General features: G+C 49.8%; 2 protein-coding genes across 4 annotated transcripts in view; both read right to left on the bottom strand.

The window, feature by feature from the left end:
* Positions 1-456: 456 nt before the first annotated feature.
* PRKD2 (protein kinase D2) lies at positions 457-59,224 on the bottom strand. 3 transcript variants are annotated; one of them, XM_083454999.1, is made up of 18 exons: positions 57,677-59,224; positions 37,113-37,251; positions 31,703-31,834; positions 26,306-26,460; positions 24,312-24,513; positions 23,810-23,890; positions 22,252-22,399; positions 20,214-20,331; positions 17,532-17,609; positions 15,076-15,334; positions 13,451-13,503; positions 13,245-13,317; positions 10,577-10,683; positions 9,685-9,846; positions 8,516-8,614; positions 5,839-6,106; positions 4,605-4,690; positions 457-2,167 (listed from the first exon to the last, which is right to left on the bottom strand). In XM_083454999.1, the coding sequence occupies exons 1-18, from the start codon at positions 57,914-57,916 to the stop codon at positions 1,943-1,945; spliced, it is 2,625 nt and encodes an 874-aa protein (XP_083311125.1). In that variant the 5' UTR covers positions 57,917-59,224; the 3' UTR covers positions 457-1,942. The 3 variants fall into 3 exon arrangements, with proteins under 3 accessions (XP_083311125.1, XP_083311126.1, XP_083311127.1); XM_083455000.1 differs by lacking the exon at positions 57,677-59,224 and adding an exon at positions 53,397-53,827; XM_083455001.1 differs by lacking the exons at positions 457-2,167; positions 4,605-4,690; positions 5,839-6,106 and adding an exon at positions 8,090-8,188 and having other exon boundaries at positions 8,430-8,614; positions 57,677-58,149.
* Positions 59,225-85,149: 25,925 nt separating this feature from the next.
* Positions 85,150-104,525, bottom strand: part of STRN4 (striatin 4) — a 26,191-nt gene continuing 6,815 nt past the window's right edge. The window contains exons 4-18 of the mRNA XM_083455054.1: positions 103,806-103,884; positions 103,469-103,669; positions 101,371-101,530; positions 99,297-99,447; positions 98,936-99,049; positions 98,330-98,445; positions 97,591-97,766; positions 94,991-95,038; positions 94,686-94,807; positions 92,625-92,795; positions 91,314-91,454; positions 89,655-89,753; positions 89,355-89,441; positions 86,851-87,040; positions 85,150-86,739 (exon numbers count right to left, since the gene is read on the bottom strand). Of these exons, the coding sequence (XP_083311180.1) occupies positions 86,871-87,040; positions 89,355-89,441; positions 89,655-89,753; positions 91,314-91,454; positions 92,625-92,795; positions 94,686-94,807; positions 94,991-95,038; positions 97,591-97,766; positions 98,330-98,445; positions 98,936-99,049; positions 99,297-99,447; positions 101,371-101,530; positions 103,469-103,669; positions 103,806-103,884 (1,835 nt within the window). The 3' untranslated portion in view covers positions 85,150-86,739; positions 86,851-86,870. The remainder of the gene's footprint in view (positions 86,740-86,850; positions 87,041-89,354; positions 89,442-89,654; positions 89,754-91,313; positions 91,455-92,624; positions 92,796-94,685; positions 94,808-94,990; positions 95,039-97,590; positions 97,767-98,329; positions 98,446-98,935; positions 99,050-99,296; positions 99,448-101,370; positions 101,531-103,468; positions 103,670-103,805; positions 103,885-104,525) is intronic.

Here is a 104,525-nt window from a genome sequence, read left to right as displayed (position 1 = left end):
GGGCTTTGTGCTCGGAAACATACTGGGAGCCAATGTAGGTCTTTCAAGACCAGTGTTATGTTGTCCCAGCGGCCGCCCCCAGTCACCAGTCTAGCTGCCGCATTCTGGATTAGTTGTAGTTTCCGGGTCACCTTCAAAGGTAGCCCCACGTAGAGTGCATTGCAGTAGTCCAAGCGAGAGATAACTAGAGCATGTACCATGTGGGCAGGTAGGGTCTCAGCCTGCGTACCAGATGGAGCTGATAAACAGCCGCCCTGGACACAGATAATAATAATATTGTGAGAGGGAGAAAAATATTTGCCCACTTTTCCCATGCCATGTGCTACCTACCCAGAATTGTGCCCCAGGCTAGGCAACCCTCTTCCTCCCACTCTCTGATCTAGTAGATCTGTCAATACAGGATATAATTGGAGCACGCAAACCCATTTGCGCATTTCAAGAGCCTCACTCTGCGCATTTGGTTTTAAGCTGTGCTTCAGGTGCATTTTTATTTACAATACATTTGGTGGTTCACACCCCGTTTCCCCCCCAAACGAGACATTCAAGGCATTGCAGCTGCCCAGGTTAAGGTTAAAGTCCAGAGCTAAGGCAGGACTGATATCCTTGCAGATCTAGAACGAGGCGCCTTGTTTTTGCCAGAAAACCCAGGAGCACAGTCCAGGAGACACACGATGTCCTCTGCCGGGGGAGGAAGGCAGCCAATCGCAAGGGGCTGGGGAGTCGGATGTGGCTCCAGACCTGTCAATATTGGGCAGGCAAGGACTTTGTCCCAGTTGGGAAGTGTGTGTGTGTGTGTGTGTGTGTGTGTGTGAAGACACCACAATAATCTAGGCTGACTTTTGTCTGCGGCAAAGACACACAAGATGTGGACAGGGTCATCTGAAGGCGGAAGCTTCACTCGCCGCTGTTCTGTAGATGATTCCCTCCCCTCTTTCAAAACCCCCGGAAACATAAATCAGGTTTTTAATCCTTGGTTTCACTTGAGCCTAGCAAAAGACAGCTGTCATTTCAGAAGAGGCAGACACCAGGGCTACACAAACACACACCCCTTTAAGAAGTGAGTGAGAAGCTGAAAACCACCTCTTGCAATTTCCCCCCTTTCAATGAATCGCCTCTGGCCGCTGCAAAGGTCTTGGGTGCCAAGATGTCCGCCCTGAAGGCTGGCCGTTAACTCTGGGGCTGGAAGAAGAAAAGTCGGCTTTGTCTCTCTCTTGTGCACAAGGGACTAGTCTTGTTTCCTTCTGGGTTGTTTCAGGCGGCAAGTTTTTAAACAGGAATGGAGCGGGTGGGACGTTTTGGGGGCGGGGAGGGGGGCAGAGACTGGGGGGGTGTCGGAGAAAGAAAATAATCCAGGTTTGCCGAGCAGAACAAGGTTTTGGGAGCAAGTCGCTGCTGGGAGGTTTTCCAGAGCCCACCTCTTTTAAAAACTGAGGATGGAGGTAGTCTTTTTGCTCCACCGGAATATTCAAAGTCAGTTTTGTGGCTGACCCAAGAGACATAATCCTGTTCCAAACTGGAAACCAGTCCCCTGACAGCGGGAGAACAAGATGATTTCAGAACCTAAACACCCCCCCCAACCTCTATTGATGGGGCTCCCCAACATTTATTCCTGCGTCAAGAATTGCAACACCCTCCTTAGGCACCTGAACAATGCCCAGCTCATTCCCCCGCCCCGCCTATTCCAAGACACCCAACGTTCATTCCCTCTACTTCAGCAGCTTCTGATCTCTCGCAATGATGGCCCCCCCGAAATAAGGGAATCGGAGAACTTGGGGTGTGAAGTGGAGCAAAGTTCTGAGAGCGTCTTCCCTGGCACTGCCAGCAGGGGGAGCTGCCGCCTCCTTCAGATCAAGGCCCCGCCCCCAGGGGCGGAGCCGACGCCATGTGCAAGATTCTGCGTGCCTGTCCATCCTCATTTGAGCTTTCCATAAGCAGGAGGCGCTCAGAGCACACTGACCCTCTCGGTCAAGCCCTTCATGTCCACCTCCGGCTGCTGTTCGTCCTCTTCCTCCTCCTCTTGCAGCCGCCGGACCCGCAAGTGGTCAGGGTACGGCACGCTGTGCTCAGCCGCAAACTGCTCCCACCGGGCGTCGTCGCTCTCGTGGGTGATGTAGCGCTCGCCCATTCTGCTCTCCAGCTCCCGCAGGTCCAGCCATGTTTGATAATCCTGGGAGGGGAAGGAAGAGGAGAAGCTGAAATGTAAATCTGTAAATTGAAGGGGGATGCTTGTCGGTTGCTCTCTATGCCTGTGGATACTGAGATAGCTTCTTTAAAAGAGCATAACACTTGGTCTCTTGGTCCACAAACCCCAGATATGAGACTTATTGATTCAAAATGGGTTTACAGAGTTAAAATGAATGGCAAAAATGAAGTTGTAAGGTACAAGGCAAGATTAGTTGCTAGGGGTTTTCAACAAATTCCAGGCAAAGATTACGATTTGTGTTATTCACCAAGTGTAAAATATGAAACAGTTAAGCTTTTGTTAAAAGATGCATCACAGCATGGACATTCTGTTATTCCCAGAGCGGACTTGCTATCCTGTGTTCAGAGACCAATATGCAGCGCACTAGAGTCTTAAGGTTACGTTTACAGTTTGTAAAGAAACTAATTGCTGACGAAATGATTGTATTTCAATATGTTCCAGGTGACAATCAAATTGCGGACATTCTTACAAAAGCACTTACACATGAGATACATGTACAAAATATGCTTTATGTTTTTGTTCCACAATGATGAACCACAGAGGAAATGTTGAATGGTTTCTTTAAATGTAAAGGTTCATCATTGTTCCACCCGATGTGTATGTCTTTAAGGGGCCAGAGCAAGGGCCAGAGCAAAATAGCAAGACCCAGCTTTACAGCTGTGAAACATAGCAGGTGCTGCTGAGTTGCATTGATTAAGCTGTCTCAGGAATTTGGTGTAGTATATAAGGAGCAGCACCTAGCTCTACCATTACCCTGGGGGATGGGTTGGTGGTTGGGTTGTGTTTGTTTGTTGATGTATTTAGTGTAAAAGGAGTTTTTGTTTTTCTTATTAAAACCTTGTTTAAGTTATTTTTGAGTCCCTTTTTAATGCATGGTTTCCCCAGCAAGCTCTCTGCAGTGCTACTAAACTGCAAATAGCCAACATCCAGATGTTGCTGAACTGTGACTCACGACACCTTTGACCGTTGGCCAAGCTTGCTGGGCGCTGGGAATTGTAGTTCAGCAACGCCCGGAGGGCCAAAAACTCCTGCCGCCCCTGCTCTGTGCCCTGCCATGGGTTACACCGAAGGATGGGGAGATATTCAGAGGCAAATTGCTCTATCCGTGCTTCCTGAAACGAGACGGGAACTGCAATATTGCAGCCACCTGTTGAAATTTGCACCGCTCTGAATTTTGCAATGCAGCACTCCAACCGAGTCAGGGTTACAATAGTAAGACCTTGGTTTTCGAATGTAATCCGTTCCAGAAGTCCGTTTGACTTCTGAAATGTTTGAAAAAAGGGAGGATCAAAGGGAGGGCAGCAAATCTAATTGGGGGAAAAAATGAGAAATGTGTTGGGAATCTGCATACGTGCAGCTACACACCCAGAGTCAATTAGGGTTTGGCCAACAGCCAAGGCAGTGTGAAGGCGTAAGTCTGCCTGGTGATACAGAAGCATGGAGACAGCTCCCTGATTGGTCAAGCTCTCTCACAGGAATGATTAATGGCCTTCTAATTGTGTTAGTACGAGTCAGTGTAGGAGTTGAGAGTCGTGAGTCGTGTGAGAGCTAGTCAAAGATCCGTGTTCTGTTCTGTTCCTGTAAATAGTCCACTGTATATAATAAACACCTAACTACAAGTTCCTGGTTCCTGCTTCGTCCATCCTGTCTGCAGCCAAGTTGCCAATTGCTTTCGTGAACTTTGCGTTTACTCTGCTAGGTCTGGCTAAGGTCCTGCAACTAGTCAAAAAGTTGCGAAACACCAATAGGTTTGGTGCACCTCAGAAGCTGTTTGGGTTCCAAGGAACGTTCAAAAACCAAAGCAGTTACTTCCAGCTTGTCGGCGTTCGGCTTCTGAAACATTCAGCAGCCAAGATGTTCGACAACCGAGGTTTGACTGTGTAACACAGGCTTCCTCAACCTCGGCCCTCCAGAAGTTTTTGGCCTACAACTCCCATGATCCCTAGCTAGCAGGAGGAGTGGTCAGCGATGATGGGAATTGTAGTCTCAAAACATCTGGAGGGCCGAGGCTGAGGAAGCCTGGTATAACAGGTGCGCTGAAAAAATGCAATGGACAAAATTGCTTCCTGTTAGTGCAAAATTGCTTTGGGGAAACATATTAGAAGAAATTCACATTGAGAACGTAAGAAAGACGAAGAACGTAAGGATCAGGACTATGGACCATCTAAGTTCAGCATCCCGTTTTCACAGCGGCCAAGCAGATTCCCCAAAGGGAAACCCACAAGCGGAACCACAAGGAACCAGAGCAATGGCAACAACAGGAATGTCAGACCAGGTGGCCCTGAAATCAAAGAGCTGCAGCTACCATGGTGCCTTGCAGATGTCTAGGACTACAAAGCCCATCATCCCCAGCCAGCAGGGCCCACGGTGAGTTTGGACCCTAGCCGCCATCTCTGCATACCTGTAGCCAAGAGTGGCTGAGCGATTTATCGACACTGTAACGTTTCCTCATCTTCACCTGGAGGAGGTTGTTGATCAGATCAATGGCTGGGCAGGAGGAAAAGGAGAAAGGAAATATTATATAAGAACCTGAGAAGAGCCTTCAAGATCCGGCCGGGAATCCAAGTACAGTGGAACCTCGGGTTGCGGACGTAATCCGTGACGGAGGCACGTCTACAACCTGCAGCGTTCACATCCTGAAGCGCCGTGTCTGCGCTGGCATGATTTAGCGCTTCTGAATGGGGTCACTGTGCCCCTGAAGGACCAGGTGCGCAGCCTGGGAGTCATTTTGGACTCACAGCTGTCCATGCTGGCGAAGGTCAATTCTGTGTCCAGGGCAGCTGTTTACCAGCTCCATCTGGTACGCAGGCTGAGACCCTACCTGCCCGCAGACTGTCTCGCCAGAGTGGTGCATGCTCTGGTTATCTCCCGCTTGGACTACTGCAATGCAAGCTATGTGGGGCTACCTTTGAAGGTGACCCAGAAACTACAACTAATCCAGAATGCGGCAGCTAGACTGGGGACTGGGAGCGGCCGTCAAGACCACATAACACCTGTCTTGAAAGACCTACATTGGCTTCCAGTACGTTTCCGAGCCCAATTCAAAGTGTTGGTGCTGACCTTTAAAACCCCAAACAGCCTCGGCCCAGTATACCTGAAGGAGCGTCTCCACCCCCATCATTGTACCCGGACACTGAGGTCCAGCGCCGAGGGCCTTCTGGCGGTTCCCTCACTACGAGAAGTCAAGTTACAGGGAACCAGGCAGAGGGCCTTCTCAGCAGTGGCACCCGCCCTGTAGAACGCCCTCCCACCAGACGTCAAAGAGAACAACAACTACCAGACTTTCAGAAGACATCTGAAGGCAGCCCTGTTTAGGGAAGCTTTTAATGTTTGATGTATTACAGTATTTATTTTTTGGGGGGGGAAGCTGCCCAGAGTGGCTGGGGAAGCCCAGCCAGATGGGCGGGGTATAAATAAATTATTATTATCATTATTATTATTATTATTATTCTGCGCATGCGCAAGCACCGAAACCTGGAAGTAACCCCTTCCACTACTTCCAGGTTTCCCGCGGTCCGCAACCCAAAAACACGTAACCTGAAGCATCCGTAACATGAGGTATGACTGTAGCAGAAAGCCCGCCGATTTCCGAGGGCAGACTCTCCCCATCCCACCAAGCTCCTTTGGATAGTTACCGCCAACTGAGATCTGGCGCCAGGGGTTCGCTGGGTACATAAAGGCGGCGTTCTGGATCTGGTCGTTAATGTCCTCGTCTTCGTTGAAAGGGAACGTGCCGCTGAGGCTGACGTACATGATGACTCCGACCGACCACATGTCCAGAGAACGGTTGTAGCCCTGGTTCAGCAGGACCTCAGGCGCCAGGTAGGCCGGGGTGCCCACGACCGAGCGGCGGAAGGACTTCTCGCCAATGATGCGGGCAAAGCCAAAGTCACACAACTTCACCTGCGGGATTGTAAAGCAAGGAAATTACGATCCACAAGCCGCCATGCGATGCGGCAAAACACATTCCGACGCACAGTGGTACCTCAGGTTAAGTACTTATTTCGTTCTGGAGGTCCGTTCTTAACCTGAAACTGTTCTTAACCTGAAGCACCACTTTAGCTCATGGGGCCTCCTCCTGCCGCCGCGCCGCCGGAGCACGATTTCTGTTCCTATCCTGAAGCAAAGTTCTTAAGCTGAAGCACTATTTCTGGGTTAGCGGAGTCTGTAAACTGAAGCGTATGTAACCTGAAGCATATGTAACCCGTGGTACCACTGTACTTCTTCGCATCTCCAGCACTTATCTGATTCAGTCTTATACATCTTAGCAAGCCTAAAGGTAAAGGTAAAGGTACCCCTGCCCGTCCGGGCCAGTCTTGACAGACTCTAGGGTTGTGCGCCCATCTCACTCAAAGAGGCCAAGGGCCAGCGCTGTCCGAAGACACTTCCGGGTCACGTGGCCAGCATGACATCGCTGCTCTGGCGAGCCAGAGCCGCACACGGAAACACCGTTTACCTTCCCGCTAGTAAGCGGTCCCTATTTATCTACTTGCACCCAGGGGTGCTTTCGAACTGCTAGGTTGGCAGGCGCTGGGACCGAACAGCGGGAGCACACCCAGCCGCGGGGATTCAAACCGCCGACCTTTCGATCGGCAAGCCCTAGGCACTGAGGCTTTAACCCACAGCGCCACCCACGTCCCTCTACTTAGCAAGCCTACTCAGAGTTAAATACAATCTGTGAATTATTTTCATTGATTTATATGTAGTTTTAACTCTATTCATGTGCTATTTTTTAAAAAAAGGATTGTTGGTGTCTTCTCTATGTTTTTAGCTGTTCCTATTTTATCTGTGTTGGGATGCGGGTGGTGCTGTGGTCTAAACCACTGAGCCTCTTGGGCTTGCCTATCGGAAGGTCGGTGGTTCGGATCCCCGTGATGGGCTGAGCTCCCGTTGCTCTGTCTTAGCGCCTGCCAACCTAGCAGTTCGAAAGCACGCAAAAAGTGCAAGTAGATAAATAGGTACCACTCTGGCGGGAAGGTAAACAGCATTTCCGTGCACTGCTCTGGTTTCACCAGAAGCGGCTTAGTCATGCTGGCCACATGACCCACAAGCTGTCTGTGGAAAACGCCGGCTCCCTCAGCCAGTAAAGCGAGATGAGAGCTAAAACGCCAGAGTCGTTCTTGACTGGACATAATAATAATAATAATAATAATTATTATTATTATTATTATTTATTTATACCCCGCCTTTCCTGGTTCAAAAACCGGGCTCAGGGCAGCTAACAACAGATTTAAAACACTTTAAAACACTTAATTATAAAAGCAGCATAAAATACAGTATAAAAACATGAATAACAATAAATTCAAAAATCAAAAATTAGATAATCCCCAGGGCTAGCTGGCTGAATTGGTCCTACTTGGGCCAGTGAGGAGGACAGAGAAGAATTAACTGTCAGGGGTCCCTTTACCTTTTTATTTCATCTGTAAGCAACCTTGAGTCTCTGCTAGGAAAAAAGGCAAGGTAAAAATAACTAGTAGGTAAAGGTAAAGGGACCCCTGACCATTAGGTCCAGTCGTGGCCGACTCTGGGGTTGCGGTGCTCATCTCGCTTTATTGGTCGAGGGAGCCTGCGTACAGCTTCCGGGTCATGTGGCCAGCATGACTAAGCCGCTTCTGGCGAACCAGAGCAGCGCACGGAAACGCCGTTTACCTTCCCGCCAGAGTGGTACCTATTTATCTACTTGCACTTTGACGTGCTTTTGAACTGCTAGGTTGGCAGGAGCAGGGACCGAGCAACGGGAGCTCACCCCGTCGCGGGGATTCGAACCGCCAACCTTCTGATCGGCAAGTCCTAGGCTCTGTGGTTTAACCCACAGCGCCACCCATGTCCCTATTAACTATTACACATAATAATAATAATAATAATAATAATAATAATAATAATAACGGGAGTTGCAATCCAGCAAAAAAATCTGGAGGTCCATAGGCAACCCAGCCCTGCCCTAAACGAATCTTTAAGAAAACCACCAAGGAACTGCCTGGGTCTCTCAGAAGAAGAAGAAGAAGAGTTTGGATTTGATATCCCGCCTTTCACTCCCTTTAAGGAGTCTCAAAGCGGCTAACATTCTCCTTTCCCTTCCTCCCCCACAACAAACACTCTGTGGGGTGAGTGGGGCTGAGAGACTTCAGAGAAGTGTGACTGGCCCAAGGTCACCCAGCAGCTGCATGTGTAGGAGCGGAGACACGAACCCGGTTCCCCAGATTACGAGTCTCCCGCTCTTAACCACTATACCACAGCGGTTCCATTCTAAAATCCTGAACGCCATTTGGGATGCATCCAGCTCTTTCTCAGATGCAGAACAGGAAGCCTTACCTGAGGGAACGGCTCGGCCGAAGCCAAGAGGACGTTCTCGGGTTTCAGGTCGCAATGCACGATGTTCTTGAAATGCAGATGCCGCAGAGCCACCAGGATCTGAGCAGAAAAGACAGAAACAGGAGTGGCAAAAGGTGGCAAGGAGCAGAAAGCCACCAAATCCTGGGCGGTCAGGATTCTACCCACGTCAGCCTCCCACAGATCACATTACATGAATTATCACAGAGGTCCCTGGGGCCTCTTGCCCACTGCAATGTGTTACAACAGCCTTCCTGCCAGATGTTTTTGGACTACAACTCCCATCCGCGCTGAGGCTGATGGGAGTTGTAGTCTGAAATTTCTGCTGAGGGCCAGTTTGCTGGAAGCTGGTCTCTGTTTGCTGCTGGCTGGTCACACCTCCTGCTTTCAGAGCCCCAGGCAAAAGCTCCTCTTTGGCCCTTTAGGCATCGCTAGCAAATATTAGATTTCCCGAATCCCGAAATTTGTAGGGGAAGCACATCCTCAGGCAAGGCTCTGCTGCCACCTGGTGGGTGCTGGCTGACTTGCACCTTCTCTGGCTTTGGAAGGTGTATGTTTAATAATAATAATAATAATAATAATAATAATAATAATAATAATAATATTTTTATTTATACCCCGCCCTTCCCGGTTCAGAAAACAGGGCTCAGGGCGGCTAACAGCCAATTTAAAACACTTAATTGATGCAACAAAAAACAGCTTAAAATACAGTATAAAATGTGAATACAGTGGTGCCCCGCAAGACGAATGCCTCGCAAGACGGAAAACCCGCTAGACAAAAGGGTTTTCCGGTTTGGAGGTGCTTCGCAGGACGAATTTGCTATGGGCTTGCTTCGCAAGACGAAAATGTTTTGCGATTCCTGGGGGGGGGGTTCGCTCCCCACCCCCTTTTTCTAAGGCACTAAGCTGCTAATAGCCTTTTAGCAGCTAATCCGCTAATCCCTTAAGCCTTTAATAGCCGCTAATAGCGCTAATCCGCTAATGGGCTTGCTTCGCAAGACGAAAAAACCGCTAGACGAAGACACTCACGGAACGGATTCTTTTCGTCTTGCGAGGCACCACTGTATTCAGAATTTAAAAAATCAATTTAGGGCGGAAATCCATCCGATAAACATTAGGTGATCACCAGGGCTAGCTGGCATGTTCCTTACCTGCGTGATGAGGAACTTGGTGAGTCTCTCGGGCAGCCGGCCCTTTTCCGAAGACAGGATCATTTCCAGCATGTCTCCGTGGAGCTTCTCCATCACCACAAAGACTTTCTCCGGCGTCTCGAACATGCACTCCAGGTTCACGATCCCGGCGTGCCTCAGGCTCTGCGGGGTGGGGGAGAAGAAGAAGAAGAAGAGAGACAGGGTGAGGTGTCAGGATGAGGCTCAGAGGGACTTAGAATCATAGAATCATAGAGTTGGAAGAGACCACAAGGGCCATCGAGTCCAACCCCCTGCCAAGCAGGAAACACCATCAGAGCACTCCTGACATATGGTTGTCAAGCCTCTGCTTAAAGACCTCCAAAGAAGGAGACTCCACCACACTCCTTGGCAGCAAATTCCACTGTCAAACAGCTCTTACTGTCAGGAAGTTCTTCCTAATGTTTAGGTGGAATCTTCTTCCTTGTAGTTTGGATCCATTGCTCCGTGTCCGCTTCTCTGGAGCAGCAGAAAACAACCTTTCTCCCTCCTCTATGTGACATCCTTTTATCTATTTGAACATGGCTATCATATCACCCCTTAACCTCCTCTTCTCCAGGCTAAACATGCCCAGCTCCCTTAGCTGTTCCTCATAAGGCATCGTTTCCAGGCCTTTGACCATTTTGGTTGCCCTCCTCTGGACACGTTCCAGTTTGTCAGTGTCCTTCTTGAACTGTGGTGCCCAGAACTGGACACAGGACTCCAGGTGAGGTCTGACCAGAGCAGAATACAGTGGCACTATTACTTCCTTTTTATTTTATTTCCCTTTTATTACGTCCCTATTACTTAAGGGACCCCTTTTCCCACCAGCCCTCCCACGACAACACCCACAAAATGGCCGCCGCCACTCGCTCACCTGCAAAATGGCGACCTCATTGCGCAGTTGGCTCTCCTGTTTGGTGGGGAAGCGGAGCTTGTCAATCACTTTCACCGCCACGTCCCGGCCCGTCTTCCGGTGTTTCCCTGGGGGCGTCAAGAAGGGAAGCCGACATTTTAGGAAGGGGCTGTTGCTGGCTGGCAGAAGGCAGATGGTACCGGCCCAACCATTGGGTTTAGGTCAGCAGCAGCCGCCCCTCAAACAAAATGATGGCTAAAACTCCCATCATCCCAATGGGCTACGACACTGGGAGTCCGAGCCCAGTAACACCTGGCTGTCTCTGGGTGACGGACAGCTGAGCTACAACAGAGTCTGGTGATACACGCAGTCCCTCAAAATTCCTTTTTCTATATCAATTTTATTTTTCAGAAATATTTTGACATAAATACAATCCAGTACAGTGGTACCTTGGGTTAAATACGCTTCAGGTTACAGACTCCACTAACCCAGAAATAGTACCTCGGGGTTAAAAACTTTGCTTCAGGATGAGAACAGAAACCGCGTGGCGGCAGCGGCAGCAGGAGCCCCACTAGCTAAAGTGGTGCTTCAGGTTAAGAACAGTTTCAGGTTAAGAACGGACCTCCGGAACAAATTAAGCACTTAACCCGAGGTACCACTGTATTTCCCAACAAATATATGCATTTTAACTTCTCCCCCTCCTTTTACAGTTTCTTACATTTTTTAATTTACAACAATGCATCTCCTTTGTTACTCCAATTAATAATTACTCCCTCGTTATCTTTTAACATTAATTTTAACCGTTTTTAATCCTGCTAAAGAACTTTTATGTATACGACATTTCAGATAATCCATGACTTTTCTCTCATCTTTTATAAAAGTTCCCCCCACCCCGCCCTTGGTTCATTATTGCTCCTGTAAGCTCTGCCATTTCGGCATCCATTAATTTAGTCTGCCATTCTGTACTTGGTGAGTACAGAATCTTACTTCCATTTTAATGAACACAAATAGTCCTGGCTGCCGTTGTGGCAGTACCCTGAAATTCCACCAGAGGGCTGTAGCCTCTCTCTGATTGGCTACCAAGACAGCAAGTCAGAAGGGGGCGGAGCCAGCACTTTGGGAGGGAAAATAAAAGGAGCCGTTTCTGAGGGAGTTTTCAGAAGGTTTAAGAGAGAGTGGGACGGAGAGGAGAGTTTGGTTCTGGTCTGTGTGTGGAACATCCGCTCTGAGGAAAATATTTCTGAGTTTACATAGGAGGACAGTGTTTGGTGTCTTGCGAGGGCATTTAGACAGGAGCGAACTGGAGGGCTGAGTTTGAACAAGATGAAGTAGAAGCTGTGAGGATAGTCTCCTTGGGTCTCCTTCCAGTTAGAACGGATTTTGGCTTGAATATTTTATTGAACATTTTTCAGTTATGAAGAAATAAAGTGATACAAAGAAGAAAAGAAAAAGGCACCAAAATGTGCAGAGGAAAAGAAAACAATATATGAATATACTGTATTTTTCGCTCTATAAGACGCACTTTTTCCCCTTCAAAAATGAAGGGGAAATGTGTGTGTGTCCTATGGAGCGAAGACGCCATAGCCCCGCGACCCTCTCCTGGCTGGAGAGGTGATGCGCAGCTATGGAAGGAACCTCTATAGCCGCCTGTCACCTCTCCAGCCAGGAGAGCGCGCGCGGGGCTAAAGCAGCCCCCAGCGACCCTCTCCCGGCTGGAGAGGTGACGGGCGGCTATGGCAGCAGCCTCTCCGCTGCACCTTTCCACTGCTCCCTGACCTGCTCTTTGGGGCTGGTGGTGGGCTTCCCCCCGCCAGCCCCAAAGAGCAGGTCGAAAGGAACCTGAAGCCTGGAGAGTGAGAGGGGTCGGTGCGCACTGACCCCTCTTGCTCTCCTGGCTTCCAAGGTAGCCGCCAGAACGCACCTTAAACGGCACCTTGTTTTAGAGCGGGAAAACAAGAGGGGGGAAATGAAGGGGTGCTGGGCAGAGAGTGGGAGAATTTTTTTTCTTGTTCTCCCCCCTCTAAAACAAGGTGCGTCCTATTGTCTGGTGCGTCCTATGGTGCGAAAAATACAGTATATGGAAAAAACCGGATGCGGTGATCCGATTGGTAGAAGACTGGGAAATTGACAGAAAGTACCACCTTGTTTAAGATCCAAAGTAATAAGCTGTAACACCTGTAAGGAACTGAAGTGAAATAACTCAAAATAAGCTGAGCATTTACCATCTAGAAACCTGCAACATGTGAATGAAGAGTAACAACTGAAAATAAGCAATCGAAGCTTAAAAGAAGCTGTGCGTTTACTACCTTGTTTAGAAGCCAGTAGATTTAGTATAATTATAAATTAGTTAACTGTTTCCTAAAATAACTTTATTTCCTGACACATCATTTGTTTTGCCAACTTTGCTCCGTCAAATAAACCTTTTTTTTTTTTATTGGTTCACCTTCAGCCTGAGTCTCCAAGCATAAAAGTTTTACCTCACGCAAAAAAGTGAGATAACCTGCGGTGGTTATAGAGTTCCGGATCCGCCACAATTGGTGGCCAGAGCGGTGGGATTCGCTCCAATCTGCTTTAGAGGCCAGACTAGATTAGCAACCAGCGCCCTCTAGAGGTGGAGAGGTGTTATGGCATCACCGCTCCAGGTAGACTCATATCGGGGAAAGAGTGTCTAGCCAAGTTCTTAACTCACCTCCGTAGACGACGCCAAATTGCCCAGAGCCCAAAACTTCATCCGGGAAGATCTGGTAGATGGTGGCGATATCCTGCAGTTGTACAAATGAATTGTGTTTTGTTTTAAAAAAGCAAGCTTTGTGGGTGAGGGACACCCCCCCAAAACAAAGTTAGGGGTGAAGAGCAGGCAAGGAGACCTGGAGACCCAGTGCTCCCAGAACTCACCACGTTCTCCTGGATCTGGCTGTTGGACACAGAGATTCGTAATGACGCTTGCCCTGGAAAGAGGAAGGCAGAAGGTAGAAGTCAGGGCTGAGCCCGATCTCCCGATGTATCACATGCCAATGCTGTACAGGGGACAAGGCTCACCTGGGTAAGGTAAAAGGATAATGGACCCCTGGATGGTTAAGTCCAGTCAAAGGCAACTATGGGGTGCAGCGCTCATCTCGCTTTCAGGCCGAGTGACAGACAGCTTTCTGGGTCACGTGGCCAGCATGACTAAACCACTTCTGGCACAACAGGACACCATGACAGAAGCCAGAGCGCTGTTTACTTTCCCGCTGCAGCGGTACCTATTTATCTACTTGCACTGGTGTGCTTTCGAACTGCTGGGTTGGCAGGAGCTGGGACACAGCAACAGGAGCTCACCCTGTTGCTGGGATTCGAACCGCCAACCTTCTGATCGGCACGCCCAAGAGGCTTAGCGGTTTAGACCACAGCGCCACCCGCGTCCCTACAAGGCCCACCTAGGCCAGTACTGTCTGGGGCTCTCCAGATATCATGGACTGGGGCCAGAGAGTGAGGCTTGGAAGGGCACATTCGGACATCTGGGGGGGGCGTTAAAGATCCCCACTCCTGCGTGTGAGGGGGAAGGCATGGGTCGGACGCTGTCAGAAGCGAGTAAATCACATGGAGTAGATGAAGTTACTGTATTTTTTGCTCTATAAGATGCACTTTTCCCCCTCCAAAAATTAAGGGGAAATGTGTGTGCGTCTTATGGAGCAAATGCAGGCTCCATGGCTTCACATTGCTTTTGCTGAAGCCAGGAGAGCACAACAATCCCTCTTGCTCTCCTGGCTTTGCTTCGCTGGAGAGGCGCTGCGCAGCTTCCCCTCTCTGCGCAGCGCCCCTTCAGCGAAGCGGGAGGAGAAATGGAAGGGGCTCCACTTCTCCTGCCGCTTCGCTGAACGGTTGCTGCACAGAGAGGGAGAGAAAAAATGTTTCTTGTTCTCCCCTCTAAAACTAGGTGCATCTTATGGTCGGGTGCGTCCTATAGAGCAGTGTTCCCCAACCTTGGGCCTCCAGCTGTTTTTGGACTACAATTCCCATCATCCTTGACCACTGGTCTTGCTAGTGAGGGATGATGGGAGTTGTAGTCCAAAAACAGCTGGAGGCCCAAGGTTGGGGAACACTGCTATGGAGTGAAAAATACAGTAATTGACCGTAGTGAAGTTCCTCCTTCCCTGATAGCTTCCCAAACAATCTGAGGCACCACCATCTTGCCCGTCTTTGATTTGCCTCTTCATACCTCTTTGGGTTCTGGGAGACCAGCAGGGAAGGGAGACCGCCTGGCCCCTTCACCAGCCTATCTCTGCCTTTCGGCCTCCCTCCTCGACAGCTTCTGCTTCTTCCTCTGCCTCCAGTTCTGAACTGCTCTCTGCCACCGACTCTTCCTGCTCACTAAATCCTGTGACCTCTCCAGCTTCTGACACCTCCTCCTCCCAGTCCGCTCCCTCTCATCGTCACCCCACCACCACTCCCTGGGCACTGAGTCTTCTTCCCTGGGGGGTTCCCCAGCTGGCGCCTTCCAGCATCCCTCTGGGTCCCACCAGTCCAGGGCAGACACTCACTGTGGGGCGCCTCTCCTTGGGCGCTCGGAGCCCCTTGGAGGACGACCGGCATGAGGGCCTGCCGGAGGGCGTTCTCCCACGTCCTGGCGTTCTCCAGGCTGTCCCCGGCATGCTGGTGGTTGCTGGGGGCGCCGCTTTCCCCCACGTAGTAGGTGGCTTTGGCCGTGATGATTTCAAAGCAGTGAGGGTTGGCGCCCGAAGGCAGCAGGGAGAAGTCCTGGGCCGGACCCACGGCCAAGATCTCTGAGAGAGGAATCTCCTACAGGAAAAGGAAATGGAAATCAGCCTTCATTGCTCAGCCCCCTGATCTCATGGCGATCAACTCTCCCCACTTGGCATTTCCAGCAACTGGCGTTCAGATGGTGTTCTCCATGCCAGGCATAATGGGATGAACTTCTATCATGTTGCCTCTTTCTCGCCTTTTCTCTAAAGTAAAGGTAAAGGGACCCCTGACCATTAGGTCCAGTCGTGGCCGACTCTGGGGTTGCGGCGCTCATCTCGCTTTACTGGCCGAGGGAGCCGGCGTACAGCTTCCGGGTCACGTGGCCAGCATGACTAAGCCGCTTCTGGCGAACCAGAGCAGCGCACGGAAACGCCGTTTACCTTCCCGCCGGAGTGGTACCTATTTATCTACTTGCACTTTGACGTGCTTTCGAACTGCTAGGTTGGCAGGAGCAGGGACCGAGCAACGGGAGCTCACCCCGTCGCGGGGATCCGAACCACCGACCTTCTGATCGGCAAGTCCTAGGCTCTGTGGTTTAACCCACAGCGCCACCCGCATCCCTTTTCTCTAAACTAGGAAGTCCCAAATACTGCAATCTTCTTTCATGGTTTCCTCGCCCTAAGCTGATTTCATGAGAACACCACGCATCCCATCTGATGCCAAGTCAGCGGTTCTTAACCTGTGGGTCCCCAGATGCTGTTGGACTACAACTCCCATCATCCCTGAGCTCATGACTTGCTAGCTAGGGGTGATGGGAGTTGTAGTTCAACAACATCTGGGGACCCACAGGTTGAGAAAGGCTGCGCTAAGTGATGAAGTCATTAAGCCAAGCCAGAGAAAGGGCAAAGTCTCCTGCTTTCACTTCAGCGCATCTGTTGGTCAGCGGCAGGGAACGCCATCTTGGCTGCGATCTAGGGCCAGTGGTGTCATGGTCCGGGGTCACGGAGGTGGGGGACAAAGACCCACAACTATTTCTGCTGTGGGGTCCCTGTCTCCAGCACCCCTAGAGCGTGAAAGGGGAGCTTTTGAGCCACGGTGGGTATTTGAGAGCAATGAAAGCACAAGGCGTTCAGGAGAACGGCGCACGTTCTTTTATGTGGCTCTGGGATAGCTCAGTCAGTAGAGCATGAGACTCTTAATCTGAAGGTTATGGGTTTGAGCCCCACACTGGGCAAAAAAAACACAACCAAACTGCATTGCAGGGGGTTGGACTAGATGACCCTCATGGTCCTTTCCAACTCTTCATTCTATGATTCTATGTGCAATGGAAAACACAACTCAAGCCACTCCAAAAGAAGATATTGGAGCACTCCTAATCGTCTGCCCATGTAAATGCACAGAAAATAGCAGATCTGGTTGAAAGATGCAACTTGGGAGAGCTGCATCGATCGTTGCAATGCATCCTTAACTATACAGTAGTGCCCCGCAAGACGAATGCCTTGTAAGACGGAAAACCCGCTAGACGAAAGGGTTTTCCGTTTTGGAGGTGCTTTGCAAAACGAATTTGCTATGGGCTTGCGAGTTCTGCGGGGGGATTTTCCCTCCCCCCCTTTTTCCCCAGCCCCTAAGCCGCTTAACAGCTGTTCTCTAAGCCGCTTGACAGCTGATCTAAGCCGCTTATCAGCTGATCCACTAAGCCGCTAATAGCCTTTTAGCAGCTAATCCGCTAATCCCTTAATAGCCACTAATCCCTTAATAGCCGCTAATAGCCACTAAACCGCTAATAGCGCTAATCCGCTAATGGGCTTGCTTCGCAAGACGAAAAAACCGCTAGACGAAGAGACTCGCGGAACGGATTCTTTTCGTCTTGCGAGGCACCACTGTAATTGCATAATTCTAAGATAATCTTACTTAATCACATAATCTTAGAAGAGGCATGGCTGTGAGCAGGTGTGACTATCATGCAAATTTCTGAATTTGCAACTGCACTATTGTCTCAGACCGCAAAGGAGGAGCAAAGAAGAGGTGGGGAGGCTTTGCCAACCTGGTGCCCTCCAGATGTTTGGAACTACAACTCCCAAGAGCCCCACAGCTGTGGATCAATCAAACCTTTGCCGCCCCCCCAAGAGCCTTCCTTGCAGGCAGAGTTTTTTCTTCCCCCTTAGGACATTTGGCTCAGCTTCAGAAATATTTGCAAGAGGGCAGTTGCTGCCCGTAAATCCCACCTCCCACTCCAGCTTCCCCATCTTCATCCACGCTGGGGACCCTGAATATTAGGGGATGGCCGATTTACCTTGTAGTAGCGACTGCTGGTGTTGTTTTGGAAGAGAGTGAGGCATTTGCTGTCTAGTCGCCAGTAATGGCGTTTCCGCTGCAGGAATGGGGAGAGAGAAAATAAGTGTTTTTACAGGTCGTGGAATTCCAGGGGTTGAAGGAGGCTTTAAAAGCATCCTGAGGACCCAATGCAAGACTTTCACACTCACACTTACACACGCAGAGCATTAATTCCATACACTGACATGCGCCATCCGGTTATCTGCCGCCCTATGTGCTAAGAGCTGCAGGAGGGGCTCTGTTTGCAGCTCCATCAGCACCTAAGGTCTGCTGTGGAACAGCACGGAGCGGGGCCTTCTCTGAGGTGGCACCCCGGACATAGGAGTCCCTCCCATTTGAGAGACAGTTGTCCCCCACCATGTTCACAGATTTGTGACGTCAAGATGCAATGTTATCTTTTCTCTCACGGGCCTACGGAGGTGAATAATGGTTTTTTCTGCTGCTAGATGGCTGTTTTAGAATGCCTGTTCCTTTAAAAAGGTAAAGGTACCCCTTTCCGTACGGGCCAGTCTTGACAGACTCTAGGGTTGTGCGCCCATCTCACTCTAGAGGCCGGGAGCCAGCGCTGTCCGCAGACACTTCCGGGTCACGTGGCCAGCGCGACAAAGCTGCTCCGGCGAACCGGCACCAATGCCGCACACGGAAACGCCGTTTACCTTCCCGCTAGTAAGCGGTCCCTATTTATCTACTTGCACCCGGGAGTGCTTTCGAACTGCTAGGTTGGCAGGCGCTGGGACCGAGCAACGGGAGCGCACCCCGCCGCGGGGATTCGAACCGCCGACCATGCGATCGGCAAGCCCTAGGCGCTGAGGCTTTTACCCACAGCGCCACCCGGGCCTGTTCCTTTATGAGGCTCTTATTTTAGGTTTCATTGCATTGCATTTTAACGAAATTCTGGGTACTGCCCCCTAGAGCATTCAAGAGGAAATGTGGGTTATACAGCAGGGCTCACTTCATCAGCTCGTCCAAAAGCTCAGCTATCCCTAGTACTGCAAGACTCCCATAAAAGTGCCTGGTTTAAAACCGTCCATCAAAAACTTCACCCTTGTGGCCTATCCCCACAACACCAACTCTCTATGGGCCCTACTAAAGCAAACAGTCTAATTGGTCAACGTCTAAAAGATATCGAGCATCAGAACAACCTGGCCACTATAAGGAAATTCTGCCCTTGGTATGTTCATTTTCCACCTCTCCGTTTTGATTCTCTGGCTCCATGTCTGTACAAACTTATTGTCCCAAAATACGGACATGCTTTTACACTTGCAAGACTGGATGTTTTGCCATCTGCGGTACTTGAGGGTCGATTCCAAAAGATCCCGCCTGAGAAACGCCTTTGCCCCTGTGGAGACGGTAGCACCGAAACAGCGGCACATGTCCTCCTGTCTTGCACTCTCTACAAAGACCTGAGGAACGAGATCATCACCCCTCTCGTACTAACCATCCCAGGGCGCTCAGTCACTGCCACAATGCCCTTTCTTCTATCAGATCAAAATGAGCAGATAACAGCAAAGGTTGCTAGGTTCATAGCAGGGGCAATCAGAATAAGGGCCACTAACTGACGGCTGATTCAGGACTTTAAATTGTGCTCTTACATCAAATTTCCCTTTCTGCGTATACTGTAATGTTTTATTGTTGCTATAAAGGTAAAGGTAAAGGGACCCCTGACCATTAGGTCCAGTCGTGACCGACTCTGGGGTTGCGGCGCTCATCTCGCTTCATTGACTGAGGGAGCCGGCGTTTGTCCGCAGACAGCTTCCGGGTCATGTGGCCAGCATGACTAAGCCGCTTCTGGCGAAACAGAGCAGCGCACGGAAACGCCGTTTACCATCCCGCCAGAGCGGTTCCTATTTATCTACTTGCACTTTGACGTGCTTTCGAACTGCTAGGCTGGCAGGAGCAGAGACCCAGCAATGGGAGCTCACCCCGTCACAGGGATTCGAACCACCGACCTTCTGATCGGCAAGTCCTAGGCTCTGTGGTTTAACCCACAGCACCACCCGTGTCCCGTTGGCTAATGCAAATAAAGTTTTATCTTTTATCTTATCTCAGCTCCACCAGTCACCTCCTTACCCTTACTGGTACTTATAGGAACAGCTGTTTAGAAATTGGTACCCGAGTCTCGATTTTGATCTTCCTCTTCCTCTTCCCTCCCTGTCCCTTTTTCCTTGCGTGCTGTGCTGTGTCTCCCCCCCCCCCTTTTTTTTTTTTTAGATTGTAAGCCTGCAGGTAGGGATTTATCTTGGTTGACTCTGTGTAAGCCACTCAGAGATCTTTTTCGGATGAAGGTGGGGACAAGAAATAAATAAGTAACAATAATCAAGATCAGAGCAATAAGCAAGAAAGGAAGGCACCAACTCTTCTTGCTTGCAACGCTCCATCGCTAGAAGCAGCACGCGAGAGAGAGCAAGAGTGCTCTGAATAATAGAAAGGCCCCTGCCCCAAGGAGCTTACAAAACCTGCATTTTGCTGGAGGAGCGAGGGTAAGCACAAGCAAGTGTATGACTGATGGTGCTATGACATAAAATCGAGCCATAGCCCTCATTTCCACGTGGTATTCAGAGGCTGGGGTTTGTTCCAGAGGCCCAGCCTCAATGCCCACCCACCCCAGTCTCACCCCACTCTCCCCACACCTCCAACTCACCAGGGTGTCCTTGTTGCTGAAGTGAACCACCCAGCCTTCCTTCAGAGCCGTGCTGGACTTGCGGGTCGTTTGCCGGACCGACTGGACCACTCGCATCAGGGGGATGTAGCCCATGGATCTGGAAGAAGAGGCAGCAGGTGCCCTTTAAATTTGGTGGGTCTGAAAGCGCAGGGAGCGGGGAAAGGGCCACAACAGATGCAACTAAAACTGGATACGTGTGCTCATGGGAAGCCCCTCGGGATTTTTTAAACAATTATTTATTGAACTCGAGTTCCGCCTTTTGTCTGAAGACCACAGGGCAGTTCACAAGGCAAAAATGCAAAATGAAAGCACCATAAAAGAAAAATACAATGGTGCCTCGCAAGACGAAATTAATTCGTTCTGCGAGTCTCTTCGTCTAGCGGTTTTTTCGTCTTGCGAAGGAACCCTATTAGCGGCTTAGCGGATTAGCGCTATTAGCGGCTATTAAAGGCTTAGCGGCTTAGCTGCTAAAAGGCTATTAGCGGCTTAGAGGCTTAGAAAAAGGGGGTGGGGAGCAAAAAAAAATCTCAAGACTCGCAAGACATTTTCGTCTTGCGAAGCAAGCCCATAGGGAAATTCGTCCTGCGAAGCGCATCGAAAAACGGAAAACCCTTTCGTCTAGCGGGTTTTCCATCTTGCGAGGCATTCGTCTTGCAGGGCACCACTGTACAAGTAAAAGCAAAACCCACCCACAGTTAAAAGGCAATAGAACTTTTTTTTTAAATTGAATTTGTATACCTCCCTTCATCCGTAAACCTCAAGGGCATCCGCAACATAAAAATACAAGATAATAAACACACCTGAATGAAGGAAAACATTTTTGCCTGGTGCCTAAAGCTATGCCATGAAAGCAGGAGGTGAGGATTGGGAGATAATGACTGCTCCTCAAATTTTTTTCATACCGTGAATTTTTCCCCAACCCCAATTTGTCTTCCTTTTTTTTTTTTTTTTTAATTAACGTTCTTATGTCACATAGGTATACATTATCATATTACATTACAGGGCATATTATAATATAATTTCCAACTCTCATGTACTCTATATACGTTCTTATGTAAAACTCTCATGTACTCTATAATTTAAGTACGCATGCCACCCGTATTGGATGTTATGCCCTTCTATATCTAGTACATCCGTATTGCTTAAAAGGAACCAGTCCCTCATCCATGAGAAGCAAGCAGCCTCATAGTATAATTTTAAGTCGGGGAGACCAAAGCCTCCCCTTTCCTTAGTATCTATTAAGACCTTATGTTTTATTCTTGGTCTTCTCCCTGACCAAATGATCAATTTTGTCTTCCTAACAAACCTGTGAGGTAGGCTAGCCTGAGATTTGCCCCACCACAGTTTATCTTCCCCCCAACCCTGTAAGGTAGTGTTAAGCCTGAGAATTGGTGACAGGTTCATGGTCACCTAGTGAGCTTGGCGGCTACGTGGGGGATTCAAACGCAGGTCTCTGAGTCTTATGTCAACAAAGCCCTCTGGCGTCACCGGCAGTACGAGCGTAGAGGAAAAGGGGGGCTCTAGGGCCAAGCCTCAATAACCATTTTTATAATGGACATGAACAAATAAAATACTAGAAAAAATGGGATTCTTGGGAACGCCAGGGGAGAAATTGCTATGCCAAATATTTTGGACTACAACTCCCATCACACCCAGTTTGTTCTTATGGGAATTGTAGTCTTAGCACTGGTAGAGGACAGAGGTTGTGCTAGAGAACTTTTCCTTTTGAAGGAAAAAAAAGGGGGAAAGTGTAATGAAATCATGGGAGAGGTGGACGGGGAAACCGAGAAACCTTTTCGAAAGAGGATGCGAGTTATCTTTGCCTTACAGCCTTGTGAAGAAATCTAGACCATGAAAGCCATTCGTTCTCAGTGCCAGATCAGCAGCAACGGAACGTCAACAAACATTGCAGCTTCTGTAAGGGGAGTGAAAGGTTGGATCCAGCCATGAAGGGAAACCCCATACAGGACCCAAGGAAAGAAAATGAAGCTTTGGTTTCAGGCTGGCCCTTCCTCACCCCCGGGACTTGCTGTCGTCCGAGTCCTCGCCCATCCTCATCTCGTTCTCTGAATGGGAGCCGGGGATGATTCCAGAGTCGTCCGATTCATCCATGAGCGAGTTCTTGTCGGCCTCACTGAGGTCGCTGGCTTCTTCCATCTGCACATCTGGGAGGGTCATAGGAGAGGAATAAAATATATCCAAGACTTCTCCAATCGTTGGGGCAAGGCCGTAGCTCAGCAATAGAGCATCTGGCTTTGCATGCAGAAGGTTCCAGGTTCTATTCTAGATAGGACTGGGAGAGACTCTAGTCTGGCACTCTAAAAAGCTGCTGCCAGTCAGGGTAGACCAGGGGTGGGGAGCATCCGGCCGTTGGGCCAATCTTGCCGTGCCTGGGAGTTCAATTTGGCCCACAAGGCTATTCCCCCTCAAGGCACACCCACCTGTCAATCAGCCGGCATCACTGGTGATGTCAGCTGATGGGCAGGAAGACACGGTGGTTGTTATAATAATTAATTAATTAATTGCAATCCTGTTTTCAGTGGGGAACAGGACTGTACAACCAAGGCAAAATTCAATTCAATCAGCGGATGAGCATGGAGGTTAAAGCCCTTTGCAAAAGCGCTCTTTGAAGCAGCTCCACGCTTCTGCTTTAAGCAAGTAATCAGCAGTGGCGCGGGGTGAAGGAGAGAAGAAAGAAGCTTGTACAATTCAGGGTTTTCTTCTCCTCTCTTTACCTCCTTGTGTGATGGCCTGGGAATCGGATTCAGAGACTGAACCTGAGGAATCCCAGCTTGCACAGGAGTCCCTGCCTCCAGGACCGGCTGAGCCGGGGCTGGGGCTTGAGCCTGAAGGGTCCTCAGCTGTGCTGGATCCTCAGGTGCAGGCACCAGCTGAGTCTGCTCTGGCTCCTGAGGTGATGGAGGACCCATTGCCTGCAGGTGCTCCACTCTCAGCCCCATGAGAGGAAGCTGAGGTTGCCTCTGGGTCCGGTAACCCTCCAGCCTCTCCTGAGCTGCAGAGGCTCAGGGCAGAGAGGTGGAGGGAACTAAGTTCCCGCAGGAGGAGTGCTCGCCTCCAGGCCAGGAGAGGCGAGTCACCTGTGGACCGGGGCCGCCCTATGCTTCAGAGGAGATAAAAGCCAGCCAGCCCAGTCCCAGGTTGCGGGAGCAACATTGTTGGTAACCTGTTCCTGCTGGCACCATGTCCTCCTCTTCTGCCAGAGTTCCTGACCTCACCCGACTCCTTGCCTTGGACCCCGCTTCAGCCTTGATGGACAGCCTCCATACCACACTCTCGACCTCGGACTGGACTCAGACCATGCCACACGGTAACCCCCCGGGACCAGCACACCTTGGCTACAAAGAACTTCTTCAAAGAGTGCTTTTGCAAAGAGCTTTGATCAAACCCAACATTTCTGTTTCAGCTTCTGGTGGCTCAAACATAAGCCTTACCCAGATGATCTACACACATTGAAATGGTGGGTCCTAAGCTAAATCACACCCATCTCAAGAGTTAAAACCAGGTCCCTCCCCTCCAGCCACCTCCACGCAACGAGAACAGCGGCCGTCACTCACCTCCGCCGTTAAACAGCGTCTCCCCCAGGCAGTCATTGGGCACCCGAGTCGCGCAACGTTTGTGGCAGTTGAACTTGCAATCTGGAAGGAGTTGGGGAAGGAGGCAAGGCGGGGTGGAAGATCAGCAGCAGGTTAAAAAGTTTCAAGCAAAGGATTCTGGTCTAAATGGACCAATAGCCAGACTTGGAATAAAGGACCTCCAAATGTCCTGCCTTGGTGCTGCTGGACTACAACTCCCATCATCCCTGAACATGGGGCAAAGCTGGCTGGGGATGGTGGGAGTTGTAGTCAAAGAATCATAAAAGGGACACGATGCAGGAATATCAAGGCAGTCTCCCACCCAGTTTGGAACTACACCGGACCCTGCTTAGCTTTGCAAACGTGCTGGAAGTTTTATTGCTGCAGTCCAACAAGTCCTGGAGAACCACGGCTGAAGATCCCCAACCCGAGGCAGATGGGAGGCCCAGATCCCTCCCTCGGGGTCCCGTCCCCCCCTCCTCACCTTTGCATTGGAGGCCCTGGCGGAAGAGGCCTTTGAGGAGCTTCTTGCAGTACTGGCAGACGGTGGGCCGGGTGTAGGAGTGAATGAGGAAGGTGTGGGGCACTTTGACCTTGGAGAGGAAGAGCTTGTCTAGCTCAATGGGGCGGCCGATGTAGGTGGAGGAAGTCAGCCGGCGGGGGAAGGTCTCTATCAGGCTCCGAGTCTGTGAGGAGGGAGGGGCAGAAAGGGGAGCCGGAGAGAGAAGGATCAGCTCTGAGCAAACCACCAGGGCATAGAAGAACACCATCTCTACCCTGAGGCGTTCTGTTTGGGACCCACCCGATTCACTGAGTACCCTGTTCTCAGTGGGGAATAGGATTGTGCAGCCAAGGCAAGATTTAATCCCCACTCATCAGCTGATGACCAGGGAGGTTTAAGCCCTTTGCAAAAGGGCTCTTTGAAGTAGCTCCATGCTTCTGTTTTAAGCAAGTAAGCAGCAGTGGCGCGGGGTGAAGGAGAGGAGAAAGAAGCATGTATAATTCAGGGAAGATACCCCCCAAGAGTTATCTAGTCCAACCCCCTGCAATGCCATCCTTGTGTGGGCTCGAACCACCAACCTTCTGGTTAAATAACCACTCAGACTGATCCATCACACCACAGCCATGACTGTGCTTTGCTTTACACTGTTTTTAATGTTGTTTCAAATCGTCGTCGTAGTAGTATAGTGGTAAAGGTAAAGGTAAAGGTACCCCTGCCCGTACGGGCCAGTCTTGCCAGGCTCTAGGGTTGTGTGCTCATCTCACTCTAGAGGCCGGGAGCCAGCGCTGTCCGTAGACACTTCCGGGTCACGTGGCCAGCGTGACAAGCTGCATCTGGTGAGCCAGCGCAGCACACGGAACGCCATTTACCTTCCCGCTGGTAAGCGGTCCCTATTTATCTACTTGCACCCAGGGGTGCTTTCGAACTGCTAGGTTGGCAGGCGCTGGGACCGAACGACGGGAGCGAACCCCGCCGCGGGGATTCGAACCGCCGACCTTTTGATTGGCAAGTCCTAGGTGCTGAGGCTTTAACCCACAGCGCCACCCGCATCCCTATTATAGTGGTACCTTGGTTTAAGACAGCTTAGTTTCTGAACAACTTGGATTAAGAACGCTGCAAACCTGGAAGTAGGTGTTTTGGTTTGTGAACTTTGCCTTGGAAGCAGAACATGTTGAGTGTGTTGCATTGTAAATTGCGTCCGCCGCTGCTATGGGAAAGCACGCCTATGGGAAAGCACGCCTTGGTTTATGTACGCTTTGGTTTAAGAATGCTTTGGTTTAAGAACGGATTTCTGGAACGGATTAAGTTTGTAAACCAAGGTAAAGGTAAAGGGACCCCTGACCATTAGGTCCAGTCGTGGCCGACTCTGGGGTTGCGGCGCTCATCTTGCTTTATTGGGCAAGGGGTATTGGCTTCGGGGGTCATGTGGCCAGCATTACTAAGCCGTTTCTGGCGAACCAGAGCAGCGCACGGAAACGCTGTTTACCTTCCCGCTGGAGCGGTACCTATTTATCTACTAGCACTTTGATGTGCTTTCGAACTGCTAGGTTGGCAGGAGCAGGAACCGAGCAACGGGACCTCACCCCATCATGAGGATTTGAACCGCCGACCTTCTGATCGGCAAGTCCTAGGCTCTATGGTTTAACCCACAGCGCCACCCACGTCCCAAGGTAACACTGTAATAATATTTGTTTGTTTGTTTGTTTGTTTGTTTGCTGCCCCTCTGACTGGTTACCCCAGTCACTCTGGGCTGCTTCCAGCAAATCAAAACACAACACGATATAAAACAACAAAAACTTCCCTGTACAATTCAAAACGTCAAAAACAGTTTAAAGCAAATTACGTCTTCACCCTGGAGGTGCACTCCATTGTCTCTCGAGGCAGAGGGATGCCAAGGCAAGTTTGCCCCAGAACTAGGTGGGGAGTCGGGCAGGGCAGACCCACTCCCAGCCAGCAGGGGGCGCATGTGCACTCACCAGATCTTCAGAGCTGGAGGGCAAGGAGTCCGTGATGGAGAGGCGCAGAGACTGAGAGTTGGCCAAGGAGGTGGAAGAGAGACGGCGCTTCCGGGCTCCGCTGCAGTTGTTGGGGATGCTGAAGGCACAGCGCTTGTGGTAGTTCAGCCCGCAGCCTGGGAGGCAGATTAGGAACGTCAAAAATGGCAGGGTCGCGAGGTTGGCAGCAGAAACAGCACAGGGAATCAGGGGAGAGGAAGCCCCTTAAGGCCGTTATCATCAATTATTCTTTTTATTATGTATTTGTTTACAAACTGCCTTTTTCCTTGACAAAGGACTCAAGGTGGCTTACAGATAAAAATATAAGAACAGGTAGAAACATGGGACGCAGGGACAATCATTAAAGAAGAATTAAATGCTGATATCATTGAAATTTTATGTACAGTGGTACCTCGGGTTACATGCGCTTCAGGTTACATACGCTTCAGGTTACAGACTCTGCTAACCAAGAAATAGTACCTCGGGTTAAGAACTTTGCTTCAGGATGAGAACAGAAATCGTGCAGCGGCAGCAGGAGGCCCCAATAGCTAAAGTGGTGCTTCAGGTTAAGAACAGTTTCAGGTTAAGTACAGACCTCTGGAACGAATTAAGTACTTAACCCGGGTATAGTTTTATACTCCTGCTTGGACTACTGCCATGCGCTCTACGTTGGGTCAGCTTTGAAAGTGACTCGGAAACTACAACCAATCCAGAATGCGGCAGCTAGACTGGTGACTGGGGCGGCCACCGAGACCACATAACACCGGTCCTGAAAGGCCTACATTGTCTCGCAATATGTTTCTGAGCACAATTCAAAGTGTTGGTGCTGACCTTTAAAGCCCTAAACAGCCTCATCCCAGTATACCTGAAGGAGCGTCTCCACCCCCATCGTTCAGCCCGGACACTAAGGTCCAGTGCCAAGGGCCTTCTGGCGGTTCCCTCGCTGCGAGAAGTGAGGTTACAGGGAAGCAGGCAGAGGGCCTTCCCGGTGGTGGCACCTGCCTGTGGAATGCCCTCCCTCTTGATGTCAAGGAGATAAATACCATATTTTTTGCTCTAGAAGACTCAGTTTTTCCCTCCTAAAAAGTAAGGGGAAATGTGTGTGCGTCTTATGGAGCGAATGCAGGCTGCGCAGCTATCCCAGAAGCCAGAACAGCAAGAGGGATCGCTGCTTTCACTGCGCAGCGATCCCCCTTGTTGTTCTGGCTTCTGAGATTCAGAATATTTTTTTTCTTGTTTTCCTCCTCCAAAAACTAGGTGTGTCTTGTGGTCTGGTGCGTCTTATAGAGCGAAAAATATGGCAACTATACAAATTTTAGAAGGTCACCCTGTGTAGGAAGGTTTTTAATGTTTGAAGTCTTTTATATATATATATATATATATATATATATATATATATATATATATATATAAATTTTTACATGATTTTTTTAAAAAAAAACATTTCACTATTACTTTTAATAGTCCTTCACTAATAGTTCTCTTCATACTTTTCTCTGCAATATTTCACATAGTCCTCCTTACAAAACGTACAAAACTTCTTGCAATCCTACTAGCGCAATCTGTTGTTAATGTTTGAAGTCTTGTTGTGTTTTTATATCATGCTGGAAGCTGCCCAGAGTGGCTGGAGCAACCCCAGTCAGATGCGCGGGGTACAAACAACAACAATTTAGTTCTTCTGATAACCTAGAGAGGAGGAATTGGGGGCTGTCTAGCTCACTATTCCCTACACTGCCTGGCAGTGGCCCTCAGTTCCAAACCTGGAACCTCCAGGGCTGGGGCGGGCTCCTGAAATTCCCAGAGAGTTGCTGCCAGTCAGTGTAGACAAGACAGAGCCAGATACTGTTCAGATGCAGGGAAAGGCTCAGGGCATGAGCATCTGCTTTATAATAATAATAATTTATTATTTATACCCCGCCCATCTGGCTGGGCTTCCCCAGCCACTCTGGGCGGCTTCCCAAAAAAATATTAAAATACTGTAATACATCAAACATTAAAAGCTTCCCTAAACAGGGCTGCCTTCAGATGTCTTCTAAAAGTCTGGTAGTTGTTGTTCTCTTTGACATCTGGTGGGAGGGCGTTCCACAGGGCGGATGCCACCACCAAGAAGGCCCTCTGCCTGGTTCCCTGTAACTTGGCTTCTCGCAGTGAGGGAACCACCAGAAGGCCCTTGGCGCTGGACCTCAGCGTCCAGGCAGAACGATGGGGGTGGAGACGCTCCTTCAGGTATACTGGGCCTTTGAGGCCGTTTAGGGCTTTCAAGGTCAGCACCAACACTTTGAATTGTGCTCAGAAACGTACTGGGAGCCAATGTAGGTCTTTCAAGACCGGTGTTATGTGGCCTCGGCGGCCGCCCCCAGTCACCAGTCTAGCTGCCGCGTTCTGGATTAGTTGTAGTTTCCGAGTCACCTTCAAAGGTAGCCCCACGTAGAGCGCAAGGCAGTAGTCCAAACGGGAGATAACCAGAGCATGCACCACTCTGGCGAGACAGTCTACGGGCAGGGAGGGTCTCAACCTGCGTACCAGATGGAGCTGGTAAACATCTGCCCTGGACACAGATTTGACCTGTGCCTCCATGGACAGCTGTGAGTCCAAAATGACTCCCAGGCTGCGCACCTGGTCCTTTGCAAGCAGGACGTTGCAGGTTTGATCCCCGGAAAGGTAGGCCTGGAAGAGAACACCCCCCCCCCACGTGAAATCCCTGGGGAGCTGCTGCTAGCCAGAATAGGAAATACTAGTAGGTGACTCAGTATAAAGGTAGCTCCCTGTGTTCCCAAATGCTTTGCAAACCGCGTGGGAACCGAGCAGTGGAAGGGGCTGGTGGGGGCGGAGGGCGAGGTTTTCCGCCTTCGATTAAGCATTAAGCACCGTAATGGCTTAAAAGCCCGATGCTTCGTGTCCTGCCAGGGGCCCGAGGCAGGTGCAGAGCGAGAGCATGTGGCTCAAAGGCTCACGTGGCTTTGGAGGTCAAAAGCAAGAGCCCAAGGGCAGCGGCCCCTGCGTGGGAGACTGGAACGCTCCGGGCCGCTGCTCCCAAACAGCAGGCCAAGTGGCCAAGCTGCGTCCGGACTGCGCCACTAGGGATGGCAGGAGGGGGCACACTTAACAGGGGGCAAAACAAACCTAATGTTTCAAGGAGAGGGTGTCCCCCCGTCCTCTTCTCCCCGATATGTCATTTTTCTACAGGTACCAAATATTTTCTTTTCTTTTCTTTGGGCAGCAGAGATTCTCAGCTGTCCTTTTTTTCTTTTTTAAAAGGATGTTTCTAGACCTCATGATAACCTTGGAAATGTGCCAGCGAGAAAATTGCTGGGCATCTGGCAGGGCACCCAAATAAGAGAAGGTTCCTGGCCTTTTTTTGGGGGGGGGGGAGTCTTGCCTCGCCTTCCTATCTAACATCTAGCAAAAGCAGAGTAGAATATGTGAGGTAAGAAAGCAGATATTTTGTGAGGTAAGAAAAGCAAATTGTGGCTCAGTTTCCACAATTTAATCCAGAGTTTTCTTGCAGTGAAATAAAAAAATAAAAAACAGCACGTGTATTACTCTTGAGGAAGCCCACGACTCCAAATCCCATCATCCAAGGACATAGCCAGGATTTTTGTCGGGGGGGGGGGCAAAGCCGACATGATCGGTCCATTTGTTACCGTATTTTTCGCTCCATAAGACGCACCTGACCATAATACAGTGGTACCCCGCAAGGCGAATGCCTCGGAAGACGAAAAACTCGCTAGACAAAAGGGTTTTTCGTTTTCTGAGGTGCTTCGCAAGACGGATTTTCCTAAGGGCAAGCTTCGCTAGACGAAACGGCCCTGCCTCTCATGTCATGGCGACGGTCACTGCACGCACGCTCGCTTCCCCGCTCCTCCGGCTCCCTCCCACCTTCCAGCTGACGGCTCCTCCGGCTCCCTCCGACCTTCCGGCTGCTTCGTGCCGCTGCCCACCCGCCTCGCGCGCTCCCCTCAGAGAGCCGTTGCCGCCAGCAGCCAGCGTTGCAGCCAGAGTCGCGCTCCTGAGCCCCGCCGCCCTCCAGCAGCCGCGTCGCGCGGTGGCCACAACGCGCGGGTGAGTCTGAGGTACCGGCTGCGGCAGCTGTCCTGCTTCTCCCCGCCCCTGCCCGCCGTTGTTAGTGTTTAAATGCAGTGGTGCTTCGCAAGACGAAAAAACTCGCACAACGAAAAAACTCGCGGAACGAATTAATTTCGTCTTGCGAGGCACCACTGTACGCACCTAGTTTTTAGAGGGGGAAATGCAAGGAAAGAAATATTCTTCAAAGGGAGCGCTGAGCAGAGCCTGTATGCATCCCAGGCTCTGCTCAGCGCTCCCTGTCACGAGCTGCGTGGAGCATGTGTGCGGCGCTTGCAGCCTTCTCCCCTCCTCGGGGAAAAGCCCCCAAGAGCCTCACACACGCCCCACACGGCTCTTTAAAGGGAGCTCTGAGCAGAGCCTCCCGCCTGCATTCGCTCCATAAGACGCACACACATTTCCCCTTACTTTTCAGGAGGAGAAATGTGCGTCCTATAGAGCGAAAAATACGGTAAGTATTTCTATTGTTTTGCTTGATCTAAGGGGGGCAGCTGTCCCTCCTGCCCCTCTTGGCAACGCCCATGCCATCACCCCTGGGCAACAGCCAAACTGGCTGAGCCTGATGGGAACTGGAGTCCGGCAACATCTGGGGGGGGTACAGATGTTCCCCACCCCCAGGAGAGAGGTCTTCAGGGACAAAATGGGCAAATGATCCAAATCAGTCTTTATGCCTTGGGAAGAAATGTCAGTCCAGGTCTTGGCAGACAAAAAACCCTCCGCCTTCCCGCAAAAAAATCAAATCAAAGAGGGAGCCTTTTAAAATATTATTTAGAGTAATATAGCATAATTAAGGAATGTTGGGAGATGGTGGAATGAACTTATATGACTTTAGTAGAAATAGGATAAGGACTTAAGATTTTAGGATTTAAGGATTTAAGATTTAAGGTTTTTTTAGATTGAAGTATAGATAAATTTTTAGATTTTGATGGGAAGATAAGGTTAAAATAGATTAAGATAATTAAACGATAGTAAGCAGTGAAAGATGGAAAGGATTTGCTGACTTAATTATTAACTGGAATACAAAAAGGGGAGGTGGGAGAAGGTCGAGGAAATAAGTCATTGAAGGATAGAGATGTGAAAAATGGATGTGTTTTTAAATGTTTTTCTTTTTTCTCTAGTTGTGTGGAGGCATTGTTTTCTTTTTTGCTTTTCTTTTTGATGTATTTCTTAATTTTTTTATTTTCTCTTTTTTATATATATACTGTGTTTTTTCATTTTTTTCTTTTCCCCCCTGTAATTATAAAACTTTTAATAAATATCATTTTTTAAAAAATCAAATCAAAGAGGGAGCCTTACCATCACACTTGAGACCCTGGCGCACCAATCCGAAGAGCATCTCGCCGCAGTGGTCACAGAACGCCGGAGCACGATAGGAGTGCACGTTGAGGGCGTGTGGTCGGATCCGGAAGTCCTCAAAAGTGGCGGAAGCTAGGAGAGGAGGAGGAGGAAGGCGCTTAGAATAACATTGGAAGAGGCCTGCAGGATCAGGCCCCTGGCCCATCCAGTCTGGTATCCTGGCCCACGCAGAATCAGAGGACAGTGGTACCCAGTGGCGTAGCGTGGGTTGTCAGCACCCGGGGCAAGGCAAGTAATTTGCGCCCCCTAACCCTAACCCCCAGATATTGCGCCCGGTGCGGCCGGCCCCCCCTGCACCCCCCACACTACGCCACTGGTAGTACCTCAGGTCAAGTACTTAATTCGTTCCAGGGTCCATTCTTAACCTGAAACTGTTCTTAACCTGAAGCTCCACTTTAGCTAATGGGGCCTCCCACTGCCGCCGCACTGCCAGAGCACGATTTCTGTTCTCATCCTGAAGCAAAGTTCTTAACCTGAAGCACTATTTCTGGGTTAGCGGAGTCTGTAACCTGAAGCGTATGTAACCTGAGGTACCACTGTACTAGAGTACTGCATTTAATACTATTCTTCCGCATAGATTGGTGCCCAAATTATTAGACCTGGGACTTCCACCGTGTCTGTGCAGGTAGATATTAGATTTTCTATCAAACCGTTCCCAAAGGGTCAGGTTGGGTTCCCACGTCTCTGCGGATCTCATCACGAATACGGGGACGCTGCAGGGGTGCGAGTTGAGCTCGCTTTTATATATGCTCTATACAGCTGACTGTGCCCCCAAATACCCCAGTAATAAGATCATTAGGTTTGCACATGATACAGCGGTGGTTGGTTCAATCACGGCTGGAGAGGGGGAGGCGGCCTAGAGGAAGGAAACTGAGCAGTTGGGGGCACAGGAAAAACAACTTACTCCTTCACTTAAATAAAACAAAAGAGATTATTGTGGACTTTAGGAAATGTAAATTGAATATTCAGCCACTTATTATTGAGGGGAAGTGCGTAGAATAGGTCTTGGTGTTTTGATTTCTGGGAATGGAGTTGAGAGATGACCTAACTTGGGGAGAAAACAGCAAATACCTGGTGAAGAGAGCACAGCAGAGGTTATATTTTCTGAGAATCCTCTGGAAAAACAATCTCTCAAAGGACCTTTTTGATGGTATTTTACCATTGTACTGTTGAGAGTGTATTAACTTATGGTCTGTGTGTGTGGTTTGGGAGCTGCACAGTCGGAGGAAAAACAATGCTGTCCAGGGTTGTAAAGACTGCAGAGAGAATAATTGGGTGCACTCTTCCCACCTTGGATCAAATCTATGCTTCCAGGTGCCATAAGAAAGCTGCAGAGATAGCGCAGGACAGTACGCACCCCGGAAATGATCTCTTTCAGCTTCTGCCTTCTAGAAGAAGGTACAGGGTTATAAAGACTAGGACTAGCCGCCTGAGAAACAGTTTCTACCCAAATGCAATTCTGGTCTTAAACACAGTATAGGTAAAGGTAAAGGGACCCCTGACCATTAGGTCCAGTCGTGACCGACTCTGGGGTTGCGGCGCTCATCTCGCTTTACTGGCCGAGGGAGCTGGCGTACAGCTTCCGGGTCATGTGGCCAGCATGACTAAGCCGCTTCTGGCGAACCAGAGCAGCACACAGAACGCCGTTTACCTTCCCGCCAGAGTGGTACCTATTTATCTACTTGCACTTTGATGTGCTTTCGAACTGCTAGGTTGGCAGGAACAGGGACCGAGCAACGGGAGCTCACCCCGTACGGGGGATTCGAACTGCCGACCTTCCGATTGGCAAGCCCTAGGCTCTGTGGTTTAACCCACAGTGCCACCTGCGTCCCGTAAAGCCATCTTAGCTGGTATCTGTTACTGCTTCCTGCAGGAAGGAGTTCTGTAGTTCATGTGTGAATAAGCCCCTTCTTTTATCTGCCCTGATTCTTGCCATGTTCAGAAGGAGAGAGGGGTTTTTTAAAAAAACGGAGCCGCAATTCAATTTCAGGGATTAATGGAGCACAGTGGAGCCAGGGAATTTCAAAGCAGGGAGGAGGGAAAATAAACCCCTCCCATTATCACTGCCTGGCCCCCAGAACATTCTCCAGACCAGCCCTTTGCAACAGCTTTTGGATGAGGCAAAGGGAGGAGTCACATCAATTGCTCCGCCCACTTTTGTTCCAGGCCCCACCCACCTGACATATGGCCCTGTCAAGGGGGTGATCTGGCCCTTGGGGTGGAAAAAGCTTTTGCACGCAAGGCAGATGCTGTAACGCTGAGCTATGACTCTTCCCCTCAGAGTTATCAGTCTTCTGATAATCTGCCACATAACGAGAAGATAAAAGTCTACAAAAGAGCCAATGTTTTGTTCTCAGCTGAATGCGGTTTGTTTAGGTCAGCAGCCTGGAGCCCTCCAGATTTTTTTGGACTACAACTCCCATCATCCCTGACCATCGGTTGCACCGGCTATGGCTGATGGGAATTGTAGTCCAGCACATCTGGCGAAGGCTTCTTTAGGAACTTACCATTGCATGAAAACAGGCATAGGGTGTGATTTAGCCCCCTTGAGGAAGTGGAGATTCTAGATTAAGAGGCTGAAATAGTGCAGGTCATCTGACGGCATTGCATTAAATCATCCGTCCTGGGAGACCCGGATTCAAATCCTGCCTCCAGGCACCAGAATGCCAGCTGGGTGCCACTGACTGAACTCCACTCCCAGTCTAACCTGGTATCTCACTTGGCTGTTCTAAATCATTTTATCAAGGGCTGCCAGGCCAGACATTTAAAAGCGGACAGGGAAACAAGGGACTCTGCACTCTCTCAGAGACACTCTTGTCTCAGGGTAGCCTGTCCCTGTTTAGGAGCCCATCCCACATGCCCCAGCTGAAATAGTTTAGAAACGAGTAGCCTCGCAAGTTTGTTGTGTAGAGGAAATGAGGGAGCAGCTGGAGGCTAACCCACCCTGGGCATAGCTGTCAAGCGTCCCTTATTTGGAGGGACAGTCCCTTATCCCAGCACCGTGTCCCACTGCTGTCCCTTATTGATGGATGTCCCTTAAACTTCCCGGGTTTCAAAGGAAGCAGCTCCTCTCCCTCCCTCCCTGCCGGCCAGGGAGGAGGGAGGCTCCAACTGTGTTGCTTGGCTGCCCGGCCTGCCCCCCTCCGGCCTCCTCTCACCAGCCTTGGCCCCCAGGAACCCCTCCCTGCCGGGACTGGTGGGAGCCTCGGGCCCTTCCGCCACCATCCTCCTCGCGGCCGCCAAACAGAGCGTCTCTGCCTGGGGCCTCCCCTCTGCCCGTCACTGCCGCTCCCGCTAGGCCGTACTGCGGTTGTGCTGCCAAAGGACCCGGATGAGATGGGCAGCCTGGCATGGTCTATGAACTGATGAGGAGCCTTGAGAGGAGAGCGAGGGCAACCATAGAGAAAGCAGTTCAGAGAGAGGAGGAAGAGGAGGAGGCGGAGGCGCGGGCAGGTGTTCCAAGGGCTACAAGGGAAGGACCGCAAGCGCTTCTCCCATAGATTTGTAGTGGTAGACTAGCATAGATGGTCTGATCTGCGGGTTTACTTCGGGCGCTATTCCCCCCCTCCCTTCCTCCCGCCCCGCCTGATGGAACTGAGAGCTGCAGATGGAGCACGAGAGAAAAATACAGAACTGCAGCAGCATCTTCGTAGCTTGGACTTCGTTATGCACGAAAAGTGGTTGCTGCTTGTAGTTATTTAGTTGCAGTGTTTCATCGGCTGGTGTCTTGAGCAGCAACCTCTGGAAACGAAGGGCTAAAAACCGGCACTGCTCTCCCAAATTATCTGGTCCCTTTTAACTGGTTGACTAAAATCCCTTATTTTGGCTGCTGGTCCCTTATTTTCAAATCTGTAAATTGACAGCTATGACCCTGGGCTCCTCTGATTCTGATCCTTGCGGCCACCCTTTTCGCCCCAGGCAGAAGCAGCTGTTTCTAGGGGGCTTCCCTAGCCCCACCCAGGCAGGCAGGAAGTGCCCCGGGTCCCTCGGGTGCAAGAGGAGATCCGCCAGGAAGCACCTTCCACCGCCCTTCCCCCAAGTGGAGGAAAGGGGTTGTCTGTACCCAAAACCCACATCCTGCTCCGTTGCCTGGGCGTCGGATTCAAAAAACATCACCTGCCGCCTCCAGCGGGCGAGAGATCTAGGCCAGGAGAGAGAAAAATACAGAGAGACAGAGAGATGGAGGACTGTGCCAGCCTTTGCTAAGGAACCAGCGTGGCGAAACGGTTGCAGCACTGCACCAGGGCTTGGCAGAGACCAGGGTTCAAAACCTGCCATGAAGCTAACTAATAATACTAATAATAATAATAATAATAATAATAATAATTAATAGCCGCAAGGCTATTGATTGCGAAAAATTGGAAAAGTGGTATTATACCGACAAAAATAGAGTGGCTTGCCAAATGATTGGAGTACTACAATATATCCAAAACAATGGGAGGAATTGGAAGGATCTCAAAAGAGAAGATAGACAGGGACTGGAAGGTGTTTAAAGGATACTTGCAAAACCATATTGAAAAATCAGAAATCCTATTAGAATAAGCAAGTTCCGTTTTAAATACTGAAATACTAAATAAGATGGATAACAATGTGTAATAGAAAAAGAAGTATGAAATTAGGTCAAAGGTGTGTGAAAGAATGTAATAGAAGTGGAAAGAAATTGCAATTGAGTAGATTGGAAGTCTAACACAAAGGTGGGGTGAGGGATGGTGGTGGGAAAAGGAATTATCTGTGGGACTGAATGTAGGTATGTTTGTATATATTTAAGGATTGTATGAAATGTATGTTTGTATGCTTGTATATTCGCAATATGTGTGTATTAATGCTGAATTATTTTAACAATAAAAACTTATTTTTTTTAAAAAAAAGGAAAGTAACATGAACCAATGGAAGCAATAGTGGGGGGGAAAGGACTTGGCAGAGACCAAGGTTCAAATCCTGCCATGAAGCTAAATTATTATTATTATTATTATTATTATTATTATTACCTCGCCGTCCCCAGCCAAGAAGGGCTCAGGGTGGCAAAAACCAGGTATAAAAACAATGGATTCAAATACAACTTAAAAACAAGATTAAAATACAACATGCAGCCTCATTTCAGTAGAAACTCAAATCAAAAACTTTTTGGGCATGAAAACTGGGCGGCCTTGGGGGGCAGCCGCTGCCTCTCAGCCTAGCCTACCTCCCAGGGTTGTTGTGGGGAGTGAACGAGGAGAAGTAAATGCACGTTCCCTTAGAATCGTAGAATTTTCGAGTCGGGAAGGGATAGCCCCAAAGGTCATCTAGACCAACCCGCCATCGCGCGGAACCCGCAGCCGAGCCAGTTCACGATTCCGCTAAGGCAGCTCACCTGAGAGCACCACCTCCACCAGGTCGCCTTCCTGGATGTCGCTGGCAGCCCGGACCAGCTGCAGGATGTTGGCCGAGGACGGGTCGTGCTTGAAGAGCAGAATCTTGTCGTAGAGGCAGTAGAATCCGCACTCGGGGAACTGAAAAGGAAGAGACAGAGGTGGATAGGGAGAGCCAGGGAAAACAACTCTAAGAATCCAGAATGCAGCAGCTAGACTGGTGACTGGGGGCGGCCGCCGAGACCTACATTGGCTCCCAGTACGTTTCCGAGCACAATTCAAAGTGTTGGTGTTGACCTTTAAAGCCCTAATCGGCCTCAAAGGCCCAGGATACCTGAAGGAGCGTCTCCACCCCCATCGTTCTGCCCTGACGCTGAGGTCCAGCAACAAGGGCCTTCTGGCAGTTCCCTCATTGCGAGAAGCCAAATTAGGGAACCAGGCAGAGGGCCTTCTCGGTAGTGGCGCCCGCCCTGTGGAACGCCCTCCCATCAGATGTCAAAGAGATAAACAACTACCTGGCATTTAGAAGACATCTGAAGGTTCAGGGAAGTTTTTAATGTGTGACATTTTAATGTATTTTTGGTCTCTGTGGAAGCCACCCAGAGTGGGCAGGGTTCAAATAATAAATTAATAATAATAATAATAATAATAATAATAATAATAATAATAATAATAATATTCTATGGCACTCTTTGTTTTTGCACTCATTATTTATTTTGTGTTTTTATCCTCTATTTTCATCTTGTGAACTGCCCTAAGGGTGTGTGTGTGTGTGTGTGTATCTATATAAATCAAAAGAAGGAGAATTTTCAAAGCATGCTTTGCTGGCCTGGTGCACCTTCCAAAAGCTTTGGACTATAACTCCCATCAGCCCAAGCCTGCTGGGAGTTGTAGTCCCAAACATCTGGAGGGCGCCAGGTGAGCAAAAAGCGACTTCGAAGGTTTCAGGGAGGAGGGGTGGGAGCAGCGGTGGACCTACATTTTGGGGTTCCTGAAGCTTGGACTGATTTGGGGTCCCATTTGCACCCAGCATCAAGGCCTGGGCAACCACTGCTACCTTCTCCAATGGGTTTGTTCCAGATCATCACAATTGGTTTTTTAAAAAATATATATATAATGCTATTACATCTCAGATTTTGATGAAAATCTCCGTACTGGATTATTGCTCCAGTCCTCTGAGAATCTCTGGTCCCACAGGTTTTGAATCCTTCCTGTTAGTTTATCCAATTCTGCATAGTCCATTAATTTCGTCTGCCATTCAACTTTCGTCGGTAATTCTTCTTGTTTCCATTTTTGTGCTGCCTTTATTGCATATAAAAGCAGTTTACTATCTTGTCTGTTAATATCCTCCCCTACAACGCCAAGTAAAAATGCTTCTGGGTTTTTTTTTTAATAAATGCATATTTCAACATCTTTTTCATCTCATTATATATCATTTCCCAAAAGCTTTTCACTTTCTTACATTCCCACCAGATGTGATAAAAAGATCCTTCTTTTTCTTCACGTTTCCAACATTTATAACTTGTTTTGTACATTTTATTTAATTTCCATAAGCCACCCTTCCCCTTTCTATGCACTTCAATGCACTTGGGCGTTGCTCAGTTAACTCCAGCGCAGTCGGAATGCTGTTTGAACAGGGTGGCGGTGAAAGAAGCTGGTTCATTCCTGGGACACCGCAGGGAGACGGGAAAGAGAGAGACAAGTCACTGCAAGTTTGCGGTGGTTTCAGGTTTGAGCCCTTTGTGTACCCGGAGGTCAATTGCAGCAGCGGCAAACTTTTAAAATCCAAAGCAATACTCTGCACTGACTCTGGCTACAAACAGGGTTGCTCCCCAGTGAGTAACAATGTGCTCTGGGCAGCCAGGCGGGGAAACTTTCAGAAACCGAAAGACAGATGGTCCTTTCTTCGGGGCGAGTCACTGATGCGTCAGGACTCGAGGCAGGTCTTAAAAATGCGGGCCGACGAGATTTCAGCTCGCCTGGGCTACACTGATTGGGCAGCGGCTCGGCTGAAGCAACGGGTCGAAAGCATGACAGTTTGGTTAGGTGGAGAAACTTTATTTTGTGCCAGTGGGCTGGATCCTCATCCGTTGCCGCCCCGCGGGCTGGTTTTGACAGGTGAGTGGGGCAACCAGTCACCCAGTGTCACTATGAGGCCATGTGATTGATGGGTGGGTCGTTCCGCCCGCAGTGAAAGTCTGCCAGCGGCACGTCCCAAGCTCCCGGCAGCCAGCTGGTTTGTCGGGCGCCTGGGAACCGCAGCGCAAGGCGCTGGGCTGCTCCTGTGGCACCAAGCAGTTTCCAAGGGAAAACTGTTGCTAAAACAGAGCTTTTCAGCTCATGGAATCATATAGTCGGAAGGGAACTCAAAAGGTCAACTAGTCCAACCCCCGGCAAAGCAGGAATCTCAGCTAAAGCGTCCATGGCAGATACGATACAATAATCTTTATTGTCATTGTCCCATACAGAACAACGAAATTGAAAAAAATCTACATGAGACATTCAAAAAGCAACAAGCCTGCTATCCCAGCCTGGTTGACCCCCTAAAAACTCTGATACCCCATAATTGAATACAATATACTCCCACAGAGACTACCTTACACTGCGTTTAAAACCAAAATCGAATTTGGATAGAAACTGTTTCTCAGGCGGCTAGTCCTAGTCTTTATAACCCGGCGCTGTGGGTTAAACCACAGAGCCTAGGACTTGCCGATCAGAAGGTCGGCGGTTCGAATCCCCGCGACGGGGTGAGCTCCCGTTCCTCTGTCCCTGCTCCTGCCAACCTAGCAGTCTGAAAGCACGTCAAAGTGCAAGTAGATAAATAGGTACCGCTCCGGCGGGAAGGTAAACGGCGTTTCCGTGCGCTGCTCTGGTTCGCCAGAAGCGGCTTAGTCCTGCTGGCCACATGACCTAGAAGCTGTACACCGGCTCCCTCGGCCAATAAAGCGAGATGAGCGCCACAACCCCAGAGTCAGTCACGACTAGACCTAATGGTCAGGAGTCCCTTTACCTTTACCTTTAGGAAACATGGAGAAAGAAAATGCCCACCCCCCTATATTGGCTGGTACACCCCTCCCAGTTCTCTTATATGCAGATGACGCAGTTCTAATTTCCTTCTCCAGTGCAGGCATAAGAAAACTTCTAAGATCTCTCAATATTTATTGTACAGTGGTACCTCAGGTTACAGATGCTTCAGGTTACATACACAGACTCCGCTTGCCCAGAAATAGTCCCTCAGATTAAGAACTTTGCTTCAGGGTGAGAACAGAAATTGCGCAGCAGCGGCGCGGCAGCAGCAGGAGGAGGCCCCATTAGCTAAAGTGGTGCTTCAGGTTAAGAACAGACCTCCAGAACGAAGTAAGTTCTTAACCCAAGGTGCCACTGTAATGCTGAACAATTAACAATTAACCCTCTCTCTTTCTGGGGTAGCAGGTGGCGCTCCTGGCACTCGCTTCAAAAATCCAAATATAGCCATATTTCCTAAAAAGATTGCTGCTCTCCTGGAGTAATTCGTTGTCAGAGGCAAGGAATATATACACATGCACGCATGCATATATTCAGGCACCAAGAAAACGTTTCAGGGTTGGCTCATCTCAAACGGAGGAGTCCAGGCTGTGAGACAGACAAACACCTGTCTTGCAAAGATGGATGGCGTGTGTGTGTGTGTGTTTTTTTTTTTTTTAAGGGAAGGCAGCCGAGGAGAAGAGACGTTTCGCGCAAGCTCAGGGAAGGAGCAACGTTCAGCCTTTCAAGCTTTCTGGTTGTAGTGAGCCGCTATGCAAATCCCGGCAGTTATTTTTAACTCTCAAAGGTACCCCATCTGAAACACTTTGTTCGTTTCAGTTGACCTCTGAACTCCTCCTTCCTTCCTCCTTAAAGCGGAGAGATCTTTATGATTTCATCGCAAGCGAGAGGAACTGGCTCCCTCCCCCCCCAACCATTTTTTTTTTAAATTCATGTGCATAAGAACGACCCTTATCCTGGGGAGCCTATGGAATTCACTGCCACAAGATTTTCACTTCGGATCCTCTGAAACAGTGCAAGTGAGAGTCAGCATGGTTCAGTGGTTAGAGCGCTCGACTAGGACCTGGGAGACCAGGGTTCGATGAAGATTGATGGGTGACCAACATCCCTCTCATCCTAACCTACCTCTCAGGGTCGTTGTGAGGGTTAAATGAGGAGTGGCAGAATAGAAATGCAATAAACAAACAAGCAAGCAAGCCATGTCTTGTGCCGGGGAAACTGTGGAATCCACTGCTGCAAGATCAAAAATTCAGTTCCTCTAAAACAGGGAGTCCTTAGACGCCAGAGCATTTTGGGGGAAGCCACGGGGAAATTGCACTGGTATGGCACCCATTAAAGGCGCACCCACTAAAGGGTTAAAACTTAAAAACCCACCACCAGAAATTGCGGTTGTGAATGCAGAAAGAACCACGGGGTCCACTCTCAGTTGTGCAATCTCGGGCTTTGGCCAGTCTGTTTTGGACTACAACTCCCATCACCCACCACAGGCTAAAACTCCCAATTGCGCTGGCTGAGGCTGATGGGGAGTTGTAGTCCAAGGCGCCTGTAGGGTCGGTCCCATGCTGCCTTAGACAGACTGACTACAGATTTCAGTATGTCTTGCTTCCACACGAAGCCAGCCCCCCGATTAAACAGAGTGAGGCAACTGCCTCAAGCGGCCGCTTTGGGGGGGGGTGTCATTAAAAGAGCGGTAAATACTTTTGTTCTTGTTGTTGTTTAGTCATTTAGTTGTGTCCGACTCTTCGTGACCCCCCTGGACCAGAGCACGCCAGGCACTCCTGTCTTCTACTGCCTCCCCCAGTTTGGTCAGACTCATGCTGGTAGCTTCGAGAACACTGTCCCACCATCTCGTCCTCTGTCGTCCCCTTCTCCTTGTGCCGTCAACCTTTCCCAACATCAGGGTCTTTTCCAGGGAGTCTTCTCTTCTCATGAGGTGGCCAAAGTATTGGAGCCTCAGCTTCAGGATCTGTCCTTCCAGTGGGCACTCAGGGCTGATTTCCTTCAGAATGGAGAGGTTTGATCTTCTTGCAATCCATGGGACTCTCAAGAGTCTCCTCCAGCACCAGAATTCAAAAGCATCCATTCTTCGGCGATCAGCCTTCATTATGGTCCAGCTCTCACTTCCATCCATCACTACTGGGAAAACCATAGCTTTAACTATACGGACCTTTGTTGAGGTAAAGGACCTCTGACAATTAAGTCCAGTCGTGAACGACTCTGGGGTTGTGGCGCTCATCTCGCTTTACAGGCCGAGAGAGCTGGCGTTTGTCCACAGACAGTTTTTCCAGATCATGTGGCCAAGCATGACTAAGCCGCTTCTGGCGAACCAGAGCAGCGCACGGAAACACCATTTACCTTCCCGCTGGAGCGGTACCTATTTATCTGCTTACATAGGTGTGCTTTCGAACTGCTAGGTTGGCAGGAGCTGGGACAGAGCAACGGGAGCTCACCCCGTTGCGGGGATTCAAACCGCCGACCTTTCGACCGGCAAGCCCAAGCGGCACAGATAAACACACTTAAGACCGCATTGTAAAAATTACATGGGGGGAAAACTCTCCCAGAAGTCAGTTTCCAAGCCATAAGCCAAGAGAGGATGTAGAGAGCGGATATACGTGCTCCTCAAAGGCTCCCGGTTGGCACACACCCGCCATTATTTGATCTGTTGGAGTGTTGAGCAGCATTGATCCTCCATCCCCAATAATAATAGTAATAATCAATACATATAGACAGTCGGAGGCTGGAGTAATGGGACATAATGGTCCCCTAGTGCAGCTTGCGCTGTATGTGACAGGAAATAGGGGTTTGTGGAGGCATCCCAGAAAAAAACACTCTTTGCCCAGAAAGCAAATTCCACCTATCCCTGACAAAGCAGGCACAAGATAATTTAATTTACTAAGAAATTGGCACAGAAATGGAAACAAGAAGAGTTACCGACGAAAGGAGAACGGAAGACGAAATAAATGGACTACACAGAATTAGGTAAGATGACAAGAAGGATTCGAAACCTGCGGGACCAGAGATTCTCAGAAGACTGGAATAAATATGTGGACTATTTGAAAAGCAACTGTAAGCAACAGAGGATGCTAGCAGGACTGCAATAAGTTTTGTAAAGAGGAATAGATGAAATATTGTAAGGAAGGCTATGATGAGAGAGTCAATAGATAAGATAATTAAAAGCAATAGTGAAACTATTGTTGAAAATGATATATTAAAAAATGAATAAAAAATATTACAACAACAATAATAATAATTTAATTTACTACTATTAGTATTACTATTACTATTATTATTTATATCTTGCCCTTTTCCCAGTCACCCAAGGCGGCTTACACAAATTAAAACACAAAATACAAAAAAAGCTAAAAACACATGAATGATAATAGTTTAATTGTATTAAAACGTTTATTATTATTACTATTATTATTATTAACAGCAGTCTGCTGGGATAGCTCAGTTGGTACAGCATGAGACTCTTAATCTCAGGCCTGTGGGTCTGAGACCCACACTGGGCAAAAATGTCCCTGCATTGAAGCGGGCTGGACTAGATGACCCCTGTGGTCCCTTACATCCCGAGCAATTCTACGATTTACTAAATTTGTACACCGTCCTCATCCAACGATCACAGGGAGGTTCACAACAAAACATAAGAGGATGCGTGAGGCGGGGCCATGATTTCACTGACATGAAGGAAACACTAATATATTCCATTATGCAAATGAATTCAAAGCTGTTCCATGACTGATCAGCTAGAAGGGACATAATGATTTATAATTCAAATAACTGAGCCTTAGCATCAAATCGAGCTGAGATACTTCTAAATATGCAAGCCCGGAATGATTTCTAAAATAATGCAGAACAAGACAGCAATACAAAACGCTTGTTGCCTCTTGTTGCTTAAAATGCCCCCTATATATTTTTTTTTTCTCTCTCTCTTTTGTCTAATCCTTTCTAAAACTGTAATTTAAAAAATAGTTACCGGAAAAAAACCCTTACGAAATTATAAAAGATAAGTTCCAGTTTTAAGGAACGCGCAGCGCTTGATTCTGAAGGAAAACTACATGCATATGAATGAATTTAGTGATCAGCAGGCATTTAAATTAAGGTAATTATTTTTAGCCTTTCAAATTAATCACAATTTAATGTGCCCTGGGTGTGGGAAATGGGGCCCCTGGATGTTGTCTCCAAAAAAACACAAGGCTTCCCACAGAGTTATATATATTGAAAATCTAATCCTCAACCTACCACAGCGGCATAATCCTCATCAGACTGAGAAGGGATGTAGCAAAACAAATATACTAAAATTCAGATATTGGTCTTATTATGCCACCAGGAATGGAAGCTCCAGCTACAGGGGCAGTGTGAGAAACTCAAGCTATATAATCTAATCGGCCTACTTTGGGCCAGGCATCCCCAACCTTCGTCCCTCCAGATGTTTTGGACTACAACTCCCATGATCCCTAGCTAACAGGACCAGTGGTCAGGGATGATGGGAACTGTAGTCCAAAACATCTGGAGGGCCGAAGGTTGGGGATGCCTGGTCTAGGCGCTGTTGGATTGTTGCTTTTTTGCAATGCAATTTATTATGAATATTTCTACACCGATTTGACTGTTAAAGAACAAATCTCAAAGCGGTTTGCAACACATTCAAATCATCCGGAACAAAACGAATCCAAGCTCTGAGGAAAATATTTCGGATCCTTCTCAAGTTGACACACTTGGCCAGATCCGGCCCAATCACCTTCTCAATCTGGCCCACGGATGGTCCGGGAATCAGCATGTTTTTACATGAGTAGAATGTGTGCTTTTATTTAAAATGTATCTCTGGGTTATTTGTGGGGCATAGAAATTCGTTCTACCCCCCCCCTCCCAAAATATAGTCCGGCCCCCCACAAGGTCTGGGGGACAGTGGACTGGCCCCCTGCTGAAAAAGTTTGCTGACCCCTGCACTTGGCTTTCCCCAGTCGCCAGCCCGGCATCCAGAGATCTCGGTGTGGTCGCAATGGGACCTGTGCTAGCCCCAAAACTCACCTGGCTGATGTCTAGCTCCATACAGGGGCACCTTACCACCAAACAGGGACGCGGGTGGCGCTGTGGGTTAAACCACAGAGCCTAGGACTTGCCGATCGGAAGGTCGGCGGTTCGAATCCCCGTGACAGGGTGAGCTGCCGTTGCTCAGTCCCTGCTCCTGCCAACCTAGCAGTTCGAAAGCATGTCAAAGTGCAAGTAGATAAATAGGTACCACTCCGGTGGGAAGGTAAACAGTGTTTCCTTGCGCTGCTCTGGTTCGCCAGAAGCGGCTTAGTCCTGCTGGCCACATGACCCGGAAGCTGTACGCTGGCTCCCTCGGCCAGTAAAGCGAGATGAGCGCCGCAACCCCAGAGTCAGCCACGACTGGACCTAATGGTCAGGGGTCCCTTTACCACCAAGCACCGGGCAAGAGGGGCAGGCAGGAGGCCATAGCTGCTGCAAGGAGAGCGCCGAAACGGACTTTCCCACCCAGCTCTCCAGGTGCGGGCCGTGTGCCCAGGTTGCAGGGCAAAGGATGCCCAGCTGCCAGTTGGGCACAACATCCGTACAAAGCTTTGGGGTGGTGTTAAGCGTGCCTCCGGTTTTGATTCAGATCAAGGCTGCAGTCAGCTTCCAGGAAATGATTGATCGAGGGGATGGAGCGATTTCCCTATTAACAAAGGTTGTAGCATTTGGGATTTACCAAATTTTTCGCTCTATAAGACGCACCAGACCACAAGACGCACCTAGTTTTTGGAGGAGGAAAGCAAGAAAAAAAAATATTCTGAATCTCAGAAGCCAGAACAGCAAGAGGGATCGCTGCGCAGTGAAAGCAGCAATCCCTCTTGCTGTTCTGGCTTCTGGGATAGCTGCGCAGCCTGCATTCGCTCCATAAGACGCACACACATTTCCCCTTACTTTTCAGGAGGGAAAAAGGGAGTCTTATAGAGCAAAAAATACGGTATTTATTTTTAGTTCTCAAAAGGTGTGGCAGTAAGATTCAGCGATGGTCAAAAGTGGCATTTAATCATTTCAGTATAGTCTAGTATCAAAATGTTTGTTTGTTTTTAATTTGCAAAAAATGGATCAATATCTTTTCAAAATGAGGGCGAGAACATCAAGGGATGATACTGCGAGCTCAGGCGCTGAGTTTGTATAGATAATTAAGGTACGTACGTAAGAGGCTTACGTATCGTTTTCTTATAAAGCAGTTGTGCTCTAGGTTGCAAATCAAGCGCAGCTATCCATTGAAAAAGAAGTGCGAAAAAGTGTATCTGAAGAAGTGTGCATTCACATGAAAGCTCATACCAATAAGAAACTTAGTTGGTCTCTAAGGTGCTACTGGAAGGAATATTTTTATTGAAAAATAGGTGTGGCCGGAGTAAAAAAATTACCGTATTTTCCCATCTATAAGACGCCCCATGTATAAGAAGTCCCCTATTTTTGGGCACTCTGATTTAAGAAAACGGGGGGAGATGGCCCCGTGTACAAGACGCCCCCAAATTTTGAACATTATTTTTAAGGGGGGAAACCTAGTCTTAAACACGGAAAAATACGGTATTCTGAAAGTGCGGCCCAAAGTGGGGGGGGGAGAGAGATGAGAACCATTTAAAAGTTATTTTTATTATCACATTATTGTATTGCATTAGGCTGTTATAAGATGTACATATTTTGTTTCTTCAGCTTGTAAACCGCGATGAGTATTGTAAGATAGAAAGACGGAATACAAATTAAATTAAAAATGATGATGATGATAGTTTGGAGAGATGGCGAGGAAGAAGCAACAGGGTATAAGTTTATAAAATTATGCCTGGCATGAAGAAACTGGGCAGAGGAGAGTTTTTCCTCCCTCTCTGCTAACGCTAGAAGCTGTGGGCATGCAATGGAACTGAATGCTGGAAGATTCAGGGCAGAAGTCCTTTTTCACACGGCACATGGTTAACCTACGGAACTCACTCCCACTGGAGGCAGCGATGAGCACCAATCTGAATGGCTTCCCATTACAGGCACCTGGTTGGCCACTGTGAGAACAGAAGACTGGCTTGAACAAGCTGGGTCTTCTTATTCTACGATTCTCTTTCATTGCTGCAAAGGGTTGGACAGGGGGTGGGCGGGTGTGGGGGACTCCCTGGTCCTGAATGGGGTAACTGTGTCCCTGAAGGACCAGGTCAATTGTGTGTCCAGGGCAGCTGTCTACCAGCTCTATCTGGTATGCAGGCTGAGACCCTACCTGCCCGCGGACTGTCTCACCAGAGTGGTGCATGCTCTGGTTATCTCGCGCTTGGACTACTGCAATGCGCTCTACGTGGGGCTACCTTTGAAGGTGACTCGGAAACTGCAATTAATCCAGAATGCGGCAGCTAGACTGGTGACTGGGAGCGGCCGCCGGGACCACATAACACCGGTCCTGAGAGATCTGCATTGGCTCCCAGTACGTTTCCGAGCACAATTCAAAGTGTTGGTGCTGACCTAAATGGCCTCAGTCCAGTATACCTGAAGGAGCATCTCCACCCCCATCGTTCTGCCCGGACACAGAGGTCCAGCTCCAAGGTCCTTCTGGCGGTTCCCTCAATGCGAGAAGCAAAGCTACAGGGAACCAGGCAGAGGGCCTTCTCGGTAGTGGCGCCCGCCCTGTGGAACGTCCTCCCACCAGATGTCAAAGAGAAAACCAACTACAGTGGTATCTATGGTTACATACGCTTCAGGTTACAGACTCTGCTAACCCAGAAAATTTTCCTCAGGTTAAGAACTTTGCTTCAGGATGAGAACAGAAATTGTGCTTCGGCGGCGCAGCAGCAGAAGGAGGCCTCATTAGCTAAAGTGGTGCTTCAGGTTAAGAACAGTTTCAGGTTAAGAAAGGGCCTCCGGAACGAATTAAGTTCTTAACCCGAGGTACCACTGTACCAGATTTTCAGAAGACCTCTGAAGGCAGCCCTGTTTAGGGAAGCTTTTAATGTTTAATAGGTTATTTTATTTTAATATTCCGTTGGAAGGCGCTGAAAGTGGTTGGAGAAACCTAGCCAGATGGGCGGGGTATAAATAATAAATTATTATTATTATTATTATTATTCAGGTGCTGCAAGGGGTCAGACTACATGGCCTTTGGGTACCCCTTCCAGCTCGACAACTCTAAGATTCTATGCCTTTATGAAACTCTGCATGAGCTCGTCTACCCAGTATGCTCAGGTATAACAGGGGCAGGGAAACTCCACCCCGAGCTTTCCCAGGTGAGGGGGAAGGGCTGGGAGGAAGCGGCTCTCGAATCCGCCACCCTGGGGCACCTGGGCCCAGCGAGGCAGCAGTTAAGGGCCTGAGTCACGCACTTCCCTCCTCTCCCGGCAGCCCAAAGTGTTCCTGGCGGGCAGGAAACGGCCTCAATAATAGCAGGCAATAAAGGCAGCCAAGCCAGGCCTGGGTGAGCCCAAGAGAAAGAGCTGCCTGAGTCACGCAAGAGGGAACAGCCCTCTATTCAAAGCGAGAGCCAAGATGGAGCGGGACAAGGCGGCCCCAGGTGCGAGGAGGAGGAGGAGGAGGAGGAAAAAACCCCAAGACCTTCCCGGCATCTAAGCAACAGGTACCCAGAGCCAGGGGGCAATATTATTCCTGCACCGCCCACCCCCAAAATTAAAAATACCCTGCAGTATTGAGACGCAGGGTCCTCGGCGCACCTGGAATCGGACAGAGCAATGCAAACAAACAGAAACAGAGGGAAAGAGACATAGGTCTCTGCCCCAAGGAGTTCACACGCACTATTATTTCAGCAACAATTTCTCTACAGAAGAAAACACTCTAGTAAGTCAATTCTGGTCATTCCCGTCCTCAATCCAAGCTGAAATTCTAGAAAGACGAGAAACATTAAGAAACAGACTGGCTGGGAAAGACGCATATTATTTCAGTCTTGATGGCAGAAAGTGAGGAGGAATTAAAGAACCTTTTAATGAGGGTGAAAGAGGAGAGCGCAAAATGTGGTCTGAAGCTCAACATCAAAAAAACGAAGATCATGGCCACTGGGCCCATCACCTCCTGGCAAATAGAAGGGGAAGAAATGGAGGCAGTGAGAGATTTTACTTTCTTGGGCTCCATGATCACTGCAGATGGTGACAGCAGCCGCGAAATTAAAAGGCGCCTGCTTCTTGGGAGAAAAGCAATGACAAACCTAGACAGCATCTTAAAAAGCAGACACATCACCTTGCCGACAAAGGTCCGTATAGTTAAAGCTCTGGTTTTCCCAGTAGTGATGTATGGAAGTGAGAGCTGGACCATAAAGAAGGCTCATCGCTGAAGAATGGATGCTTTTGAATTATGGTGCTGGAGGAGACTCTTGAGAGTCCCATGGACTGCAAGAAGATCAAACCTCTCCATTCTGAAGGAAATCAGCCCTGAGTGTTCACTGGAAGGACAGATCCTGAAGCTGAGGCTCCAAGACTTTGGCCACCTCATGAGAAGAGAAGACTCCCTGGAAAAGACCCTGATGTTGGGAAAGATGGAGGGCAGAAGGAGAAGGGGACGACAGAGGACGAGATGGTTGGACAGTGTTCTTGAAGCTACCAGCATGAGTTTGACCAAACTGCGGGAGGCAGTGGAAGACAGGAGTGCCTGGCGTGTTCTGGTCCATGAGGTCACGAAGAGTTGGAGACGACTGAACAACAACCACAAAGGGATGGAGACATCATGTTGACATGGGGTGCCGTATCCCAAAATAAATAAAGGGCACAGGAACAGGAACATTGCCTCGGTGGGTGGAACTAAGGCGGCGTCCACAGCATACAGTTATAAAGCACCCGGTTTCTCCCCCCAGCACAAAAAAACCCATAGAATTGTCAAATTGGAAGGGACCCCACGGTTTATCTGGTCCAACCCGCTGCAAGGCAGCAATCTCAGGGATGATGGGAATTGTAGTTCTGCAAGAGAACTGTGGTTGGTCAGCCGAGAAGAGTGGAGGAGAAGAAAGGCGCAAAAGGGTCACAGCTACAGCACACATTTAAAGCTCCCCCCCCCCAAAAAAAAACCCCAATCCTGGGAATTGTAGTTTCTTAAGGGCGCTGAGGATTGTAGTTCTGGGATGGGTGAGTTACAGTTCCCAAGACTAAGGGGAGACTACATGCTTTGAAACAAGGGGTGTGGGTGTGCTCTGCAGGTCCACAGCGCCAGGAATTCTTGCTCCCAAGACAGCACCTGGAATTCAGAGGTAGACTGCCTCCCAACTTGGAGGTTTGACGTGTAGCCAAGCTGTCAGCGTTAAAAGCAGCAAGACCGCTGTTGGCAGACGCCATCTTCCTTCGATTTTAAACGCTTCCCAAAGCCCTCCCAAAGGAGGACAGCCACACCTCAAATTTAAAGCCCTCTTACGCCACTTTAGGGACGCAGCTGGCACTGTGGGTTAAACCACAGAGCCTAGGGCTTGCTGATCAGAAGGTTGGCAGTTCGAATCCCCGCGACGGGGTGAGCTCCCGTCACTCGGTCCCTGCTCCTGCCAACCTAGCAGTTCGAAAGCACGTCAAAGTGCAAGTAGATAAATAGGTACCGCTCCAGCAGGAAGGTAAACGGAGTTTCCGTGCGCTGCTCTGGTTCGCCAGAAGCGGCTTAGTCATGCTGGCCACATGACCCGGAAGCTGTACGCCGGCTCCCTCGGCCAATAAAGCGATATGAGCACCGCAATCCCAGTCGGCCACGACTGGACCTAATGGTCAGGGGTACCTTTACCTTTATGCCACTTTAGCTGTTGTGAAGAATCCTGAGAACTGTAGTTTTAGGGTGCTGGGAATTGTAGCTCTGCAAGGTCATCACATACGGATCCTAGGATTCTCCACGACGGTTTAATGCAGCGTAAGAGTGCTTTAAATGGATGGTAAGGACACGGCCCTCCCAAATGATATACGGGGAATCAGGATTAGAATTCGCTTCCCGCACGTTCAGGGCTCAAACAGATGTGAATTGAGCGACTGCAGATCCCTGGCTCTTTCTCCTGAGTCCTCCAGCCAATCTGTTGGGAGATCAGAGCTCTGCACATGCTCCACAGCCTGTTGGGCACCCCCTGAATAAGCCTGCCAAGGCCAAAAAACAGACCAGGACAGTTTGTAAACCTCTTCCTGCCCCTCGCTATTTCCCCAAAGCCTAGCCCTCCAAAATTCTGCACATGCTCAAAAGCGCCTTCTTCTGTCTTGCCACTTTGCTTGCTTCAAAGCAATGATCAGGACTGAAGAACAGAGACACTGGCTTTTGCCCGGGTGAACCTGCCATGGTGTTAAGATGAGCTTCTAAGGCCCTCCTTCCTGCCCTGTGTCCGCTGGAGATATGATTGACAGGTGCTGGCAACAGGGCCTCCTTGGTGGTGGCTCCCATTTACAGAATGCCTTGCCTCCCTAAAATAGAGATTGCAGAGATGGACCATGCAGAGAATGCACTAAGGAAGTTTAGTTGTCTGCAGGGCTTTAGACGAGCCCAGAATGTGGCAGTGGAGACAGGATCCAGCTTCCCAAGAACCTCAGCCTTAATTCAAGCCAACAAGAAGCAGGTTTCTAGTCCTCATGGAAAGCTGATAGACATTGCAAAAGCCGGGAAGGAGGTTGAGCAAGTTTTAGTAGTAGCAGGAGGTGCCTTCTGCTCTGCCCATGACAACTACAATCAGAATGAATGAGCGAGAAAAGGGGAAGTTAACATGCAAAATAGAAAAGATTATGCAAATTGACTTTCAATCTGCATAACCCAGAGTTCAGATTGCCTAAGGGCGGAACTTTGATATTATTGATTCGAGATGGATTTTTTTTAAAGCATGGAATACAGCCCAGTGTTAGGGAATGAAGTTTACGGAATACAGTGGTGCCCCGCAAGACGAATGCCTCGCAAGACGGAAAACCCGCTAGATGAAAGGGTTTTCCGTTTTTCAATGCACTTCGCAGGATGAATTTCTCTATGGGCTTGCTTCGCAAGACGAAAATGTCTTGAGATTTCTTTTCGCTCCCCACCCCCTTTTTCTAAGCCGCTAAGCCGCTAATAGCCTTTTAGCAGCTAACCCGCTAATCCTTCAAGCCGCTAATAGCCGCTAAACCGCTAATAGCGCTAATCCGCTAATCTGCTAATAGGGTTGCTTCGCAAGACGAAAAAACCGCTAGACGAAGAGACTCACAGAACGAATTAATTTCATCTTGCAAGGCACCACTGTAGTTTGGAGCAAAAAGACCAGAATGGACATTAAGAACGTAGAAGAGCTTGCAGGGCCCAAGCAAATCTCCACTCCCTCTAGTTTCTAGAAACTGGTGCAGAGAGTTCCACAGTTTATCAGCTGCAAATCTGCAGTTTGGGATGGCAGAGGGGTCTGTGTGACTCGGAGAAGAAGGCTTGGCTGTTTCTTAATACCCGGCTTGACTTAACTCTCTCTGGCAAGGATGCTTCCAAGTTTCCTCCAGCCCGGGCCTAAAGGATGTGGACGGGGGACGCTCCCATCCTGGAGACATCCCAAAGATTATCGCTCAGCCTCTCGGAACCAGGGACACTTCCCTTTCCTGCTCAGAGGGGAGAGAGGCAGCCAGAGTCTTGGCTGCTGTTTCCGCTCCTTTGCTGAAACATAAAATATTTGTATATATAGCACGAGGGGCCCTGGACCGGCTGGGAGAGGAGGGGAAAGAGTCCAGTGTAGTGGCCGGCGGTGGCGCAAGCCACAACATCGCCACACCACCCATCTCTCAGCCACAGATGCGGTACGTGGCCTTTGGAGAAACCGCTATTCTCGGTATGAGTCTCACGTCCCCTTCGCTTCGGGAACGACAGCCCGCCTGACCCTATCTTGCAAGACCGTTGCAAAGATTATCAGACCGTTTATGCAAAGCGGGACTCAAAAAGAGCTATGTAAATATTACGGCTGCGACGAAAGGGAACTGCGACAGAATGTTGCAGTGCTGAGTTACTGCAGGATTCCAGCGACTCCACTGCTTGCTCCCTTCCTCTCAGTTTGAGGTTTTGTCCCTCTTTTGGGGCGGTTCCCCCCCCCCCGCAAGAAAAAGATTGCTCAAAACCTAGGGGTTCCCCCAAATTTGCAGGTGTCAGCCTCGTACGAATGGAACGGTGGTGCTCTTTCGGTCTAGGAAACTAGTGGTACTTACCCCCTGAAGATTAGAAATTTGTATTTTACATTTATTTATGTATTGGGTTCGCCAGGATTCCCCACACAGCTCAGAACTAACTTCCGCCTCATCCGGTCTTGAGACCATGCAAAACAAGAGTGCCTCTGAGCATGCATTAAGGTCCCTCTCACCTACCTCAGAGAGACCTATCACCAATCTCTGCCTGTCTGAATTTTGAAAGAGGGCCTGTCAGGCGCGGCCTTAAGCCCCAGCACTTCTCATTTTAAAAACTGGGCTAGATTCTGGCCACATGCATTTAAAGCACTGCAATGCCAGTTTAAACAGTTTGCCCCAAAGGATCCTGGGAAGTGTAGTTTGTTAAAGGAGCTGAAATGGGTCAGGAATTCGCAGAGCTACAATTTACAGAGCGGTCTATCGATAATTCCCTCTGCTCAGGTAACTCTGAAGACTGCAGCTCTGTGAATATGGGCGATCTAACAACTCTCAGCACCCTTAAACTACAACTCCCAGGATTCTCTGGTGGAAGCCAGGGCTGTTTAAAGTGGTATATCAGGGCGCTTTAAATGTATGGTGTGAACATGGCTTCAGTGCGAGTCTGGCCAGGCAGGAGGGCTGTCAAAAGAAGGGTTAAGAAGCGAATGGGACTTCAAACAGCTCTGCCAGATGGGAATTGTAGTCCAAAACATCTGGAAGGTGTGTGTGTGTGTGTGTGTGGACAGGGGGAGGCTGCCTCAATATACCGTATTTTTTGCTCTATAAGACTCACTTTTTCCCTCCTAAAAAGTAAGGGGAAATGTGTGTGCGTCTTATGGAGCGAATGCAGGCTGCGCAGCTATCCCAGAAGCCAGAACAGCAAGAGGGATTGCTGCTTTCGCTGCGCAGCGATCCCTCTTGCTGTTCTGGCTTCTGAGATTCAGAATATTTTTTTTCTTGTTTTCCTCCTCCCAAAACTAGGTGCGTCTTGTGGTCTGGTGCGTCTTATAGAGCGAAAAATACAGTATGCCACGCAAACAAAACTTCCAACACAATCTGGAGCAAGACACACGTTGACCATCAATTGGTTCTTATTTTCCCCTCCCCACAGCTCCGGGCGGCAGAAATATAGGCCTTCCTCCGTTTTCTACCTACAACAACCCTGCGAAGTAGGTCAGGCCAAGAGAGGGTGACAGCCCTGAAATTCAGCTGGTGGCATTCAGGTCCAGTCAAGGACTCCAAATTGGGTTTCCCCCAAAGGCTGCCAACTTCATTTTATTTCTTTATTATTGGATCGATATCCCGCTTTTTCTCCAAAGGGCTCAAGGTGGCCTAGATGCTTCTCCTCCTTTCCATTTTATCCTCCCAACGACCCTGCGAAGTAGATTAGGCTGGGAGAAAGTCATCCGGCAGGATTCAGGGCTGAGATGGAGCTTCTTTTAGACTTGATTATTGTGACTTACTCTACGTGGGGCTGCCCTTGAGACAGACCCAGAAACTCCAGCGGGTGCAGAATGCCGCGGCGAGACTCCTTACGGGGGTCCTTGCCACGGGATCACATTCACCCAGTGCTATACCAGCTGCACTGGCTTCCGGTGGAGTACAGGATCAGGTTTAAGGTGCTGGTTGTAACCTTTAAAGACCTATACAGCCTAGGACCCTCGTACCTACGGGACCGCCTCTCCTGGTATGCCCCACGGAGGACCTTACGGTCTTCAAACAAAAACATCTTGGAGGTCCCAGGCCACAGGGAGGTTAGGCTGGCCTCAACCAGAGCTAGGGCTTTATTGGTTGCGGCCCCGATCTGGTGGAACGCTGTGTCACAAGAGACTAGGGCCCTGCGGGACTTGACATCTTTCCGCAGGGCCTGCAAGACAGAGCTGTTCCACCAGGCCTTTGGTCAGGGTGCAGCCTGACTCCCTCCTTTGGCAATCTTCACAGAACTCTAGCCCAATGATTGCCATTAATTTGATTTTGAATTGATTTTAGAATGAAGTGTTACTTTATTGTTGTTAGCCGCTCTGAGCCCGGCTTCGGCTGGGGAGGGCAGGATATAAATAAAATTTTATTATATTATTATTATTTTACTCGGCCTGCCCTTGCCAAACAGCTTGATCGACAGACATTAGTACATGAGGCAGGGGGGAGCCGGTGACCCCCCCCTCCCCAGTCATGGCCAGTCATGATGGGAGCCCAATGCCATCTACAGGGCCACCGGCTTGTTTTCTTCTGCTCTGGAGGGTAGGACTTGAACCCATGGCTTCAAATTACAAGAAACGAGATTCCAACTCAACACCAGGAAGAACTTTCTGACAGTAAGAGTCTCCCTCAGGAGGTTGTGGACTTTTTGGAAGTTTCTAAGCAGAGGTTGGAGGCCATCTGTCATGGCTGCTTGAGCCCAGATGCCTGCATTGCAGGGGGTTGGTCCCCAGGGGTCCCGACTCTACAGTTCTATGATTCTACTGCCAACTCCTGTTCCCGAAAGACCTTTGCGGGGACGAACTAAGTGTGTCTGCGCACAAGGCCTCCAACGTCGTACACATACAAACAGCAATGTTTACCTACAGATAAACACACAGCTGGATATGAACCGTACACAAACAGCCTCCAATATACACAAAGGGCTGGGCAGGCCCACGGCACACACAATAAAACGCACACACAAATCACCACACCGGAGTTGCCGTGTGAGTAATGAAATCACAGCACCCACACTGAGGCCCTTCAGATGTGAGGCTTACTTTTTACTCATCTTTCGCAGCACATCTGCCTTTGCAGAGTAAATGCACTTTTTAACAAAGAAACACCTCCCGAAGGTCTCTGCCCCAAGGAGCCTGCAATTTATTTTGCCGCTAAAGAATACGAAAGAAAGGGAAGACAAGAAGCATGACCAGAAGGGTCACAGCCACAACACATAAAGTGCATGGCTTACCCCAGATAACCCTGGAAACTGTAGTTTGCCGGAATTGCAGAGCTACGGTTCCCAGGATTCTTGTGGAGGCCATGCACTTTCCGTGTGTCTCTGGTTGTGGGTTGGGAAGGGCAGCAAAACTGGTGCCCCCCCCCCCATACAAGCTCCACCTTGGCACTTTATGGCTTCTGCCCGCCCCGGTGCCCTGCAGCCAGGCTGGCTCTCTGCCAGTTGGACCAAGGCGCACCAATGGCTTCTAAGGCTGTGCTTGGAATGGAAATGAAAGGGAGCAGCGGCTACCGGTCAACCGGCCACTCCCTGGTCACTGGCACTTGGCTGAGCTGGCCAGAGCCCAAAGCCAGGCAGGAACTGCTCACAGACAGAGAGGGGAGGGCCGCCCCATAAGTGGCAAGGCTCCCCCCTAGTCTTCAGAAGGCGCAGAAAGAAATCTCGCGAGACTTCATCCAGTCTCGCGAGACTTTGCCACAGGCTTGGTGATGATATTCTGTGGCACCTGTAACAAAGGGATGGATTTACAGTGGTACCTCGGGTTAAGAACTTAATTCATTCCGGAGGTCCGTTCTTAACCTGAAACTGTTCTTAACCTGAGGTACCACTTTAGCTAATGGGGCCTCCCGCTGCCGCCACGCCACAATTTCTGTTCTCATCCTGAAGCAAAGTTCTTAACCCGAGGTACTATTTCTGGGTTAGCGGAGTCTGTAACCTGAAGCGTCTGTAACCCGAGGTACCACTGTATTTATTTTTTTCAAAGCGGAGGCAGCTCCCACCCAGCAAACTGGCTTCGACTAGCGCCAGGAGAATCTGCAGCGAGGGAGGAACGGCAAACCGATTCCATGGCATGTACCCCGCTTCCCTTTTGATGCCAAAGTACCACGTAATTCTTACCACGCTTCAGTGCTCACCGACCGGAGAGGAATAAAAAGTCCCCACACCCTGCTCACTGCCTTTTCTACCAGCACAAAACTTCAGGAACGGAAGGCAGATCCACATTCGCGGCCGAAAACTGCACTAGCTAACCTGGCGTTCTTTCAGTTTTTAAAAAATATTTGTTACGCTATAATAAGCAAAGCAGTCCATTATCTTGCATACATGACCCAACAAGGGAACACGTGGATAACGCGTTATCCAAAATATTGCCTTAGACCACTGAGGTAGAATCACTGAATTGTGGAATCGAAAGGGACCACTAGGGTCATCTAGTCCAACCCCCTGAATTGCAGGAATCTCTCGCCCAACATGGGGCTAGAACCCCCAACCCTGAACTCAAGCCTTCTCTACCGACTGAGCTGCGCACAGCTTTTGACCAAATACAAAACCTAAAGCAACCCAAAGCATCCACGCAGCTGCGATAAGCTCGCCTCTCCAGTTAATCCGGAGTTACTAACCCGGAGTAAAGATAAAACAACAACAAAGGCACGAGTTACGCATCCACGAGCCCAGACCCCCAGGCTTTAGAGACTTCCCCCGACGGAGGTCTCTTGCTCTCCCCCGACCACAGCCCCATGGCGAACCCCCTGCCGCCAACCCCCCCCCCCCTCGCCTTGCGCACCTTCTGATCCACGATGGAGCACGCCAGTTGCTTGACGTGGGCGAGATCGGAAGATGCGGGTAGCAGGACGAACTCGCGGGTCAGCCCGATCTGGATCTGGAAGGAGACGCCGTGGCAAGGCGAGGCGCCGGCCAGGGCGCACGACGGAGCCGGCGCCGGCTCGGGGGCTGTTGCTGCTCCCGCTGCCGGGGACATTGGGGCTGGAGAGCAGGACGAGGAGCGGCCGGGAGGAGAGGCCATCGTGGTGGTGGTGGTGGCGGCGTCGGGGCGGCGGTCGCCGGAGTCTCCCCGCCACCTCCCACCCCGCAAAACGGGGAGGGTTTCACATGGATGGAGGCTGGAGCGCCCGCTTGCCTGCGCGACGGTGCGCCTTCGTGCGCTTTGCGCGCGCGTCTCCAAAGGCCACCGGCGAAACCGTGCGCTCCTGATGCGCCAACAAACTTTTCTCTGCCTCTCTCGCTTTTCTTTCCCCTCGCCTTCCCCCCCCCCTCCGCCCCGAGAAGGAAGTGCCTTGAGTGACAAGGCGCGGCGCCAATGGCGGGCGGCGGCGATGAAGTCACGACACCCCGCCCCGCCGCTCCGGAGTGGATCCGGAACGGCTGGCGAGGCACCGGGGAGCGCGCCGGGAGGAAGGAGGCGAGATGCGGCGCTGGCAAGCGAAACGGGGGCTCAGCGCGCACTGCGGGGCAGGGGGGGGGGTGTCCGGAAAAACCAGCCTTGGGCGCATGGGAGAAAGAGTGCCCCTGAGCGCGTGCAGAGTGCATGTCGGCCGTCTCTTAGTCAACTCATTCGGGGAGGAAAGATTTGGTTTGCAGCTTAGTTTGAACCCCTGGCTCGCCCCTCTTTAAAAGGCGACTAGCTGCTGCCTTTATTTTGTCCGCCGTTTAAGAAGCTGGAGAGAAAAGATGACGGTCTCTGCCCCGCAGGTGTTGCAGATCCTTCCAGTTTGCATTGCAGTGCGCTGGTGGGGAATCGGGGCTGGAGGCAAACCCTCTTTGCTCATAGTTGGTTTCCAGGAAGATCCGGACTCCTGTCTCCAGGATTCGGGAAAGGCTGAGCGGAGTCTCTGCCCCGTAGCCATTACAAACCTCTCCAGCTGTGGGTAAGGGCGTGGAAGCCTCTTCCTGTCTTTCCACACCGTGCCAGCAGGTGTCAAACCTAATTGGGAGACGACGACAGCGGGGATGAGGAAAATCCCAAAATTCCCTCGCTGCTGGAGACGACTCCCTGTTTTCTCCGCCGGCTACACTCATTCGATCAACACGTCGTGGAAGAGCGCTCCCTGCTGGCAATCCCTGGCCTCCAGCCCCTCCTGTTTCGGTTCTTTATGCCAAAACCCAACCCGCGTGGGAAGGTGGGGATTTAAAAAAAAACCAAGGGAACCTCTGAGCCTGGACAAAGTGCTCACATTTCACCTGAGTTAACCTCACCTGGTCCCCACCCAGCGAGGAATTTCACTACGCCAATCTGCATAATGACAGGGCCTCAGAAGAAGGTAGAGGCTGCCCTAGAGAAAGAAGTCGCAGAGGTCTAGAAGCTTGCAGTTTGCAGGGGGGAAAGTATTATTATTATTATTATTATTATTATTATTATTATTATTATTATTACCTGACAGTACCAAACTATTGAAGGCTTTTCACCAAAGCCAGACTAAACGTCTTTCCTTCTGCAGTGTTGGATGGCAGGTTGAGAGGAGTTCCCTACCAGGACAGACTTTGCTCGTGTGCTCAAGACATCGATTCCGTAAAACATATTTTGTTGCATTGTGCGAAATATGAGCAAGCCAGGGCTGAACTGATACTACCCTTGCTGGTACCTTTCCCGGGAAAATCAGAGGTTCACTATGTCAGGTTCCTATTGAAAGACCGGACAAATGCTAGAACATTAGCAGTGGCAAAGTTTTTATCGGTGGTTGCAAGAACAAATAATCCCTATATTCTGAACAAAATGCTTGTTTAACCTGGAGGTAGGCTGTCTGAATTGTGCATTGCTTTGTAATGATTTGTTGGGTCTCAGGACCGTAATAAAGATTGTTGTATTATTATTATTATTTTAATGTACAATGCTGCCACCATGTTAACCAGAGGTACTTTTGCAGTCAAGATTCTCTCTCTCTCTCTCTTTTTCTCTCTTCGATGCACTCATTCTGCACTGGGATAGAGAGCCTGTGATCATATGGTGCTCAGGTTTAATCCCTGCCATCTGCAGGTATTAAGAGAGACCAAAACCCTCAAGAGCTGCTGCCAATCAGTGTAGACAATAATGAGAAAGATGGTCCACGATTAATAATAATAATAATAATTTATTATTTATACCCCGCCCATCTGGCTGGGTTTCCCGAGCCACTCTGGGCGGCTTCCAACAAAACACTAAAATACAATAACCTGTTAAACATTAAAAGCTTCCCTAAACAGAGCTGCCTTCAGATGTCTTCTAAAAGTTTGGTAGTTATTTTTCTCTTTGACATCTGGCGGGAGAGTGTTCCACAGGGTGGGTGCCACTACCGAGAAGGCCCTCTGCCTGCTTCCCTGTAACTTGGCTTCTCGTAGCGAGGGAACCGCCAGAAGGCCCTCAGCGCTGGACCTCAGTGTCCGGGCAGAACGATGGAGGTGGAGATGCTCCTTCAGGTATACTGGACCGAGGCCGTTTAAGGCTTTAAAGGTCAGCACCAACACTTTGAATTGTGCTCGGAAATGTACTGGGAGCCAGTGTAGGTCTTTCAAGACCGGTGTTATGTGGCCTCAGCGGCCGCTCCCGGTCACCAGTCTAGCTGCCGCTTTCTGGATTAGTTGTAGTTTCCGGGTCACCTTCAAAGGTAGCTCCACTTAGAGCACATTGCAGGAGTCCAAGCGAGAGATAACCAGAGCATGCACCACTCTGGCAAGACAGTCTCCGGGCAGGTAGGGTCTCAGCCTGCATACCAGGTGGAGCTGGTAGACAGCTGCCCTGGATACAGAATTGACTTGCGCCTCCATGGACAGCTGTGAGTCCAGAATGACTCCCAGGCTGCGCACCTGGTCCTTCATTAAGGCAACTTTCTGTATTCCTGTGTTCCTAAGTGCTTGGTGATGTAATGGCAAAGGGAGCTTAGGTAGTTAGAGAGTGCAGTGCTGATCACGCCAAGGTTGCAGGTTTGATCCCTGTATGGGGCAGCTGCATATTCCTATTTTCCCTCCCCACTTCTAGGCATCCAGTAAAACTAAATCTTGGAAGATTCAGGATAGATAAAAGGAAGTTCTTATTCATGCAAGGTGTAGTTAAACTATGGAACTCACTGCCACAGGAGGCAGGGAGGGCTCCCCCAACCAGGGTGGCTTCAAAAGTGGATTAGTCAAATTCACGGAGAGCAGTAAAGCTCTCAAATGGTGCTAACGCTGCCTCCATGGCTGGATAGATTCAGCAATACTTCTGAATCTCAGTTGCTGGAAGTTATAGGAAGTCCTGAGTGCTCACTGGAAGGACAGATCCTGAAGCTGAGGCTCCAATACTTTGGCCACCTCATGAGAAGAGAAGACTCCGTGGAAAAGACCCTGATGTTGGGAAAGATGGAGGGCCCAAGGAGAAGGGGACGACAGAGGACGAGATGGTTGGACAGTGTTCTCGAAGCTGCCAGCATGAATGACCAAACTGTGGGAGGCAGTGGAAGATGGGAGTGCCTGGCGTGCTCTGGTCCAAGGGGTCACGAAGAGTCGGACACGACTAAACAACAAGAACATAGGAAAGGAGAGGGTTCTCACAGGCATCTGTTGGCCACTGTGAGAACAGGATACTGATGGGCCATTGGTGTGATCCAGCAGGACTTGAATTATGTTGATATCCAGTGTCCTGGGCCTAGAAAAGCTTCCTGGCCCCTTAGAGCTAAGAAGCAAGCCTTGATAGTTAAGAGCAGGGGTCAGCAAACGTTTTCAGTAGGGGGCCGGTCCACTGTCCCTCAGACCTTGTGGGGGGCCAGACTATTTTTATTTGGGGGGGTGAACGGATTCCTATGCCCCACAAACAACCCAGAGATGCATTTTAAATAAAAGCACACATTCTGTTTATGTAAAAACACCAGGCAGGTCCCACAAATAACCCAGAGAAGCATTTTAAATACAGTGGTAATTCAGGTTAAATTCTTAATTCGTTCTGGAGGTCCGTACTTAACCTGAAACTGTTCTTAACCTGAAGCACCACTTTAGCTAATGGGGCCTCCTGCTGCTGCTGCGCCGCCGGAGCACGATTTCTTCTCATCCTGAAGCAAATTTCTTAACCTGAAGCACTATTTCTGGGTTAGCGGAGTCTGTAACCTGAAGCGTATGTAACCTGAAGCGTATGTAACCTGAGGTACCACTGTAAAAGGACACATTCTACTCATGTAGAAACACCAGGCAGGCCCCACAAATAATCCAGAGATGCATTTTAAATAAAAGCACACATTCTACTCGTGTAGAAACACACTGATTCCCGGACTGTCCACGGGCCGGATTTTGAAGGCGATTGGGCCGGATCCGGCCCCCGGACCTTATTTTGCCTACTCATGGTTGAGAGTTTGTTCCCCCCACCCACTCTGAAAGTCAGCCCAAGTTTATAATTGGCATTTGCAAATTTGGGGGGGGGGGGAGGGGGCTGTGTCTCAAGTACCCAGCAGCAATGCCCACCTCTTGATCTGGCAGCCGGTCATTTACACGTAGCAATGCCCATTTGTGCCAAGAAATGCTTCCTGTTTTCCAACACACTCTTCCTTTTGCGGCGAGACACAGTGGAGAGTTCTCCTAGGGTTTGAGGAAGTCTTGGCGGTCCACTTCCTTGCAGTGGAGCTGCTGCAGGAGAAGGGGTTTCCCCTGTAATAAACAAAAAGCTGCCCTTATTCCCTTATGGGGGACACAAGAGCCCTTATAGAGTCCTTTGCAGGTTCTCCATCGGTCAGAGAAAAGAACAGAAGCCAACCAGAGAATATTGAGAAGCAAAGCAGCTCGTAAGCCTGGTCTTTATTGATCTGTTGCAACAGGGTGCCCCCCTCACACGCAGGAGAGGAGGACCCAGAACCCAGGTGTGTCCGCCCTTATATAGACTTTTTAAATTGCCCGCCCTAGAGTCCAAGACCACCCCCAGAAACATCATACATACATCACAGGAGGAGTGTAGCTCAAGACCAACCCCCAGACACAGCATACCTAAATCACAGAAAAGGTGGTCTACAACAGAAATCTGAGTGCGTTATCTCCTGCCTGGCAGGTTACCTGTTAATGCTTACTTGATTGGATACCCTAGGGAGCCTGGCCAGTCTTTTGTAATAATAAATACTTAGTTCCTGAGCCGGGTCACAGGCTCACCCTATTCATACACAGACATGCCCTTAAGACAAGATTTGTGAATGAAAAAACAATGGGGAGGCTTTTCCATTTTCCTTGACCTTGCAGAGAAATCATTTGGTCAGTTTGGGAGTCAAAATGGTTTCCGGGCTGTTTTCCTGGCTGCTTCAGACATGTGGTTTATATATTTCTGTACATGTTTGCTTGGTACATTTATGAACATTTATTATATATATATATAAGACCTTACATTTTTTTATTTCAGCCCCAATAGTGACCTCTTTTACTCTCTTGCTTCTTGGCTTTTTCCTCCTCCTCCTCCTCCTCCCCTCTCCTTTTCCTTAAAAACTGGCAGAGTTATTCAGGAGGCTGGTATGCTGTAGGGGCTAGGAGCCTGCCGTGATGTGGAAAACCTGGAATTCCCTTCAGGCAGGCCTCTTCCTCTCCCGGATCTGCAGAATGGGGATAATGACACTCACACACAGTACAACCCAGGCTTGTGGCTGCCACATTGAGGAACTCGGAAGCACAAAGGGATTTATCCAACGTTAGTCATGCTTAGAGTAACAGGACGAAACCCATGCAGCTAAGCTAGTTGTGCCTGTTCATTTTGATGAATCCACTTTGTGTATGAGTAACATGAGGCACAATCCTAATTTATTTCCCCCACTGCTTTAAGGAGGGGCTGCGGAAACAGAGTACACGTTCTGCATGCAGGAGGCTTTTGGTTTCAGTCCCTTGGCTGCTCTAGCTGAAGAGGATCCCCGCGGAGGGTCTCCCTTGCCAGAATAATAATATTTATTATTATTATTATTTATACCCCGCCCATCTGGCTGGGTTTCCCCAGCCACTCTGGGCGGCTTCCAACAAAATGTTAAAATACCATAATACATCAAACATTAAAAGCTTCCCTAAACACGGCTACCTTCAGATGTCTTCTAAAAGTCTGGTAGTTGTTGTTCTCTTTGACTTCTGGTGGGAGGGCGTTCCACAGGGCGGGTGCCACTACCGAGAAGGCCCTCTGCCTGGTTCCCTGTAACTTGGCTTCTTGCAGTGAGGGAACCGCCAGAAGGCCCTCGGCGCTGGACCTCAGTGTCCGGGCAGAACGATGGGGGTGGAGACTCTCCTTCAGCTATACTGGACCGAGGCCGTTTAACCATCAACTGTCCAGAACATCCCATTTTGGGGTCACATGACTGGCACACGAGTGCGGACCAGAAGACATGTGCCCCAGTGTTGCACTGGGACACATTGGAGGCTATGGTGGCACCATTCACATAACAAAAACTACCACAGAGATAATAAACATTTTCAAAAGTAGTAGTAGTTATTGTTGTTGTTGTTGTTGTTGTTGTTGTTGTTGTTGTTATTTACTTACATCCCACCCATCTGGGCTGCTTCTAAAAGGGTATTAAAAACATGATAAAACATCAAACATTAAAAACCTCCCTAAACAGGGCTGCCTTCAGATGTCTTCTAAAAGTCTGGTAGTTGTTGTTCTCTTTGACATCTGGTGGGAGGGCATTCCACAGGGCGGGCACCACTAGCGAGAAGGCCCTCTGCCTGGTTCCCTGTAACTTGGCTTCTCGCAGCGAGGGAACCGCCAGAAGGCCCGAGGCGCTGGACCTTAGTGTCCGGGCAGAACGATGGGGGTGGAGACACTCCTTCAGCAAGCCACTTTCATGGCTTTTATATTCCTGATGGGGCTTACCTCCCATGTGAAGCACACTAAAGGATTGCAACCTCCATTTCCCCCCAAATAAGTCTACAAGTAACTCGCCCTCAAAAGTGTTGAGTGCGCCAGATGCCCCCGTGGATCAGTGGCGTAGCGTGGGTTGTCAGCACCCGGGGCAAGGCAAGTAATTTGCGCCCCCCCCCCCCGCTGCACTGTCCCTCCCCCAGATAGTCCCTCGCTCTCTCTCTGCACCGCACGCCTGGCACCCTCCCTTCCACAGTGGGCGGCGACCCGGCGGCTCGGATCGGATTCGCACAGCCAGCACTGCAGTGAGAGAGAGAGAGTGAGCCAGGTAGGGGCAGAGAGCTGCGAGTGCGAGCGCCCCCCCCCAGATGTTGCGCCCGGTGCAGCCGGCCCCCCCTGCACACCCCACGCTACGCCACTGCCGTGGATCTCACTTATCCACTTGCGAGGGAAAGACAACGATCCACACCAAACTCTCTTCCACTTCTTTGCCTAGCTGCCAGGCAGGCAACACTTGCTACCCACCCAGCAGCGACCAGGCTAGTGGCTGTTTACAAGCCTGGGTTAATCTGGTGGCGGACATTTAAGCAATTGAAAATTACTTAGAAAGTTGGCAACCCTTGTTAATTAATGTATTTTTTTTGCTGTGTGGATTTCCATGCCGTCTCCAGGGTTTTAGACTGCTTGGCTTCAGAGAAAGAGGTATTTTTCTATGCAACGGCTACAGCTTGGACTTTGGTGGCAAAGGGGTGGATGGAAGAAGAAGCCCCGACAATAACGGTTTGCAGAACAAGCTACAAGAATTCGCTGAAATGGCGCAGTTGACAAATAGCCTGAGAGGCAATTCAAAACAAAAATTTATGGAAAAGTGGGATAGATATATGTTCAAAAAGACAGTAAAGGTTCGCTATCTATGCTAGCATTCGATTGACGTTGGAGAGAGACTGAGTTGAGAAAGAAGACCAAGGTTCGCTGTATTGATACAGGAATGTATTAGATAAAATGTAAAGAAATATACAATAATAAGAGCACATTCATTTGTAAAAAAGAATTGTGATGGGATGAAGAGCTGCTTGTGTGTAAATTGCAATCCCTCAGAGTTTGAACAGCTTCTCAAACCTCTGCCTGTGACGGAGCCCCTCCAGCATGGCTGCGTCAGTCGCTAGCAGAATCCGAAAGTGGCTGCTTTCGGAAACGTTTCCAACATAAAAGCTCCTTAACGGAAACACGTCTTCTGGACTCTCTGCGTGACAGTTTCCGCCGAGGAACGGGTGTTCCTATAGGGGGCCCTGAGACTTCCCCACTGTTTTCACTGGAAGCATCTCTGAGCCATTCCTCCGACTCCCCTTCCCTTGACGTTCCTGTTCGCCCCCTACTGGTTCCCTCTTCAGGTGTCAAGTCTCTCTCTACCTCAGAGAGCCTTGGCACCTCCTGTCCTGCCGATGGCAGTTCCCTGACATCCACCTCCCCTCCAGGGCCCCCTTCACCCCCTCCCGTCTCCTCCCCTACGGGTTGTGAGGAGGTAAAACCCCGGAAAGAACCTTCCTCATCGTCTGAAGTTTCGAACACCTTTCTCCACTCGTTGTGGTTCCTAGTCTCTCGGTACTCCTCGTCATCTGAGTCCGTTCCTTCTTCCAACTCCGACTCCGCGAATCCTTCCAGTTCCTCTTCCTCGTCTGTGGTGCCGAAATACTCCCTTCTAAACCTTGCTACCGGCTGTGGTTTCCGCGGGAATCTTTGGTGGAACGTTTCTGTTAAAACCTCGTCATTGACCTCCTCTGCAGTCACCCAGGTGTTTTCTGACTCCGGTTCCCCTTCCCACGCCACTAAATACTCCACCTGATTGCCCTTCCACCTGGAATCGAGGATTTCCGCTACATGGTTACTGCTTTCCCTCTCTTCCAAGACCGGTCCCCTGGTGTGCTCCTCTTCACCTCCCCCCTTGTACGGTGACAGTAATGACCTGTGGAACACTGGATGCAATTTCATATGGTTGGGTAACCGGAGTTTGAAAGCCACTGGGTTGACCTGCTGAATGACCTCAAAGGGTCCCAATCTCTTGGGTCTTAATTTCTTACAACCCCCTTTGAACGGCAACCCTTGGGTGGACAACCACACCTGATCCCCCACCCTTATGGTTTCACCTTCCCTCCTGTTCTTGTCTGCCTGCTTCTTATATTGAGCCTTGGCCCTTTCTAAGTTGAGCTGAAGCTGACGATGGATCGCTTCCATCTCTTCTACAAACTGTTCGGCCGCTGGGACGCTCCATCTCTCGCCCCCCTCCCCCGGGAATGCCCTGGGGTGACACCCGTAATTGGCCAAAAAGGGGCTCATCCCTGTGGACACATGCTCCGCATTGTTGTAGGCAAATTCTGCCAGCGCCAGCTTTTCGACCCAATCATTCCCTCTGTCATTGACATAGCACCTCAGATATTGTTGGAGGATGCCATTTGCTCTTTCCGCCTGCCCATTGGTTTCAGGATGCCGGGCCGTCGAAAAATTGACTTCCACGTGCAGCAAGCTCATGAGCTTCCTCCAGAACCTGGAAGTAAATTGTTTCCCGCGGTCCGAGACAACCCTCAAGGGGGCGCCATGCAGCCGGAAGACGTGTTCTACAAACAACTTCGCTGTTTCTTCCGCTGTGACTGCATGTGAACATGCTACAAAGTGGCACATCTTAGTTAACAGGTCCACTACTACCATGATGGCCGTCTTCCCTTTGGATTTGGGCAGATCCGTCATAAAATCTATTGATACCGCCTCCCAAGGCCGTTCTGGCGTGGGTAGTGGTTCCAATAACCCTGCCGGTGCCCTTCTTTCCCCCTTGGCCCTCTGGCATTGGTCACACCCTCTTACATACTCCTTTACATCTTCCCTCACCTTGGGCCACCAAAACTCCCTGGTGACCATCCACATGGTCTTGTGTTGTCCAAAATGTCCCGCCGTGGGACTATCATGCAACTGCTTGAGTACCCTCCCTCTCAATTCACCTTCTGGTATATACAGTGCCCCTTTGTAATACAATGCCCCATTTCTTTCTTCAAAACCCTCCGGGCTCTCACCCTCTCCCCTGAGGCCTCTGAGCTTATTTTGGGCATATTCGTCAGTTTCCGTTTCTTCTACCAGCTCTCGTCTCCCCACCAGCGCCGCCCCACACACCCAGCGGTCCTCAGGAATGACATGTCTTTCTTCGCTTGCCCCCTCCCCTTCCAAGTACTCTGGTTTGCGTGAGAGAGCGTCCGCCCTGACGTTCTCTGGGCCTGGTACATAACAAATCTCAAAGTGGAATTTGGAAAATTCCTGTGCCCATCTCACTTGCCGTTGGTTGAGTACTCGAGCTGTTCTCCAATACTCCAAATTCTTGTGGTCGGTGCACACTTGCACCTTGTGTTGTGCCCCAATCACTAAATGTCTCCACCTCCGGAACGCTTCGTGAATGGCAAGTAGTTCCCTGTCATACACCGTGTAGTTCCGCTCGGACTTATTCAGCTTCCTCGAGAAAAAGGCACACGGTCTCCACCCTGACGTATTTCTTCCCGGCTGAAGAAGCACAGCCCCCACCGCTCTGTCTGACGCGTCTGTCTCCACCCTCATGGGCTTCTGTAGGTCCACATGCAGAAGTTGTTCTTCCGAAGCGAAAGCCCTTTTCAGTTCTTCAAAAGCTCTCTCCGCCTCCGCCGTCCAAACAAATTTCTTCTTGCTACTGAGGCAGTCGGTGATGGGCGCCGTCAAGTGTGCAAAATTCTTGATGAACTTCCGATAAAAGTTCCCAAACCCCAGGAATCTTTGCACATCCTTCTTGGTTTTCGGTGTCTTCCATTCCAGCACCGCCTGGACCTTGCCTGGATCCATGGCCAATCCTTGGTCTGACAGGCGGTACCCCAGGAATTCCACCTCCTTGGCATGAAACTGGCACTTCTCCAGTTTCACCCACAGCTGATTGGCTTGCAGCCGGCCCAACACTTCTCTCACGTCCCTCACATGCTGCTCTTCATTTTCCGAATACACCAACACGTCATCCAAAAAGGCCACACAATTCTTGTAGAGCAACGGCCCCAGGACGTGGTTGATGAAAGCTTGAAAACATGCGGAGCCGGCTTGGAGACCGAAGGGCATTACGAGGTATTCAAATGCTCCCAAAGGGGTGAACATGGTGGTCTTCCATTCATCCCCCTTCCTTATTCGTATCAGATTATACGCCCCCCGCAGGTCCAGTTTTGTAAAAATCTTCCCCTTTCTCACCCTGGTCAGAATGTCATCAATTCTGGGCATAGGAAAGGCCAGGGGTTCCGACACGGCGTTCAGGGCCCTGAAATCCACTACAAGTCTCGGCTTATCTGTGTTTTTTTTGTCCACAAAAAACACTGGGCTGCCCCCCACCGCTCGGGACTCTCTGATGAAACCCCTCTTCAGGTTTTTGTCAATGAACTCCCTCAGCTCCTGCATCTCCCTGTCTGACATGGCGTACAGCTTGCCCACTGGGAGTTGAGCCCCCGGGAGTAGGTTGATTTGACAGTCAAAGGGTCTATGCGGCGGCAGTTTGTCCGCTTCTCTTTCGCTGAATACGTTGCTCAGATCTGCATATTGCGGAGGCACCTCCCCTTGCTTCATTACCTCCATCCCAGCTAAGGTGATCTTGGCTCCCCCTGGATCCTTCCCCTGCTTGCAGTGTTCCAGGCAATGCGCCGACCCAAAGGAGACCACCCTCTGGTGCCATCCCACTAGGGGATCGTGAAGTGCCAGCCAGCTCATCCCCAAAATAATGGGAGCTCCTCCCAATGTGGCCACATTAAACGCTATCCTCTCGGTGTGTCTTGCCACCCTCATTATCATGGGAACAGTCTGTTGGTTCACTTCTCCTCCCAACAGCTCTCTGCCGTCAATCGTGGTTACCTGCAGGGGTTTACTTAAGGGGAGGGTTTGTATCTGGTGCTCAGCTGCGAACTCCTTACTCATGAAATTACAGGAGCTGCCTGAATCCAGCAGGGCTTTGATCTGTAGGGGGTGTCCATTTGGCAGCTCTAGCAACACCTCTATCACTAGAGCAGGCCTGGGAGGTTCTGGTGCGGGCACTCTCACTGCTTTTGAGCCTGGCTGCTGTGCCCCGACGGCAGCCAGGCGTTGGCTTTTACCTGCTCTGTGCTTTCCTCCTCCTCTCCCCCAACAGCTCCTGCCATGCCTTGCCATTCCTTTCTCCGTGGACAGACTCTGGCAAAGTGTCCTGGCTGTTGGCAGAGATAGCATTTTTTCCCGCCCTTTCCCTCTTTCTTCCGCCCTTCACCGATGTTTGAAACTGTGCGCGCACGCGCTGTTCCCACTTCCATCGGCTCTGCCGGCGGGAAAGGCTGCTCTGGAATGTCTGGAATGCGGAGCTCCCTCCAACGTTCTCCTTTCCCCTCCCGCTTCTCCAAAGCCCTCGCTTCCTGGCGCGCTCCAATGGCTAGCGCGGCTTTAGTCAGCTGGTCCATAGACTCTGCTCTGGGGTTCCGGGAAAGTTCATCTTTCAAGGACGAAGACAGACCCTCTTCGAAAAGCATTTGAATGGGCTCAGAAGCCAAGTCCCACCCCAATCGATGAATCAACATAGTGAACTCAGTCCAGTACTCACGGACAGTCCGGTTTCCCTGTTTGCAAGCCATTAACTGCCTTCGCACCCCTCCCTGCTCAATGTCACTGGAAAACATCAGGTCCATGGCACGAAAAAACTTCATCGCGTCCTTTAGGATCTCATTATTTGCTGCCATCAAGGGTCTAACCCAGTCCTTCGCCCCTGATTCGAGGTGGCTAATTACAAAAGCCACTCGCGATTCCTCATCAGGGAAGTCATCGAATTGCAGATTGAGAGCATATTGCATCTCTGTCCTAAAGGCATGGTAGTTCCTGGGGTCCCCCCCAAATTTCTGCACCAATCCTGGCATCTTTCTGTTGAGTGGGGTGGCTTTCTCCCTCCCCCTCTCTGCATCCTGAGCCCTCCTTTCTTCCAGCCTCGCCGTCTGCAAGGCAAGCTGGATTTCCAACGTCCTATACCTTTCCTCCAGGCTTGGACCTCCAGCTGCCCCTCCGGTTCCTGCTGGTTCGCTCATGATGCCTCTCCCTGGCACAAGCTAGCTGTCGATGACTTTCGGATTGCTGTGATGGGATGAAGAGCTGCTTGTGTGTAAATTGCAATCCCTCAGAGTTTGAACAGCTTCTCAAACCTCTGCCTGTGACGGAGCCCCTCCAGCATGGCTGCGTCAGTCGCTAGCAGAATCCGAAAGTGGCTGCTTTCGGAAACGTTTCCAACATAAAAGCTCCTTAACGGAAACACGTCTTCTGGACTCTCTGCGTGACAGTTTCCGCCGAGGAACGGGTGTTCCTATAGGGGGCCCTGAGACTTCCCCACTGTTTTCACTGGAAGCATCTCTGAGCCATTCCTCCGACTCCCCTTCCCTTGACGTTCCTGTTCGCCCCCTACTGGTTCCCTCTTCAGGTGTCAAGTCTCTCTCTACCTCAGAGAGCCTTGGCACCTCCTGTCCTGCCGATGGCAGTTCCCTGACAGGAATATACAACGGAAAAGACAGAAAGCCCAAAGTGTTGGTACATATATGATTTTGGAGTAGTTTTTTGTCCTTGTTTTTTTCTTTTAGTATATAAACTTTGTATACATGTTGAAAATTATAGTATAATAAGCCTTGTGATGTAATATGATAATGTTTACCAATGTAACGTAAGAACTTTAATAAATAAATAAAACTCAAAATGAGAGAGAGATCAAGATCACTATGGTGTTATCTTAGAAAAGAGCGTGGCTGCAACTGTGCTAAAGGAACCCTGCGCTTTTGGAATTGGCACCAACCTACTATTGAGCTCGCTGCTGTGTATCTACACTCGTCTAGTTTACTTTCTTGGGCTCCATGATCACTGCAGATGGTGACAGTAGCCACAAAATTAAAAGAGGCCTGCTTCTTGGGAGAAAAGCAATGAAAAACCTAGACAGCATCTTAAAAAGCAGAGACATCACCTTGCCAACAAAGGTCAGTATAGTTAAACCTATGGTTTTCCCAGTAGTGATGTATGGAAGTGAGAGCTGGACCATGAAGAAGGCTGATCGCTGAAGAATTGATGCTTTGAATTATGGTGCTGGAGGAGACTCTTGAGAGTCCCATGGACTGCAAGAAGATCAAACCTCTCCATTTTGAAGGAAATCAGCCCTGAGTGCTCACTGGAAGGACAGATCCTGAAGCTAAGGTTCCAATACTTTGGCCACCTCATGAGAAGAGAAGACTCCCTGGAAAAGACCCTGATGTTGGGAAAGATGGAGGGCACAAGGAGAAGGAGACGACAGAGGATGAGATGGTTGGATAGTGTTCTCGAAGCTACCAGCATGAGTTTGACCAAACTACGGGAGGCAGTGGAAGACAGGAGTGCCTGGCGTGCTCTGGTCCATGGGGTCACGAAGAGTCGGACACAACTAAACTAAACTAAGCTGTGCTGGAGCGATGAGCGGGTTTGAAGGTGGAACCTCTGGCATGCAAACCAGGTGTTCCAGCACTCCAACCCTCTCTGAGCTGCACTCCTCTCCCCTACCTCGGCTGGCAAAAATGCAGAAAGCAGGTGGAGTCGCAAGAAGCATATCCTCTCACGGCTCCCCTAGGAGGGGCTGATTCGCTCCCGCCTTCCTGTCGCTTGCGCCTTGCAGAAACATCCTGTTGGAAGGGAAGGCACTCCAGGATAAGCCAGCCACAACTTCCCCCTTGGTGTAGAGCATGGGTAGGCAAAGTAAGGCCCGGGGGCCGGATCCGGCCCAATCGCCATCTAAATCCGGCCTGCAGATGGTCTGGGAATCAGCGTGTTTTTACATGAGTAGAATGTGTCCTTTTATTTTAAATGCATCTCTGGGTTATTTTTGGCGCCTGCCTGGTGTTTTTACATGAATAGAATGTGTCCTTTTTATTTAAAATGCACCTCTGGGTTATTTGGGGGGGGGCATAGGAATTCGTTCTTTTTTCCCCTCCAGAATATAGTCCGGCCCCCAACAAGGACTGAGGGACAGTGGACCGGCCCCCTACTGAAAAAGTTTGCTGACCCTTGGTGTAGATGCACAAGCACATAGAGAGCCCAGGAGTCGCAGTCCTCAGGGATCATTAAATGCTTATTCTGAAAGGATGCACTAAGAGGACCAAGGTGGGCATTGCCTTAGCATCTTTTTGCGAATAACCAACCAGGTAACTTTACTCTTCCCAGGTAGAACCCCTCTGAACCTGAAGGTTCCATAAAGCTATTTGTTGTCATTGTTTAGTCGTTTAGTCGTGTCTGACTCTTTGTGACCCCCTGGACCAGAGCACGCCAAGCACTCCTGTCTTCCACTGCCTCCCGCAGTTTGGTCAAACTCATGCTGGTAGCTTCGAGAACACTGTCCAACCATCTCGTCCTCTGTCGTCCCCTTCTCCTTGTGCCCTCCATCTTTCCCAACATCAGGGTCTTTTCCAGGGAATCTTCTCTTCTCATGAGGTGGCCAAAGTATTGGAGCCTCATCTTCAGGATCTGTCCTTCCAGTGAGCACTCAGGGCTGATTTCCTTCAGAAAGGAGAGGTTTGATCTTCTGGCAGTCCATGGGACTCTCAAGTGTCTCCTCCAGCACCATAATTCAAAAGCATCAATTCTTCGGCGATCAGCCTTCTTTATGGTCCAGCTCTCACTTCCATACATCACTACTGGGAAAACCCCTTCATGGATCACTGCTTTGCTGTGGCGAAGGGGCTTGAATCTCAGAGAAGCTATGAGGTATACCGTGCAGGGCCACCCAAGATGTACAGGTCATAGTGGAGAGTTTTGAACCAAACGTGATCCACCTGGAGGAGGAACCGGCAAGCCACTCCAGTATCCCTGCCAAGAAAATTCCATGGACAAAGACAACAGGCATAAAGCTATTTGTTATTAACTTCTATTTACACCCTGCCTTTCAGCGAAAGCGCCCTCATAAGTGACATACAAAACCAGCTAAGATCCCTGAGAACGTGGGGCTTCCAGCACCAGCCAACTCTGCGCTACAAGGATGTCTGCAAACATGACGCCAAGGCTGACAGCGCCAACTCCGCCATGTAAGAATCCCTTGCAGACGACTGCAGTGCCCGGAGACAGACTGTCAGGTTGGGCATCCATAGCAGGGACCAGAGGAGGAATGACCTCTGGGAGGAGCACACAGAGAAGAAATGCCATGGTGCATCTGCAGCAACACAACCGGACGCCTTCCTTTGCCCAGGCTGCAACAAAACATGACACCAAACTGGGAGGGGTGGCTAACACCCCAGAGGACAGGATCACACTTCAAAACGACCTTGACAGATTAGAGAACTGGGCCAAAACAAACAAGATGAATTTTAACAGGGAGAAATGTAAAGTATTGCACTTGGGCAAAAAAAAATGAGAGGCACAAATACAAGATGGGTGACACCTGGCTTGAGAGCAGTACATGTGAAAAGGATCTAGGAGTCTTGGTTGACCACAAACTTGACATGAGCCAACAGTGTGACGCGGCAGCTAAAAAAGCCAATGCAATTCTGGGCTGCATCAATAGGAGTATAGCATCTAGATCAAGGGAAGTAATAGTGCCACTGTATTCTGCTCTGGTCAGACCTCACCTGGAGTACTGTGTCCAGTTCTGGGCACCACAGTTCAAGAAGGACACTGACAAACTGGAACGTGTCCAGAGGAGGGCAACCAAAATGGTCAAAGGCCTGGAAACGATGCCTTATGAGGAACGGCTAAGGGAGCTGGGCATGTTTAGCCTGGAGAAGAGGAGGTTAAGGGGCGATATGATAGCCATGTTCAAATATATAAAAGGATGTCATATAGAGGAGGGAGAAAGGTTGTTTTCTGCTGCTCCAGAGAAGCGGACACGGAGCAATGGATCCAAACTACAAGAAAGAAGATTCCACCTAAACATTAGGAAGAACTTCCTGGCAGTAAGAGCTGTTCGACAGTGGAATTTGCTGCCAAGGAGTGTGGTGGAGTCTCCTTCTTTGGAGGTCTTTAAGCAGAGGCTTGACAACCATATGTCAGGAGTGCTCTGATGGCGTTTCCTGCTTGGCAGGGGGTTGGACTCGATGGCCCTTGTGGTCTCTTCCAACTCTATGATTCTATGTCTCTCCTGCATCAGTCTCTGCCTCGCGCCTCCTTGCCTCCTGAGACAGACGGATGCCAGCAGAGGCTCAGTGGTGAGGCCATCTTACCCGCCATTACTCTTTCATGTATCCTGGCCCTGAGAACTGGGGTGTTGGGGCTGAAGGCTAGTGTACCCCTACCTCAAATGCAGTCTCAAAATGACCGCGATCGCTCATTTAGTCCAACTAAGCTGCTTCTCCCCTTGATGGATGATGGGCCTTCTGGAGAGTTGATGAATGGGTTAGCAACCCAGAAGGCAATTTGTACCAGCGCTGTAGAAGTGATTAATAACATACCCATGCCTGTGTTAATCAGGGCTGTCAAAAGCTTTTAATTAACTGCCTGGCTTTTGTCTGATTAATGAGTGAAATTAAAGTACATTTACCTAACTGAAAGGTTCAGCAGAGGGCCCTTTCTTGAGGTTTGGAGGCAGCACAGAGTCTCGTCGGCAAAACATAGCTGACCCAGAATCGACGTAAGGAATGAGCTACTGTGGAAAGGCAGTCTCTCTCTTAAAAATTAGGGAATGTGGAATAGTTCCGATTATGCTCACACGCCAGAGTCACAATGGCGCCCAACCTCTTTTGTGACAGAAGTTCAAGGCCCATCAGTGTTTCTGAAAATCCAGGATTTGAAGATATACCAAGGTGGGTTCCTAGGGAGCGCTATGGCCGTAAGGCAGAGACTACTTCCCTGGGAGTAAGCCTTAAGGAATGACGCTCAATTTGTCACCGCAATTCTCTGCACGGCAGCCCATAATATTATGTACATTTATTATCTGGCTTTCACCATAAAGAGTGGGCTACGACAATGTAAAAATACAAGATTATTGTTAAAACAGCTTGCAATGGGTCCTTTAAAAAAAATATCTGTCAGGGTTCGGGTTGTGCCTTTAGCAACTGAAGAAAGCTGTACAAAGCTAAGCCTCTCCTCATGTGAACTGACCCAGACTGTGCAATGGTCATCTGAGGCCATTTCTACATGTGTCCCCTCCTCGGGAGGTCCAGAGAGTGGCAACATGAGAACAGGGGCTTTTCGGTGGTGGCTTCCCAAATGTGGAATGCTCCCCACAGGGAGGCTCAGCTGGAACCATTGTTACTTATGATAGAATCAAAGAGTTGGAAAGGGTTATCAAGTCCAACCCCCTGCCGTGCAGGGACCTCAACTGTACCTGACAGATGGCCATCCCATTTCTGCTCGAGTAGATAAATAGGTACCAGTGCAGCGGAAAGGTAAATGGCACTCCGGCTTCCATCACGGTCCTCTGTGTGCCAGCAGCGGTTTAGTCATGCTGGCCACATGACCCTGAAATTTGTCTGCGGACAAACGCTGGCTCCCTCGGCCTCAAAGCAGGGGTGAGCGCTGCACCCCATAGTCTAACTTAACCATCCAGGGGTCCTTTACCTTACCTTACCTTGAGCAGTGACTATTAACATGCAAAATAAACTACCAACACCTTCTGCTGTTCTTAAGATCCAAGAAGGTCTCTGTATGGAAAATTGCTGTCCTTCAGATATTTGGGCTCTAAGTTGTTTAGAGCTTCAAATGCTCGTGTGAGCCAGTAGGATAGGCAAACAGGATAAAGGTAAAGGGACCCCTGACCATTAGGTCCAGTCGCGGACGACTCTGGGGTTGCGGTGCTCATCTCGCTTTATTGGCCGAGGGAGCCGGTGTACAGAACCAGAGCAGCGCACGGAAACGCCGTTTACCTTCCCGCCGGAGTGGTACCTATTTATCTACTTGCACTTTGACGCGCTTTCGAACTGCTAGGTTGGCAGGAGCAGGGACTGAGCAATGGGAGCTCACCCCATCATGGGGATTCGAACCGCCGACCTTCTGATCAGCAAGTCCTAGGCTCTGTGGTTTAACCCACAGCACCACCCACGTCCGCAAACAGGATGCAGATACTTAAAAATTGTCAGGAAGCGAGTTTCATTTGAGAAGCGATGGCAGGAGGCAGATGGCTCTGGCTACTGCCCAAAGGGCTCCTTTACAGGAGGGCAGCAGAGATGCCCACCTCTTGGCCCCAAAGAAGCCAGAGCAATGCCCCCTTTGCCTGCCCCTCATGTCCTCACCTAGTTCTGCAACGCTGAGAAGACCTGGCTGGCCCGACAACATTTCACCACGAGCTGCCTGTGCAGACAGTTGCTGTGCCACCCAGCATCTCCCAGAGCCCCGGGGCACAGCTTGGCTTCTGGTCCCATGCCCAAGCGAGCAGGACGGCAGGTGTGGGCATTGTTGACACTGAGGTTGCGCCAGGTTGGGCCGCAAAAGGCTTGGCTTGTTGAGAGAGAGTTGCTGGCACTTAAGCCGATGGATTGCCAACTGCGCTTGGAGGAAGTAGGAGGTAACTGGCGAGACCCAGGTGGCAAAATGGGGTGCCCTTGTTAAAAGCATTTGCAGCGGCTGCCCACCTGATACCGAACCAGGTTCAAGGTGCTTGTATTAATTGGCAAGGCCTTGAACAAGTTAGGTTTATAGGGACCACCTGAATCCTTATATCCCAGCCCCGGCAGCTACCTTCTGTTTTAGAATCAGGGAGTTGGGACCCTGAAGGTCCTCTAGACCAGTGTTTTTCAACACTAGTGTGCCGCGAGATGTTGCCTGGTGTGCCGTGGGAAAAATTGAAAAATTCTAAAGATTTTTAAAAAAATTCAAATTTTCGCCCACTAGGCGGGCGCCAGACTGTGTCCTGGGTATGGGGGGTTGGGGTTTTTGACCCCACCCTCGGCCAGCAGGGGCGCCGATTGGCGCTCCTCAGGGGGACACCCTCCACTTTTCTGATGTCCGGGCTGTGATTGGTCCAGACTCCAGCCTGGACCTATCACAGTAGGACATCATCTTCCGACTTCCTTCCCACCCAAGCACAGTGTGCGCAGCAGCGGAGAGAAGACGTCGCGACTCGAGTCACCAGGAGGACTGGAGAAGTTGTCATTTTATTTCTCTTCAGTCTCCACTGAATGCCTTGACTGGGTTAGGGACCCTTATAGCTCAGCATCAGTTGGTGGAAAGGACATGACTTTACAGGAGCAGGAGGCACTAACTGAACTGAGACAAAATTGTGGTTTCAAGCTAAGATTTGCTGATCTACCTTTGGACAGTTTTTGGTTGGATACTGCCAAGGAGTTCCCCCTTCTGGCAAACAAAGCTATTTTGACATTGCTCCCATTTTCCACTACATATCTGTGTGAGATGAGCTTTTCAAGCATGATTGCTATAAAAACTAAATACAGAGAGAGACTGAGAGCTGTTGACAAAGAGCTACGTGTGTGTCTTTCTTCGATTCCAGCCAGAATATCAGCTTTGTGTTCAGCCAAACAGGCCCAGGTTGTGCACTAAATAAAGTATTTTATAATTTTTCATATTTATGTTTACTTACTATTTCATAATAAAGTAATTGTAAAATACTTTCTTTGTGTTTATTTGATTCCTATTCAAGAGAATTACTTTATATATAGTCAATATAGGCACAGATTTAAATTTTTTAACATTTTCTAATGGTGGTGTGCCTCGTGATTTTTTTCATGAAACAAGTGTGCCTTTGCCCAAAAAAGGTTGAAAAACACTGCTCTAGACCAACCCCTAGCAATGCAAGAATCTTTTGGCCCAACGTGGGGCTTGAGTCCTGAAATCAAGAGTCTCATGCCCTACCGACTCAGCTATTTTCTAACCTTCAAACAACTGCCGGAAACTTTTCTATGCTGCCAAGCTTACGCAAGCAATTAAGACGTCTTTCTGGAATTGTAGATCTCATGTAAATTTTCATGCGTTTGTTGTTGTAAGCCACTTTGAATTATTCTGTTTTTTTAAAAAAAATATGAATTGCCCATGCAAATATTTTTAGACATAACAGTAAGATGGAGGCTTGATTATGAAATTAGGGACACTCAATTCGATGCCCTTCCCTGATCAATTTGGCATACACAACTTTCTTTTGCATGAGTCAACGCGGAGGAAAAATAATGCTCATCCTCCCAGGGGGAGCAGCAGAAACAGACAGAATTCTTCTCTCATGCAAATAGGAATGAGCAGTCAAGGTGCCATATAAAGGATCGCCCTTTGCCTATCTCTTGGTTCATGTGTGAGTCATCTGCCTCGGCCCAGTATACCTGAAGGAGCGTCTCCACTCCCATCCTTCTGCCCGGACGGTGAGGTCCAGCGCCAAGGGCCTTCTGGCGGTTCCCTCGCTGCAAGAAGCAAAGCTACAGGGAACCAGGCAGAGGGCCTTCTCGGTAGTGGCACCTGCCCTGTGGAACGCCCTCCCATCCGATGTCAAAGAGATAAACAACTACCTGACATTCAGAAGACATCTGAAGGCAGCCCTGTTCAGGGAAGTTTTTAATGTGTGTATTTTTTGTCTTTGTGGAAGCTGCCCAGAGTGGCTGGGGAAACCCAGCCAGATGGACGGGGTACAAATAAAAAATTATATTATATATTATATCTGGGGGGTGGCCCCTCATAGCTTTGCTCAAGCTCGTTTACTGCAACCAGATAAAGCAAATTAGGTCCTTGCGCCCCTGCAAAGACTGTCAGAAGCTACAATTTCCCCACTTGGCAGGGTGGGGCGAGCCTCACCAAAGAGAATCAGAAATCAATGGACCTTCAAGGAGAAGAGGGGGCCATAGAAATGCTTTTGGGGCCTGACCTTTTGCTGGGAGGAATGGAGAGAAGCCAGAGGACTTGGGGACGTTTTGCGTTGGGGGCTGTTTTTATGGGCTGCCAAGCGGAGTCCCTCTTAAGAGGAAGCAGGCTGCGGCACGATAAGGAAGAACAATTGGTGACAGCAAAGCCGTACAAAGCAGGCGGCCTTATATTCCTTATCTGGATCGTGTGGGAAATAGCAAGTTCTTTTACATAAATGGATCCAGAGCAACGTGCTTGAATGCCCTAACTCCAAAAGCCCAAGTTTTGTGCCACATCATCTCAACCAGCCAAACCAAAGGGCCACATTTTTATTTCAAACACTTATTAAAAAATATCACCGCCCGTCAGAAAAATTGCCTCCACTCCAGGGCAGTTTTCACACTGGCCTGTGATTAAGCTGCACTGAATATAATTTACTTTACCACCAAATGGTGCAGAGGATTGATGTATTATAATATTTTAATATTCTTTTGGAAGCCCAGCCAGATGGGCGGGGTATAAATAATAAATTATTATTATTATTATTATTATTATTATTATTATTATACTGCAAACCTGCTTGTTTTACCTATGGAGAAGTGCGAAAGACTTTCCTTCGCAAGCTTTTAAGGAATGGAACCTTAAATCTTCATTTTAAAAATGGTTAGAGGCAGCTGAATTCCATAGGCTTGGGTCGCATTGAATAGCAGCTGCATAGGGAGAGTATTCATGCAGAATTGCAAAAAATGCTAAAGATCTCTTTTAATAAAAAAACAGAGGCCTACCTCCTGGGAATTACAGATCTGGGTATTCTGCAAAAGAGGAAGGGTATCTTTTTATACGCTACGGCGGCAGCAAGAGTTCTTATCATGGCAAAATGGAAGACTAATGAAATCCCCTCTATACAAGATTGGGTCCAAAAGCTGACAGAATATGCCGAATTAGACGGTCTACCAGAAAAAATAAAGAATAAATCAAAACAGGAATTTGTCTCAAAATGGGAGGTTTTCAAAGAATATTTAAAATATAAATATAGTAGTTTAAACTCTGTTGCAGCATTCGAGGAACTTCAGTAATAGTTGCAAGGTAGATATAAGAATTAAGATATATTAAGAAAATGTTTAATTAAGATAAAAGTGTGTATTGGCAATAAGTAATATAAAATCGAAATATGGAATAGATGGGAGGTTGGGTCTTTAGTGTTAAGACCACTTTCTGTATTATCGTTTGTTAAGAAAATTATGTGTCTATGGTTATTCCTGTGTGTAATTTGGTATTTGTGTTTTCTCTTTCTTCTTTTCTTGTTGTATATTTTTTTTTTTTTAAAAAAAGGATATTGTAGGAAGGTAATTTTAAAAAAAAAGAATAGCAGCTGCATAGGAGGCTGTTCCCTCTTAAAAATACGGTAAGGTAAAGGTAAAGGGACCCCTGACTGTTAGGTCTAGTTGTGGACGACTCTGGGGTTGCGGCGCTCATCTCGCTTTACTGGCCGAGGGAGCCGGCGTACAGCTTCCGGGTCATGTGGCCAGCATGACTAAGCCGCTTCTGGTGAACCAGAGCAGCGCACGGAAACGCCGTTTACCTTCCCGCCAGAGCAGTACCTATTTATCTACTTGCACTTTGACGTGCTTTCGAACTGCTAGGTTGGCAGGAGCAGGGACCGAGCAACGGCAGCTCACCCATCGCAGGGATTCGAACCGCTGACCTTCTGATCGACAAGTCCTAGGCTCTGTGGTCCTAGGCTCTGTGTCCCCCCCAAAAATACAGTAGTGCCTTTTAAATGAAGCTGCACATTAATACGTCCTCGTTTATGTCCCTTTCTTGGGAGAATAAGCCATCCTTTAACAAAGCGAGAACAAAGCGTGCCCTGGGATTAGTTCATTTTCAATGTAATTTGATCAGTAAAAGTCAATGGTGTTGCTCGGCCAGCTGCTAGCTAAACCACTACCCAAAGTGGGAAGAGTGCATGAACTTTGGGTTCCTGTGTTCAGAAAGGTAGCACCTGGGCCGGCTATTGCGGTCCGGGGCTTCCCCTCCCTGTGCCCTAGAACTGCTGTGGGGCCTGGCTCTCTCTGCTCCACATCCTTGGAGCACAGAGCAGCCGTGGTGAAAAGACCTGTTGTGTCTCTCGGGCACAAGAGGAGCTTTGTTCAAAGCTGAAGCTGCAGGTGTTGGCCCTGGCAGGCGCCTTCTCGTTCCCAGCTCTCTCCGCACTCGCAACCCTGTGCAAACAGAGAACTTCGCTCGGCAACGGCCACCGCTGAAACTGAGCAGCTCCCTGGGGTCTGGAAGGAAGAAGAGCAAGGAGCTAGGCCGAGAGGGGAGAGGCGATGGGAGGCAGTCCTCTGCAGACTGGAATGCGTGCAAGAGTGGAGCTCGCGTTCCACTTCTCTGCATGCATCTACGAACAGGAAGCCAGTGTAGTGGTCCCCAGTCCATTCAGCCTGTTGCTCCCATAGGCCCGTCGGCCTAAATGGCTTTAGAAGATTAGACAAATTCGTGGAGGTGTATCTATAACCGTTGCTGGAAACTGCAGGAAGGGAGAGGGCCCTGCTGGCGGGTTTCGCCACAGGTTGGCCACCATGGGAACAAACTGCTGGACTGGCTGGGCCATTCATTAGATTCAGTAGGTTCTCGATCCAGAGTTCCTATCCAGGGACAGAATTGGTCCCAAATAACTTGCATGGTCCCCTGATGTTCAGGTAAAGGGACCCCTGACCATTAGGTCCAGCCGTGGCCGACTCTGGGGTTGCGGCGCTCATCTCGCTTTATTGGCTGAGGGAGCCAGCGTACAGCTTCCAGGTCATGTGGCCAGCAGGACTAAGTCGCTTCTGGCAAACCAGAGCAGCGCACGGAAACGCCGTTTACCTTCCCGCTGGAGTGGTACCTATTGATCTACTTGCACTTTGACGTGCTTTCAAACTGCTAGGTTGGCAGGAGCAGGGACCGAGCAACGGGAGCTCAGCCCGCCATGGGGAATAGAACCGCCGACCTTCTGATCAGCAAGTCCTAGGCTCTGTGGTTTAACCCACAGCTCCACCCACGTCCCAATGCTCGGTTAGGACAAAGGAAAAAAATTCCCCCATGGGTTGTGCCCCACGGGTGGAACCAGGCACCGCTTCCACAACTGCACCCCTTCAAAGGCACCCGTTTAGCGCTATGCCTGCTACTACTCCCCTTGCCCTCGTTCCTTTTAAAAAGCACCCTGGGGCTCGTGCAGAGTGCTGCCCTGAGCTCCTGGAGCAGCCCAACTGCAACCTGTCCCCAACGCTTATAGAATGAAGCAGCAGGGTCTCCCTTCAAGGCAGATAGCAGGGACAGGCCTCAGAACCTTTCTCTTCAAAAGTTAAGGATGTTGCGCCCCAGAGAGGAAGTCGGGTTCAGTCAGTGATCATGAAAGAGGCTGCACACACTTCCGAGTTACCCTTGAAAGACCAACCTCTCCATAGCAAATTTGGGTGACGGGCAGCTGCCAATGTGGGACTGAGTTACCTCTGGCAACGTCTTAAACTTGCCCACTCCTGCCCAGTCACTTTGTTCCTTAATAGTGGCAGGCTCCCATTTTGTACCATACATCCAACAAGAGCAGGGCCTTTTGTGTGGTGGCACCCGATCGCCGGAATGGGTTCCCAGTGAACACAAGGCTGGAGCTGATGTTGCCGGCACTTAAGCTTCAAGACTTACCCTGTTCACCCAGGCTTTCCCCGAGGAGTGATCTAGCGATCGTTGCTCTATTAAACGAATCTACTTATTCGTGCTGTATTTTATGCTTGTTTCACGAATGCTGTCTCCTCAACTGATTTTATGCTTTTCACCTCCAGGTCTGCCATTTTCTCCTGAATGCTGGTGGCGTGCAGATTCGCAAAACAAATAAAACTTCACAGTTGTTGGTTTTTTAAACCACAAGATAACTAGTTATAGTTCAGCTTTGTCAAGAAACCCACATTTATGCCAAAGGATTTTTTCTATTATTCTTATTATTATTATTACCACCGAGACAGGTTTGTTTGTTTTTTTGTCCCACATACAATTCAGTCTTGTGATTAAACAGGACAAAAAAAAATTACAAATAAAAAGAGAAGATGGAGTTCAAATAAATATACAATAAAAAGCTAACCGGCATTTAAAAAGGCAGGAGTGCTCTCAAGTCTGGATAAATACAGCACACAGATATGTTTGGGGACAAAGGGGATGGGTTCGGTGGGGCAGGGAGAGGAATAGGCCAAAGTTTCAGAAGTGCCTTGTGATTGGTGGTGCAGGGCGGGTGGGCATGAGCCACCCAATATGCTCATGAGATTCGGAGAGAGCACCAGTCTTTCGGAAAACAGCGTCCTTCCTCGCCCTCTCCTCCTTCACTTTAGGCTCAAACTCTGCGCTGTTTTTTTAAAAAGAAGACCATGGCTCGTAGAAACTATCACACAGTGATAACGTGATCGTGGTTACTTCAGCATCAGCCCTTTGGGTATGTCTTGGGTTTCGTTTCGTTTTTCCAAATACTATACAGAATGTACAAAAAGGGGGGGGGAATTGGGGTGGGGAAAGATGCAAGGTGCTAGACAGGGAGATCCAATGCAGCCTTAGCTGCAAAAAATAAAATACAATTACCCCAAAGGGAGTTCGGAAGCTGCCGCTGCTTTCCAGGAGAGACACTCCCTGTTTGCTGCTGAGCTCGGGCAGGCAGGTGCTGGCGCAATGTGGACTTGCCCCCTCTCACCCTGCCGTAGATGCGGACAGAGCCTCCCCAAAGGCCTTGCTAGCCCAGAAGGCGGAGGCAGAGGCAGCCCATGTGGAAGAGGAGAGAGACCAAGCCTGCTCTCTCCAACTGGCAGATTCCGGCTGGAGGGCGAGCCCAGAGTCGTCACCTTGCCAGATGCCAGGGGGAGCCGACTGTTGCTGAGTGGCTGCAGCTTGACCCCCGTCTCCTTGCCCAAGCCCCCTCGGTAGTGTTTAAAGGCTGCGACAGCGAGCCGGCTACGGTAGGATCAGGTGCAGCCAGGGTCTGCAAGGAACAGTGTCGTGGAGCCCCAACCCCACGCCCCCGATCCTATTTGTGCTAAGAGCTGCCCCAGCTGGCTGCTGGGGGGGGGGGGCACAGCAGACCCTTCCCCAAAGAGCCCTCCTAGGAGAGGGAGGGGGGCAACGTAAAAGAAACAAAGCGTCGCTCTCCAAGCTCCCATGCAACAGATTCCCAAATTCAGCAAGGATCTCTTTTTTTAGTGTTTTTTCTTTTCTCTTTTTTTTTAGTAAGGATTGCCCACTGCTTGGGTCAGGTTACAACACACGTAAGAAGAAAAAGAGTGAAATAAAAGCAAAGAAGCAGCCCCCCCGGACGCAGGGTGGTTAACCTGAGACGCCCCAGAGGCTCCAACTCCCATCAGCCCCAGCCAGCAGGGCCGGGAGGGAGGAGTCGCAGCTTAGCAACACCTTGCAGGCCACAGGTAGCCCAACTGGTGCAGGAGGGTCCGGTCTCCAAGCCCCTGGATCTAAAGGTTTGGTCCCCTTCCTCGATTTGGCCCCTTCACCTGACAAGCAAGCCCCTCTCTTGCCTGGCCTTTGAAACCCACTTCCGGGGAGTCTACTTGGGTGCAGGACGAGGCAGAACCTTCCCATTACCGTTCCGCCACAGTGGCCCAAGCGTTACGTGCCCTACCAGAGTGATGGGAGAAAAGCCGTGCCCGTTGGTTTTTAGCCCTGGCTTTTTCTGGCTGCGGGAAGCGAGTTTGCTCCCTATCCCCCAGGGAAACAACGGATGCGGTTCAGTCTCGCCTGGGAAATAGGGAAGCAAGAGAGAGTGTTGTGGGGCTTATTGCTGAGATGAAAGCTCCACCCCACCCAGGGCTAGCATCTATGAACAGGCTTCTAAGGGTTGATGGCTTTAAAAAAAGGGTGAATTGGGGAACTGCCAGTTATCCAACAGACCAGACTGCTTCATTGAGTGGTTAATAGAACCTGTCCAGCTCTTGCTCAGAGTGTGAGCAATCTGAATGTTAGATCCTCCACAAGCTCAAAAATCCTGCCCAGCTTAAACAAGGTGATTCAGGTTGTCACAGAGCGGGGGGCCTCCCTTGGCCACCCCCACTTCCTAATTTAACCAGAAACTAACCCCCGCCCCATGGCTCATCCTTCTGCTCCCCTTTCTCTGGCTCCTTCACCCCCCCCCCAGACCCTCCTCCCACATTCACAGACACAAAGTTTCTCTTCCCTGAACGAGCGTCAGCAACTAGGGGCCCCCTGGCCCCTGTCCGGCCTGCGGGCGACAACTGGCTGGCTTCCCAAATCGACACGAGTCCTGCCCAACCTTCCCTGTTTGCTTACCTGCGGTCTTTTCCTTCTGTCTCTCCCCCCTCCTCTTACCTGTGGCCTCGCGTCTACAGTATCTGAAAGCAACAGGGGGCAGAGAAGGGAGGACTTCACATGCCCTCCCCTCCTGGCCCATTGCTCCTCTGCTGGGTCCGCCTACGTGGGGAGCGTTAATGGCGAGAAGTCCTCGTCACCTGTGCGTTTTGGAGTCAGGAAAGGGCAGGGGAAATGTGAAATTGAAGGAAGCACGAGGGATCGGGGGGGGGGAACCTGCCGAACCACACACAGCTGGCATGTGATTTGCCGCCCCCCCCCCCCAAAAGAAGTCTTTAACAGTTAGCGAAGCAGTGTGAAAGCCTTTTGTGGCTGCAGCTGGCTGGTGCGAGAGTAGTGGGTGGGTGCCCTTCTGCTTGCGTCTCGCTCCTCTTTTGGCTTCGGACGAGGGATCTTGGCCCGGAGAGAGAGAAAGTTGCTTGGTCCAGGGCTGCTCTGGTCAGGAACGCTGCTGTGTGGTCCTTTTCACACACCAGGAGGAACCCAAAGAGTTCCAACGCCGAAAAGAAGTCGCAGGTCCAAGGCGGCAGGAGGGGAGGTTTCGAAAACCCTTGCCCAAGATGGCAAGGAGGCAGAGCTTGCCGGAAAAGCCCTTCCCAGACACAGCAGAGCATCCCAGTCCAGGTCCGTGCTCCCTCTCTCCGCTCCCAACCAACTGGGGAAAATGTTTCCGCTCCCTGAGCTGGGAAAGAAAAACCAGACGACCTTGAAAGGAGCGGGGAAACTGTTTCAGTGCTGGTGAAGGTGAGTCCCAAGGTCAGGGAAGCAGCTGCCTGTTCCCCCAGTTGCAATGCCCTGGCCACCGCTGTCCAGCAGGGGTCAGTCCTGAGCTTGGGTGGGGATGGCAGGAGGGGCCCGTGGCGAAGAGAAGAGTTGTTAGCACCACTGGCTGGGCCAGAGAGAGAAAGAAAGGACAAGGGGAACGAGAAAAGAGGGGGGTCCTGGGGACGCACCTGTTGTGGGCGGAAAGAAAGAGAGAGGCGCTATGAAACGACAAGGAGGTGCAAGGCCGGGCCCCACAAGGCTGCTTCCTCCTGCCCCGCCCCCTCCTGGGCCTGCCTTACCTGTAGGCCCCGCCCTCTTTTCATACAAAGACCTTGGCAAGGGCGTCGGCCCCAGCGCTGGCAATCAGGGCCTTGCTGGGATGGAAGGCCACGTCGTGGATGGCCTCTTCGTGCTTCTTGCGGTGAGCTGTGATCTCCTGCGTGCAGGTCTTGTTGTCGAGGTTCCACAGCCGGAGGGAGCAGTCGTGGCCTAGGAGAGGCGGAAGGGCCAGGGGGGTTAAGCAAGGAAGCCCACGTGCCCAGGCACGCACGGGGCTTAGTTGAGGGGTAATAATAATAATAATAATAATAATAATAATAATAATAATAATACAGTGGTGCCCCGCAAGACGAATGCCTCGCAAGACGGAAAACCCACTAGACGAAAGGGTTTTCCGTTTTGGAGGTGCTTCGCAAAACAAATTTCCAATGGGCTTGCTTCGCAAGACGAAAATGTCTTGCGAGTTCCTGGGGTTTTTTTTTCCTTTCCTCCCCTTTTTCCCAAGCCACTAAGCCGCTTAACAGCTGATCCGCTAAGCCGCTTATCAGCTGATCCGCTAAGCCCGCTAATAGCGCTAAGCCGCTAAGACGTTAATGGGCTTGCTTCGCAAGACAAAAAAACCGCAAGACGAAGAGACTCACGGAACGGATTCTTTTCATCTTGCGAGGCACCACTGTAATAATAAATTTTATTTATATCCCACTCTCCCCAGCCGAAGCCGGGCTCAGGGCGGCTAACAACAATAAAATAGTACAACATTCTAAAACCATTTCATTATAAAATTAATTCAAATCAAATTGATGGCAACCATTAGACTAAAGTTCTGTGAAGATTGCCAAAGGTACCGGCAGACCTCTAAGCTGCTGAAGGAGGGGACGGTGCGAAGCCACTATGGCGAGGAAATAGGGTGTCGGACTAAAGGCCCGTCCATCGCACAAGCACTCAAACTGGGCCAGTTGCCCAAGTCCCAGGGCCACAGGGACTGGGAGGTCACAGAGGAGTGGTGGGAGGAGCTGGCTGGGCAACCCCAAAGGGAAGAGGTTCAAGAGCCTGGGGAATGACGGTGGGGTGATGATGAGTGATCAGAGGGAGAAGACTGGGAGGAGGAAGTGTTGGAAGCTGGAGAGGTGACAGGGCTTAGTGAGCTGGGAGAGTCTGTGGCAGAAAGCAGTCCAGAATCAGAGGCAGAAGCAGAGGCCAAGAGGCAGAGATGAGTTCAGGCTGGTAAAGAATCACACTGGTCTCCCCCCCTCCTGATGTGGCAGGCTCCCCTCCCCCCGACTCCCAGAAAGAGGTATGAAAAAGGAGGAGCAAAGACAGACTGCATGTGGGCAAAGTCTCCGGTTGCTGGAAAGATGCCCTGAGGAGGAGGAGAAACAGGCTGTGCAGAAGTGGGGAATCTCAGCAACTGGTTTCATGGAGTAAGTCCCACAGGGCATGAACTGCTGTGCTCATGAGGCCTGAAAGTCTGTCCAAGCTGTGAAGGTCATGTTTTGCTGATAAAATGTTAACCCCAGCATTGAAAACGGTGTGATTTACTGACTGGCTGGCTCCGCGACATTTATAGACCTGAATTTGCACCTTTAAGGGATGAGATGGGAAGGCCAACTCACGCCCTTCATGAAAGGATGGATTAAAACCCAGCAACTGCCAGTTCCTGATGCCAAGGTCAAGACTGTCTAGAATAAAGCTGAGTACATTCACGGGAGGAGCCTGACATTCTGCTCTGCCACTGGGGGGGGGGGGACCCACCTTGCAGACTGGGGTTCTACTGTGCACATAAAAGCTTTGCCTAAGTAAGGTTACGGGATTACCGTATTTTTTGCTCTATAAGACTCACTTTTTCCCCTCCTAAAAAGTAAGGGGAAGTGTGTGTGCGTCTTATGGAGCGAATGCAGGCTGCACAGCTAACCTAGAAGGCAGAAGAGCAAGAGGGATTGCTGCTTTCACTGTGCAGCGATCCCTCTTGCTGTTCTGGCTTCTGAGATTCAGAATATTTTGTTTCTTGTTTTCCTCCTCCAAAAACTAGGTGCGTCTTGTGGTCTGGTGCATCTTATAGAGCGAAAAATACGGTAATTCAATGTCAGAGAAAGCTCCCAGTAAGAAGGCTGATTGCCGAAGAATTGATGCTTTCGAATTCTGGTGCTGGAGGAGACTCTTGAGAGTCCCATGGACTGCAAGAAGATCCAACCTATCCATTGTGAAGGAAATCAGCCCTGAGTGCTCACTGGAAGGACAGATCCTGAAGCTGAGGCTCCAAGACTTTGGTCACCTCAGGAGAAGAGAAAACTCCCTGGAAAAGACCCTGATGTTGGGAAAGATGGAGGGCACAAGGAGAAGGGGATGACAGAGGACGAGATGGTTGGACAGTGTTCTCGAAGCTACCAGCATGAGTTTGACCAAACTGCGGGAGGCAGTGGAAGACAGGAGTGCCTGGTGTGCTCTGGTCCATGGGGTCACGAAGAGTTGGACATGACTAAACAACAACACCAACACATATGGAGATGGAGGAGGCAGCACTTACTTCCTGATATAAGGAACACTCCGTTGGGATCTACAGCGAGACAGGTAACAGCGTCCAGGTGTGCCACCATGGAGTGCACAGCTTTCCCTGCACAGAAAGGAGAACATTTTCCCCGAGTTACAAAATGTAGATATGTACGCAATTCCCGTTCATGGGTTATTTGGAAAATCGTGTTCAGAGGGAACCTGCCGACTTTAAACTGTGTTTGAGAAGCAAGTGCTCTTCTAATAATTGCGAAGGAGGCAGAGGTTACAGGTTTCTGCCAACTCCTCCATTCTGGCCCCCAAACAACAGCCCCACCTGTGCGATTGTCCAGGAAGCGGATCCCTCGGTCGTCATGGGCTGTGATAGTGATCGGCTGGGTTGGGTGGCTCACAACTTGGTTGATCTGACTGGATCCTGTTCAGAGAGGGAGAGAGGAGAGTTTCAGGACAGTCCTCGGACAAGCAAACCTTTGCTTGGATAAGAGCAGAGATGTGGAAAAGGAGAAACTTCTCCAAGGAGGCAGCCTCAAACTTTTGCTGAATTTGCACTCGGGAGACCCTGAAAGAAAATGTGAGGGCCAAGTGCCATATGTTACTTATTTCTGCCAGGTTTTTAAACAGACTAAACATTATACCAGCCCTTCCCACACCTGGGGCCTTCCAGAGGTTTTCGGAATACAATTCCCATCAGCCTAAGCCAGCACAAAGCTGCATTGTATGAATGATTTATTTATTTTGGCTTGACATAAAAATGGGCCCAGAATTAACTGGACAGAGTTCTAAATTAAAAAAAAATTAAAGTACAATGTAACAGAGGCATTCCTCCTTCTATGACTCAGGAGGGGGTGCTGTTCCCAAGATTATGCACACAATTACACCTAATTTTTTTTTTTGCTTCAGCTCATTTGTAAACTTAAGCAACCCAAACTCATTCACTTAGTTAATGCTACAATCACTTCTAGATTCAATCATTCTTCTAGATTCCTCTTCTAGATCCCCAGGCCTACCCCACCTCTGTCCTGTCCACAACTACACCCCGGCAAGAGCTCAGTCGGTAGAGCATGAGCTTCTTAATCTCAGGGTTGTGGGTTCGAGCCCCATGTGAGATAAAGTGGAAATGAAGTGTAATGTTACCTTGAAATTGTGTACACAGTATTCCAATGGTAACACACACACAAAACTACAACCCAGCAAGAAACAAACCCGCTCTTGGGGAGTCTCTAAACAAGGGATCTGTAACCGCTGTTGCTGGTTTATCATCATAACCCCTGGTCCTAAGCAACCTAATCTAACTCACTAGGATGACACTCCCGCTTGGGGAAATGTCCCACTTTGTGCAAGAGAACAAAAATGCCACCAATACATGCAGGTGTCTGACTCATTTCAGACTAAACAGAACCTTTATTCTCCTCTCTTTTTTTCAATTTTTCTTCAAATTTTTATTGGAGTTTTATTTACAACATAACACAAACACCCCACCCCCCAATACACAAATCCACCCTCATTAAACGTGAACATAACATACAACAATACAAACAACCAAATAAAAGACTTCTTTTATCCTGTATCTGGCCGCCTTATTTACTTCTTATAAACTGTTTCCTTTATGAATAATTATTAAGATTTTTCTAATTATAACTTAAATAGCCACAAAGTCTCCTGCAGACATTAATCGAAAAAAGTCCAGGTATGTATTTTATGTATGTGTTTTGTGAAGTATTCTCTGCATTTTATTCTCAATAATGGCAGAAACTCACAGATGGAGAAGACTTTTGTCCTTTTAATTTATAAAGGGAATATTTGTATGAGCCAATGCTTTATTATACCTTTGGAGCTGTGATGCCTTCTTGTTGTTGGTTATTGTAATTTTGTCCTTTCATGTTGTGATGCTTTATGGTTAACATTTTTTATTCTCTGTTTTTGTTATGTTTACACTTTTTTTGCTAGCCCCACCCCACTCTCAGCCCCAACTCACCGCTGGCTGGCCTGGATTCCAGGGTCAGGACAGAGCAGTTGGCCTCCACATCATAGAGAACCGTGCATCCTGTCTGGAAGGCTGCCACAACGTGTGCCGGGTCGGTACCGGAGAAGGTGATGGAGGTAGGGATTCCGTTCTCTGCAGAAGATGGTAGAGACAAGCATCTGGGCATTGGGTTCTTGCTATGGTCCAAGGGTGACCACAGCGGTCGGAAGGATTTGGAGAGAACTGGAAGTTGCTCTGCCCAAGCCATACTGCACAGAGTTGATGAATCTCCACCTAACCTTGAGGATTTATACATCTCTAACCTTTGTTCTGACACTTCTCTGAGCCACTGCACCTTTATCCCTCTTAAGAAGCCCCCCCCCTTTGGAGAAGCCCTGAAATATCTGCTGAGGGTATGTGAGGTTTTCAATGCTCCAGATGTTAATAACTTCTAGCTGCTACGAGAGATTGAGTGCCATAATAATAATAATAATAATTTATTATTCATTCCCCACCCATCTGGCTGGGTTTCTCCAGCCACTCTGGGTGGCTTCCAACAGAATATTAAAATAAAGGTAAAGGGACCCCTGACCATTAGCTCCAGTCGTGGCCAACTCTGGGGTTGTGGCGCTCATCTCACTTTATTGGCCGAGGGAGCCGGCGTACAGCTTCCAGGTCATGTGGCCAGCATGACTAAGCCGCTTCTGGCGATACAAAGCAGCACACAGAAACGCCGTTTACCTTCCCACCAGAGCGGTACCTATTTATCTACTTGCACTTTGATGTGCTTTCGAACTGCTAGGTGGACAGGAGCAGGGACCGAGCAACGGCAGCTCACCCCGTCATGGGGATTCGAACCACCAACCTTCTGATCGGCAAGTCCTAGGCTCTGTGTTTTAACCCACAGCGCCACCCGCATCCCTCCCTATTAAACATGAAAAGCTTCCCTAAACAGGGCTGCCTTCAGGTGTCTTCTAAAAGTCTGATAGTTGTTTTTCTCTTTGACATCTGGTGGCAGGGCGTTCCACAGGGCAGGTGCCACTACCGAGAAGGCCCTCTGCCTGGTTCCCTGTAACTTGGCTTCTCACAGCGAAGAAACCGGCAGAAGTCCCTCGGCGCTGGACCTTAGCGTCCGGGCAGAACGATGGGGGTGGAGATGCTCCTTCAAGTATACTGGACCGAGGCCATTTAGGGCTTTAACTTAGCACCAACACTTTGGGGTCTGAGCTTGAGAGGGAAAGGCAAGTTCACACCACAAATGAATGAGAAGCTCTTTGGCAGGATCCAAGGGCCCAGCACAGTCAAAAAGAGGGGGAGGCTCACCACTGTCCGCAGTGTAGGTGCTGAGGCAGGAGGAGCTGCTGCTGCTGGGGTCCCATATCCTCACCGTGCCATCTGCAGAGCACGAAGCCAGGCGGTTCTTCGAGGGGCTGAAGGCCAGGCCCCAAACGGCGTCTGTGTGTCCGTCCAAGACGTTGCCGAGCACACTTGGGTCTGGGCCAGGAGCAAGAACAAAAGCAAAACCTAGCGCTGCCTGCCTGCCTTTCAAGATTCGCACAGCAGTGACAGATGGCCTAGATCAGGGGTCTGCAACCCGTGGCTCCGGAGCCGCATGTGGCTCTTTTACACCTTTGCCGCGGCGGATACTAGCGAGGGGAGGAGGCGCATTGTGCGCCCCGACACTCCCCACTGTGGCGGGCGCTGTACTGGCTGTGATGTCGCCTGGGGGCGGTACATGCGTTAGTCACGCACCGTCCCGACGTCACCTTCCCGCCCACTGTCAGATCGGAGGGCAGCGGCGCGCATGCTTTAAATGTCGCAATGGTTTTGCGGCTCCCAGGGTTTTTTTTCTTCGGAAACGGGTCCAAGTGGCTCTTTTTGTCTTAAAGGTTGCAGACCCCTGGCCTAGATCATCACATATACTTCGGAGCCAAGGCCCAAACCAAGTTATTTATTTCATGCATATAATATTTCCCCCTTCAACACGTGCCTTTCTAGGGGAGGCTTACAGAACGGCAAACAGAACCCGACACTTAAAAGCAGGAGCATCGTGCAGCAAACATCCAAGTAACATACTGTATTTTTCGCCCTATAGGACACACTTTTCCCCCTCCAAAAATGAAGGGGAAATGTGTGTGCGTCCTATGGGGTGAATGCAGGCTTTCACTGAAGCCTGGAGAGCGAGAGGGGTCAGTGCGCACCGACCCCTCTCCCTCTCCAGGCTTCAGGAAGCTATCCGCCCCAGCCCCGCGCCTGGGGGGGGGGGAATATTTTTTTTCTTTATTTCCCCCCCAAAAAACTAGGTGCGCCCTATGGGGCAAAAAATACGGTAAATAAAAGTGAGCCTGGAAACTTTAAAAGCCCGTGCCAGAGCAGGTGCCAGGTGAGCCTCCCTGCGCTGGGATGGAGCTCCACAACTGGGGAGAGTCTCTCTGCGTGCGTCACCACAATAGGCGCATTGGCTTTAGCCCTCTGGCCAAATGGAGGGCAAGGGATAGAGAAGAGCATGAGCTTTGCTTCCTGGTCCATGCACACGAGAAGGCCAGACCCCACAAAGGCTTCGCCCTCCAACACGCAAAACACGCAGGTAGTTACCATCGCAAGCCGGCAGTGAATAGTTTGTGGAGGCTCCAGCCTTGCAAAAAGCAGCAGTCAGCAATACTGCCACCCCACCCAACCTGGTCCCCAATTCTAAACTTGCAGGGTGTGGCGAGGCACCCCCCAAATCCTGTCCATGTAATTGAGGAGATTTCACCCCTCCCATATCCAAGAATCTCCTGAGGAGTCTGCTGATTCTGCAGAGAGGAGGAGGCGTGTTCTGCTCTCTATTTATTCTGCTCCAGCACCACATCAAAGAGTCAGTCAGTGAGTCGGTCAGTCAGTCAGTCAGTGTGTCGGAGAGAGAGAGTGTTAGAGAGAGACTGTGTGTTTAGATAAGGTGTCTGCTAAGAGCAGCTGCAGACACTCAGTGCGGTTTAGCATTCATTTATGCTTAGGCTCATTTAGCTCTGTATATAGTTGTATAATAGTTGTAGATAGAATAAAGAAGATATTCTACAGAGCTGCTCTCCGAGTTGTTTATATACTCTGCTAGACTCTGCTGTGCGACGACTGTCTACTTGTGGAAGTGAATCTGGTGCTCACAACTCTAAGCTGTGAGTCCACAGCACTTTGACCTGTTCCTGTGCAGAAGGTGGTCTCTGGAAGTGCTACCCAGCTCGCCTAGCCCAGTCGGGGCTCAAGTGGATGAGTCCAGTTAGTGGCACTGGCCCAAGGGCGATGCTGACAGTAATGTCACTGTGCTGAAAACAGCAGTCATCCCTAGATCAAAGAATGCAAGCAAGGAGACAAGATGCGGCAGAGTTGGGGCCTGCCTGTCCCTACCATAGCCATCATAGGGGTCCATGCCGAGTTCCGGGATCCTCCAGCAACGGATCCTCGTGTCTGCGCCTCCACTGTAGCAATATTCGCTGTTGCAGCCCATGGCAACAGAAAGCACCGGGCCCCTAGCAGGGAACAGCAACAGGTGCATGAAAAGGAGTGGAAGGAACGAGGGTGGGGCTCTACCCGCTAATGCTCCCCCGACACCCACCAGGGGGAACCCAACAGGCAGTTCTGCTTTAGGGCAGCTGACAGGTGAGCTAGGGATCAATGCCTTCCCCTTGCACCTGCTCGACTCCTATACACACCTGTGTGCCCTGAATGCATAGACGGGCTCCACGTCGAGCGCTGCATTCCTGTAACAGCAAAGAGGGATGACAAGAGAGTCAGATGGGCGGCCTACACATCTACATGTCGTCTTTGCTTTTCTCATTTGCAGGAGAAAAGCTTACGTGCAACTCTCAGACGCATTCCTTTCAGATTACCAGCTTATGGAGGGCTGTGGTCCCTTCCCCCCCCCCATACACACACCTTAAGGCCACTCTAGTGATAAAAACAGGAGAGTGCCATGTTCGCTGCTCTAAGGTCTGTGCGTGGGGTGGGGACCCTAGTGTAGTTATTTCAAAACCTCTGACTTTGGGGAGTGGAGGGGAAGATATCTGCAAGGCATGATGCAGGAGAAGAGAAGAAGAAGAGTTTGGATTTGATATCCCGCCTTTCACCCCCCTTCAGGAGTCTCAAAGCGGCTAACAATCTCCTTTTCCCTTCCTCCCCCACAACAAACACTCTGTGAGGTGAGTGGGGCTGAGAGACTTCAGAGAAGTGTGACTGGCCCAAGGTCACCCAGTAGCTGCATGTGGAGGAGTGGGGAATCGAACCCGGTTCCCCAGATTACGAGTCCACCGCTCTTAACCACTACACCACACTGGCTCTCTCCCTGACAGCTCCAATAAAGGGCCTCGCGTAGCAGAGCTGACCAAGATTCTCTTCCCAGGGAAGTGCTGTCAGTCCCTAGGAAGTGAGATGGACCAGTGCTCTGACTTGCTACAAGGCAGCGTCATATTTTGCAAAAACAGCAAACGCACACGGTCCCATAGACAAGGATGCGGAACCAAAGGGAATGGGAGAGGGAGAGCTCTGGGGGTTTCTTTTCAATGATTTGGGGAAGCACTACTGACGTCCGACTTTCGGGGGCTGAACTGAAGCCAAGGGAAGGTTGGGGGCTCCAACTCTCATTGTGTCACAGCTCTTTTCATCTCCTGTGACTGGTTATTTTTGTATGCTTTCCTCCTACAGTTTCACAGAATCTATCACTAGAGGTTATTGCTTTCTTCTTGTTTTTATTATGCATTTTGTATTTTGACGTTGTGAACTGCCCTGAGGTGTATGGATAAAGGGCGGTATACAAATTTTATTAATAATACAGTGGTACCTCGCAAGACGAATGCCTCGGAAGACGAAAAACTCGCAAGACGAAAGAGTTTTCCGTTTTCTGAGTTGCTTCGCAAGACGGATTTCCCTATGGGCTTGCTTCGCAAGACAAAACGTCTTGCGCTTTTTTTTTTAAACCGCCAATGCATTCCTATGGGAAACCGTCAATACACAGTGGTGCTTCGCAAGACGAAAAAACTCGCAGAACGAAAAAACTCGCAGAACGAATTAATTTTGTCTTGCAAGGCACCACTGTAATGGTAACAGATTCAGAGAGAGTTGGAAGCGACCCCCTGGGGGCGATCTAGTCCAACCTCTTGCAATGCAAGAACCATCTCCTGGGGGCATCTCTCCCACAGTGACACTACAAGTTCAAACCACTTTGTGGGTCGCATCTCTCCCCCATCCCCACAAGAACTCTGGGAAATGGGAGGGTTAAAAGACTGTGCAGCTCTCCACAGCCCCACAGCATTCCTTGACTGGGAGCCACGGCAGGCGGAGACGAAAACGGGCATCCATCTGGCACGCAGAAATGCCTAGAGCGGTTTCTTCCTCGTAATGCGAGTCCTGCTGGGCCGGAGCACAGAGCAACCTCCTCCAGCATCGCATTTCCCGCAGTCACCAACCAGATGACTACAGGAAGTCTGCAAGGGCAAAGACCCTTCCCTGCCGCCGCTCCTCGGTAACTGGCAATCGGAGGCATACTGAGCCACCTTGCCCTTCTCCAGGGAGGGAGCCATTTTTATGCTAGCTCCAGCTCTAAAGACATTAAATAATTTGGAGCTCTTGTTATTAAATATACCAAGAAAAAAGCACACCGAGAACTCTGGGCCAATATAAGTTTCAATAGTGGGAGTGGTCCCTACTTGCAAATCAATAGTCAATGCTTTCTGATCCATAATTGACTTCTGCTCAATGATCGAAACTAAGACCTTCACGTCGAATCTGACTATGGACTAACATGAACTTACGGCTTTCTGATCCATAATTGGATATACATATCCTTATGAGTTTGAGTCTGTAATCTCTATTTGAGTTTGTAATCCTTGTCAGAATACATACTTTTGAATGGGTTAGTTTTTGTTACAATTGGCTATTGATTTGCGAGTAGGGACCGCTCCCACTATTGAAACTTATATTGGCCTGAGTTCTTGGTGTGCCTTTCTCCAGCTCTAAAGAAGAAGAAGAAGAAGAAGAAGAAGAAGAAGAAGAAGAGGAGGAGTTTGGATTTGATATCCCGCTTTATCACTACCCTAGGGAGTCTCGAAGTGGCTAACATTCTCCTTTCCCTTCCTCCCCCACAACAAACACTCTGTGAGGTGAGTGAGGCTGAGAGACTTCAGAGAAGTGTGACTGGCCCAAGGTCACCCAGCAGCTGCATGTGGAGGAGCGGAGACACGAACCCAGTTCCCTAGATTACTAATCTATCGCTCTAAACCACTACACCACACTGACAGCAGGTCCTCCCTGCGCTCACTTTTTGGCAGCCACCGTCTTCTGGAGGTTCCACAGCTTCAGCGTGCCGTCCTCCGAGGCGGTGACCAGCGCAGACTCGGAGTGATGGAAGACCAAGGCCCGGATGCCGTCGTAGTGACTCCGTAGGGTAAACTTGGGGTTCCACGTCTTCTTAAAGGCATCTTTGCTGTCCGAGAGCTGAGGCAGGGGTGGAGGAGAGGAGGAGAATGAATAGAGGGGCCGCTTAGCCAGGTGCCCCTCCCCACCCCGAACCTCCCCTGCTGCTGCAGAGCTGCTTCCTCACCACCTCCCACACATGGAAGATTATTTCCCAGCTCAGGCTGCCCCCGTGGCAGTAGCCAGAGGAGCAGGAGAGATTAAGATAATTAAAATAGATTAAGATGATTAAATGACAGAAAGCAGTGAAAGATGGAAAGGATTTGCTGATATAGTTATTAACTAGAATACAAAAAAGGGAGGTGTGAGGAGGTCGAGGAAATAAGTTAAGGAACGATAATGATAAATATTGGATGTGTTCTTAATTGTTTTTGTTTGTGCTTTGATGTATTGTGTTTTTTGTTTTCTTTTTATGCTTGTAATGTATTGATTTGTATTGTTTATTCTTTTTTCTTTTTTTCTGTAATCTTTAAACTTTTAATAAATATTATTTAAAAAATAATAATAAACAGAAGAGGGCTTGAGGAGGCAGCAGGGGGCGGGAATGGAAACTGACGAGTCCCGGAACTCGCATCGCAACTCACATCGCAGCTTAGCTCATTGTCGTTGGTGACGGTCAGGTCCGCGAGGTCTCCCAGGCTGACCTCTCCTCCGCCAATGGTGTCCATTATAAAAACATCCGAGGAGAAGCCCAGGGAGCCTGTTCCGGGGAAGAGAGAGGAAAGCTTACGAGTGTGGCAACGTGCCAGCTACAGGACAAAGGAAACGGGGAGGGGGGTAGGTTGTTTTGGATGTGACCACACAAAAGGCAACAGGGAAGTGCGGCAAACGGCGCTTGTGGGGAAATTAAAATAAAATAAAAATGGCACAAGGCTCGAAGCAGAAATATCCCTTTGCGACTGAACGGCATGGCTTTATTACCCACAAGGCTACAACTGAAAGTAGAGGACTTCCCCACACATTAGAAAACTTTCACCACGTTGCTTTCTATACAAATAGCAGCCTGGGATAATAACTTGTTCGGTTGTTATTTTGCACGCATTGCCCAAGCACCAGTTTCTGGGTTAGGGGTGGGGTATTTCTTGACCTGCATGGTGTTGTTATAATGTTGGGTGAATTTAATAAAAAACAAAAAACAAAGCCCAAAGGAAAGAGGGCAGGGCATAAGGGACAAACCAAAGCCTTTGCACCTTCGTGAGATCTGGGTTGACTGGAGATGGCTGCCGGCATGGAAGGTTTCGGGGGAAGCCCATCCACATCTTGGAGGTCGGCTAGCATGCCCTGCAGCTTCACCCGGCGGCTTTCTGCAGAAGAGGAAGGGGGGGGGGAGTTAGAGAGGGGAAGGTCAAACCAGCCTCTGGCCACTGCAAACTGGTGATGACCCAGCCGCTGAACCTTGGTCAATCGCGGTAAAAGTGCCCGAGCGTTTCCCCCACATCTCCACCCCGATAGCTGACTGAGACACAATCAGGAGGAACTAATCAGGAAAGCCCCATGTAGCCAAGGAGCATTTCAGATGCAGAGGAAACTTAGATGCAGCTCTGTAACTACCAAGTTCATTGCCATCTCCAGCTCGCCGCATGTCCCCGGACCCCTCGCCGTTCTCCCCCGAGCCGAGGAAGTCAAACTCGCTCAGTGCATCCTCGGAGTCCTCGTCGTCGTCTTCATCCTCCACTTCTGGCATCAGGGGCTTGTTAGTGAGCTGCCAAGAGGGACAGGAGCAAATCAGAGCTTGGTTGTGAATTGTGGCCACATCTGCATGGGCAAGCACCAGCCTGAAACTAAGGAGCACGACTGGGCCAGTTTATGGCCTATTGCAGGCGGGTTTTGTAGGTATCCATGTCCCTTTGTGTGCTCAGAACAGTAGCTGGGGGCGGGGGGGGGGGGAGGAGAACAGAATGAAAAGGCCCAACCTCCAGAGATTCCTGAGAGCACTGTGGACTTACAAGTCCTTTGTGAGCATGTCACTGGGCAAAAACTCGCAGGAAAATACAGTGGTGCCCCGCAAGACAAAATTAATTCGTTCTACGAGTTTTTTCGTTCTACGAGTTTTTTCGTCTTGCGAAGCACCAATGTGTATTGACGGTTTCCCATAGGAATGCATTGGCGGTTAAAAAAAAAAAGGCGCAAGACGTTTCGTCTTGCGAAGCAAGCCCATAGGGAAATCCGTCTTGCAAAGCAACTCAGACAATGGAAAACTCTTTCGTCTTGAGAGTTTTTCGTCTTCCGAGGCATTCGTCTTGCGGGGCACCACTGTATTTACACTTTGCTTTTTCAACTTGAATACAATAAAAAAGAGTATTTTAAATGTGGCAAAATGCCAATGCAACAGCCTCAACTGTGAATGGGAGCCACAAGCCTAAAGGGGGAAACCAATGGACTAATGGATGAGATTTCACTGCCCTGGCAGAGCCGGGGATAGAAGCTACAGTCCAAACGACTGTTTTGCCTTGCTCCTGCTTCCCACAAAGGGAGAGGAGATGGCGGACCATACCTGGAGGAGTATGCTGATTTGGAATAGCTGGCCTGATACTAGACTTTGGAGAGGGGGGGTAGGTTATAAGGGGGACATTAGAGGGTGGGAATATTCTTTGTTTATTATTTGAGCATAGTTAATGTTTGTTTGTTCCTGTGAATGTTATATTAAACAATAGATTGCTGCTTTGTATGGCACCCCCTTTCCTTATACAGTGGTGCCTCGCAAGACAAAATTAATTCGTTCCGCGAGTTTTTTCGTAGAACTAGTTTTTTCGTCTTGCGAAGCACCACGGCGGGGAGGGTTGGGGAGAAGCAGGGCAGCTGCCGCAGCCGGTCCTTGGACTCACCCACGCCTTGTGGCCACCGCGCGACGCGGCTGCTGCAGGGCGGCGGGGCTCAGGAGCGCGACTCCGGCTGCAGCGCTGGCTGCTGGCAGCAACGGCTCCTGAGGGGAGCGCGCGAGGGCGGTGGGCAGCGGCATGAGGCAGCGGGAAGGTCGGAAGGTCGGCCAGAAGGTGGGAGGGAGCCGGAGGAGCCGTCAGCAGGAAGGTGGGAGGGAGCCGGAGGAGCGGGGAAGCGAGCGTGCAACCGTCGCCATGACAGGAGAGGCAGGGCTGTTTCGTCTAGCGAAGCAAGCCCTTTGGAAAATCCGTCTTGCGAAGCATCTCAGAAAATGAAAAACCCTTTCGTCTAGCGGGTTTTTCGTCTTCCGAGGCATTTGTCTTGCGGGGTACCACTGTACTCTGTGGGTGTGTGGGTGCATATGTACACACATACACACACACACGATATATAAATTGCTGAAAGTCACGTGGAGAACTAAGCTAAAAAGGTTAAGAAATAAATAAAATATTTGCAGCTGCAGATAGCTCAGCTGGTTAGAGCATGATGCTGATAAAACTAAGGTTGCAAGGCCTGATCCCAGGTTGGGAAAGGTGCATATTCCTGCATTGCAGGGGATTGGACTAGATGCTCTCAAGGGCCCCTCTCAATTCTGCAATTCTATGATTCTGACTCCCTGCCCTCTGTTCTATATTGCTAAAAAACCACACCATTCCCTTCAAGAAACCTAATCTCAGCCCCCTTGCCTCCATGATGCTAAACTAAGTCCTCCATCTCTTTGCTAGGTTCATGGAGGGGAGGATACCTTTACTCGCTGCTTCTTGTGTTGCCGCTGCGTCTCCAGGGGCAGGCTTTCCAAGTCCTTCTCCTCATCGCTGTCGTCTTCTTCCTCGCAGCCCTGCAAGAAGGGAATCTTCTCCATCACGGAGCCGCCGGTCCGGTCCTTTGCCTCCTTCCCAGCATTCCTGCAAGTAAGAAGGGTAAGGAAGAAGAACTGACACGGGGGTCTAGGGTTGCCTCACGTGAAAACAGAAAAGCATGCTCATTATCAGGAGAACAGAAGCAGAAAATTGTTGTATGGGGAGTATGAACTCAGCTCCAAAACAGGCTGAAAATATATTCACTGAGGGATTCCACACTCCCTCCTCTAATCTGATTTGTATAGATCCATTCCTGGATCAACTGACAGCCATCAGCACAGTCACTTATGAATTTATGGACTTCCACAGTGCAAGGCTGTGCACAACCTTCCCTGACCAGGATTTTTATTTTATTTATTTATTTCCCACCTTTTGTAAGAGGCCAGAGGGAGGTTTATGGCATACTGAACAATGTAACTACCATCAACAACAACATGAAGAAGAAGAAGAAGAGGAGGAGGAGGAGGAGTTTGGATTTGATATCCCGCCTTTCACTCCCCTTAAGGAGTCTCAAAGCGGCTAACATTCTCCTTTCCCTTCCTCCCCCACAACAAACACTCTGTGAGGTGAGTGGGGCTGAGAGACTGTGACTGGCCCAAGGTCACCCAGCAGCTGCAGGTGGAGGAGCGGAGACGCGAACCCGGTTCCCCAGATTACGAGACTACCGCTCTTAACCACTACACCACACTGGCTCTCAACATGACACAAATACAACTGAGAATTGAAACAGCTGCATCAAACTGTTAATAAATGCAGTCTTGACAAATTTCCCTCATCCAAAAGCCTGGAAAAAAGGGTGTATCTACACAGTCTTCCTTAAAAGAATACAGATGTGGGGCCACCACTAAAAAGTCCCTTCCACAGGCACCAGCACTGCACCCTTTGTCCTGTACAGGGGCCACTGCCAGCCCAGTCTCATCCCCTGGCCTTAAGGAACCTGCTCTTCGAAAGGTCTCCTCTGTACATCCCATGGGTGTTTCATTCCCTACTGCTAGCCACAGACCACAGAAGTAGGAAAATATTAGAGTAACGCAGAGTCTGAACATCTGGTTTTTAAAAATGCAAACTCTGGAAAAAGAACACTGGCCATGACCCTCAATGAATATAGATACGGGCGCCATCCCTCCTTGCAGCTCTATGGTGAGAGTCCTATGTACCCTGCGCTGGCAATCAGAGCAGGGCTATAACACAGAAGACACTAGTAAGGCCTGCAGCAGGACTGGACCTGCCCTTCCAGAGCTTGGACCACAGTTCGTTCCTTCAGGACATTTGCCAAGGAGAGAAGCAAGACTGGGCACCAGATGGAACAATCACACCCAGTGCAGTAGAGGTGGCTCATTCGAAGGCTGAATCCACCCCCCCCCCCCCAATGTGCTGCTTCTTTTGAAAAATGTAAACATTGACTTTTTTTTTTTACTGCTCTTATATTTCCTCTGCTGTGATGCCAAAAGAAGAAGAAGAAGAAGAGTTTGGATTTGATATCCCGCCTTTCACTCCCTTTAAGGAGTCTCAAAGCGGCTCACAATCTCCTTTCCCTTCCTCCCCCACAACAAACACTCTGTGAGGTGAGTGGGGCTGAGAGACTTCAGAGAAGTGTGACTGGCCCAAGGTCACCCAGCAGCTGCAGGTGGAGGAGCGGGGACGCGAACCCGGTTCCCCAGATTAGGAGACTACCGCTCTTAACCACTACACCACACTGGCTCTCTAGGTTTTTTGTGGTCCTGAAAGATGTGCCATTTTAAAAAATGAATCACTGACCTCAGATCCTCTGTGTGCCAGAAGGTTTTTTGTGAGCCCCCCCCCCCACTAAAAACTGTTTTTAAAAAGGGGGGAAAGTTACAATTGGCCATGCATACTCTAGGCGTGTGGCTCCCAGAGGGTTGACAGCGGGTCAAGGTGGCCCTCTACTGTGAAGGGGGGGCAAGGAACATGGAGAAGCTTCTCTTCCTCGCTGCCCCATGGCCGAAGTGACTGATACTGTACCTTTTGATCTGCTCCTCTATCTGCTTGACGAGAAGGGACTCGCCCCCATTCAGCCCAGCAGGTCCCGGCGCAGGCCCAGTCCCCAGGCCGCTGGGCTCGGCAGCCCCGTTCAGTTCCATGGAGCAGCGGCCGAGCAGAGAGCGGACTCGCTTGGATCGCATGTCTAGGATAGTGTCCGTGTAGCCCACTTCCTCCAGGTACCTGGGGAGACCGATCAAAAGGGGCCTTCAGTATAGGCCTGAGCAGGCCCTGAGACAAGCCTGCCTTAGAGGGAGGCCGCCAACAGAGCAGGGCCTCTTTGCTCACCCCCAGGAGCTCAGCCCTACTCCCTACTTACTGGCGGAGGAGTTGGCGCCCTTCCTTCCACATGAACTGGTTGCTCTCCAAGGAGATCGGTTCCGCTGGCCCGTTGGAGACTAGGGACGAAAGGAGGAAAGCTTTTATCAGCAGCTGACAATAAAACTACAGTCAAACCTCACGTTACTTTTGCTTCATGTTACGTTCTTTCAGGTTAACGTCCCGCGGCGACCCGGGAGTTCCGGAAAAGGTTACTTCCGGGTTTCGCTGCTCGCGCATGCGCAGAAGCGCAAAATGACATCACGCGCATGTGCAGAAGCGGCAAGTTGCGACCCGCGCATGCGCAGACGTGCCGCTGCGGGTTGCGCTCTTTTCATGTTGCGAACGGGCCTCTATAGTATGTTCTCAGCCTTGCAAATGGCAAGGCCAGAATTTGCTATTTAAAAACCCAGAAAAACTCAAACCATATGGACGGCCTAGAGCGGGACTAGGAAAGTCTTCCAGCAGTCAAGGAGAGCAAACATCCCCTCCTCTTCCGGTTCTCAGATCTTTTGGCCCATGCAGGCCAGCTCTGTCTCCTCTGACTGCCACTAGGACAGCTCCAGGGCCTCAGGAAGGTTTTTCTCTCCCATACCTGCTATGCCTTTTAAACAATAACTATTTTCCTCCTCCAAATCCCTTTGGCATTTTGCACAGTGTCTTTTCAACTGAAAGCCTGAAGACGGGGATTGTCTCGTATTCTTAACTGATCTGAAGGCCA

The sequence above is a fragment of the Podarcis tiliguerta genome (assembly GCF_965153285.1).
Source record: "Podarcis tiliguerta genome assembly, chromosome: 8".
Taxonomy (NCBI): Eukaryota; Metazoa; Chordata; class Lepidosauria; order Squamata; family Lacertidae; genus Podarcis; species Podarcis tiliguerta.
The sequence above is the reverse complement of the archived record's forward strand: the minus strand, read 5'-3'. Positions and strand labels throughout refer to the sequence as shown.

What these genes read in the sequence shown, in the direction of transcription:
- PRKD2 (XM_083454999.1), bottom strand. Translation starts at nt 57,916, where the DNA reads ATGGCCTCTCCTCCCGGCCGCTCCTCGTCCTGCTCTCCAGCCCCAATG. An exon ending in GGTGGAGGTGGTGCTCTCAG is followed by an intron (nt 31,835 to 37,112) that starts GTGAGCTGCCTT and finishes CTCCTCTCCTAG; the next exon opens with CTTCCGCCACTTTTGAGGAC. An exon ending in CCAAGGAGAGGCGCCCCACA is followed by an intron (nt 13,504 to 15,075) that starts GTGAGTGTCTGC and finishes TCCTCTTTCCAG; the next exon opens with GGCAAGCGTCATTACGAATC.